The sequence below is a fragment of the Sprattus sprattus genome, assembly GCF_963457725.1.
Source record: "Sprattus sprattus genome assembly, chromosome: 1".
Classification (NCBI taxonomy): Eukaryota; Metazoa; Chordata; class Actinopteri; order Clupeiformes; family Clupeidae; genus Sprattus; species Sprattus sprattus.
This window is the reverse complement of record NC_137920.1, coordinates 46,470,339-46,610,402: the sequence shown is the minus strand read 5'-3', so window position 1 is coordinate 46,610,402 and position 140,064 is coordinate 46,470,339. Positions and strand designations below refer to the sequence as shown.

The window sequence follows — 140,064 nt, the reverse complement described above, 5'->3', positions numbered from 1 at the left end:
CCATTATAGCATTGAAACTTTCAGTAACTATTTTGCTTGGAAAAGGATATAGAGAGGAGTTCTCCAGAGAATCCATGGAAAGCCTAAGTAAAGACCAATACTGTTGTCTGCATGTCATGAGGAAACTAATTGACAGTCCACCTGGCCTTACTGCGTATTGTTCTGTAATATGAAAAGACAATAACATGAAATGATGCCATAACACATAATCACTCCTGGTTCAGATTGTCATGATAAATAAGTGATGAAGCCCTAAAACACCAGTGATGAACCACAAAACACCAGTGATGAACCCCTAAAACACCCGTGATAAACCCCTAAAACACCAGTGATGAACCCCCAAAACAGCAGTAATGAACACCTAAACCAGTGATGAACCCCTTAAACACCAGTGATGAACCCCTAAAACACCAGTGATGAACCCCTAAAACACCTGTGATGAACCCTTAAACCAGTGCTGAACCCCTAAAACACCAGTGATGAAGCCCCTAAACACCAGTGACGATTAGATGGGCCAGAAGACTGTATGAAATGACGAAGCTGTAGATTGATAAAATGAATGAGTGAATGGTAAGAACTCCCTTTAAAATGATTATAGTGCATCAACAATTCTTTTCCAAACTGGTAACATTCAGTATAGCCAAGGACCATTTAATATTGCCAATAGATTGGAGGTTAAATATACTTCAGGAAGAACACTTACTTCAGGTCCATTGCCAGTGCAATCATTTCACAACAAATGTGTAAATAAAACCAATGAAACCCGTCTCAAATGATGAACACGCAGTCACAATATGTATGAACAATTACTCTGAACTTATGTTTGAAGTACTCACACCTGGAGTTCTTGTAATCTATCCTTTTTCTGTGGCAACTAAAACAGTTGCATTAGCTGTGTATAGTGTTTAATATGTGTAGGATTATTCAGGATGAACAATGTCTTTTGCTCAGTAATGTTTGCCATTTTGAAAGCACACTTCGGTGTTTCCTACACCAAAATAGGAGTAGACTTCTGGATTATCAGCACAATTATAAATGTCTGGTACAAACCCCCAACAAATGGACCAGGGCTTTACAAACAGGTGCATAGACAGAGGTCAGTCTATTGGCACTTTATTAGTTACAGTAACACATATGACCTGTGATTGAATTTCTCATTTATACAGAAATTTAACATTATATAATATTAATATACATCTTTAAGTCCAGTGAGATGACCTTTTCCTGAAAATATATACACGCTTGAGGTTTAGTCTTGGTCTTTAGTCTTGACAACAGGGAAGTTTTGAAATAATCCTCTGCTTTTGTCCAAGGATCTTCCATGACATCAAGGAAAAAAAATCATTGACATCCCAAGTTTCATAGAGTGAAGGGTAAACCTGCATTTCGATCCAATGTTTCATAGAGGGAAGGGCAAACCCGCATTAAAAGGTCGCTTTTAAAGCGAAACTCATGGAGGTGCAAATGTGCTTCAATAATAAAAGACAGTTAGAGTAAGAACAAGCTACACCAACTCAACGTCGACTGACCAGCTGACTACACCAACTCAATGTTCCAGTACTGTGTCGACTGACCAGCTGACTACACCAACTCAACGTCCCAGTACTGTGTCGACCGACCAGCTGACAACTGATTGACGATGAAGTGGTCCCTGTCAATGCCATTCCCACCTAGGAGACAACAAAAACATGTTTATTTTCTTGTAAACCGGACAAACCATTTCAAACCATTCCCTTTTAAAACATAGATGATACTGGATAAAAGGTATGAATGACAGCTCTGTAGTCTCACCTCTCACGTCCAGCACCAGGCTGTGGTTGAGATGTGTGGAAATGGTCCCATTTTGGTTGAGGCTCCACCTCTGGTGTGTGCGTCCATGTTGGGGCCACAGGGCCACTCTGGCCCCTACATGAGCCTTTCCACCAATCACAGACATGCAAGCCTTCCCCACCTGAGAGACAAACACACATGACACGTGCACACATCAAAGCTGCTCTGTAATGTGCTGTTCACAAACAGTAGATGTGCAAATAAGCTATTTCAAGCCATGCCTGCATTCATGCTATCCTGTTTCAACATTTCTATCCTGTCTCAAGAATGCACTATAAATAGAAAAGGCTATTTTTAACTCTGTTTTTGAATAATATAACCTCTGTTCTCACACTATCAAAATAGAGGCAAGATCAATTGTAACTTGTCTTAACCAAAAACAATACCCCTCAACTTAATCCTCACATCCCCATGGCTTGAAAGAGATCACAATTCCCTGCTAGGTAAAGTGTTGAACACTGACCCTGCACTTGAGGAGTCCATCAGTAAAAATCCACTGTTGACAGTCCAAAGACCTGGGAGGTTTTAGAGACACCCTGGCTGGAGAGTCCTTGTCCTGCGTGTCTTCTGCAGTCAGCACTAAGCCCAGAACCCGGTTTCTTAACTGAACGTAAGCTTTTGGCTGTGAAGCATACATTAAGGTATCACTGTTACATAAATACATCATTTGGCTTTAATTGAATTTGATAAATATATCAATTGGCTGGCAGTCTCAACAACTTTCACTCCAACTTTTACTGTCTTTCTTGTTGTAATTTCCCTTCTGGTCAAGTAATATTTGTATGTTTTTAAGCATAATGTTTACGATAACTCATAATTTAAGAGCTTCAAGAAAGAACTGACACGCTGGTGGGAGTTGCTTTAAGGGTTATGAGGAAGGCAGGACCTGGTCTTTTACAACCACAAAGTGTTGGTTTATCTGATTCAAGTTTACTAAAAGTATTTTTTTAGCATGAACATTCTATCCGTGTGTCCAGACCTTACCTGTCCAAGAGGTTGAAGAGAGCCGATGGTGTCCCAGCCGCTGTGCTCCGTCCACATGGAGTATTCCCCCGTCTTTAGGAGCATTTGGCGGCCTTTAAAGTTACTATACTCATACGCCACCCATCTATGTCACAGTAAAAGAAACATCTCATTAGTACATAAGACATCCCTCTGCTCCTGTTTTCACATTTCACATAAAGAATTGATATTGATATAAGAACAGGCCTTCTATTGTAGTGGGTATTGGTAAGTAGCATAAAGGACTCACAGTCCACCATTGACCCGGAGAGACTGAGTGAAAAAGCCATTCATGCTATCCATAGTCGTAACTGCCTCTGTCTCCAAGCCTTCAAAGGAGTCCAGGGAGAACAGTCTAATGGATGGATCTGAAAAACACTGACCAGAACATACAGGCACTTTTAGTTACGATTAGTTCCTGCAATCTGTTTCAAAACTAAATCTACAATTTGCAGATTTGTCCAGGTCATACACACATTCAAAGTATGATACATTAGTTGGGGAATAGAGGAAAACAAAGTGCTCAGATGAAAGCTTGAACCACAGAGAGGGATATACCTACATATGGAACTGGCTTGAGGGATTTGATGGCTGATCCCTCACTGCCGCATGAGGTGAGGTTGGGGTAGAGGCCTTCCGACAGCACAAACTGGTTCCCAGAGCAGCCCTCTTCATCGAAAAGCACCCAACTAGACCAAACACAATGACAAGGTGAAGACTCTATTAAGGTTACTCATCACACAGATGTTGCCGAGGTTACGCATCACACAGATGTTGCCAAGGTTACTCATCACACAGATGTTGCCGGAGTAAAAGCCAGTGAATCACCTTCCATGGATCACCCTGAATGACACGGGATGGAGAGCACTGCAGTCGGCTGCTTTCGACTCGTACTCCCCATGGTCACCGCTGAAGTGGGACTCACTGTAGGCCCGAATCTTCAAGGAGGAAGAGGAAGAGCCTGTTATAATTCACTTTACAATCTCACCTTTGGTTTTTGAGAACATTTCATCCATAACGTTACATACCAGGTACTTTGGTTCCCTGCTTCCACCAGACTGCAGAGAGAAACAATGTTTACGGATGGTTGTTCATTGGAATATAAAATGTGATAAAAACAAACAACCACCCAAATCAAACACACAACAATATGCTACAACACAGTTTCACGATCAAGCTGGTTGGTATGGACAGAAGTACAAAAAGGATTTAAATACAGCCAACTCTCACAGCTAACATGAAGGTGTTCAAAGTCCAGGTACAGACACTCACCATACGGACCGGCCTGATTGACATGACTTCACCACTGCAGTGGCCCCAGTCTAGAGGCCCAGAGTACAGGCCCTTCTCCAGGATATACTGGACCCCAGAGAAGAACTTCCCACTGTACGCAACCCATCTAAAACACACAGGACAAAACAGGCAAGTCTCAATACAAACTCACACTGACTCTAGACTTCTAGACTTTAGAAGATGCAAATTAAGCCTTTTCCAGTCCAATCAATGATATATAAGTCACTCTTCCAAACAATCAGCAGCACTAAACCTCAACACAACATTCCTCAACATGCCACACTTACACGCCACTCTTGACACAAATGGAGGCGGGTCCTAGGTCAGGGCCACCTTTCTCCATCTCTGGAACATCTAGGTCAACTATGTCCAAAGGATCAGTCTCAGGACAGTGAGCATTCGTCAACGAGATGGCGGGTTCAATACAATCCTGACAAAAGCAATATATGAGAAAAAAAAAACATTTAATGTGTTTAGATGGTGCTGCATTCAATTAAAAGCATGGATTTTGAAGATAAGGTATTCCTTAAGATGTAAGTATATCCTTTAATTCTGACAGTCTAACAGGGCATTAATACTCAACACTAACATGTATTAAACCATTAAACCTGAATCCTAACACCACTTAAGGTAGGTTCAGCTTCGAGTGATATGCATCATTTAGTGTTACTCAAGTACAGACGGAGAGGGCCACCATGACACTTAGAACGCTGTCTCTGAGTGCACACTGCCATGGGGCTAAGAACACTGTCTCTGAAGGGCCGTTTACATGAAGCCTAGTTTGTCAAACTAATACAGATAGCTAATACAGATAGCCCTATCATTTAGACGAGCACTCTCTATCCGCACACAGTATCCGCAATGATCTGAATCGGGGGTAGAAAGTGAGTAGATTTGAATCGGTACGGGGGCTGCTGTTCGTCTGCACGGATTCACGCAACCTGATGACGTCATTGCCCCAAGTGATCGCTTTGCGATCTCCAACCAATATATATATATCACTTGTTCTCCCTCAACATCTAACTCGTGGTGGGTCTCGAATTAACTCTCCAGCCTACTGATTTTTGTTTAGCCTCCTATCTTGATCTAATTCTTTTTATTCAGACGTTACCTAACTTTCATGACCACAAATATAAATTGGCCAGCGATTTAATTAGCTTTTTTCTTCATATATTAATGTAGAATGGTCGGAGCAAAGCCTCATGGGAAATGGGATGACAGTAGGGGTGTGACGAGATCTCGCGAGATGTAATTTGTCGAGATTGCTCGTCGCTATAAAAATCGGTCTCGCAAGATTTGTTATCCAGCTAGCAGCCAGCCACAGGTTCGGACACATTTCGGACCTCAACTTCCACAGTCAAGCGCCAGCCACAGCAATAACAAGAGACATAGGTGTTTTCATTGCAGCAGATATGAGGCCATTTTCTGTGGTAGAAAATTAAGGATTTCGGCAACTCCCACACACTAGAACCCAAATACACCATCCCATCACGCACGCATTTTACTCGTACAGTGATCCCGAAACTCTATGAAGAGTCAAAGAGCAAGATAGTGCAGATCCTGCAAGAATCATTAAGCATCGCTATAACGACAGACGGTTGGACATCGAGAAGTACTCAAAGCTACATCACAAAGCTACATCACAATTACAGCCCACACAATCAACAATTACTGGAAAATGGAAAATGTTGTACTACAGACTCGCCCACTTTTTGAGTCCCACACGGGGGCAAACATAGCTGAAGTTTTACAGACAGCTGTTACTGACTGGGAACTTAAAAAACCCAACCACGACATCGCTAAATACAATATTGTTACTGACAATGCACGTAATATGGACGTGACCGTGCGTGAGGCAGGATTGAAGCCGCACATAAAGTGTTTTGCACACACTATAAATCTTGCAACCCAAGCTGGTCTTGGTGTTCCCCGCGTCGCTCGTTTGCTTGGGCGAGTGAGACGTGTGGCTGCTTTTTTTCATCGGAGTTCAACAGCTACCGCGGTGTTAATTTCCACATATATAATATATAATTTCATTTATTTTATTTTTAACTTTTATAACATTTTATTTTAGTTTCAATTTGTAGAGGAAGAACTGACATAAGCCTACTTGTCAGTGACATACTTGGTGAGGCTCTGTTTGCACTATTTGCAGTCTGTATTGACAGAGAATAACTTTTTGTCTTGCACATATAGTTTGCACTTGAAAAAAGGAGAAATATATAATTTTATTTCTTTTATTTTAACTTTTATAACATTTTATTTTAGTTTCAATTTGTAGAGGAAGAAGTTCATTAAAAGGAAGAAATTCCTCAAAAGTTAACGCTTACATCATGCATGTTAGGAGTTATAAATCCATGTGCAACTCAGTTAAATAAAAGTCTGTTGTCCATTCATATAATTTGTAATTTAGTTTTCTTAAAAATCTCGTCTCGTCTCGATCTCGTGAACCCAATCTCGTGTCTCATCTCGTCTCGTGAGCTGAGTGTCTCGTCACACCCCTAGATGACAGCCATGTCATGTTGTACTGTTCCAAACTCTTTCTTATCAATAGAAAATATAATTCATTTTCGCATAACCTTTAGTCTGACCACTGATTTTATTAACCACCATAATGTAATGTTGCTAATTGGAGCTTGAATGTCTTGTGTAATGTGTTTAACCACGTTTTTTCAGTTGTATGTAGCAGCGCTAAAGCGCCACCCACAGGCGTGGGGTATGTACTACAGCCCGTTCAACACAATCTGGTGGCTCCGTTTTTACGCAAATCTCTCGGGACCAGGCTCCGTCTTTACGAAATTAAAAGATTCGATTTGTGTGAAAAACTAGTGAATCTAGACAGTGAATGTAGGTTTCATGTAAATGGGGCTTGAGTGCACACTTACATGACATTTAGAACACTGTCTCTGTGCACACTACCACGACACTTAGAACACTGTCTCTGAGTGCACACTACCATGACACTTAGAACACTGTCTCTGAGTGCACACTGCCATGACACTTAGAACACTGTCTCTGAGTGCACACTGCCATGGGGCTTAGAACACTGTCTCTGAGTACACACTGCCATGACACTTAGAACACTGTCTCTGAGTGCACACTGCCATGGGGCTTAGAACACTGTCTCTGAGTGCACACTACCATGACATTTAGAACACTGTCTCTGAGTGCACACTACCACGACACTTAGAACACTGTCTCTGAGTGCACACTACCACAACCCTTAGAACACTGTCTCTGAGTGCACACTACCACGAAACTTAGAACACTGTCTCTGAGTGCACACTACCACGAAACTTAGAACACTGTCTCTGAGTGCACACTACCATGACACTTAGGCCCAATTTAGACACAGGTTTTCGCGATGTCGGCACAGCCGCGTCTAAACAGAAATTTAACTGTCGGTGTGCCGATGTCGGCCGAATTTCAGCCGACAGCCCCGTACCATTCGCCCAAAAGTGCGTGTAAACGCGACCCGACATCTGTTAGGCATATTACAGACAGTGTTGCTAGGCAACATCGCTATCAACAGAGGCAAACTGAGAAACTTCCTGCGGTGTGTGTAAATGCGCCCCGACATCTACGTGCAGATGTCGCGCAGATGTCGCCGACATCGCGAAAACCTGTGTGTAAATTGGGCCTTAGAACACTGTCTCTGAGTGCACACTGCCATGGGGCATGTCTGTGGCCATTATGACTCGTCTCAGTCAGGAGGAATGGCAAGGTACAGGAGGTGTGGTCTAGACTGTGGCGGTTTGAGTGGTGGCAGTAGCCTGATCAACCAATAAACAAATTAGCCTTAAACTAGGTTGCAACGCTATGCAAAAACTGACATACTTTCTGGTAAGCAAATTCCATATTCTGAAAATACATGTAAAAATACACATAAATAGTATAGTCTATTTCTTTGGAATTTTTAATGTGTATGCGTTTGATACTCTGATACTGGAGGTGCTTACAAGTCAAGACAGTGGGACTAAATCCATTTATTTATTTTTATGGGAGGAGTGTGTGTGTGTGTGTGTGTGTGTATGTGTGTGCATGTGTTTATGAGTGTGAACTCACTGCCAGTAGAAAGCGGAAGGAGAGGAAAGCATGGTCTTGACAGTCAAGCTCTTGACAGTCACTGTATTCACCCTCCTCCAGCAAACACTGCTGGCCTCGGTAGTGTTCTCTGGTGTACCCCACCCATCTGTCAAACAGCACAGGACAAAAGGAGATCTAACACTCAAAACTTGACTCATTTATGAAACCAACACAGTACAATCACCACTTGATCAAGATCAGAGGAATTCATATCTGCAACCTTTTATAGCTTTCTTCTATTTAAAAAGCACAGGCATGCAGGCACAAACCCAAACACACACACACCTTCTACTTGACTCATTTGGCAGACTCATTATTGGGCAGGCAGAAACACAGTGGCTTATTTTTAGTTTTTGAAGTATTTACCAGCTTCCAGAAGTCAAGTAAAGTGATTTTTGCACCACACCCAAGGAGATATGTGGCAAGGTGAACCGAGGCAAACAAAAGCCCAGGGACTACTATCTCCTTCTGTTAGCAACAGATTGAGTGCAAGCCACAGCATGTTGACTGAGGGATCATTGGTGGCGGCACGTGGGTGGCTGCATGACTTACATTCCGCTGAGGACTCGCAGTGAGGAGACCGTGTGCAGCCCCTCCACTCTGGGCACGTGGGCCCCCAGCTCCCTGCTCTGGCCTTGGAAGTGGGGGAGCTCATACAGCACCATCTGCAGGATTAATGAATCAAGTGTCATTTAACACGACCTGCACATCACCAACCACTCCAGCATACTCAGCAGAGGGAGGCTTCCTCATTGTTCAATACTGACAGCCACCTCTCACCTTGGGATCCAGCAGTCTTGTGACTTTAGGCCCTCCCTGTCAAAGAACCAGTGATGAAAAATGAGAGAAGAAATGGCTTAGCTCTGTATCACTTTATCGAAGTCCTCAACAAATAAATGTCAGTGTGTTTTAAGTGGCTATAAGCACAAGTATACACAGCAAGTTGAATATTTACCCTCATCAGTGGACGCAGTGATCTCACATGCGTGACAAGTGACCCGGGTCCTTGTGTTGTTTTCCCTCCCGTTTCCAAAACAGCAGAATGACCACTGAACCCATTCAGCTCGTATGCTAGCCAGCTTCAGTTTGCAGCAAAACAAACAACAATATACACAAAATGATTATATCAATTTGAAGATTTCAGAGGAAACACAGACACATATAAAGTCACGTTTATCAGAAAACACATGTAGATGTTACCATCATGGATTTGGGTCAGAAATAGTCAGAAATAAATTGTCTCTCTCTTCTTTTTCTTCAAGAATTCAAACATAATAAGACCATTCTTACCATCCAGACTTGACAGCAAGATTAGATAACTGGACAGCCTCCAAAGTCCCGATCTGGGAATGAAGGACAACTGGGGATTCACCCTCTCCATGACAGTGGATTTCAGGAATACCGTCATCCTACAAAGCACAACGAAATTCCATAAACATGCTGGAAACACTCAGAAAAAACAAGCCTACAGAAATGATAGCAGATCAACCTTGAGAGAGCACATATAAAAAAGGGAATAGCTGAAGAAGTCAACTTTTAGGAGGACCCAAAGGAAGACATGCAGCGAAGAGGAATGATTAAATATTGGCACTGATATGGACAAGAGGAAAAGACCTTAACGACTCTTCGAATGGATCCAATGGAGACTTGGCCTGTAGAATCAGTGCTGTGTTCCTTCAGCTCCCCCTCACCGCAGGTCAGTACCTTCTCCCCTTCCTCCAGGACCACACAGGACCCTCTGAACCCTGGCTCCACATACAGCAGCCAGCTGCGGCACACACACACAGTTTGAGCTTGCCCTTCCATGTTCATTTCCATACAAACATAGAGAGCATTACTGTCTTCAGAAGTATCTGGACAACACAAACTGAAGCCATGGAGACACAGCTCCACCCACAACTTAACCTAACTCTTCCTCACAACAGGATACACATATACATATGAACACATTCTGTATACACATACATACATATCACACACACACACACACACATGAAATAGGGTTGTGTTCTGACAAATTAAAACAGTAGTTTCTGTTCTATACAATAACCTGCTACTAAAAACACAGACAGTGACAGCTTCACCAAGTTCTAGATGTATCATTAATTATTAGAACACAAACTAAATAAAAACAGAAAAATAACAAATGAAAATGTGGACGCTGGAGCATCCAGGACAAGTCAACATTGAATCTGCACTTTCAAACATCGTTGGTAGTGTGTCTGTGTCCAGTTGGCCATGAACCCAGAGTCATAAGTTTGTCTCCAGGTTAATCATTGTCTTGCTCCATTCAAACTCTATCGACACTGAAAATGACAATCGGAATTCTCTGTAAGGTTTACAGACCTATTTCAATGATTGCTTTTTTCCATCATTCAAAGCCACTATTGTGGCAGACATGGAAAAACAATCCTGACAGAACCTCAATGGGGTGAAAGGGGGTCAGATTGAGTGTTGCACAACACATGAAAATGGTACTAAGGCCATATAGGAGACCAAAATAACCTTACCACCTTTTAAAGTCATATCTGTGTGTGGGGGGATAGAAAGCAACTACTGCTGACTAAAGAAATGACTACATCAGCACAGTGGCAATGTAACTGGTCCGCTCCAAGACATGAGAGAGCTCCCATTCCCAGCTCCGCTCGCTGTTCCTACTGTTGTGCCTCCTGGTATGTAAGACTCATGTAAATAATGCAGCGAAGGCAACGACCCTAGGGGACGTGCCTCTCAATACAAATGGAAGGTGGGCATCTATTAAAAATGAAACCTTGCGTAAGCTTTCGACTACACACCAAGCTAAGCGTGGCAGCCCTTACAAACAGAATGACGATTATGATTCACTATCAATAAATGATCATCCAGCCATTCCGTGCTCGCTGGGTTGTTATCTACCACTATCCCTAAAGCTGTGCATACCTCTCAAAGAGAGAACTGGTTTTACAAGCCTCACATCTAGTAGAGCATGGGAGGATTCATGGCTCCACCATACCATACAGCTCTTCACACAAGCTATCAACCTAGAGCAATATGTCAAGAGTGCAGTGAGATGATTCAAAACAGGCAGAACTGCATCATTGATGGTTTCAGTACTAAGAGAATGTGGTGTGGAACTATCTATCTCTTTAAAAGTCAAGCATCTCATCTTTTAAAAATTAAACTTTGAAAAAAAAAAAAAAAAAAGAGTGGGTGTGGAAAAAAATAAGAGGGTAAATGAACACCTTGAAATATCAACAATTTGCACAAAATATGTTGGGCTATAAAACTTCATATTGTGATGATTGACAGGTGAGATTTCGTACCATCCTGTCAGCACTCGTATAGAGACTCCGGTCTTGAAGGTCCTTCCTTCTGTGTCCACCACATCGCCACAGATTGTCCGCTTCTCTCCAGAGAATGTCACACCATCATAGATATGCATCTGAGTGAAAAGCAATATGGGCAATAGTTTAATATAATAGTTTTGATGATAGCAATAATGGTCACTTTCAGTATTGACCATCCGTTGTCAGTTTATTGTTACTCTGGAGGCTAGAAACACGCAGACGTGTGTGTGCCTGGTTGCAGAATATCCCCCTCCAGAATACGAGCACCTTTCCAACTGTGTGGTGTCACAGAGATGGGTGATGAGTGATCAGGTGGTGAACTTCATAACACACACCAAGGCGTAACCAAGACCAGAAAATGTATGTTTAAATCACTTCCTCATTCTTTGTAAAGACGTGCCGAGGAACGACACTATCAGCCTTGTAACAGCATTGTTACAATGTTCCGCTTCAGTCAAAAAATCAGAGCCTTTATAACTAATGTCCTACACTGTAATACAGGTAACACCGGTTTCTCAAACCAGTTTAACCATTATTTGACCAAAGACTATGATGTTATGCTGTAAGATTACAGTCTTTAAATGTATATAAATACAGTGTTCAATACACAAAATACTAATAATCATGACATTTAGATTTGCTCTAGTTGTATGTACGGTATGTTCAAATATTTTGTGAATTTCACATATTTTGAATAAATCCAAATGGTCAAAATCAACTGTTTACAAAAAGCATTATTAACATTTATGCCAGGCCAGTCAATTCTGACCAGCCCTACAACAAGTGTTACCATGTTGCACAACATGAGGGTTAAACTGTGTCAGACAGAGTTCCATTTCATTTCATGTCCATTTGGACAGAAAACTAAAGAACCCCTCAGTATGATTAAGATGTGATTCCAAGATGAAATTTTATTTTCCAAAAGTCAAATATATTGTTGGTTTCTACCCCGTACCATTTTGAAGCAACAGACTATGCATGGACCAAACAAATTTGGCCAATGCTCAACAATTCATTAGTCATTAATAAAAGATTTATCAAAATGCAATATTTGAGTCGACATGGGATGTATGGGGAAAGACCCCATACCTAAATATATTTCAGACATTAACGTTCCTTGTTTTTCAAAGGAATGTCACGTAGCATGTCATGGCATAGCGGTAAAACTAATGGCGAGTCTGTGCTGCCAGTGTTAAAAGAAGGGAGGGATTGTTAACTCTCACACCAGCAACTGAACTGCCCTGACCCTCATTATGGGAAAAGCTCTCTTCTTTAATTAATAGGGGTCTTTGCTCTGACACAATTGTAAATACTGCTTTTTGTAAACAGTTGATTTTGATTATATGTAATGGGATTTTCTTTTTGAATGATATACAGTGTAATTATCCACAAAGAAATTCGGCTCTGTAATCTATATCCCTCATCTTTTGCTACTTTCCTTTACACTATGCTACACTATGCAACTATACTGCACTATTCTACTATAAATGTGAGAACATGCTTTAGAAAGATCAGCCTTCAAATGCAAGTAAAAACTGTTCTGGAACAGTATTAATCTAAGATACATTCATGATGCGCTGCAGAGAGTTATCAATAAAGATGGTTGCCATTTCACTGTGTTAAAGCTTCACTGAGAATCTACAAGAAATATTAGAATGGTACACCATTGTTTGCTCCTCTGTATTGAAGCCCATCAAGTGGTGTAAGATCTGTCATAAGACGCACACATCAAACATGACTCTCTTACCACAGAGGGTCTTGGGATGATCCTTCTAGGGCTTAGCTGTTCCCTCTATAATGACAGAAACAACACCACCAATAACAACCCTTTCCACTTATCATTCACCTTATTTTCTACTTCATGAGTGTTAAATGTTAACTGTCCTTACCTTGACCAATGCTTTAGACTGGTTTTCAACACTAATATTCTCATCTTGAGGCAACGGTGTTGGGTTAGACTTCAGACAATCATAATATGGGCTGCTAGCACTCCTTCTAGGTTTGGACAGGATAGTCACCCCATCACTCTCTTCAAGTGATTCATGAGATACTCCACTGACTGTTTGCTCTATGCAGCCGAGTATCTCAGCCCTGTCCTTCAAGGTGTTAAGGGGCAGTGTGGGGTCCTGATCAATAAAATGGTCCTTTAAGGTGTAAGGGGACAGTGTGGGGTCCTCATCAATGAAATGGTCCTTTAAGGTGTAAGAGGGCAGTATGGGGTCCTGATAAATGAAATGGTCCTCCTCATCTATGTCCTCTTTGTCGGAAAGGCTGCCCCAGCGTGGACATGGGAAAGCGTCCATGGAGTCAGTGCATGTCTCAGGGTCACTGTCAGTGAAGGCACTCGACTGGAGCCGCTCACTGACTGACTGCAGGAGGGACAGGATGGAGCAGGTCTGCTGCTCCGCACTCTTCAGCTCCTCCTCTGTGGCGGGTGGCACCTGGAGGCTCTCCTCCTCCTCAAAGATGGGGGAGAGGGAGAAAGGATAGGTCTTTCCTCTCCGCGCTGTGGGTCTCTCCATGGGTCCGGTGTCATTCACAAATATTGCATCCATTTCCTCCTCCTGGTCACTGATGATAGGAACGCCTGAGTTAAGGAGAGGTTGAGGTGTCGAGACCAACAGACTGATTGAGCTGGCTGACTGATCAAGATCCACATTTTTGCCCTCAGAATGTGCTATGAATGTTCTTAAACTCTCTTTAACATCTAAAACCGTGGCTTCAACACACGTTTCAGAAATTTGCGACTGGTCTTCAGAAATGATGCACCAATGTGCCTTTACTGAACTCCACTCTGGCTTCGATTCACTTGCGCTAAAACAAGTGGGCTCTGTCAGTGCCTTGCCTTTAAAACTATGGCTTTCGAATGACTGCTGTGCAACTTGCAAGGGCTTTGGTCTCACAACTTCCTGACTCTGAAGCTTTTCAGGCTTACATGCTAAACTAAAAGATTCAGAATCTGTGTTTGCGTCTTCTGTGCTCACAATGACTTTAAAGTCTACAAGTTTATTGTTTTCATCATGATTGGATCCACTCTGAATAGTGCAATGTGAAACTGGTGGAATTTCGACTGATTGCTTTGAATGTTGAGAGAGCTTTGGTCTGACTTCTTTATTACCATCTTCCACTTCAGGTTCACCTCCAAGGCGTGAGTAAGAACAGAGGCCGTCTTCCTCAAGAGTCACAGTTACTAAGCGTTTCAGCTTGGGTTCAAATGCTACACAACCTTCAGAGTCTCCATCTTCCACTTCAAACAGTCTGTTTCTTATTACCTTACCACTTTCATTGTCTGTGTTTTCAGATTGAGTACCTCCCGTTACCCTTTCTTTGTATGAATCTGTCCTTTCAGGCATCGCCAAAGAAGGAGATTCAACCTGCTGACCGCTGGTTGAAAGAGCCAAAGGGCTTCCTTCAAAGCTTTGAGCAGGACTACACCGGATATCTGTGTCTGAGCCTGCAATGGACTCATAGCCTGATGAGAAGGTGGACCTGCTCCCTTCCCCCTGGGCTCTACTGGAGATGACTTGGTCATCCACATGTGTGGGCACAACATGTTTATCCTCTAGTTCTTGCGTAGCATCTTTAAATTCATAGTCTTCTTTCTGGTATCCATGTCCTGTTCCTGCATATATAAAGGGTTCACACTCAACATCAGCCTCATGAGGAACGTGATTGTCTTGTTCAGATGTCTCTATTTTCTGCAGTGCAGTCAGAGCATTCTTCAGTATGATATCGACCATGGCTTTTGATTCACGCCGCAAACTTTCCTCGTCCAGAGGCAGGGGCAGCACCACCGCACCTTCACCTCCAGATGTGTCCTGACTACAGACACCCTGACCAACAGGCAGATCAGAGAACTCTACCTCCAGGCTTGTATTTGTGTCCAACAAACAGTTATTCTCCTCACAGTTCGTAACACCAGGCACTGGCACACAAGGAGAGGCCTCTTGGCAACCTTGATGCCGAAAAGGAGCATCCACAGCCATGTGTGTGCAGGCAGCATATTGGGCAACGGCTAACTGGACATCAGCAGCCTGTGAAGATGGCTGTAGGTGATCCTCCTGTGGAGGCAAACACTCAGACTGCTCTGAGCGCACACCTGTGAGCTCCACAGCTGATTGGCTGCCTCGCTGTGGGAGTTGGTCAGAGGGTGAAGCAGGGTGAGGGCTTCCTACACCCTCACTGGAGACACTTGCCCTACTGACATGGCTCTCATCGCCCTCAGAGATGGGAGAGTAGATCTGCAAGGGTTGTCTCCTCCGCATCTTTCTGACCTCCTTCTGGCCTCTGTAGGTCGTGTGTGTGATGACTGCTGGACCCTCGAATGCCTGCTGCTGGCCCTTGTCAGGGTTTTCTCTCAACATCAGATGGTCTAGAGCTTGTTCCCATGCCGTCCCGTGATCTTCATCCACAGATGGTCTGTGTGAAAGAGAGAAAAGAGGAGCACGCTTAGACAAGAAAATGCACAAGCACACTCAGTGATGCTTTTAAGAGACCATGTACATGATGTGTAATAACAGCCACTCAAACAGCACTGAACATCAAATATTAATTTACATCTGTGAGTGGATCTGCCAAAAGCCACCAAGCAACTGAATACATTGCCTATCTAAGAACCTTTTGACTATCCCTGTTCCAAGGTCTAAATGAAAAAGAATAAGAGAATAAATGAATTAGGGATGCAAATGATTAATCGACTTTAGATTAATTGTCGATTAATGGCCGGTTCACACTACACGATTGTTGAACATTCCCTCACGATTTACCATGTCACACTATGCGATTACCGAGCCACGACTTCGGGCTTCGTGTTCGTCGGAAGACTGGCCACACTGCAAGATCATGAATCTTTGTATCTTATTGCCTAGGTAACAGCTAGCTACTTTTGATAGGCTACGTAAACTTTTGAGGTAGGCTATCAAACGTAAATTTCCGGGTAAGACTGGAAATAGACTACTTTAAAACCAACATTTTGTAACCTACATTTACAATAATAATAGTTTATCAGGCTGGACATTCGTTATACAGGCCAGAGTGAGGTTTATGCTAGGTTTACGCTATGTCAACAATGGATACGTCCTTGCGATTCCCCCAAAAATTCTGACATGCCAGACTTTTCGTCGTGGGGTTTTCGAACGTCGCAGACGAAACGATCGCAGGTCGCAAGCATGTCACACTACAAGACCTCACCTCGTCGCAGACTTTTCAAAATCGGGCCCGATCCTGCAAATTCGTCGGCGACGAAGAAATCGGGGCAAAATCGGGCTGTAATCGTGTAGTGTGAACCGGCCATAAGAGGTTGCTCGATCAAAATGTATTAATCACGATTAATCGCTAGAGGGCGCTAGCGCGAGAGACCGGTTGAAAACAAATGTTCTCTGTGTAATGCGGTATTGAAATACAATAGTTCCACTAGCTCACTCAGTTACCATTTGAACACCGTGCATGCTTCTGTCCTGCATGGCACCACCAGTTCACCTGGTCAACCTAAAAATCACAGCTACACTGTATTATACCTTCTCTCGCTTACTGCCGCGAGTTATGGCTTATATTCTTAAAACTCAGGTTAGCTAATAGCTCGTTAGCGGGCTAGCTCACTGAGACTTCATAGAGTTAGCTACCTAGCTCGTTAGCTGGCTAGCTCACCTTGCTATGAATGTGAATATCTCTGTCTACTCCCGCGCTAACGTGTGCCCGCGAGTTTGGCTCATGAGAGTAAGTAAGTAAGTAAGAGTTGAGTTGGCTATTTAGCTTGATAGCGGACTAGCTCACTCAGGCTTAATGATTAGATACCTAGCTCGTTAGCGGGCTAGCTTACCTTTGCCTGATGGCTTGTCATTAAGAATGTAAAGTTACTCTATCCCTCACTACCGTGAGCACGAGTTAAACTTCAGAGAGTTGTGTTGGCTATTTAGCTTGTAATAGCCTAGATGCAGTTTCTTCATAATCTATAGGCTCAATAATATTCTGTTTGGCTCTATTTAATTTCTTCTATTCTTTTTTGTTTTATGTCTGTTTCAAATGCAAGAACTGAGCCAGTCCATAATTTATTTATTTTTTTTTAAATTAATGAATGGATTTTGTTATACCATAAAAAAAACTTTTCTGCTTTCTTTTCCTAATGCATAATTACTTGAGGAATGTATAATAGAATATAATAGAATTATCATAATGTAATGTAATATAATAATAATAGGGCCTATTTTTAAAGGCCCTATTGAAGCACTGAAACTCAGGTGAAAAACGCCGCTTATCAATTAATCGAAAGTCGATCGATAAGATTATCAACTAATGATTAATGAATTAATCGATAATTTGCATCCCTAAAATGAATGTATTACAAATAAATGTAATAACTAGAGCTGTGAAAAATATGATTATGATTCATTTACAGGATTAATGCGTTATTATTTTAACGCATGTGCCGAATGAGCTTCCAATAAACCCACAATTTGACCGTTCGCGAAACTCCTCCCTAGAACGGCCCTCGTCCAATCCTACCTTAGCAACCTCTACTACTGTAAGAGAAGAGGGTCCGTCAGACAACCTTGAGGTCTGATGAGCATGGTGAAACGGTGTTCATACAGGACTTGTAGATCTGACACAAGGTACCCTGAGATTTTAGAGCGACACATCGCTTTTTTTCGCATTTCTAAAGCCCAAAACAAAGGAGGAAAGGAGCCGGCTGTGGATTTAACAGTGTGGGAGACCCCGCTCCCAACTCAATGTATCAAAGATCAACAAACACACATGTCTGCTCCAAAGTAAATGAAGCTTCTTGAGCTTGCCAGGTAGCGAACTATGCTATGCTAGCTAACTATCTAGTTGAGTTGAGAGAACACCCCCAAACAGTTATGGTTCATGTCAACTAGTATTATAACGACTACAAGTACATAACTAGTCTCTCCAACAAATGTGTTAATGTTAAAATGTTAATGTTACTGTCAAAATGTTAATGGTACAGTATGTAAGGTTGCACACTTAGCTAGCGATAGCAAACGGCATCAAATTGCAAGGAGTTTAATATACTGTATCAATCTTGAACAAAACGTCCCAAAAGGCCATTATGAACTTTTTTTATTTTAATCTTTGTAGCATTTTGTGAACGGGCAATCTGCTCCTGGGTATCCCAAGGTACAGTATGTGTGGTGTAGTAAAGCTTCAGAATAACGACAAGCAGGATGATATTAACACTCTTTACTGAGAACTGTAAGCAGCATGAAAGTACGTGGCTAGTAGCATTGAGGTTCACTCTTCTTCTGCTCTTTGTACGTAAATTAGCTAGGATTGATTGCGGAACACAAAAGTATGCATAAGGCACAACCTGAGAGCGATAACCGGTGATTTGATACAAAGCATTACATAAGGATTATCATTTTAGATGTATTAATGTCCAATATGGAATAGCAAAGATTATTGCTTTGTAGCATTTGCAGCACCATTATTTTAGTTTTTTATGAATAAAAAAAGAAAACATTTTCAATGTATATATCCGTCTTTTGTCTTACATCTTTCTCTCACAAAAATATACTGAGAAAAATACGTGATTAATCATGATTAATCCACAGAAACCTGTGATTAGTTTGATTAAAAATGTTAATCGTTTCACAGCCCTAGTATTAACGTAAATTAGTAACATTACTTAACAAAGCTGACCAATGTTAAGACAGAAAAAACGACACTGTAAGACACGAAAGGTTATACACTCTACACTAATAATACATTCACTGTTTTACAACAATGTGATGACATGTCGGTTTCCAATTACAATGGTTTTAACGACCATGTTTAACTTTCTATGCAATGGCAATGGTCATGTAGATGACATGTCAATACCCATTGGATATTAGAGGGCTGGCTGAGATCTGTTCATATAGAGAGCACAGTTGGGGCCTAGGGTTGGGCGATGTCTCCTTATTTGACAGAAGACGATGTTTACATTGAAACATCGTGATGGACGATGATATCGTCTCGTCGGGGGGGGGGTGTCTATTCTATTTTGTAGCCATTGCGCTGAAGTTAATGCTTTCGCCAAAGTTGAACGTCATATTTCTGTTGACAATGAGCAAGTTTCCCGACGCAGGAGCAGGCTTAGTTATACATAGATACATATAATAGTGGACATTACACTAGGCAACATGGATCTCATTCATAGCTCATCCAGTCGAAATCTTAACAGGATTGAACCATCTTTATTACAGCGTATCAACATAAGAACAGAACATAGCTAAATCTCCGCTTAGCATGCTAATTACTACTGATAGCACTCGCAGGTAGCCCAAAATTTGGTATTTAATTTAATACACAATCTATCACATTAACAACTTCATGTAAACCCTTACTTTCATTAGGTATGCACATAATGCCTCACATACAGGTCGAACAAGAAGCATTGGAAATGTATAAGGCACAGTACGGTCAACTACTTGGCGACAAACTGAACTGTCACTATCCTAAGCGAGCTGCAGCCGGTACGCAGACGACGTTGCTAGGCAACATCACTATCAACAGAAAGTTTTCATACAGTTAACGTGCGGAAAGGCATTTTACGGCTGTTTTTTTTTTTATGCGGAAAACTATTGGCCCTAAATAAGCCAATATTGGCATATTGTAGCAGTAGTAGTGGCATCACGATGGTTACCATCCATCGTGATGGTGGGTCAAAAATCGGCACAACCCTATTGGGGCCCTCAAAGGAAGATATTCAAATGACATCAAATGTCACCTTAAAGGTGCATTAAGGATTAATAGCTATTCGCTAAAGGTATGCTAGCAGCTAAAACTAACGAAATCTCTTGAAATGTGCTGACTTTGACATTATGACAAACTAATTACTCAACGACTGTCCTTACACAGTCAAACATCAATCATGTGCAACACAAGACTAAGCAAGACGGCAAATAAGCTACTTACTAGATCGGCAGAAGGTAATCAAAGTCAGGTCGGCGGGCATCGGCAGGCAAAACTACAGAAGGCAGTTATTTGCCTATCGACCCTGCTATGCCATTGGCACGGACGCAATTCTCCATATTAAAAGTCATTGTAGCGTCCCAATTTTTTTTAAGCTGTTATTTTAAGGTTAAACTGCTTATCCTAACCCTAATCCTGAAGCATAATTGTTGCATATTGTGCCTTTAAGTCCCGTGGTGATTTATCAGGCTGAAGTAAACAAGCCATATTGTCTTCACACACTGGGAAATAAACAGATTTTTCCATGCAAATGTGAAAGATCTTCATACGGGACATGAAGAAATAAATAGTTTATTCTTAACTGTTCTGCTGCTAATGCACGTCATCATGACTTGGTTGTCCCTTCATTTCATATTTGTTTACTCTCTCCTTTAAGTGGCATTTGTCATTTCAGTTCAACCAATCAGTCTTTATTTTGTAGCACAATCATGGATAGTGTAGTCTTCTCACGTGCTGATTCATAGGTGCAGGTGTTCAGGCTTTTCCTGGTCCTTGCTGTGGTGGACTGCTGACAATAAAAGTCTGTAAACAGTACCTGATTGTAATGGTTTGAGAGGAACAAGAGACTATTTATGAAAAACCACATGTCTCTTTTGCAGTTTAATATCCTGCACAAAACTCACTATGGCTGGCCTCAGTGCACTATACAGTCTAAGGAGCATCACTGAGAGCAAATTATAGATCTAATGCACACTTCATCGTTGCTTTCCCTTACCAGCTTTCCACTCAGTGCGTGACACCGATCCAAATGTGGATGCTTCCCCTGCTGGGTTCTAAATCCCCCCCCCCCCCAAGAAAATAAATAAATAAAAATAACCACAGCAAACATCTGACTGTGAAAGGAGTTTAAGAGAGAGACCAAACGTAAGAGAGAGAGAGAGAGAGAGAGAGAGAAGCCTCTATGAGTTCATCTCCCAAGCCTCTATTACACAACGGCCAGGATGGCTTCCTCACAACCAAACAGAGCCACTCCCTATGATGTACAATTAGCCTCTGGCACACGCTTCCTACAGAGATACACAATAAATTCACTACGGAAGAGGGGGGAACAATTGACTGTCCAAACAATATTGTAGTCAGAGTGTGAGGCTTTGAGTAGTATTTCAAGGCACTGGAGGATTATTCATTAATTGGAGTATAAGACAATCATTTTATATCAAATAAATTCAGTATGTTAGACATACCTTTCACAAAGTTAACTGTTGAGACTATTGTTTCATGACTGGAGCCTTCCTGTAGCCCTCAGTGACACAGCACAGAGCACTGTTTGCATATGAAGGTGAAAACAGAAAGGGGTGTGTCTGTGCTCAAACATGAGCTGTCCATAGTGTGACTGGCTATAGTAGACCTGTCTATTGTTCTGAAGGGGAAGGACTCACGACAGACATAGTGTGGGCACACTCAAGATATTCAATTTATTTCTGTCAAAGCAGAAACCTGCATCTTCAAAAAACATTTATCAATAAAACATTCACAATGCCAGCATCTGATTGTGGGCCTTAATACAGTCAATACAGATGCATTTTGTGGTACAAATAAGCTTTTTCCTGGCCATTTGTAGCAAAAATTATAATTCCTCAAAACGATTTCAGCACAATACTGCTTTTCTCTGCTTCCCACACTTGGTCTTACATGAGGTCATCATGTCTCTCTCAAAATGTCAGGGTTTCCTTTCCCCCACACCACAATAATAGAGGGAAGTGCCTGTTCACAATGTGTGTAGCAGTCTCCTATTATGGGCTTCTGCTGATAATATGAGATTCAAAACCAGAAGGAAGGCACAGGAGTGAGTGAAGCAGGACCACACGCTCCATGCTCAGACTTCAGAGACAAGGCCATTGACCGACAAGGCCATTGACCAACAAGGTCACATGCTCTCCAGAACAGAAGAACCGCAGGTTCAGCCTTCAGGGAATAAGACCTTCTCATAGATGAGCAAGGAAGACACAAGCTGATGACCATTACCCCCTAAAGGTTCAGGCTTCAGGGAATAAGACCTTCCCATAGATAAGCGAGGGAGACACAAGCTGAGGATCATCACCCCCCCTAAAGCAGCAGGCTGCTGTGACATGCATATTTGGAGATATTCATCTGTCCAGTGGACATGGACACAGATGAGAGCAAACCCACAGTCTGGACAAGCAGGCCTAATAGACAAAGAAGACAACAAGAGAGTAAGACAAAGAGACAGAGAGAATCTAAGTGAAAGACATTACCACCACTATAACCACTATAACCATTTAAAACAGTGGTTCTTAACCTTTTTGGAGGTACTGAACCCTGCAAGCTTCATCAGTGCATTCGCTGAACCCTTCGTAATTTGAAAAATAAAATATGATTTCTTCAAAACGACATTGCTAGTGTGAACCGGACTATACTGTGTGCCTCTTGACCCCTGCCGAACCCCTGAGAGTGTCTCAACGAACCCCTGGTGTTCGATCGAACCCAGGTTAAGAACCACTGATTTAAAAGAATAGGATTATCATTTCATTTGTGACACAGAGACTAAGACCACTGCATCTTGGAATCAGTTCACTTTCATATCAAGTCATATCACAACCAGTGGCAACTTACCACTCCTTACTGTCCATAAAACCTAGTGATTAGTGATAACAGCAGTGGCCCACTTCTATCGTGTATGAGGAATGAACACAGAGGAGAAAAGGGGGCAATATTACCTTAGTGTTAAGGCTGGCCATGGGTGTGCCTGTCTGGATGTTAAAACTACTGTAGGCCTAATACAATCTGCATTATCCAACATTATCCAAGCTACTTAGTCTATATGCCTCCACTTATCCCCCAGGGGAAAGGCAGGAACCAGGAAGTGCCCTAGTTTTATGATTTAGCAGCACAGCACAGCTAGCTCCATGGCAATATGAGAGAGATCGGCATGAACCCTTAAGACACCAGAAGACTGATCTGCTCATAACAATGTTGTGTATGCCAAGGCTCTTTCAGTCTTGAGGTCACATGTTACTGAATTTCATGCCAGGACACAGCCACCCTGAAGCATCTGTGCAATGTCAGCCAATAGAAACTCCCACATGTAAAAGCAGGGAGAACTCCTGAAAACTGGAATGCATTCATGACACCCAGTAGCCTTTAAGCAGGCCTGCCTCACTTAAACTAGTTCAACTGACAGCCTTTAAGCATGCCTGCCTCACTTACACTAGTTCAGCTAACAGCCTTAAAGCATGCCTGCCTCACTTACACTCGCTCCATACACGCTCAGTTGAGCTTCCGAAAAGCTCTAAATAGTCACATTTCCGGGGAACTCATTTTTCGAGGTAGTTACATAACCTGAATACATCTTTTGGAAACCAGTCCCTGGTATTTAAATATGTCCACCAGGAACACTTTTAAAGTGACACAGCAGTCTTGGACTAAACAATGTTTGAGAGCGTGATGTTAAAGTGATCAATTCTATTTTCCAGTTTCCATGATGATAACAACCTGTTTGAGAACAGCAAAAGGGAGTGGGGAACTTACAAACTGTCTGGTGTGTGTCCCGCTGGTTCAGATGGGTCTACTATGGATGTCTCCTCTGCCATGTCAGCAGTGTCTTCGGTGGCTGGTTGTTCCATCTCCTGAAGCTTGGGACCCACGTCGCCCCCCCTGGGCTGCCCGATGGTAGTCTCACTGGGCTGCCCGATGGTAGTCTCACTGGGCTGCTCAATGGTAGTCTCACTGGGCTGCCCAATGGTAGTCTCACTGGGCTGCCCGATGGTAGTCTCACTGGGCTGCTCGATGGTAGTCTCACTGGGCTGCCCGATGGTAGTCTGACTGGGCTGCCCGATGGTAGTCTCACTGGGTGGCCTGATGGTAGTCGGACTGGCCTGCTGGCTTCTGTCTGCTTGGCATATTATTCCTCCAGGCTCTGACGGCACGGCAGAATTTAGCTCGAGCTGAGGTACTCTTGTTTCTGCTTTGGAGAAGAAGTGGAACAGACTCCCAAGTCTTTTGAGAAATGAATCTGCGGGGGACGCAGGTGAGCTGGGCCCCTGGGATTCGGCCAGGCCAAGAGGAGGCTGCCTGTCAGGGAGTTCCCACAAAGAGCCTGCCTCATTGTCCAGCACACTCGCCTGCGTGTCCCGATTAGTACAAATTGCTCCTTCTTCCCCTTCACAGCCCTGGAATGCCTACATTAGAAAAAAGAGTGGGACAGAGTTAGGAGGCAGCGAGACAGAGGAATAGAGGGCACCTGGGTAAGTTTCTGTCGGCCACACAAGCAAAGGCACCACCAGAGAAAAGTGAGCCGTGAGAAGCAGCTCCACTCGATCGTTCTCACTGGCTTGCCTTTTACAGCAGCAGCGGCAGGCTCGCTCTAATCCTTATGTGCCTGTGAAGCAGACGGCTCCCCCTCCCCCTTCTTTCCCCTCCCCCCAAACCCGCCCACAATGATGTTAACTCTTTCATGACTACAACAGAGAGCCAATAATCTGAGGGAATTGCACAGAATAAACTGAATACATTCTTGCACTTGCTTTTGAATTTGACATTCTACATCCTTGAAAACACGGAGATGGCCTGTAGAATGACCTTTCAACTCAGACACATTATGTTCTGTGTGTTTCAACGTGCTGTGATCATAAACTGCCAAAGCTAAATGTAAACTACTGATGCCCCTAAAACCGCCATGATACACAAGGTGCTTATTTCTATTTCATATTTTCAGATATTGTCTTACTCTACCTGAGCACTGATTTAATTCATCAGTGAGTACATTTAATAATTTTGACATCAGATAAGAGGAATGCCATGTAATGCAATGACACAGCTCTTTTTCTCAAACCAAACAGAAAGACTCAGTGGTGTCTCATATGCTCTTTTAGGGATTCCAAATGACTCCAACACTATGTATATGAGTCAGATGGGGAAACGTTTTCAGACGTCTCCACTGAAACAGATAGGCCTCAGAACAGAGTCAGGCACACGGGTGCACTGCTCCTCCATGATCCAATGACTAGAGAGGCTGCACAACACAATGGCACCGTGCGATATCTCCTCTCTCCCTTACTTCAACAGGATGTTGAGAGGGAGAAGGAAGCTTACAATGTGTCGTGATGAGTTCTGATGATTGCATTCGCTGCCTTCTTGGCTCTGTGACAAACAAAACAAATTATAACGAAAACAAGTGTTGGTTTGGCGTTGGTGATGACCTACTTTACTTTCCAAGACTAGTATTTGCAGGGAGCAACACTGATCCAATGCCTCTACAAATCCCACTATGTGGTATTCCTTCTCGATTAAATTAAATGCAATTGACAGCACATGGCCAGTACATATTTAGACCAAAACTGAACAATGATATGTTTATTAGACAATAACAATGCAGATAAGACCCTTTTTTTTCTGTCATACTGGAAAACGGTAAAAGAGTTTGACTGTTGTTCTGAGAGAAGTGCTCTGAGCCCCTCAACCCTATCAGTCTGCACACAAACATGAATGTAAAACCACCACGCTGGCTTGCTGCTACATACTACCACACATCTCAGAAGGGGGCAGAGATCGATCACTATGCACCTATGACTTTAACTGAATATTCTGTGCTGTACAAACTAGTTCCAATTAAGACAGAAAGTTACAACCCAAACTGGAGACCATACTCTGACAAAGACATCTTATTAAAGACACAGGAGTAGCAGAAGTCAGCTGATGTGTAAAATACACTCCCCAAAGCTTTAAGAGACTATCAACAGACACTAGCACCCATGGGCTTTAGCCTCCTTGTTAGCACACCGCCTCCCATGTGCAAGAGCCACACTCTCCAATGTAGGACGGTACTTCACGCGCAGGTTACACAACAACATACAAGTATACAATGCCACATTCTTTGTTCTCACATGTGTACTTTCACCAGATGGGATACCTGTTGGAAAGATCTTCCTTTGCAGACTCAAATACTTGTGTGCATATAAATCCATTTACCCCTTTTATAATAATTTCTAATATTCCTTATTTCTAATCTTATCATTATTTCTAATCCCCAGGTTTTCTGTGTAAGAACAGACCGATACCATCCAAACTGAACAACCTCTGTCTAAGTTTCATTCAGTCATAAACACAGCTCTGTCAGTGATTGAGTGGATTTGTCCTGTGAGGTTCATGCATAATGTAAACTTTCAGGGATGAGCATAACATAACCTTAACTGGCATAGGATAGGGTGGAATTCATACCTTTGACACGTCCAGGTCATTTTCATATGGATCATCATCTCTCCTCTCAAATTTAGTCTCATTGTCCAGGCCACTGTGAGGATGGCAAGCAAAACTGCATTACATCAAAACCCACCAGTGTCATTCTTTAGAGTCAGTGTCATTTTCAACTGCTTAAGTCAATTCTGTACGTACTGGAGAAAGGATGAGGGAAACCATTAAAGTCACAATAGTAGAACAGGGACCCACCCTTTCCATGTAACTGATAGCCCATGCTTAGGCTCAAATGGCAGAACTAGTTTTGTCTTTAAAGTATATCCAAGAATAGCTAACAGAAATATGACTAACACAAAATGGTTGAAATTATGCTCCCTGCTTCCGTGAGGCATTTTTCTGAATCACAGCCAAGTCTAAGGAATCGTTAGTTATGAGGGTGGGCCATTCCAAAATTAACTTTCCCGCAGTTCGGCAAGCTCCACCTCTGAACATTTGACAATTGTTAACATCTGAGACAACGCTTCGAACACAGAATCGATGCATGCTATGCTTATGACAGGTCAAAACAGTTGATTCACATTTCACCAAGATAACTGCCATCAGATCATTCTAAATCTGGGAATGGCACCAACCTACGTCAACACATGCTATACAAAACTTTATCGAACATGCGCATCTTTACAAATAAACAGTTGTGAGGATGTGAGGATCCTATGAAGAGCATCTAAGATAAATTATATGCATCAGATTGCCAATAACTTACGTGGTACCAGTCTCTTTTGCCGTTTTGTCAGAATCATCTGATTTAAAAAGTCTTGCGATGCCGTCTTGCCATGAATTTTGCCTTTTCATTCTCGACGGTGGAAAAAGGAGTCAAAAAATGGATTTCGACAGAAGATCGTATTTTAGAACAATATGTAGCTTCTAATTAGTTTGGTTTCAGCTTGGAAACTATGCATGCTTCGTCTAGAGTGGGATTCTCAGAGCCCTAGGCAGTGAAAACTCTCCTACAGTCCGATAGAACGCAATGAAGTAGACTAAACGGAAGTAGGCTATGGTGGAAGTCAGTGTGGACAGACTGCCCTCTCTGAAAGATTTGGGAACTGTTACAGACATGTCTATGCTGTTACAGTCAGCATCATTGGATCCTCAGCGAGACCCGTGCATCCAAGAACACACAGTTGTGTTGCCTGGGTTTGAGGACTTTATCTATTCAAAACCGGAATAGGAAAATTATGCAGCTTGTGTGCATTAAGCCTAAACTAAAATGTGAAAGACAACTTTTATTTGCATAAAGAAACGCTAAAAGGTTTAGTAGGCACCGAACATCTCAGTGGAGAAGTAAACATACTTAAACTGAATGACTAATAACTCGATGACTAACGAATTAAGCCACACGAACAGGCTTTTTAAACGCACCTCCCCTGAGTTAACTTCTTCCTTATCTTATACAACATTGGTCTTTGTAGTTGTTTTATTTTAATATAGTTTTAATAGTATTGTAAATTATTATTCTGTCTATAACTTTCGTGAATGTCCAAAATGATGTTGCCTCCTGTAGTGTTGGTGTGCAACGTTTTGTGCTTCTTTAGAAATGCCATATGAATAGAAGTCTATTATTAATCATTATTATTATGGAATAATTAGACTTTTCTAAAGTACTTGAATGTTAATGAGCCCACTATCATATTTAAGAGTTAACATTACTGTAAAAAGGACTGAAACCTGTCTGTCATAATGTCAAAGCAATACATTTGTACTAGGTCACATTGAGGTTAGCGTTGCAACTGTTTTCTATTTCGTACACAGCTCCCCCTGCTGTTTATCATGTTCACATCATGCTGATGAGGAAAAACAATGACTTCATATGGAGCTATGGAGGCCGATGAGCAAAACGTGTAGAGATTAGAAGTCCAGTGGTTAAAACTCTCGCCCCAGGTAATGGTAGAGAACAAAAAAACACCACTACTATATAGGCCTCCTCAAGTGATTTTATTCATTGACTTTTCCTTGGGTTTTAACACCACGCAAGAATGCACACTCACACACACACACACACACACACGCACGCACGCACACACACACACACACACACACACACACACACACACACACACACACACACACACACACACCACCCACCCACACACACACACACAAACACACAAACACACACACACACACACACACACACACACACACACACACACACACAAACACACATACACACCCATACACACACACACACACACCCATACACACACCCATGCACACACACACACACACACACACACACACACACACACACCACACACACACACACACACACACATAAAAACACCCAACCAACACACACACATACACACACACACACACACACACACACACACACACACACACATAAACACACCCACGCAACACACACACATACACACACACACACACACACACACACACACAAACACACACACACACACACACATACACACACACACACATACACACCCATACACACACACACACACACACCCATACACACACCCATGCACACACACACACACACACACACACACACACACACACACACACACACACACACACACACACACACACACATAAAAACACCCAAACCAACACACACACATACACACACACACACACACACACACACACACACACACACATAAACACACCCACGCAACACACACACATACACACACACACACACACACACACACACATAAACACACCCACGCAACACACACACATACACACACACACACACACACACACACACACACACACACAAACACACACACACACACACACACACATACACACACACACACATACACACACACACACACACACACACCCATACACACACCCATGCACACACACACACACACACACACACACACACACACACACACACACACACACACATAAACACACACACGCAACACATACACATACACACACACACACACACACACACAAACACACACACGCAAACACACAAGTACACACACACACACACACACGTACACACACACACACACACACACACACACACACACACACACATACACACCCATACACACACACACACACACCCATACACACACCCATGCACACACACACACACACACACACATAAACACACACACGCAACACATACACATACACACACACACACACACACACACACACACACAAACACACACACGCAAACACACACGTACACACACACGTACACACACACACACACATGCACACACACACACACACACACACACACACACACACACACACACACACACACACACACAAACACACACACACACACACATGCACACACACACACACACACACACACACACACACACACACACACACACACACACACACACACACACACAAACACACACACACACACACACACACATACTTTAGGGGTACCAGATTTTAATTGATTTGTAGGGCCTGTATATAAACAGTATGTATGCATGGGGTGGCAGTATCCTTCAGTACAGTATATGATACCCATACTTTTTCACATTTCAAAACGGCCTGCCATGGATCGCCCGATGCACTCTCTAATATACAATCACAGAACTCCGGAAATTAAAAAAAAAAAAATGGGAAGGTTATGAAATTAGTGAACTGCAGGTTGAGTACAGTACCTCTAAGGGCCTTCAGCTTTTCTCCATCTGTGACAACTGAAAGATAGTCCAGAGATGTGGAGCATTGAGCACAGAGACTGGCTCATACATCCCCCTCTTTATTCACACACTTACCACTGAGTTATAGAAGCTATGGTCATTTGAACAGCTCTTTTCTCTGATCTCATTTGACATTGACATTGACATGACATTGCTTCCTATCTGTTAACATTATACATTTACCATCAGGGATTACCAGTTGTCATCAGGTAAGAAGGACTAACTACGTAGGAAACGTCAAATAGAATGATACAAACTATGCATTTATTCCATTTATGCATTATTTAATTCATGCCTAGCTACAGGGTTAAACCGCAGACAATCATTCTATGTTGTCTCATTTTTAACATAAGCAATGGATTGTTATTTCAGTCTCCGTTGTTCTTTGCTTTTACAGTCATTGTGTAAAATTGGCCCACACTATGCTACAATCCACTTCCTCAGACTGTGTGTGTGTGTGTGTGTGTGTGTGTGTGTGTGTGTGTGTGTGTGTGAGTGTGTGTGTGTGTGTGTGTGTGTGTGTGTGTGTGTGTGTGTGTGTGTGTGTGTGTGTGTGTGTGTGTGTGTGTGTGTGTGTGTGTGTGTGTGTGTGTGTGTGTGTGTGTGTGTGTGTGTGTGTGTGTGTGTGTGTGTGTGTGTGTGTGTGGCATAAACCTGCCAGCTGGTTGTTCATTCCAGGAGTTGTGTAAGAACTGGCTCACTAGTTCTAGCTAACACTACCTAGCTAATAACCATTTTAAAATGCCTTAAGAATTCCCCAACTAGTGATGCTTAGGTATAATTGATTGACAGTTTTAAGTAGTCCAGGCCAAAGCAGAAGTCTGGAATATCTGACTAGTGACTTCATGTTTTGATCAATGGTCTACAGTATTCACAGGTACATGAGGATGTGAAAGAATTAACCATACACACAGAAACGTATGATATGTCATCTTTTGATGGGCATGATAATAAAATACTTTTTTGCGTATGTTTCCTACGAAAGAAAAAGACTGTTAGACAGACACCAGTGGAGGAGGCATGCAGCCAGTGTATTAAAATGTCTGAAATTATGGTACAAAAAAACATTCATACGTAAAGAGAAATCATTCAAGAGCTACACTTCACCTTTGTACAGATGGATTGTATCCAGTTGGTCCAATTTGTCTCTGATCAGCAAAGCATCTGTTGCTGTAGTCTCCCCTGTTGGAATGAAGATTTATTTAAGTTAAAATAAACATCATTAAATTATAAGTGACCTGTTTCCTATGGCCATACGTGAAGGGATGTAGCTGTCAGGCCTGTTTTCTGGTTCACATTAATAAATGTGGATTCAATTAAATCATTGCTCATTCAAAGTCCAAATACCTTTTTTTTCATCCCACACCCATGTTTTATTTCAGAAAATGTCTGCTGGAAATTAGTGCTATTAAGCACTCCAGGTCTGTGTAATGTCCAAACACATTTTTGCCCAACGTACCTCCCTGCTCACCATGGGGCGGAGGGCCATTTTCTCCACGCAGTGCACACAAATTACCTTTCGACCAGAGCAATTTCATATGTTTTGTCACACATACATGCAAGAAATTCTATTTGAATGAATGGTATTCACATTCACATTTAAATGAATGGTATTCACAAAACAGTACTTTTCTAAATTCATTTGAATGGCAAAGTGAAATACATTTAAAATATTAAACAATATAGTGTTCTACATCTTTAGCCCACAATAAAGAAAGAGAGAAACATTGTGTAGTGCATGGTTGCGTTTATGCCCACATATCTTTAATACTAGCATGCATTGTCAGTGTGAGGCTCAAATGATGACATTCTTTAATAAATAAATGATTAGCCTTTACAATAAAAGAGAGTACAAGTATAAATGTACTTATCGGGTCATTGCGTATATTGCAATCATATTTATATGAAATGTTTTCTCTGCTCTTGTCCATCTCTCTCTACTTGGCTTAACCATATTGTGATCTGTTGTACAGCACAGATGAAAGTGAAGCCATATGTGTGCCATCAGTGACGGAGTCCATCTAGAGCTACCTAACTGACTAAGAACTATAAGTCCTCCGGGGGTTCCGGCCTCAGGATAAAAGGGAGCCTGCCTCATTATAGATGTAGAGTGAAATTGTCCAGAAGAAATCTTCTGTTTCTTGGAGTATTCATTCTCCTGCCTGGGTTTCATCAGAAAGAATATAGCAACACCAAGCAGGGGATGGAACACAGAACATATGTGACAATGAGTTATTACACTTTATATAAATGTGATGTATTATTATTATTATTATTATTATTATTATTACTTTTGTGCTGTACTAAGTCACTCTGTGTGTGGCACTGCTAATCAAAACATTCAACAATTCCACAAAGAAAATGGATTTTCTATGCGCATGTGTTTGACCACAATTAAATAAGTTCAATGTATTCAACCTGTCCTGCAGCCTTACTGCCTTCAATCCTGTGTGATTTTGAAAACTATCCAGGGGAAGCTTTTGGGCCCTGATGACATGCGTTCTTGAGTGTCTGTTCCTCACTGAAAACAACTTTTGGGCCCTGATGACATGAGTTCTTTAGTGTCTGGTCCTCACTGAGAACAGCAGGGTTAAGTAAGGCTAATTGCAAGGAGCTTAATATAAGGTGTGGGTCAAAGGCAGAGAGAGTTGTGGTATATTTGTGCAGGATTTCCATAGGCATGAGTTCTAAATGCCTTCCACATGTGGGAGAGATTTCACTGCTTTTGTGGGAAAAGCTCATTCAGTAACAATGAACAACGAACAGCACCTTGGGAGGTGAGATATAACCCAGCAGTTTGTAGCTTGTGCCAGTGACTGAGCACTCCTTAACACTACCTGCACTGACAACATCCTGTATTGGCAACCTGAACATCTGTAAACAACAGATGATCAAATTGGGTTCGTAGTGTTCACGTTAAAGACCTATTTTATACGACAAGTGTGAAGTCTGACTAATTAAGCATTCAGTCACTAAGTTCTATTTCCCTCCACGTGGAGATTTCATACCCAACCAGAGATGCAATAGTTGCAGCTATTTGGAAAATGAAGTCATTATGGGTCTTCCATGCACAGTTGCAGAAATTGACAAACCACTTAAGGTTAATCTAATCGCCAAAATTGATGGCATTAAACATTCCAAATACTTGTGTGTTTGGATAAACAGCCAGAGGTGTTTTAAAGTCCTGTGCCAGTGGAATTAATGTTTGGCTAGGACCTATAATGAACCACTTTACTGAGGGTATGTTGTGTAGGCGCATCTGGTGTGCAATAGAAACCTGGTAACATGCAGAATGACAAAATCTTTAAGGTCACAAAATCCTTCAAGACTTAAACAGCCTCCAAATGTATTGCATATGTGAAACTTCACAGAACTTATGCCCTCAGAAAATAGGAATGAGACCCACTTGACCATGAATATAAGAAACACTAAGAAACAGGTCAAAGGCAGGTAGCTGGTGCCAGGGTGTCAATGCGGAAAAAGGGAAATGTTCTTCTGAAAGCATGGCCTAGACATTTCCAGTTACAAAGACTGCAAAGTAATCATTACAAAACATTTCATCTTTGGTTACTAGCCACATGATGAGTTTTGCATTTATTTTTCCTTACAATTGTAGATATTTATAAAGCTGTCTGAATGACATCTAGCCTTCGCTGGCACCTGCTGACAACAGCATCACACAAGAGAAGTGCTTGATATCCCATGGAGCAGAACATGTTTCATCCACTAGGGGACACTCTTGTGTAAGAAAATAAAAATCACTACATTGGGACGGGGGGAAACAGACCTTTCAGCCTTATTTATTCAAAAAAGTGTTTATTATTCACATTGATTAGCAGACCATGAATATTTAGTTACTCTAATAGCTGATGTAAATATAATATTTAATTTTTACAAGTCATCATATTTTATTTTAAGAATAGTTTATAATCTGTTCTTACTCTCTAATGAAACCTCCTCTTGACCAGTGTATTTTGCTATACATACAACATATGAGTAAAGTTTATATCACTTTGTAATGCTTGCCATTTCTCTTTGATCTTTATCAATGTTTAATTTACATACATGGATGCATGTTTTTAATTCCTATATAATATGTGTTCATCTGTTGCCCTGTCCTTCTCACCTATACTACAGTTCTCCTCAGGTTCTTGTGTTATGGTGCTTTGTGATTTTGAAACACTTGTTTGTGCTAGGCTACATTCAAATAAGTTACATAAAATGGCCACAAGAGATAAAATTCAGGGAAAGCAAAATCTCTTCTTTGTGTCTGAAATTTTTCAGGTTTGATGAAAGATGAGTTAAAGTTGAAAGAAGAAGACATTAAACATTTAGCCCCTTGTATAGTATCCTCCATGGATGTATCTTTTTAGGGGGTATTATAGATTATGGTAAACAAAAGTTACCCAAAGGAAAGATGGTGATATATGTCAAATATATCCTTTTGATGAATGTCACCAACTGTTTCTATTAAGTAGATTCTCATGTGCTTGCTTACTGTCCTATCTATAATATTAACCATTAATTCATAACATACAACCTAAAAAAACAAACAGTTACATTTTAGACTTGGGAAAATAACTAAAATTGCAAAAGCAAAATTGAACCGCCCGGTATAAATAACAAAACTGAAGTATGTAATTTTCTAATTTTCAACATGTGAAAGTGAAATACAAGGAATGAATCCTTGGAAACTGTCAAGAGCATATAAGATATGGCATGCAAAGGTCGCACAGCATTTAGGAAAACTCCACACATTTTCAATGGAGCATTCATTCCACCTAGCATGCAACCACAAGTGGACAGTGAATCCAGTCTGTTATTAACCATCTGATGCAAATGAAAATGCCGCAAGATTAGAATTGCGCAGTTGCAGAAGTCACTGCTCACACTTACACCCATGCTTCAATAAAAAGACTGATGAAGGATCAAATGTTAGAATAGGATAGCGCAATGCTCTTACATGCATTGCTGCGGTCCTCTAGTTATTAGTGGCCTACTGATAGCCTGACACTGTGCATTGAGCGGCATGCACTTAACACTCAAAGCACAGGCAAAACAGCACAAAGACATATTATGGATTTCTTACCTGTCAGAATTTTTTCCATTAAAGAGAGCACCCTTGGTCTTGTCATACATGATCACATTTATGTATGCCGGGATGCAATGTAGAATTTAATGCTTCTTAAGTCAAGCCTCAAAGCACTAACACTGCCTTCTTTTCAACACTTTGGTCATCTGATTGAAGTCTGTTACAAGCTGGTGGGACACTAAATGAAGGATACTATATGCATATATGATTGTTGTGTATATAATATTTCTACTGCTTTTACTTAAAAAAAAATTATAATGACCACCCTTAGAGGGAATAGATTTGCCAAGCCGAGACCAATTACAGTATACATTTATTCAGATGTGAGTTGGTTGTACACAAAATATTTATTAAAGGATGTCATTGAAAGGACACGCTCAGCATACTGGTCTTTTTAGTTCCTGTGGAGAGGCAGGGTGCAAAGGACATTCAGTGCAGCTGTTTTTAGAATCAGACATGTGCTCAGGCACATAGGTTGTGTCTCATTCTTTTTCTTTTACTTGTTGCCATTTAGTTTAGTATGCCATTCTTGCCGCTCAGGTCATCAACAGTAATAATGAACTTACTAGCCAAACAACCAAACAAACCAGCTCTGTTTGCCTAAAAATGTTCTATCCACCGACAATTCACAGTATTTGACAGGAGATTGAATCAGATCACATCTGAATAATGTTTAAAAGTTCAAACTTTAAAATATTCTGCCTTCCTGGTGGTCAAATAAAATGTGCTGCTTGCTAAAAACCACCAACCTAGCAAAGTAAACATTCATGTGTCAGTATTTCTGAGTGCTCAGGACTGGGGCCGACCTGTACTCTAATTCATGAATAGCTGTGTAAGCATAATTGTTTGATTTGCTTTCATATTTCTTGCTTTATTATTTAATTTAACCCCTAAACAGGATTGATTTGAATAAGTGCTTTCCAAAAGCTTTACATTCTATCATTTTGTATGGCCCCATCCTCTGAAAGGCGTTATTCTCCCCCACCACAGAATAGCATGTAATTATTATAATTTAGTCCTATGGATTGGATGCATGTGTGCCTTTATTGCAAGATAAGCATAACAGGAAATAAAGTGTTGATGGGAGGAGACTGATCACCAGATGTTAATTTGGGCATTAAACCCAGTCATGTATCATTAATCATCTGTTCACTGACACCCTGTATATTTTCCTTTTTCACAAAAATTCTACAGAGTCGTTGGAGAAGTTTGGATTTAACCAGTCATGGAGATGTGTATTCTATTTAAAATGGTTGCTTGTAGATATGGCTCATCTACATTTCAGGATATTTTGTCGGAGAAAACTTGACAGGTATTCAAGTATCTTATGAAATATTTCCTTTTTGTTTCAGCTCTGAATTATTTTCTTAATTTTGCTGTTTGACTCCTCTATTAAAATGTGTGTACGAGGGTTCTTTCTAGTCAGTCATGATAATCTATGTGAGCATGAATGCAATGCTACATATACTATATGTTGTCAATGCTACACATATATGCTGTCAATGCTACACATAGATGTTGTCAATGCTACACATATACTGTATGCTATGCTGTCAATGCTGAGAGCAAAGGGCAGTAGTATGGGAAGATGGAAACACTTCAGCCAGTGAGCTCAGAACTAAAACATATCTCAACAAATGTCTCTATATTAAGCAATATTAACCATATATTGGGTCTTAATTCATCAAGTCTCTATATTAAGCGTTAGCTACCATATATTGGGTCTTAATTCATCAAGTCTCTATATTAAGCATTAGGGATTGGGTCTTAATTCATCAATTATCTATATTAAGCATTAGGAACCATATATTGGGTCTTAATTAATCAATTCTCTATATTAAGCATTCATCATGTCTGTATTCCCATAGGGCATTTTTGGTTAGCATTCTCATATAGATCACAGCTCAAATGAACGGATACATTTACTAATGCAATGTTTAGGCTCCAGACATATGGTCTGTGTATGTTACTCATGGCAGAACAGAACATATGCAGTCCTACAACATGTGCAAAGATCTCCCGGCACTAATATTAGCCGTCAGTTTTAACAGCTGGGCAGTTATTCAGTTTTTGAAAATAGGTAGAGAAAGGAGGAACACTCTATCAACATGAGTGACAGCTATGTTTGTTTTTGAACACTTTTTTCAGAAAATGATTTGTAAGAATTAACAATGATTTATAAAAATATTCTAAAAGTTATCCAGTGCAAAGAAACGTAGTCAACATTTGCCAGTAGTTGTCATAAACTGTACTGTTTAAGCTGAACTCCAGTTTTTATAATAAGTAGAGCTGAACACCAGTTTTCATAATAAGTAGAGCTGAACAGTATTCATTGAGCTGAGCCCTCAATTCACATGGAAGTGATGGGAATGAGTTTAGTGTCCATAGTGTCCCCATAATTTGTCCAGAAACTAGACATAGTCATAGACATAGTCTAGATGTTTCATTGTGAGCGCTATATATCAACATTCAAAATCATAAGACTGTAGACATAAGGTGTTTCCATGGAAGTACCCACCAGTGCAGTGGGGTCCTAGTTAAATGGAGATCAGAGGCAGTAGCATTATCTTAATCCAGATGAAAATGTGGATTAGGTCAGTGACTTCTTCATGTGAAAGGCATATCTGTATTGCTCTCTGCCTCCCTCTGACACTGAGGCTCAGGCTCAATGGTATGAGTATGAGTGTGTGAGCTTCAGAGGCTAAGAGGCTGCTCATTGCCTTTCTTCCCAGTCTGAGGCTCTCTCCCTGGGCCTGTCGTGTGGCCTGCTCGGGCCCGGGAACAAGATGATCTCCAAGTCCCCCCTCCCAATGGCGATACACACACCATTCGCACACGGCAAGACAGCTCTCCTTCTTAACACACTATTTAATCAGAGACCGAGACATCTCTCCTTCCTAACACACTATTGAATCATAGACCTGTGCATGGGCCCCCTGGCCTTTGGTACGGCCTCATCTGTCCCCTTTGACCCCCTTGACAGCGGGCCTATCTCTCACAAACACACACTTACACTGACAGGGGCATGCACACTCACACATCTATAGATTCATTATTTGATCTTTCTTCAGTCTGCCATCATGAACATGAACATTTGAGCTCAAAATCTGATGTTTTTACTGTCACTGTTGTACAGATTTGATTGCTTACCTGTGGGTGGCTCACAAAAAGAAAGGGGAACGAATAGCAGAAATCCTAGATACAGGTTTATAGTTACATGATTCTAGATACAGTATAGTTACATGATTGTACAGAAACAGGTTTATATCGTACAGTATAGATACATGATTGTACAGAAACAGGTTCATAACGTACAGTATAGATACATGATTGTACAGAAACAGGTTCATAACGTACAGTATAGATACATGATTGTACAGAAACAGGTTCATAACGTACAGTATAGATACATGATTGTACAGAAACAGGTTCATAACGTACAGTATAGATACATGATTGTACAGAAACAGGTTTATATCGTACAGTATAGATACATGATTGTACAGAAACAGGTTTATATCGTACAGTATAGATACATGATTGTACTGATACAGGTTTATAACGTACAGTATAGATACATGATTGTACAGAAACAGGTTTATATCGTACAGTATAGATACATGATTGTACAGAAACAGGTTTATAACGTACAGTATAGATACATGATTGTACAGAAACAGGTTTACATCACACAGTAAAGATACATGATTGTACAGAAACAGGTTTATAACGTACAGTATAGATACATGATTGTACTGATACAGGTTTATAACGTACAGTATAGATACATGATTGTACTGATACAGGTTTATAACGTACAGTACAGATACATGATTGTACAGATGGATGAAATGACTAGTCGGCTTGAAAAACCACATAGACTGGCCAGCATGGAAAGACTCAGACAGCCGTACTTTCCGCCTTGGGCTTGCATTAAACCATCAGTGTCAGTGACAGCATGGAAGAATGAATGTTACAGCCAACTTCAGCTATTCAGTAAAATTTGGAGGATCAATTATTCATCTTTGGCTGTTTATGTCTAAAAATGTCATGTATCTGTATGTAATGCCAAATGATCCATTTAAGGTTGAGGAAAATGTGTAAAAACAGTGTGCAGTTTACACGTACAATGCTGGAAATTCTGAAATCCTACAATAAACGATGTGTACAATAGATTATCACTCACAAACATGCTCAGTCATACACTCAACACACGTTGCTGTCTATGAAAATACATACATTTTGCAGAAGTTCAATCTGTAAAATATTTGTTTTGCCATTATTAAAAATGTTTGTACTCAGTGTAAATGCAGACACAGAGTGAGGCCAATAGGCCCTATTAACAGCATGATCACAGCATCTGTACATTTGATAGGATGAGTTAAGTGCTTTGTACTCAGTTATAACATCCAGTGCTTGTTTGTATTGTCAAGATAGCCTTTAAATTCATCAGCCAGCATAATTTAGGAAAAGAACTGCAGAACATTGAAAAAATATTGTAGTTATTCTCTACCAGGTCCAGTACATTAGCAAGGCAAAATTGTATCGAAATCACCAACAGAAGCGAAGAGAGGTAAATGGTGGTAATGCTATAACCTGCCGGAGTCTTAGTAAAGAGTTTCCTATGATGTTTCAGTCGCTTTACCTCGCCCTTAGTACAGCAACCATGTGACGTAGAGATCGACCTCCAACTGATGCACCGCCTCTTCTTTTGCCCTCAGTTCTGCGTAAAATATGGTTAGGCTACTTGCGGCTGCTGAGCTACCTTGTCATATTCTGGGATTATCGACCCTTAACCATGTTTTTTTTCTGGAGGATCTACCACGACATGGATTGAATGCAAGCAGAACACGTGTGCCTTCGCGATTTTTCACACTTTCTCTGTTGGAATATAGCTTTTTCTTAAACTGAAATGAAGAAGTGGGAAACAGAAATACACAATTCTACGTGAAGTAAGGTTGACGAATGTTTTTTCCTCTAGCCTACATTAAGACGCGTAGCCTATATGTCTTGATTGGCGATATCTCCAATAGCCCGCATCTTCCAGGATTTGTGGGCAATAATATAAAATAGCCAGGAATGATTCCTCAAAACCGGGTAACTTATTATTAGCGTATTAGCTGTCGAAGACACATCACGACTTATATATTAGTTTCGCCGATGTCCAGTAGTGTATTTTCTAAAGAGTAAAAACTATTTATGTTTAGGGTAGTCTACGAACCGACCTAATGTTTGTTTTTTCGATAACATTTTTGTAGCTTTCTGTAAGTGCATATTTGATCATCATAGCGCTTATGCCGTATCGAGTCCGAGAAAGTGTGTTGTCCAACACAACTTTTGATAGTATTCAGAAAGGTTTAAATTGAGATCACAAACATTACATCGTTTATGTTATTGTTAACACGGACACTGGCTTTTTTATTTACCGCTGGAACATGAGAAGCATAGGCCTAAATCTTATATTTCAAACATTAAGTCACTGAAGATAGGGTAGAACATAGAAGCCTAGCCTACTATTAAAATAACACAGTTTAAGTTTTTTTTTTTTTAAATTAATAAATAGCTTCTATATGCATCCACTACATGCAGTAGAAGAAGAATAGAAGCGTACCTAACTCAAGGCATGCAAATGTACTAGACATAATAGTTATTGTCTTAAACTGGATATAGGCCTATTCATTCAAATTCAAGCCCACATTGGACATTTAAAGTTACTGGAGAAAGCCATTTGTTATGCAAGTAGTATACTCTTGGATCAATCAGAGATGAAGGAAAAGTCTAAGAATGCAGCGAAGACCAGACGGGAGAAAGAAAATGGAGAATTTTATGAACTGGCAAAGTTATTGCCGCTGCCCTCTGCTATCACATCGCAACTGGATAAAGCCTCAATCATTCGACTGACGACAAGTTACCTCAAAATGAGATCCGTGTTCCCAGATGGTGAGTGTATATATCTTACTGCAATACTTGAGCAAATTATAACCTATCAAACTGAAATCTTCAGTCTAGTCATACCTTATATCTGGGAGGTATTTGGTAGGCTATGAGGATACATTACTTGTAGGCATGTAGCCTATATGTGCATGCATTAACGTTTCTCATTGTTTCAGAGTTACACCAATGTTTCGCCATATTAAAATGATCAAACGTTTTAAGCTGATATTATTTGTGCATGTCAAATTCTTCTATTAAACCATGAAGCGGATTTGCCAGTTTAGAATCAATCTGTCTTGTCCTTAAACATGACATCGCAAACAGATAAAGTGAGAAACTAACATAGAATCCACACAAGGGAAATTGTTTAAAAAGGGTGACTATCTGACAAGCTCAGACAGAATTCATTGTTTGTCAAGTAGGCTATGTAGTTAAATGTAACTGATTTAACCCATATCGTAGGCTATAGCCTATGGTTCTGGAAAAGCTCATATTTACAATTAAATATTTTACTTAGACCATCATGTTGCACTGAAAGAAAATGATGTTAGCCTACACCTTACTTATACTGCCATTCTATGCGCTCTGTCCCATGAAGTGTCTGCGTACGGTTTCTGATGAGAAAACAGAGGGATCGTGGGAACGAGAAATTGCATTTTGGATTATTCTCTCTGAGAATTTATGTTACATTTGATTCCGTTTTTTTCATTGGTCGTTTAAATTGCCCCTTTTGGATAAAGCCTTCACAGAAAACGAATCCCTCTCGATTGGTTAAATATCTTAAAAGAAATGATGTAGCCTATGCGGTGCATTCATATTAATTAATTTGTTCATATTATTTTACGATGAAAAAATACTTTGAAATTGTATTCAAAGTGTTTAAATTGTAAGTTTGAATTGAATAAATGATTACCTCCGGTCCATGTGTAGTTCACGTCTATGAAAACTTATTTTGTGAAAGTGAAAACTCAGTGCTTTGGAAAATTCCTTCGAACCAGTGACATATTGTGGGGAAAATCGTGTTTTGATTGTTGTGTGTAATATGTATTTTCTTTACCCAAGAAATATGGTATAGCCTATATAGAGTCAAGAGTTTAGAATACACCGAAAGGCTAACGCCAAACACACGCAAATAAACGTTGCTGAAAATCCGTGACAGTATGAATGTAATTCAAAATATCCGAGTATCCATACGCTTTGAAAGCGTGGTACAAATTCGCTGAGACAGTTTCCCACTATGGTACAAGACATTTTTTTAATATGCGTTTTTTTATCAGTATATGCTCTAAATAGCCTACATCGCCAGCAAACTATAAAACAATGTAGGTTATTCATCTTTAACATATGGCCAAAACCTCTAAGATGATTTACTCTCAGAACAAGCGCACCAAGTCACGGGATGGGTAGCCTACCTACATGGTGCCATCCCCGAAACACTACTGTTAGTATCATGTGGAAGGTATAGGCTACAGGTCATTTTCATTATTTTCTGGATCGTTCATTCAGAGTAGGCCTACTTCATACCCTGGAAAAAAGCACGCAGCTTTAAAAGAATAATTTTCCTTCTCCTAATAATCAGTGCATATGACAGTTTTGTCGTTGAATTCTTTGACTTTTCTTATTGCCATAATGTGAAAAAGATAATTGCCAATAATATGAATTAAGGTTGAAATTCATTTTACACACTGACAAAAGACATTGTCTGCATCACAGCCCTTTTCATAAATTACTATGATTTAGAACCTTGGAGATTATTTCCGTATTTTTTCTCTGTCAGTTCTTCACAGTATAATGAAATTGAGGGAGTGCATTTTAGGAAAGTGAAGGACATTATGAAGCTTCACCATTTTACATTTCGTAGAAATATGAACACCATATAGTGTGTTTACATTGTGTATCTCCTATCAAGATCTGGAACTGGCTGTTAAGTGTCTGCCAAAGAAGTCCCAGGGCAGTCGATAGAATAAAGATTTTCACAATAGTCTATCTGAAGAATGGTTTATCTGAGATAGAACCACAATAGTCTCTGTGAAGAATAGTGTCTGAGATAGAACCCAAAGACATAAGGGCAAACTATACTGTATTTCAGATACTAGATGGAGTTAATGAATGGATAAGAAAATGTTTGCTAACTACACTAGAATATCAAATTAAATGTATTTCTGAACATAAGAAGTACATTATATAGTTTCACAAACGTGTTCAATGATTTTGTCCTTGTCTTTGGTATGGTCTGATGATAAAGATTTATTGGAGATACAAAACAATTGGATGAATAAACAATAATGATAGTATTTTAGCCTAAAGGAAAAAAATGTGATACACAAGGTCCATGTCAGAGTGAAAGTGGGACAAGCTTTCTTCCTTCTCTCAGAGGTACAGAGGTGTAGTGAGACAAGTGTCTATCATTGGTGTTAACCTTTGACAATAGTAAGCAGACATGTTACTAATTTGGTAAATGTGGTGACGCTGTGTTAGGAATATACAACTATTCACTTAACTACTCCTTCTTTTGGCTCAGCGTGTATTTGTTTCGTTCTTAAGTACTACACATCCGGTGTCTTTTCCATTCTTCCTGGTCACAATGAGTGGCCCAATCACTTACTTGAGTCATTCAAGAACGAATAATAAAAAAAAGAATTGATAGCTGATTACACTGCAACAGACACAATGTATTTGTCAGTCTATCGAGCTCTGGATCTAATTTGCTTATTTTCTGATGCTACTTATTTAGTACCATGTGCATCACCTAGAAATAATGAAATTCAGATCTGCCCAGAAAGAAGATATGTGTGGATATTTCCAAGGGTGACTTTACTGTGTCCTTCTTTCTGATGTTCAGGGCTAGGAGATGCCTGGGGACAGCCCTCTCGAGTGAGTCCACTGGACAACATGGCCAAGGAGTTAGGCTCTCACCTACTCCAGGTCCGTATACCAGCAGCTCACCACATGGATATAGAATGTTTTGTAAAGAAATTCAAAAATAAAAGCATGTTGTGATAAAATGTATCTGTTTATTTGATATCTTCATATGAAGATATGTAATATATATTTTATATTATTGTTTTAAAAAAACCTATTTTTTTAACGTTTGATCATATTTGGAACTCTACTTATTTATTACATTTTTACATTTTCAGACACTTGATGGCTTTGTGTTTGTTGTGGCGTCTGATGGTAAAATAATGTACATCTCTGAGACGGCCTCGGTTCATCTAGGACTGTCACAGGTGAGTGTGCTGTCACTGTTCCATCTGACCTGCTGTACAGGACCATAGCAGGCCCAGCCATGTTAAACCAGCAGCTTAGGAAGGCGCCTTCCTCTCCATTTTAATGTGATTCTTTAAATATTACTAACATATAGTCTGGTTCACAGAGAAAAATCAAGGTCAGTCGTGGGGCACTGTGATAGGACCTTTCAAACATTTATTTGGAGATGCAGGCCTACAAAGGCTTGAGATATAGCCAACATAGATAAGTGACTATTATCTGCCAGTCAGTTCTCAGGAGGTCTTTCAGAAGTTGGATGCTTTGTGCTGGGGCTGGTCATGGCACAGTTTGGAGCAAAGGAGTCCAACCACAGTAAGACTAAGCTGTTGCCTCAAACACTGAAATAAAGGGGTGTTCAGATGTTCAGATGCTAGCTCAAATTAGCCATTTCTTGTGATTTGTGTGGATGTCTGCCATGTTTTGTGATCTGTGGACCGCGGAGACACGCTCTGCCATAAATGCTCTTTAGCTATTATTTGAAGAAATCCTTCTAAATCAACGTGACCAGTCTGTTTAGGAAAACAACCTGAATTTATGTGAACTGCCGGAAGTGAGTCACAGACAGGGGCAGCCTGTGGAGCAACGCTGTGAAAAGCTTCTCTCACTGATTTGTGGGTGGACTTCTAAAGTGCTGAAGCTTGTACGTATTTCTGAATGAAAAGAGTATGTTTGATGGTAATGGGGCACTCGGGTATCTCTGTTTCTCTCAGCAGTAAAATAACAGGGCCTAGATTAAAGGATGCGTTTTCTTCTACTACCTTATGACTGGACTCGTGATGAACCTTGATTGACTGATTGACTTACACAGTATCAAGCTGAGATAGACCACATCGAGAGTTAGAGTGGGAAAGCCCCATGCCCTGATGCTCTACCCTAAGTCAAAAACGTGTGGGTTTGTCTTTGAACAATTGAATTCCTCCACTAACTTGACCATCAAAACTCCAAAATCGTCTTCCTTTAAAACGCTCATGATTTTATTTTTGGGGTCTGCTTGAATAGATTTACATGCTTAAATTTTCCAAAAACCTCTCAATTAACCTCAATTTCTCTTAAATGCTCTGTTAGAGCTCCTGTGTCTTTAGCCCCCCCCCATCCTGATGTACCTAGCGTGCTCTGATTGGTCAGCTAGACGGCCAATAAGGATTGTGATTTCATAATCTTGTGACAAAGGTAAAGAGCTGGAAATCCAATGAGACGTTTCAGGGGGCCGAGAAAAGTGGTTTCTGTGGAAGAGAGTGACTTCCTATGGCGTGTACTTTGGGTTGTGTAACTTTCCAGACTGTTTACATACACAAAAAGCTATATAACACGCTAAAGGAAAGGGGAAAGCTATATAAAACAATAAAGGAAAAACAGAAAAGCATGATATGTCCTCTTTAAACAACGTGACACCCCCAACCACTTCCTCATTGCCTCATTAATAGTCAAAGGCCACCTTATATGTGGCAATAGCCCAAGCTGCAAGCACTACATCTACAATGTACATGGCAATGGCAATGTAAGTGTTGTCGTGTCATTTATATAAACTCTGATGAGAGGTTGCTGGGTACCGTCCTGCAATATCCACCAACAACCCACTTAACAACAACCCACCAAACATTTATAAACACGTCTTCGGCCGTGGTGAACGCTGATGCTGAAATAGTGTACAGATGATGGTGTAGTACGGAATAGAATATTGAAATAGTACATCCAACCATGATGTCAATCTCCAAATGGTGCCAGGGTGTACCACCAACAAGATCCATGAATACTATTCAGAGATCTCTGTCAACCTTCTGTGTCTGAACGTAATGTTAACTCACACTCAGTGCGTTCACATGATGGCAGTACTCCGATTTCGGCCAAACCCCGACTTCTCTCTCCATGGGGTCTCCATGGGGGGTTAACTGCGTTATCTCACGGCACATGGCAGTGACAAATCCAGATCTTGGCCGCGTCAGTTCAAATCAAATGTGGAATGTTTACAAGCGGGCATCTGCTACCGTTGATTATACAGTAAATAAGTTGTGAAATGAAACAAAAACACACCACAGTTAAAGTTGTATTAATATTGATTGATTCACATCGATATGAATGGATTACATGACTAACAAGTGGTGGAAAAGTTATATGAAAATATTTGTGCACTGAACTAGCGCGTTCTGTCCAAAACAGTTGCGTTTCAATTTCAAAGTTTCAGTTTCGGTTTCAGTATTTCAACGTGAATGAGAGGGAGCATAAGAACTGAGCGTCTAGCAGCGATTATCATATCATAGACATTTATGATGCATGTATATGTCTATGGGCAGGATCTCAAGCACGTGCAAAAGTAGTTGTTGTCCAGTTGATATCTAGATTCGAGAGTCACGTGCGCGTGTAGTCCGACTTCAAGCGTAATCCGATCACTTATCCGGGGATGTACATCGGAGTCCAGTTGGACTCCAGTCGGACACAGGAAATCTAGATTTGGGGAGTCACATGAATCGGATCTTCGATTTAAATCGGACTACGCTCGGAAACTGGACACATGTGTCCGCACTGACTGCATTCCAAGATCCAAGAATACTATTCAGAGATCTCTGTCATCCTTCTGTGTCTGAACATGATGTTAAATCACACTGTGTTTCCTGAAAAGACTGGGACCCCTGTTTTCTGCACAGAAATACCAAATGAAAGATAGAGGTTGAGCCTTTTGTCAGAAAATGAGGACAGAAGGGCAGAAAGGAGGATGCACCACACTTGACTACCATGACCAGTGATGTGCCGTGAGGTTTGTAGCTGGTGAGGCACAGAAACCGGAAGTGATTACGTCATTCCGATCTCTAGTTAAAAAAATTGAAATGTATACATCATACATGTATATATATGCCTATGGTTTTAAATTGTCATCATTAAATTGTCATCTGACCAGAACTGAAAAAACTTTATGTTTTATTGTCTAATACTATTACTTTTAAACAATAGGGTTTTTTTTATTATAAGAAGTGATGCGGCTCAATACTCAACTGACTTGTTAACCTAACTTTTGCCAGGCTATACGCCTACAGCTAAACATACAACCGGTGTGGTAATTGAACTTTTACACGTGTCGAATAAGATATTAATAGTTACAAGCTAGCGCATGTAGCCCTCCCACCAATGATACGGCTCATTTCATTTTGTCTAGGGAAAATATTACTACGGTGGTGTATTTATTTACACAACATATTAACAAGCAAACAGTTGAACACCGCAGACATAGCACACAATACCAAAATGTTCTACTGGCCAGTATAATTTAAAGTTGGTGCACTTTCGTTGGAGCTCGTAACGGTCAATTTGAGGTGAAACAAAAGTAATCCACTCACGACTACCCGTATATAGTTCTGTGGAAATCTGTTGTCTTCTACCGCGATCACCCTCCTCTTCTTGAGCGAATGCAGTCAGTGGCTAATTTAGCTCAGGATTAGCACCTAGTCTGCTCACAACTTCAAGGCAACTTCCCTGCACCAGCAGCCTTTAGCGAGGTTCGTGTTGCGCATGAATATGAAGTCCCGTTGGGAAACCTGAAAAACTCCAATGCAAATGTCAATACCTTCTGTCCCGTCGTTTGAAGCAAACCTTTTAGCTCCGGCATTGGTCTCCCATTATTAATCATTTCACGTTTGGACTGAAAGTCCAGTTTTGAGAACTTCTTCAGTTTAGCAATGCAATCTTCCAATCTTCCGTCAAGTAGAAGTGTAGAAGAGGACCAACGTTATAAACCAGCAAGTGCGCTCTCCCGCGCCCCCTCCATTGAGGGCCTCACCTACAGGATTTTTCAATGCGTTTTGAGCTCAACTCAAAGGTTCTACCCATGCAGAAATTACACCCATACCACAGATTAGTAGAGAAATATGAATATTTATTTTATATACATTTTTTTTTTTTTATCTTTTCAAAATGACAAGTGAGGCTCTGCCTCTCCTGCCTCCTCTGACCCCACGTGCCTGACCATGACCCATATACTAGAGTGGTACTGCCATGGTAAAAAGTGACCGGGGTGAAAAAGAGCCCGGGTGATGTAATTTTGGCTTTCGAACGACTCTTGAGTGACAGTTGCCAATATTACATCACTCGGGCTCTTTTTCGCCCCCAGTCACTTTTTACCATGACAGTACCATGACCCATATACTATACTAGAGTGGTACCATGACCAATATACTAGAGTAGTACCATGACCCAGTGGTGGGTCTGATCACTGTTTGTGTGTGTGTGTCTGCGATCACACATCATGAGAGTATTTGTGTGTATATATTGTGTGGATATATTGTGAGAAATAGTTTGGCAATACAATGCTCAAAGTTCATTTGAATTAAATTGAATTGAGTTAAATCGTAAGACAAAGAGAGAGAACGAGAGCTTGTGTGTGTGTTTGTGTGTGTGTGTGTGTATGTGTGTTGATGTGTGTGGTGAAAAAAACACATCCATGTTGATGCGACAGCTTGAATGCATGGTATTGATCATTACTGCTTCTACAGACAAAATTGGGTTCTAAAGTATAAAACAAAGCTTTTTTGAAGCCATTTCACGCCATTAGCTGAACGTTACACAGGCCTTTAACGACACTGGAAGACAGCGTGGACAACTCCATTGTAGCCTATTAAAGGAAGTGAGGGAACTTAAGTGGTACAGGTCACTGTGAACATAAGGGAGTACAGGTCACTGTGAGTGTGAACCAGTGGCGGCTGGTGGTTTTTAAAGTGAGGGAGGAAGGACTGCGCGCTTGGTTGCCATTGGCCCGTTTGTACTGTTGGTGGCATAAGTATGTGAGACTCAAGTTGTTTCAGGGTGTTTTGGTGAACTACAGCACAAAATAGCCAGGAGGGATAATTATGTGAATAAAATTGATAAATTCACCAGTGGCAGCATTGTACTTTGAAAGCTGGTGGGCAGCATGTCTTTGATGGACTAGTCCAGGCCAGAAGGAAAGGATGCAAAGCCAATTAGTCAAATCAGGCTGTAAAACTAAATAAGATTCTGGGCCAATCATTGGGCCTATTTTTTCCGCTCAATGACTGAAGCTATTGCTTGTAATTTGTCTGATTATTTTCAGCTACAATTGTTTTAAAAAGAATGAAGACACAAGACCATAATTGATGCCATTTCAAATGCATCATGCTCTGAATCATTCACTTACACCCTTTTGCGCAAGTATTATTGGCCATAAAAACGGCACACGCCGTCGAGTGTCACGAGAACGTTGATTACATAGGCGACTGTTGAAGTTTAAACGCAGCAGCCTTGTCGGCGGTTTCAAAAGTGTCGGCGAAGTAAGTTTAAAATAACCTTTATAGTAACAAAGGCAACAAGTAAAAGAACAACATGAACATTAGAGAGTTGACATTCATTAGTAAACAGGGCCAGCAATATAACCGATTGTTGGTAATGCTACCAGTCAGCCACGAGTACCTAGCAAACCATGTAGCACTCACGACACTGACTGCCGTTGCTTTTGGTGATTTCAATCTTTGGAATTGGTCTACCTGTTGCTTTAATGGCCAACTTGTCATTGTAACTCACCCCATGGAATGGTTTCTGTAATAAAACATGAACAATGTCCTCGGTTTCCATAGTTTGCTTTATTTGCTAATTTGCTAATGTGTTCTCATTGTTAAAATGATCAGATCTTCTTGCTAAACTGTGTCTCTTAGACTGAGCAGATTATCTTTCGTAGCCTAGATTTGAGGGGATAACCCCACCCACCATATCCAGGGCTTCTGCTTATTAGTTCATAGCGCAGACGTGACTCCAGCCTATTCGTTAATAGATTTTGGCGCTATCCAGACCCCTAAACTAGTCACACCCTCTCAGAGGAGGATCGTCCTCCTCTCTGCCATTGAAGTGAACGCATTCCACCAGCCGCCCACGCAGGCAGATAAATTAATGGGAGTCAATGGAGGGTAGAGGGAGGAAGGTCCTCCAGCAGTAATTTTCGATAGCGATAGGGGGTGCTAATGTCATCTTTACCCAGGGAAACTAACATTACATATACAAAGGTATTAAAGTAGTCATATTTAAGGGTTTTAATTAATCACAGTAGTCTGGGCAAAGTACACTTTTTATTCTCAAAATGTTAAGGAGGATCTTCCTCCCTCTCCTCAATGGAGAAGCCTCCACTGGTGTGAACTCAAGTGGGTACAGGTCACTGTGAGTGTGAACTAAAGTGAGTACAGGTCACTGTGAACTTAAGTGAGTACAGGTCACTATGAACTTAAGTGAGTACAGGTCACTGTGAGTGTGAACTAAAGTGAGTACAGGTCACTGTGAACTTAACTGAGTACAGGTCACTGAGCAGGTAAGTCCAAAGACGTAATCAGGCACATTGCGAGTGGGCGAAAGTCGCCACTTTGTGAATGAAGCGCGCTTCACTTAGGACGCGATCTGGCAATCCGCGCCGCATTGCATAGAGACGGGCGCATATGAGACATATACGTTATTGAGACTCTTATTAAAGATCTTAGCCTACTACTGTATATACTTTGTTGAGACTCTTATTAAAGATCTTACTCATTCTCACAAAGACAAAACAAATAGCTACACGTAGCCAGTGTTGTGCATGAACGCGTTCAAAAGAACGCGTTCATTGAACACGTTCATTTTTACGAGAACGATGAACTGAACGCAACCTAATTAGAAATAATGAATTTGAACGGTGAACACGTTCATATTATCTGGGTCGTGTTCACTGTTCAAATTCATCATTTCTAATTAGGTTGCGGAATGTTTTCCTTCTACTGAGGAGAGGCGATGTTTAAATCGAATGCTTGCAACCTGTCATTGCTCAGTACCTGTTAAAAAGGCCATAGTAATTATTTGTTAAGTTGCCAAGACAGAGCATGTTTAGGTAAATTACCATATTTGGTAATTGCGTTGGTCATGTGATAGTGTTTTGATTTCTCTTCACGGCTTATTTAAATGGAGTGGCAGTTAACATTGTGAATATTTTCACATAATTGAACGTTGCACTTTGTTGAAGTTGTGTGCGTCCATGTAGCCTATACGTAAGTTTGACTTTGTAGCCTACCTTGTTATTACGTGTTATAGTTTAGCTGTTACGTAATTACGTAAACATAATTGTTACGACCACTGTCACTTAATTAATCTAGCAGGATGGTACCGTTCGTGAAGTCGCTTAGCATAAACTGCTAATGTACAAATACGAGTGTTAGAGGGTTTACCTTTGCTAACTTTTGAGCGGTCATTCATTTAGAGTACATGCTCTTGTCTATCTTAGATTAAGCCAGTTGCATATCATTGCTTAAGAGGTTTGCATTCTTACCGTTAGTTCCCTGTATAATTCATTATTTAAATGGTAGCCTACAACAGGGCTGTGTATCTGATAAAGTTTCCGACAGTAAAAATCGCACCTTTCTGTGCAAACTATGTCCTCCTGCAAATGAGCAATTATTTAAAAAAATGAACTGAACTATGAACGAGTTCAGAATTGAAATGGTGAACTATGAACGTGAACGATTCATATTTACTTGTATGAACTGAACTTTGAACGAGTTCATGTGAGGTGTGAACGTGCACAACACTGCACGTAGCCTATAAACGTTGTTGAGACTCTTATTAAAGATCTTACTCATTCTCGTGGTTGAAAGTCGACAAAGAGAGACAAATAGCTACACGGTCAAGCAATGTCATTTATTTCTTTAAAATATAAATTACACAGAAATAATAAAATACACACTCACAAAATATAAATTACACATCTTACTAATTAAAAACCACCACGAAGAACACTCGTTGAAAGAAATAGAAATAGAAAATAGAAATACAAAAAAACAAAAATAATAAAATACACACTCACAAAATTACACATCTTACTAATAAAAACCATCACGAAGAACACTCGTTGAAAGAAATATAAACTCACAAATACACACTCACAAAATATAAATTAAGAAGGCGTGTAAACAACCCTTGCCCTCTTAACCCTGGGCTTCCTTGTTGATACCCTAGAGACAACGTAATCTAACCAGAAGAACCATAGCCGAAGAGTGCAGAGTATTCTGCATATGTATAGTGGTAATATAAAATAAATAGATGGGATATATGGGCCATTCTACCGAATTCGTGTAATATGCAGTCCCTCAACAATAAAATCTATTTACAAAACAATTAGGTATTTAGGCATAGATATTAAATTAGTAAATGTGATGTTTCGGTAGTGACAATTTTTGGAAGAGGAAAAACATTCCAACACATTCTGAAAACACAATATAAAACTTGACGGTTCTTTTACTAGATATGTGTACTTTAGATATGGTACAATATACATACGGACAAAGTTTTGGGAAAAAACCATACAAAAATTCTAAATATATCCGACATGACTTTGCATCAATTCGGTAGAATGGCCCATATACAGTATGATATGACAGTACAAGATATATGGGGGATGAGCAGTAGTACCATTGGCAGCAATAGTTGGTCATTAGTGCAGATATGATACAGGTACAGGTGAAGGTAGCAATAGAAGTTATGAATGAGGTAAGAGACATGATAAGATATAAGTACAATGAATATGAGGTAAGAGTCATGATATGATTTAAGCAGTGACGTGCGGTGAGGTTCGCAGCTGGTGAGGCACAGAAACCGGAAGTGATTGCGTCATTCCGATCTCTAGTTGTTTAAAAAAAATAGAAATGTATACATCATACATGCTTATGGTTTAAAAATTGTCGTCTCACCACAACTGAAAATACGTTATGTTTTATTGTCTAATACTATTACTTTTAAACGATTATTATTATAAGAAGTTATGCGGCTCAATAGTCAACTGACTTTTACAATCGGTGTGGTAATTGAACTTTTACACCGTGTCAAATAAGATATTAATAGTTACAAGGTAGCATATGTAGCCCTCCCACCAATGATATGGCTCATTTCAATTTGTCTAGGGAAAAATATAACCTTTTACACAACTCGGCAGTGATGGGCAGTAGCGTCACTACTTGTATCGACGCTACTAGCAAACTACATTTGTCAGTAGCTTGGCAGTAACGTCGCTATTTACAAAACCAAGTAACTTTTCAGTAGCTAAGCTCCTTTATTGATCAAGTACCGCAGTAGCGTCCTCAAAAGCTAGTTTATCCTGGACCTTTCTGATGTTCATTCATAACAGGCTTCCCTGCAGCCATCAAACACAAAAATTAAGCAGTACGTCACTTTAGGCGAGACGAGTGAAAATAGATAGATAGATATCGTCATTTCAAGTACACCAGACGCTGCTCATACATTTAAAACCGGATAACTAGAATGCTGTTGATATTTAGATACAGCTGAAGATGATGAAAGTTAAAAAGTGAAAAGTCCGTGCTGTCTGCTCAGGGAGTCGAATTGCGAAAATGCACGAAATAGACGAAAGATGAAGGTATGCAAGGTCTTCTGCACTCATTTGTTTTCATCTGCGTTTGAATACCTGACTCAACATCCATACCTTCAAAAGTACGTCACTTTATAAGAGACGAGTGAAACTTAATATGTTTTCATTGTAATCCAAAGAAAAAGTTCCGGCAACGTCAATGACATCCAACACAAACATACGAACACATGAATTTCATCCATTCAACCGTTTTTATCTGACTGACAGTTGTGTTGATCACTAAAATTGCATTTACTTGGCATGCAGTTTGTTTAACTGAAAGTAGCTTCTAATGTATCAAACTTATTTTGACAGGTTTATGTAACTTAGCTTGCTACTTTTTTTTTTGAGTGGTAGCTTCTGTGTAGTGAAGCTGAATTTACTGTAGAGTAGCTGATAGCTTAGCTCACTACACATATCAAGTAGCTTGCCCAACACTGCAACTCGGACACTTGAATTCGAAGTTGAGAAAAAAACACTTACATATTTATTTACACAACGTATTAACAAGCAAACAGTTAAACACCACAGACATAGCACACAATACCAAAATGTTCTACTGACCGGTATAATTTAAAGTTGGTGCATTTCGTTGGAGCTCTTAACCGTCCATTTGAGGTGAAACCAAAGTAATCCACTCACGGCTCCCCTTACAGTTCAGTAGAAATCCGTTTTCCTTTTCATGAATATGTCCCGTTGGGAAACTTTAAACACTCCACTGCAAATGTCAATACCTTCTGTCCTGTCGTTTAAAGCAAACATTTTAGCTCCGCCATTGGTCTCCCATTATTAATCATTTCACGTTTGGACTGCAAGTCCAGTTTTGAGGACTGCTTCAGCTTAGCAATACACCATTTTCGCCGTCAAGCAAGTGAAGAAGAAGTCCTACTTTTAGAACCAAAATATACTCGACAATTGCCCTCTCGCTCGCCTACCTTCTTGAAGCAGTGGTAGTGCGTGCCTCCCTTGCAATATTTTTCAATGCGTTTTCAGCTCAACTCAAAAGGTTCTACGCTTGCGCACGCATGCGTAAAACCCAGTTTGGAGTGATTGCGCAATCCTAGGGGAGGCACTGCCTACCCTGCTCATAGACTCCAATGCATCTGCCTCCCTTGACGGCACGTCCGCTGTTCATTGGCTGATCACTGTCACTGGGAACCGGAAATGCTCAAATTCAGCGATTTTGATAATAAAAATGCTTGAAATGATCGGAATCATGCAGAAATGACACTCGTAACACAGATAACTAGAGAAATATGAATATTTATTTTATAATACATAAATATATTAGCCTGACGATGTCATACTCATAATTCTAGTCAGAATATGAGTCTGAGACCGAACCATTGGGCTGTGATTATGGGGCGTGTTTCAACAAACCAGGAAAGAAAATTCCTCTTTGCTGAATTGGATACCTAGAACCAATCAGAGCAACGTAGTATTATTACCATCTGATAGATTAAACTTTTACCTGATCCCGTAGGAAGGACGGCAAAAACATCGTTTCAATAGACAAATGCCTTGATCGCGTTTCTCTGTTCCTCTTTCAAAATGAATGCGCTGTCAATATCTGTTGAGATATGCCTGCTCACGTTACTTAATTAGCACTCAAGGCTAGAAGCTACCATTTGTTTCAATGTTTTTTTTGTCTATGCGTTAGCATAACCGATCAATAATGGTCTAGAGTGCTTCAGTTAAGACCTACAATCTTTGACAACACTCGTTTTGCGTATACACAACTAACCGATCAATGTAGACATAAAAAAAGTCGTGTAGATAGCTTAAATCATATAAAATATGTCCCACTAAGCTTCCGAGACGGCGCCATCTTAGTCCGATGTATAGGCTATTCTATCTATATCTGTCCATCAACGTATAAAGCCCGCCCTTACAATTGTATTGGTCAGATCACTTTTCGGTGGGCTTGAATCCCTCCCAACTAGCTCGACTCCAGACTGAATCTCCCAGACCAAACATTTTGTGGGCGGAGTTCAGGCTGGTATCCAGGCTATAAATATATATGATTATTATAAAAAAAATGTAACATTTTTTTTTTTTTTACTTTTCAAAAAGCTCTGCCTCCCCTGCCTCCTATGACTGCACGTCCCTGGATATAAGTACAATGCAACGGAATCTAACCAGAAGAACCATAGCCAAAGAGTGCAGAGTATTCTGCATATGAATAGTGGTAATATAAAAATAAATAGATGGGATATATACAATATGATATGACAATACAAGATATATGGGGTATGAGCAGTAGTAACATTGGCAGCCATAGTTGGTCATTAGTGCAGATATGATACAGGTACAGGTGAAGGTAGCGTTATGAATGAGGTAAGATACATGAAAAGATATATAAGTACAATGAATATGAGGTAAGAGTCATGATATGATATAAGTACAATGAATATGAGGTAAGAGGCATGATGTATATGGGCCATTCTACCGAATTCGTGTAATATGCAGTCCCTCAACAATAAAAACTATTTACAAAACAATTAGGTATTTAGGCATAGATATTTAATTAGAAAATGTTATGGTCTATATAAACCCAATGCATTACATGAGATAGTGATAAGCTAAATATATACAAAATCATCATTTATAGGGTACTTTCTATTGGGAAGTAGCTGTCCCCAACCCTGACATCTAAATTTCAATGCCTTTAAATAGCACTTTTCAATTTTTTTAGATTTTTTTCAATGATTTCATTTCAAAGATCTTTATGATTGGGTTGAAACAGAACTTGGAATATTTAGATTTATTGTGGGTTTAATTTTTAAATCAATTTTCTATACTCAAAAAATCATGTCCCTAGTTTTCATGTCACTACCGAAACACAAGAGTTTTAGTCCATTGGCTGAGCCTGTGTTTTAGCCACGACTCTGCATTTTTGACCATGCAGTGACACTGCATCTCTGACCCTCATGGTTGAATGGTAAGTAGCTAAATCCCATAGTTTTTGTATAAATGTGTTCCAAAGTCTGAAAATCGACGTGTAACCTTAAGAATTGTCACTACCGAAACGCATGTTTTCTTCAATTAAGTAAACCTTTTGGGGTTTCATGGAAAATCTTATGTTTGTATGTGTGTTCACCTCTTCAAAGATGTATTTGCATGCCGTGTGCTTGTTAGAATTCTTTATTTATGCTTAAAGTTAGCTAGAATTGTCACTACCGAAACAGTCACTACCGAAACATATGGTAGTGACCTGATGATTTCAGTAGTGACAAAATGAAATGGTAAGCAGTTCAATCCCATAATTTTTAAATAAATGTGTTGTGTGGACTAAAGGGCGGCCCAGAGCACCTTTTGGAAGATTTTGGGAGAGAAATGAACATCCATCCAACAGTGCAGTCACTACCGAAACACTGGATGTCACTACCGAAACAGTGCAGCACTACCGAAACACAGGATGTTTTGTAAAAAATTAAGTATATCGAGTAATCAACTAAATTGTTATGATACTGATTGGATTAATGTATGTTCAATTTCATCAATGAACAACTCTGGAATCAATATGATCAGTATTTTGCATTGTACAAAGAAATATTGCACTTAGATTTTGATGAATTGTATAAATTGAACTTGAAAGTTTGGTAAAAAATTCATTTTTATGGATTTCATTGTAAAAACCTTCAAGAAATATTTGTAAAAATACTCTTCAGAGAAGGGAAGGAAACACAATCTGAACAGGTCAATAATAATACTTTTTTACTATAGTAAATGTGATGTTTCGGTAGTGACAATTTTTGGAAGAGGAAAAACATTCCAACACATTCTGAAAATACAATATAAAAATTGACTGTTCTTTTACTAGATAAGTGTACTTTAGATATGGTACAATATACATACGGACAAAGTTTTGGGAATAAAACATAAAAAAAATCAAAATATTTCCGACCTGACTTTGCACCAATTCGGTAGAATGGCCCATATACAATGAATATGAGGTAGGAGGCATGATATGATATAAATACAATGAATAGGGACAACAATTTTAAATAAGTAGATATAGATATGAATACACTATAAAATGTTAAGTGGCTGAACAAAAAACAATAACAAAATACCAATTCAACCCCCACAAGGTAGTTTACACAGCACCAGGTTAGAACCATCAAGGCGGCTCCTGGCCTTTTGTCTAGGTTGACGGGCCATCAGACCTGGTTCCTGGCTTATTTGTGTCTTGGAACCAGAGCTATTAGACTCTGATTGTTGGTTTTTGAAATACATGACATTAAATGACAATGCTTGACCGTGTAGCTATTTGTCTCTGTTTTGTTACCGACTTTCAACCACGAGAATGAGTAAGATCTTTAATAAGAGTCAAATGACATTGATACCGTGTAGCTTTGTCTCTGTTTTGTTACCGACTTTCAACCACGAGAATGAGTAAGATCTTTAATAAGAGTCTCAACAACGTTTATAGGCTACGTGTAGCTATTTGTTTTGTCTTTGTGAGAATGAGTAAGATCTTTAATAAGAGTTTCAACAAGGTATATAGTAGGCTAAGATCTTTAATAAGAGTCTCAACGTATATGTCTCATGTGCGCCCGTTTCTATGCAATGCGGCGCTGAGTGCCATATCGCGTCCTAAGTGAAGCGCACTTCATTCACAAAGTGGCGAGTCTCGCCCACTCGCGGAATGCCAGATCGCGTGAAGCGCAAGTGGCGACTCTCGCCCACTCGCAATGTCCCTGATTACGTCCCGGACCTTAGCTCCACTGTGAACTTAACACTCCAAGGTCCAAGGCCTTTTAGACTTTTCTAAATTGTCTGACATGCCTTGATGTTTTTGTACATTTTGCTTAACTAAAAACATTGATGCACAAATGGAATATATGATTCTATTCTAGAAGACCTCAGCAATAATATCATGTAAGTAAAAGGAATGTAGTAAAAAAAAGTTTAATTTCAATCAAACGTAAACATACCCTTGGAAAAACCCTGTTTCAGAGGTGCTCAGACTTTGTACAAAAACACATTGTAAAGATTTATTCACAAGACTTTTTATTTCTAAGCCTTGTAAACATAGGTGTTGGCTAAACACATGTTAGTTTAGCATTCAGAAAGTATGTCTTGTTTCACTACCACATATTTATAATTTCAGAGTGTCCTGTGCCATTCCTAAATCTGTGCCCCTACATATGCATATTGATGAGTTGGTGTGAACAAACCTGTGACACCTCTCGCAAAGACAAAGGCCATATCCTAATTGCCCTAGAATGTCTTTGTGGCCCAAAACCCCCGCAGTGAATCTTGCCACACCATGACCCAATGGAGATCACTGAATCACCATACCCTTATCATATGAATAGCTGTCATTTGCTAATGGGTGGGTCCTTAGCAGCAGAAACCCCACTCAGATACCAAAAAGTGCAACACATCAGTTCTATTCCCCTGACAAAGTGCTTATTTATTTAAACATTTTGAACTGTATATATTATAAAAGAAAAGGGTTCAATGTTTCCGTGGTTGTTCTTTTTATGTCTCTAAGACGAAAACTCGCGGAGCTTAACATTTTTTTTGACAAAAAAATAAAAATATCCCGGACGAGGGATATAGACCTTTTAGTGTTAAGTGACTACAAGTCACTATGAACTTAAGTGAGTACAGGTCACTGTGACTGAACTAAAGTGAGTACAGGTCACTGTGAACTTAACTGAGTACAGGTCACTGTGAACTTAACTGAGTACAGGTCACTGTGAACTTAAGTGAGTACAGGTCACTGTGAGCTCAAGTGAGTACTGGTCACTGTGACTGTGAACTAAAGTGAGTACAGGTCACTGTGAATTTAACTAAGGCTATATGCACACGGAGCCTAGTTTCACTGAATCTGGTTCATTTTTCACACCTATCGAATCTTTTAATTTCGTAAAGACAGAGCCTGGTAACGAGAGATTTGCGTAAAAACGGAGCCACCAGATTGTGTTGAACGGGCTGTAGTACATACCTCACGCCTGTGGGTGGCGCTTTAGTGCTTTATTTACACAACTGAAAAAACGTGAAAAACCTAGAAGAAGAGACTAAAAATCACGAGGATAAACACATTACACAAGACATTCAAGCTCCAATTAACAACATTACATTATGATGGTTAATAAAATCAGTGGTTAGACTAAAGGATATGCGAAAATTAATTCTTTTTTCTATTAATAATAAAGAGTTTGGAACAGTACAATATGACATGTCTGTTATCCCATTTCCCATGATGCTTTGCTCTGTCCATTTTACATACGTTTATGAATAAAAAAGCAAATTAAATCGCTGGCCAATTTATATTTGTGGTCATGAAAGTTATGTTACGTCTGAATAAGAAGAATTAGATCAAGATAGGAGGCTAATAAAAAATCAGAAGGCTGGGTTAATGTAAGTGAATTCGAGGCCCACCTCCAGTGAGATTTTGAGGGAGAACAAGTTATATAGTGGTTGGAGATCGCGAATCGATCACGTGGGGCAATGACGTCATCAGGTTGCGTGAAACCGTGCAGACGAACACCAGCCCCCGTACCGATTCAAATCTACTCACTTTCTACCCCAGACTTCGATCGTTGCGGATACCGTGTGCGGATAGAGAGTGTTCGTCTTTATGATAGGGCTATCTGTATTATGAACAGATCGGACGCAAACAAACTAGACTTCGTATAAACAGCACTTAAGTACAGGTCACTGTGAACTTAAGTGAGTACAGGTCACTGTGAGCTCAAGTGAGTACAGGTCACTCTTGCTTGCAGTAGCCTACAAATATGGCTAAGATGTCAAAAAGCTTTGGACAGAGAAGAGGGCTGGAAAACCGGACTTCCAGTCGGATGTATGGACACCCTAGTCTCTCCTTGTCGGGATGCACCTCTTGAAGATATTCAAAATCCTTTTTTCAACTCTCAAACTGAGGGGATCTGCCCACCGTAGCTAGACCAGTTGGCTTATCTCTGCCTGCAGCACAGTAATATCTTCTCTTTGTTCTTGCTCTTTCTTTCTACTGCTTCTTAAAGCAACAGAAAGAGGTTTTCATCTAAAACTAGCAGCTAACAACCTAAAATCGGAACCTATATCCAAAGTGCTGAACCACCAGAAGAAATATATAGTTGTATCTATAATGTCTTATTTTGGTAACCAGAAACAACACACAGACACATCCTGACGTCAATGAAAAAGATGCAACATTGCTTATTTGCATTTTGGCAAATCCAATTGTTGGTGTAACTGTGGATGAACACCTGGTGTATGTGGCTCTAGCGCTGAGAAGAAGTGTGTGTGTGGATGAACACCTGGTGTGAGTGGCCCTAGCGCTGAGAAGAAGTGTGTGTGTGGATGGCGAGCAAAAGGCAGGTTTTACTTTACTTGTAATGACGAAGATATCGATGATGGACAGATAACGTTATCACAGGGAATTTACACATTTACGCACCAAACCACATAAAACACAGACAGAGTTAGAACAGTTCCACACGCTTATACCAGACACAAAAGTGAGACATAAACCCCATTATTCTGGAACAGAACACCACAGACTTGCTTGCACGGCATGCTGGGAGCCCTAAGAGTCCCAGCTCCTGCTTGATGGAAGTGTTCACTATGCCAACATGTCACAATATATCAGCTCAAAAGAGTCTGCCAGAAGTGAAGTGCCTGATGAGGCCTCCTGCACAGACAATTTTGCATTCCTCACGAGCAGGATCACTTCTTGCAGTCACTATTCTTTCCCATGACAAAGATCAGATTAAGCCTTGGGAGTGGAGCTGTGAAGATGTGAGTGTGTAATCTGACCCACAGATTGAGGTAGTAAAATAGATCAAAGATTTGCATGGAATGTGTTTATGTTTTCATATGCAAATGCTTGTGTAAATGAATGTATATCTGCAGCTCCCACTGCATCAGTGGATGGGAAACAGATATAACTCTCCTAGATGCTCTAGGTATTCCCTAGATTGATATCTTTGCATTGATACACAACATATTGAATGTCATTGAATGTCATTAATCCTTCCTGTTAACTAAAGATATGTATACATTTTATCCACATACAAATTAGGCCATGTTGGAGAAATGTTCTAGAATCAAACAAAAAAGCTGAGAATGGAAGTGTTTGTGCCCACAGGTGGAGCTTACAGGAAACAGCATCTTTGAGTACATCCATCCCTCAGATCATGACGAAATGACAGCAGTACTGAGTGCACACCCGCCTCTCACGCCTCACTTCCTGCAAGGTACACCACACACACACACACACACACACACACACACTCACACTCACACTCACACACACACACACACACACACACACACACACACACACACACACACACACACACACACTCCCACACACACACACACACACACACACACACACACACACTCACACTCACACTCACACACACACACACAGACACACACACACACACACACACACACACACACATACACACACGGCCAACAAGGAAATGCTTTAGATTAAACACTTCCCTAACTGCTGTCGCTGACAGCATTAACTAAATCTAATATGACTTAATGTTTGATCATTCTGGTGTTTAAAATGTATCTATGATAACTAATGCACTGAATAGTATAGACATCCTATACATAAAATGTGATGCAGTATTTACAGTTTTTTCCAATCGTTTTAGTCAATTTACCTAAACCATGTTCACATTCCCAAAACACTTAACACATTGAGCATACCAGTAGACCATGTGAACCAAACTGTGGTTACTTGCCCCTATGCTTAGATACAAATGCTGGCAATGACGCCTTCTTCCAAAATTCATGGATACCTGCCCCAGTCAATGTTAACTACCGGCAAAACGCTGTGCAACTACAGCATATTTTACCAATGTTTAGATACTCTGTTCAAAACAGTTAACTTTCAGTTCAAATCCTAACTTATCAGTAATTTAGATCACTGTAGATGGAAAGATGCTGCATTTGGACAGACAAATGATGTTGTATGTTTGAATAAGAAAAATTATTCTTATTTTAGCAGATAGTTTATTTATTTTATTTTAATTATTATTATTTTTGTTTTCCTGTGCACCATAGTTCTTGATGAATTGGCATGGAATTCCTTTTTTTGAAATGCAGCTAGACAGGCCGAATTTAGCAACTTTAGTGATTGTATGGGATATTGTGGCCTTTCACAACTCCCGCCAAGTCACAGGGTGGTTTGCAGCGCATCCTACAGTAGGATGGTGTCCCTATTCCTGTCGCCGTACTCTCCTTTCCTCAACCCCATTGAGATTTTTTCTCCGCATGGAGATGGAAGGTCTATGACCAACGCCCACAGAACCAGATGTCACTTTTAGAGGCAATGGCTGCTGGGTGTATGTACATAGCCCCCGAAGACATCCAGGCCTGGATAAGGCATGCACAAAGATTTTATCCACGATGAATGGCAAGAGAAACCATATGTTACGATGTTGACGAAAATCTGTTGTGTTTGTGATTTGTTTCTTGATCAAATATTACGTAATTTCCCCCAAAAATGTGTTATTCTAGGTTTCTGATAAAACACTAATTTACTGTATTTGCAATACAGTAAAGTAAATTTACAACACTTGTCAATTGTGACATCTATTGTGAGAGGGAAACCGACTTATGAACACTGTCAGCAGATTCTTGGCTTGGATTGACATATTTCAGCATTTTAGAATGATTTGTTTACTGTCATATTACAAACTTTATTACTGTCCAAAGAAGTGTTTGTCTGTGTTTTTTCTCTTTTTTTCAATGCAACACTACAGGAAATCTATGCCAAACTGGAGGACACAGCAACATTTTATATATGCAATTGGCAATGCTTCAAGTTGTTAGTGTTTTTTAGGTAATTGTACTCTGAGAGGAACATGTGTTAAAGTAACGGCAGAATTGGTTGTGGTGTGATTGTTCTAGTGCATTTTGCACCAAAGGTTAACAGATATGCAGAGGTGTGTTTCTCTAAAGCCCACTGTGTTAAGTGTTAGGGAAAAGCGACCATGTTATGGGTACAAGACCTAAAACGATAGGAAAAAACTGTATCTTTAACTAAATAATAAAGTTGAGCCCATTTTACTACTGCAGGGGTTTGGGGTTTATTCATGTTAAATAATGCTTTATCTAACGAGAACAATGAAATCTTTACCCCTTACTCCCTTCAACTCACAGCAGGAAAAGGCATATATTAATATTCCACTGTTCCAATTGTGATCTTGCCCTGCAAATACATAATTCAAAACAAATGCACTTGTCCATATTGCAGAGTATGAGATGGAGCGCTCCTTTTTCCTGAGAATGAAGTGTGTTCTGGCCAAGCGTAACGCTGGACTTACATGCGGAGGTTACAAGGTAGGCAGAAACACCCTGCCATTGCAATTCACTGCATCTAGAGTTGCATATGTGTATTTCAGAATTAGTCACATTTAAGTAATGCTGTTTTTATGATAAGATAATGTTTCTAACATTTAACATTTCTAAACATCTATCATTTCTTTAAAATTTCTAATGGGATATTGCAGATTCAGGGTATGGCACATGTAGCCTACCATGTTTTTGTATGTCTAGAGTCAGAACTTTGCATTGCAAATGACGTGATGAAAAGTAGGTGCAAGCAAAGACTTACTGTAAATACCACATGGCCTAGAATCATTTGAATCAGAATCCTACACTATTGTGCTTCTCGTGTATTTTGAGCCCCACACTGACAAAGAACTCAAACCAGTGACCACTGTCAACGTGTGGACCCCACATGGTAGGCTACATGTGACAACAGTGTCACCATCACACGAGAGACGCTATGATTGGACATTTTAAACTAGGCTATAAAGTGGAAGAAAACCTTGAGAAGTATTCAGAGCATTAGTCATTTTTACAAGTAGCAAATGATTGATAGATGTGTTCTCCCTTCAGGCCTCCAACATTTCCCCTACATGCAACAGCTTTGCTTCACAGTACTCAATAAAACCTTTCCTTCAGCCATCACACATAAATCATTCTACCGATTGCTTTGGAGATTTGTTTGAAATTTACACGGGCAATAAACAAGCCGTTTATGTTAAGTAGAGAATAAATCATCCCCCTGCACAGGGGCACCATCGCGTGGCCGGGGGCACTGCATAAGTAAACAGGAAGTGAGAAAGATAAATAGTGCAGAGTAGGTCCCCATTAGCACGTCAGCATGTGTCTGTGTCCATGGGGTGAGAGCAGCCCTTAACCTAGCACAGAGCCTCCACTCACGGTCTCCCACCAGTGGAGTCCAGAACACTCCCCAGCCTTTAGATCATAGGAAGAGAGTGCAGAACGCTCCCCAGTCTTTAGATCATAGGAAGATAGTCCAGAACCCTCCCCAGTCCCCAGTCCTTAGATCACAGGAAGAGAGTCCAGAACACTCCCCAGTCCCTAGATCTAAGGAAGAGAGTCCAGAACACTCCCCAGTCCCTAGATCACAGGAAGAGAGTCCAGAACACTCCCCAGTCACTAGATCACAGGAAGAGAGTCCAGAACACTCCCCAGTCACTAGATCACAGGAAGAGTGTCCAGAACAGTCCCTACTCCCCAGATCACAGGAGGAGAGTCTAGAACGCTCCCCAGTCTTCAGATCGCAGGAAGAGAGCACTGCACTTATTCCAGATAAAGGTTAAAACATCTGTTTACAAATGTCTTGCGTACAATTCCAGCATTTGTATTTAGTGTTGGGTTGTCCTTGTCTGGGAATTCCCTGCCCCTTCACTGCATTCCATTTGTTCAGTTGGTCTGGCCAACTCTCAACGGCGCTCCACTTCAGCCACCTGATTGGACAGTCCTTTAACCAATCAGACCAACGATACTATACAACGATACAACGATCGGTTATAAAGCAAACACATATTTTTTCTGTATGAATTGTTCCAGGGCAAGTTTCTGTTCTGTTTTCAAAGAAAACTTGCCTTATCGAAGTTTTGCGGTGCTTCGGCGGCCACCATGTCCAATGTTTAAAAACTCTCCGTGCAGTAGATTTTGTAACGTAGCCGTGGTAAGTTTAAATCCGCCAATGGCGCGCCAGGTAGCCAAAAGCCAGTTTGTGATTGGCTCCAAGGATTCTGGAAATCTTGAAATGAACGGCTATCCGAAGTTGACCAGACCCACTGCAGAGGCAAAATCAATTTGGCCGGAAGAAGTGGGGCGGGACTTCCCAGACTAGGGTTGTCCTGCATCTATTGAGGGAATTAACACATAAGATGTAATAGTTTCATGATGCAGAATCAACTGATGATGGGTGTGGCAATGGCGGGTGATAATGGATAGTATTCATACTTTACTGCTTGTTCTATTGACCAGGTGATCCATTGTAGCGGTTATCTGAAGATCCGGCAGTATGTGATGGACATGACCATATATGACTCCTGTTACCAGATCATAGGTCTGGTGGCAGTCGGTCACTCACTGCCTCCAAGTGGCATCACTGAGATAAAGCTGCACAGCAACATGTTCATGTTCCGAGCTAGCCTAGATCTCAAGCTCATCTTTCTTGATAGCAGGTAAGTCCGTCAATCCACACATCCACACACTGTGCTATATAGAAACTTAAAAAACATAGAGCCTTCTGCAAATACTCCATTCATCTAGTTATGCATTGCAGGGTTGCTGAACTAACAGGTTATGAGCCTCAGGATCTGATTGAGAAGACCTTATATCACCACGTCCACGGGTGTGACGTGTTCCATCTTCGCTTCGCGCACCACATCTGTGAGTGCACCCAGTATGGAAATGTTCTTATTTATGGTTGTTTAAAAGTTTTAGAAGCATATTTATGGTTGTTTTAGAAATGCATTTATGGTTGTTTTAATGTTTTAGAAACATACTGTATTTATGATTGTTTTAATGTTTTAAAAATGTATTTATGGTTGTTTTAATGTTTTAGAAACATATTTATGGTTGTTTTAGAAACATATTTATGGTTGGTTTTACTTTGAGCTGTTCATTGCCCATGATCTTCTAATGTAGTTATATATTTAGGCTCAGCAAAGGTAGACTATTTTTACCTGACACATCAGTTAACTACTGTTAGTCAGTTTTTAATTGTGTGCAATAATTTGCATATATAAATAAAGGCAACACAATACATCAACTGGACACTGGATTCTTAAATCCACTGTACACAAAAGGGTTTCAACATGAGGTTTCCTCTAAATTTCAGTTTCTTCCGACTGTATTCAATATCAGTGGACACTATTCTCACACTATTCTCGCTTTTGAGAATTATTAGGATGCCTGTTCTCAAAGTAAGCATGTATCATTTTTTGATCAAGCCGACACATGAAATCACACTGGATATTTATGAATCTCTTTGACAGTGCTGGTGAAAGGACAAGTCACCACCAAGTACTACCGGATGCTTTCCAAACATGGAGGATGGGTGTGGGTGCAGAGCTATGCCACTATTGTACACAACAGCCGCTCGTCACGGCCCCACTGCATCGTCAGTGTCAACTACGTGTTAACGTGAGTGTTGGTATTAACACAGGTGCATAGTCATCTTTCATCTTTATGTGTTAACGTGAGTGTTGGTATTTACACAGGTGCATAGTCATCTTTCATCTTTATGTGTTAACGTGAGTGTTGGTATTAACACAGGTGCATAGTCATCTTTCATCTTTATGTGTTAACGTGAGTGTTGGTATTAACACAGGTGCATAGTCATCTTTCATCTTTATGTGTTAACGTGAGTGTTGGTATTAACACAGGTGCATAGTCCTCTTTTCATCTTTATGTGTTAACGTGAGTTTTGGTATTAACACAGGTGCATAGTCATCTTTAATCTTTATGTGTTAACGTGAGTGTCGGTATTATCACAGGTGCATAGTCATCTTTCATCTTCTTCATCTCACTAGCTTCTTGGTTGGTTTCTCTTGAAGCTAGTATACACATCAGTAGGCAGGGTGTTCACCAGGGATGTATGCCATGCTTTCCCATACTGTTGTCATGATTAGGATGTTCTGTATGTGGGCTTTCACAGAGAGATTGAATATAAAGACCTCCAGCTCTCCCAGGACCAGACCAGGGCCATCAAACCAGCAGTCACCTACAAGAGCACGCTCACATCCTCACAGGACTCCCGGAAACAGCTCAAAACCAAAGCAGTCAAGATCAAAGCCAAGCTGAAGATGTCTCCTTACCCTCAGGTTAGATTCCCTCTCCTCAGATGTCTGATGTCATGTTCATTTTGTACCAAGAGTAAGCATGTCAGCAAACATTTTTTTGATGGACAAGCGCTAATTAATGAGTACTGAATGGACTTGTATTGTTCTATTATGCTGTTCACTGAAGCACAGTTGCCACATACATACGTACATTACAGTATTATTTTCTCCAGAAGGCAACTTTATTTGTACTTTGTACTCAGATAAGAGAAGCCATCAGTGATTGTTGTTTTCTTCTCCTTTCTTCTCTTCTCTTAGCCAAATCAATCTTTCCATTCTGACTCCAAACTGGAGTGCTCCTCTCAGGCTGGCAGCTGGAAGGAGAGTCCCCCATACAGCCTCGTCTCCTGCCAGGAGCAGAGCTCCGTGTCCGAGGCTGCGGAGGTGCTGTGTGCTCCCACCTATGGCCTTCCGCTCCCTTACCCCTATGGGCACTTTCCCTCGGACAGCCCCGCATTTGCGGTCAGGAAGCTGCGTCCAGCCCAGAGCTCGGCAGGCCAGACCACGCGCCAGTTATTGAGTTCCCTGCAGACCCGCGCTGATGGCCACTGGAGCTGCACCAACCCTTGTTCATCCCACTCCATGAAGAGCCACCACAACCACACCTTGAGTCCCTCCCCGGGGCCCTGCAACAGCACATATGCAGGTACGTCCAAAATGGGTCCTCGTCTGTCCAGAGATTTGACACATGCTTGCTGTAACGATCACGGCTCAATGAACGAAACATAAAGGGGAGGCCACGCAGAATTTATAATAATCATATAATATAAGTTATTTATTAAAGGTTACAGTTATAGTCAGTTAGTCAGTTAAATTAAGTCAGTTAAATGATAATACAAAACAAACAACGACGATAATACAAAACCAACGATCCCAAATCCAATCACTATCCAAATCCAACGATAACCAACATCAAACGACCCATTCACAGCTCACGACCAATCCAACGCTCTCTCGACTGCAGACTCATCAGGGCTTTTTGTAGCCCATCCAATCATGGGGTCCACCTGTTTCCAATCACCTGTTGTAATGACAGAGACAGAACAGGCATGCCAATATCATGGTGCGGGGCCTAGACCCGCCAGGGTCGTAACATTGCTTACCTGTTGAAGTAAGGAGGTAGGTCATGGTATGTCATCCTGTGAAGCTAACAGAAGTTCTCTGAAGTTCTCTTGTGTGACAGTATTTGTGATATGTGATTGTGTTGTTATTTTCTTCATTTTCTTGGCATAATGATGAGTAGTCTTATATTAACAATTGATATGGACATTTTCAAGAATTTGCTAAAAGAATGATTTTCCTTACATGGTGATTTGGGTATGTTTTATGGAAGATCTGTTTGACTCAATGGCCGATTATAAGAGGTACCTTTAAGCCTAAGATGTTTATTGTGTGTTGGTGAGGAAGAGGAGGAGGAGGAAACTCAACACACATGGGGAACTAAAACTCAACACTGCTCTCCATCTACTGATTTATACTCACACTCAAAGCCCTGTAGGCACTGTGCATTTATTAAGTCTATTAGACATTCCTTTCTTCAGAATGTCCAGCCTCAAAAATAACTGTTGTACGAAGCCCAATCTAAATCGATAGCCCCAAACAGAAAATAAGCTGTTGTATGAAGCAATAATCTAAATTGAGAGCCCCAAATATGGTGGTAGCTGTTGTATGAAGCCCAATCTAAAACGAGAGCCCCAAACAGAAAATAAGCTTTTGGATGAAGCCCAATCTAAATGGAGAGCCCCAAACATGGTGGTAGCTGTTGTATGAAGCCCAATGTAAATCGAGAGCCCCAATCATGAAGGTAGTTTGAGCTTCTGTGATGAGTGAAGAACGGTCCCAGAGCCTGTGCAAGTGATTTAACTGCCAATGTGTTTGTGCCAAGTAGAACATGAAAGCCAATTCACACATATACAGTATACACATTAAAAAGATGGCAAACACTTCATACACAAGTCAGTGTGAGGTATAAAAGCTTTTGTAAACGATTATGTGGATAATGTCTCATTAGCTCGCTTCTGTTTAGGGTTTGCAAGTTTTACTAGAAAATGAACAGAGTTCTGTGCTGAGGGAGCTGTAACTCTGTGTCTGCTGCATCACTCAGCACATACTTTCCCTGATGTCACCAGTTACAATTCAGTTGCTTTAATGTCCCATATCATTTTCAACTGCAGGGCCAACAGCGAGCAGAAGATACATCAGTGAACCAATTCATGAGGGCTTTTCCAGCTGCTCCACGTCCAGACCTAACAGTGGGTTCAAGGAGGAGCCGTATGAAAAAAACCCTCAGCACGTGACGAAAGAAGACAGCAAGATGTCCTTTAGTCGAGACCCCAAGGATTCTCTGGGCGTTGCAGAGAGGGTTAATCCGTGCGCCATGTTCAGCGGCGCCATGCTTGCCAAGGCCAGCTGTGAACAGGCTCGCCCCCTCCACGGCCTGGGCCAGCACCTCCCCATGCAGGTGATGCTGGAGCAGAGGAGGAGGCTGTGCATGATGGAATCCTCCTACCCGCACCACTCAGACCACCCCGGCCTGGAGCATGTGGACAGCAGCGGGGGGGACCGGGAGACCCCTAAGCTGGTGGAACAGTGTGGAGCAGAGAAGGGGATGCTAATGGGGATGGGCCTGGGTGGCCAGACCCCCTATGTGTCTCTGAACCTCCACCATGTTCTAGCCAAACACAGCTCCTTCCAAGGACCAGCGTACACACTGGGCCATTTAACGGACAATTACAACTACAGAGGGGAAGAGATCAACCCTTACCTCTACAGAAGCCAAAGCCCAGCCTCAAGCTCTTCACCGGAGAGCCACAGGGAGATCCCTCATTACATCGGCACATCTGTCATCATCACCAACGAGAGGTAACAGGCCCAGGGGTCAAAGGGCACACCGCAGGACACTGAGAGAGAGCGAGAGAGAGAGAGCGAGAGAGACCCTCATTGCTTTCAGCATCTGACTGACACCTTAAACCCACATACACACAGATGAGACTCTTGCAAGGGGCAGCATGCAATTTCAGGTTTATTGAATATATATTTTTTCATACTTTCGAGCTGGCATATGAAATGTGTCAGCAAATTGTAGTCAAAATCTGCTTTTGTACAGAATTGCAAATTTGGTCAAATTTCTAATCACAAATTGAGTCCATACTCCATGATGGGCTGTATCTTATCTTAAAACATTTATATTGCTTTAGGTTTTTTTTTTTTTTTTTACCATAATTTTGCATGATTTAAATACATTTCTAAATTCAGTTCACACTGCAAGCTTAAAATGTATTTGTCTGGTTCTTTAAAACCTCCCAACACAGTGGAAATAAATCTTCAAAAGGGTCTGACGCGGTTGCCTGGAGAAATGAGTGAATAAAAGGCCAGTAAAATAATGGTCAGTTATACCACGGGGTGAAATGTACAAACAAGGACACCGAACAACACTACAATTCCCTGCCATGATGATGATACAGGGTGTCAACAGGGGGCTGGATAAGGATCTCTTGTTGCCTAACAACCAGCTCTCTTAATGCTTCAAATTAACAAGACTTAAGTTGGTCATTCAAGTTTAAGTCTTTCTCAATGCAGTAAAGGTAACGTGTGTATTTATTCTTGTTAAACACATAGCAATTTTCTTATTTATAATGCAAAACAATTGTCTCGTGTCTAAATAAAGCATTCATTTTCTCTGAGAACTTGAAATTTAAAGGAGTACTTTGCTTTAAACTGGAATAAATATGTGAAATGGCTATCAAGTCTGTACAATTTTTCACATTTTCACTCCATGTGTACAGTTCTGGCTTTTTTCATTTATCTGGTAATTTTGTCTCCATCCTAGACACGATGATCCGAGGCTTCATCTAGAGCATGTTAGGCCTATGACCTCGTGAGCCATGAAAGGCAGCATTAGTGTGAGGGAGCACACCTACTACTTACTACTCTTTCTTCTTCTTAGTATCCGAAAAAAACTTAAATCCTGTAGGTCCCACGTTATACTAGTGCCGAACACTATGAGGAGAAAGTAGTGCTTCATGTTTGCTTACGAAAACAATAAGGCCTCCATTTTCTAGAGAAAACTAATTATTCTGAAGGTGAGCCAAAGGGCTCCTTGGTGCAGTCCTGCCAGTCTCTGGGGAGGCCAGATTGAGATGTGGTATTATGCAGCCAATATTAAAAAGGATAGATTCCTTTGACCCGCGAGACCTTCCACAGAAATTGTTTAATAGGATACTGAGAGGGCACCGTTTATGGATCCAAGGTAAGCTATTTGCTTAATGATCTTTCCCACTGCTTCAGTGTTCAAAAAGAGTGGCTAAGAGGCATCACTCCAATCCCTTGCATGCACAGATATCTGTTCCCAAGCACACAGTCCACACAGCAAAGTGTCTATCCATTCCTTTCCTGCTAGTTAAACATGGGGAGGATGGGAGGAAGTGTTCAGAGCGCTCAAACCCATGCCTGATATCTAGGCACATAGACTACTATTCCCTAAGCCAAAACTGTGTCTGCTATTCAAATATGAGCTGTTCTAAACAGTCAAATCTGGTGCTGGGTATGAAAACTAAGAGCCCATACTGCAGTTACAACTCCTGAGGATGAGGGAATAACTCATAATGAGGTGAAGGCTTCATCCAGCTTGCAACGTCTATAGGCATATTTTCACCTCATCTGGCAGAGATGAGCCGAGAGCCTAAGGTGCTGAAGACAAATGAGGTGTCCTCTCACAGGCACGGATGAGCCCCAGGCAGCGCAGGAAATGGCCTCTCCGCCTCCCCGCCCCAGCCCTCACGCCGCACCCGGCCCCCGTCCCCCTGCACCGCAGCCCTCTCCCACACCTCATCACCCCCACAGGGCCATGGAGCCCAGGGGAAGGGAAGAAAGGGGTCGGATCACCTGCTCCCTAACGCATGCTGCGTAATGCTGGACCTAGGAAACAACATGTTTTTAACCTGCAAAGCCATACTCAATACAACATGCACAACTACTGAAAGCAATACACAATATAACATGTACAACTACTGAAAGCCATACTCAATACAACATGCACAACTACTGAAAGCAAGACACAATATAACATGTACAACTACTGAAAGCCATACTCAATATAACATGCACAACTACTGAAAGCCATACACCATATAACATGCACAACTACTGAAAGCCACACACAATATAACATGTACAACTACTGAAAGCCATACTCAATATAACATGTACAATTACTGAAAGCCATACTCAATATAACATGCACAACTACTGAAAGCCATACACAATATAACATGTACAACTACTGAAAGCCATACTCAATATAACATGTACAACTACGGAAAGCCATACTCAATATAACATGTACAACTACGGAAAGCCACTCAATATAACATGTACAACTACTGAAAGCCATACTCAATATAACATGTACAACTACTGAAAGCCATACTCAATATAACATGTACATCTACTGAAAGCCATACTCAATATAACATGTACAACTACTGAAAGCCATACTCAATATAACATGTACAACTACTGAAAGCCATACTCAATATAACATGTACATCTACTGAAAGCCATACTCAATATAACATGTACAACTACTGAAAGCCATACTCAATATAACATGTACATCTACTGAAAGCCATACTCAATATAACATGTACAACTACTGAAAGCCATCCTCTATATAACATGTACAACTACTGAAAGCCATACTCAATATAACATGTACAACTAGAAAATGGATTTCCTGAAGGAAATACCAGTGCATGAAATGCAAAAGTTAAGAAAGGAAGAAGAAAAGAAAGAAGAGTGAAAGAAGGAGCGAAACAAGGAAATAAGATAAAAAGAAGGAAAGAAGAAAAGAAAGAAGAGTGAAAAAAGGAAAGAAGAGTGGACGAAGGAAAGAAGAGTGAAAGAAGGAAAGGAGAAAAGAAAGAATAGTGAAAAAAAGGAAAGAAGAGTGGAAGAAGGAAAGAAGAAAAGAAAGAAGAGTGAAAGAAGGATAGAAAAAAGAAAAGAAGAGTTGAAGAAGGAAAGAAGAGTGAAAGAAGGAAAGAAGAGTGGAAGAAGGAAAGAAGAAAGGAATGAAGAGTGATAGAAGGAAAGAAGAGTGGAAGAAGGAAAGAAGAAAAGAATGAAGAGTGAAAGAAGGAAAGAAGAGAAGACAAAAGAGTGAAAGAAGGAAAGAAGAGTGAAAGAAGGAAAGAAAAAGGTGAACAAGAGTGCTCTGTATAAAGAGATAAAGAGAGTGAAAATATTGAAAAAAGGAGATAAAATAAAGTGAAGAAGAGAGATGGAGTGTGAGAGAAGGTAGAGTGAGAGGGATGGAGAGAAAAATGGAGAAAAAAAAGAAGAGAATGGAAGGGATCTTAATGTTCCTAGTTACAGTTAAATTGAGAGGGACAGAGAGAAGAGGTTCCTTGAATTTGACGCAGGTGTCAGTGAAGCACAGGTGCAAGCCAGCTTAAAGAACCTATTATGATGTCATAATGGCCCAATGTATGTCAATGGGAAAATGTTCTTTAATATCTTAAAAAGTATAAAGTTTAGAAAAGTGAAAAATACATAGCATAAGTGTCCTTCACAAGACCTACGCGACAAAGTTTGAACGAAGTTTGTAAGTTAAGCGGTTCGAGCTGAATTAATCGCAGAAAAAGGTAAGAAGAAGAAGAAGAAGAAGAAAATGCCTAGGAATAACAATACAGGGCATCTCATGCACTGTAATAAGATGAAGAAGCCTAGGAATAACAATACAGGGCATTTCATGCACTGTAATTACTGAAAGCCATACTCAATATAACATGTACAATTACTGAAAGCCATACTCAATATAACATGTACAACTAGAAAATGCATTTCCTGAAGGAAATACCAGTGCATGAAATGCAAAAGTTAGGAAAGGAAGAAGAAAAGAAAGAATAGTGAAAGAAGGAAATAAGAAAGGAAAGAAGAGTGGAAGAAGGAAAGAAGAAAGGAAAGAAGAGTGAAGAAAGGAGAGAAGAGAGGATGAAGGAAAAAAGAGTGAAAGAAGGAAAGAAGAAAAGAAAGAAGAGTGAAGAAAGGAAAGAAGAGTGGAAGAAGAAAAGAAAGAAGAGTGAAGAAAGGAAAGAAGAGTGAAAGAAGGAAAGAAGAAAGGAAAGAAGAGTGGAAGAAGGAAAGAAGAAAGGAAAGAAGAGTGAAGAAAGGAGAGAAGAGAGGATGAAGGAAAGAAGAGTGAAAAAAGGAAAGAAGAAAAGAAAGAAGAGTGAAGAAAGGAAAGAAGAGTGGAAGAAGAAAAGAAAGAAGAGTGAAGAAAGGAAAGAAGAGTGAAAGAAGGAAATAGTAGTTGAAGAAGGAAAGAAGAAAGGAAAGAAGAGTGAAAGAAGGAAAGAAGAAAGGAGAGTGAAGAAAGGAAAGAAAAGTGAAAGAAGGAAAGAAGAGTGGAAGAAGGAAATAAGAAAGGAAAGAAGAGTGGAAGAAGAAAAGAAAGAAGAGTGAAGAAAGGAAAGAAGAGTGAAAGAAGGAAATAATAGTTGAAGAAGGAAAGAAGAAAAGGAAAGAAGAGTGAAAGAAGGAAAGAAGAAAGGAGTGAAGAAAGGAAAGAAAAGTGAAAGAAGGAAAGAAGAGTGGAAGAAGGAAAGATGAGTGGAAGAAGGAAAGAAGAGTGAAAGAGAAAAAGAGTGAAAATATTGAAAAAAGGAGATAAAAATGGAGTGAAGAAGAGAGATTGAGTGTGAGAGAAAGTAGACTGAGAGGGATAGAGAGAAAGATGGAGAGATGGAGAGAAAAAAAGTAGAGAATGGAAGGTGTCTTAATGTTCCTAGTTACAGTTAAATTGAGAGGGACAGAGAAGAGGTTCCTTTGATTTGGCGCAGCTGTCAGTGAAGCACAGGTGCAAGCCAGTTTAAAGACCCTATTATGATGTCATAATGGCCCAATGTAAGTCAATGGGAAAATTTAGATTCGTTTTTCTTTAATAACTTAAAAAGTATAAAGTTTAGAAAAGTGAAAAATACATAGCATAAGTGTCCTTTACAAGACCTACGCGACAAAGTTTGAATGAAGTTTCTACGTTAAGCGGTTCGGGCTGAATTAATCGCAGAAAAAGGTAACAAGAATAAGAAGAAGAAGCCTAGGAATAACAATACAGGGCATTTCATGCACTGTAATTACTGAAAGCCATACTCAATATAACATGTACAACTAGAAAATGCATTTCCTGAAGGAAATACCAGTGCATGAAATGCAAAAGTTAGGAAAGGAAGAAGAAAAGAAAGAAGAGTGAAATAAGGAAAGAAGAAAGGAAAGAAGAGTGGAAGAAGGAAAGAAGAAAGGAAAGAAGAGTGAAGAAAGGAGAGATGAGAGGATGAAGGAAAGAAGAGTGAAAGAAGGAAAGAAGAGTGAAGAAAGGAAAGAAGAGTGGAAGAAGAAAAGAAAGAAGAGTGAAGAAAGGAAAGAAGAGTGAAAGAAGGAAATAATAGTTGAAGAAGGAAAGAAGAAAGGAAAGAAGAGTGAAAGAAGGAAAGAAGAAAGGAGAGTGAAGAAAGGAAAGAAAAGTGAAAGAAGGAAAGAAGAGTGGAAGAAGGAAAGAAGAAAGGAAAGAAGAGTGGAAGAAGGAAAGAAGAGTGAACAAGAGTGAAAGAGAAAAAGAGAGTGAAAATATTGAAAAAAGGAGATAAAAATGGAGTGAAGAAGAGAGATTGAGTGTGAGAGAAAGTAGACTGAGAGGGATAGAGAGAAAGATGGAGAGATGGAGAGAAAAGAAAGTAGAGAATGGAAGGTGTCTTAATGTTAGCCTGGTGACACCAGCCTACGTATTTCCGCCTGAATTGATTTCAAGCTCATACTCAGTCTGGCCCAGCCCCATTGACAATCGTTTCCAGAACTCAAAATTTTGCCGGACCAATCAGCGAACAGTTCAGAGCTGTGACGCAAAACTCGCCTTGCCGAGTTGCATGTAGTCCAGCCGAGTTTGTAGTTTAACAGTATAGCAAAAATGGCTACGGAGGAAGAGACACGAAAAGCTATCGGAGAAGTTGTCTCAACTCTCGAGAACATCAGACAATTAAAAGGAGAACAAGAGGATTGTCTTGTAAGTTTTATGATGAGAAAGGACGTCGTAGCTCTTCTCCCAACTGGCTTTGGGAAGAGTTTAATCTACCAGATGGTCCCCCTAGTAATGGAGAGACTGGGAAGACCGAATGCTGTTACTGTGGTTGTGTCCCCCCTCGTTGCACTTATGGAAGACCAGGTTAGAGAGGCCGGTAAACTTGGAATACGTGCCGGTCAACTCGGTGTTGACGACGAGCGAAAGATCCGCGACGGTCATTTCTCGCTTGTTTTTGGAAGTCCCGAAGCTTGGCTCCTAAATTCGAAGTGGCGAAGGATGCTGAACACGACCATTTACCAACAAAACCTTGTTGGTGTTGTCGTGGATGAGGCTCATGTCACGTACAAATGGTGAGTCTGCATAGTGTTGTATTTAACTGCTATTATTACGTAGATCTTATTTGTCAAAGTTACATTTGTTCCTCGAAGTTCAAGAACTACGTCGCACAGCAAACGTCATTACCAAACGTTGCTGATTGGTTAAGGGAACTCCAATGATTTTAAACCTCAAGATAAGCACCCGCCCATCTCGGAAACCAAAATGCATTGGGTTGGCCCAGACTGACTGACGGAATGAAATGGAGTCACAGTCTGGTAACGGCCAGGCTATCTTAATGTTCCAAGTTACAGTTAAATTGAGAGGGACAGAGAAGAGGTTCCTTTGATTTGGCACAGGTGTCAGTGAAGCACAGGTGCAAGCCAGTTTAAAGACCCTATTATGATGTCATAATGGCCCAATGTAAGTCAATGGGAAAATTTAGATTCGTTTTTATTTATTATCTTAAAAAGTATAGAGTTTAGAAAAGTGAAAAATACATAGCATAAGTGTCCTTTACAAGACCTACGCGACAAAGTTTGAATGAAGTTTCTACGTTAAGCGGTTCGGGCTGAATTAATCGCAGAAAAAGGTGAGAAGAATAACTAGAAAATGCATTTCCTGAAGGAAATACCAGTGCATGAAATGCAAAGGTTAAGAAAGGAAGAAGAAAAGAAAGAAGAGTGAAAGAAGGAAAGAAGAAAGGAAAGAAGAGTGGAAGAAGGAAAGACAAAAGGAAAGAAGAGTGAAGAAAGGAGAGAAGAGTGGAAGAAGGAAAGAAGAAAGGAAAGAAGAGTGAAAGAAGGAAAGAAGAAAAGAAAGAAGAGTGAAGAAAGGAAAGAAGAGTGGAAGAAGGAAAGAAGAAAAGAAAGAAGAGTGGAAGAAGGAAATAAGAAAAGAAAGAAGAGTGAAAGAAGGAAAGAATAAAGGAAAGAAGAGTGTAAGAAGGAAAGAAGAGTGAAGAAAGGAAAGAAAAGTGGAAGAAGGAAAGAAGAGTGGATGAAGGAAAAAAGAAAGGCAAGAAGAGTGGAAGAAGGAAAGAAAAATGGAAGAAGAAAATAAGAAAGGAAAGAAGAGTGAAAGAAGGAAAGAAGAAAAGAAAGAAGAGTGAAGAAAGGAAAGAAGAGTGTAAGAAGGAAAGAAGAAAAGAAAGAAGAGTGAAATAATGAAAGAAGAAAGGAAAGAAGAGTGAAGGAAGGAAAGAAGAGTGTAAGAAGGAAATAAGAAAAGAAAGAAGAGTGAAAGAAGGAAAGAATAAAGGAAAGAAGAGTGTAAGAAGGAAAGAAGAGTGAAGAAAGGAAAGAAAAGTGGAAGAAGGAAAGAAGAGTGGATGAAGGAAAAAAGAAAGGCAAGAAGAGTGGAAGAAGGAAAGAAAAATGGAAGAAGAAAATAAGAAAGGAAAGAAGAGTGGAAGAAGGAAAGAAGAGTGAACAAGAGTGGCTCTGGATGAAGAGATAAAGAGAGAGTGAAAATATTGAAAAAAGGAGATAAAAATGGAGTGAAGAAGAGAGATTGAGTGTGAGAGAAAGTTGACTGAGAGAGAAAGATGGAGAGATGGAGAGAAAAAAAAAATAGAGAATGGATGGTGTCTTAATGTTCCTAGTTACAGTTAAATTGAGTGGGACAGAGAGACAAGAGGTTCCTTTGATTTGGCACAGGTGTCAGTAAAGCACAGGTGCAAGCCAGTTTAAAGACCCTATTATGATGTCATAATGGCCCAATGTAAGTCAATGGGAGAAATTTATATTCGTTTTTCTTTAATATCTTAAAAAGTATAAAGTTTAGAAAAGTGAAAAATACATAGCATAAGTGTCGTTTACAAGACCTACGCGACAAAGTTTGAATGAAGTTTCTACGTTAAGCGGTTCGGGCTGAATTAATCGCAGAAAAAGGTAACAAGAATAAGAAGAAGAAGAAGAAGAAGAAGCCTAGGAATAACAATACAGGGCATTTCATGCACTGTAATAAGAAGAAGAAGCCTAGGAATAACAGGGCATTTCATGCACTGTAATTACTGAAAGCCATACTCAATATAACATGTACAACTACTGAAAGCCATACTCAATATAACATGTCCAACTACTGAAAGCCATACTCAATATAACATGTACAACTAGAAAATGCCTTTCCTGAAGGAAATACCAGTGCATGAAATGCAAAAGTTAGGAAAGGAAGAAGAAAAGAAAGAAGAGTGAAAGAAGGAAATAAGAAAGGAAAGAAGAGTGGAAGATGGAAAGAAGAAAGGAAAGAAGAGTGAAGAAAGGAGAGAAGAGAGGATGAAGGAAAGAAGAGTGAAATAATGAAAGAAGAAAAGAAAGAAGAGTGAAGAAAGGAAAGAAGAGTGGAAGAAGAAAAGAAAGAAGAGTGAAGAAAGGAAAGAAGAGTGAAAGAAGGAAATAATAGTTGAAGAAGGAAAGAAGAAAGGAAAGAAGAGTGAAAGAAGGAAATAAGAAAGGAGAGTGAAGAAAGGAAAGAAAAGTGAAAGAAGAGTGGAAGAAGGAAAGAAGAAAGGAAAGAAGAGTGGAAGAAGGAAAGAAGAGTGGAAGAGAAAAAGAGAGTGAAAATATTGAAAAAAGGAGATAAAAATGGAGTGAAGAAGAGAGATTGAGTGTGAGAGAAAGTAGACTGAGAGGGATAGAGAGAAAGATGGAGAGATGGAGAGAAAAAAAAGTAGAGAATGGAAGGTGTCTTAATGTTCCTAGTTACAGTTAAATTGAGAGGGACAGAGAAGAGGTTCCTTTGATTTGGTGCAGCTGTCAGTGAAGCACAGGTGCAAGCCAGTTTAAAGACCCTATTATGATGTCATAATGGCCCAATGTAAGTCAATGGGAAAATTTAGATTCGTTTTTATTTAACCCTCTAGATCCCATAGCGGCCGTGGACGGCCTTCTTGTAGAATCCCATAGCGGCCGTCGACGGCCGTAACTTTTAAAGACACGGTGTTAATACTACAACATTAATATATGAAAAAATACACCGCTAATGGATAGATTAACTTCTTACTTTTATTTTGAAACCGGAAACGGGATATGCTGTCGTTGGCTTTTTTTAAGTATTTGCTAATTTAACCTGGCTACTGACAGATCGCCTGAAGATTACAGTGTCTGTTGGAGTAAAGGCTAGAAATCAGAGACGTCTACATCTGTTCTCACTGCAGTGTTTCCCACACATTGACGAGACTATGGCGCACCGCCATAGTCTAATTTCGTCCGCCATAGTCTCATGCGTGCACATGAAGTTTTTTTTTTTTTTTTTTTTGCTCAGACGAAGTTCGTGTCGCTCTCATTGGGATTGCATGAAAGCACGAAGTTCGGCTGTCTGCCTGCGACTGTGCCGAAAACAAAACACTGTTGAGATATGTTAGTGTTTCCCCTACCATTGTATAAGGGGGGCGCCCCGCCCCCCAACGGCACCCCCCCTGAAAGGTCAAGTTAACTTTGCTCAATTTAATTTTCTATAAAGCGCCAGATCACAACGGAAGTCAGTTAAGGATACCTTTCCTATAGAACAGGTCTATACTCTATAGCTTGTTATTTTATTAAACACAATAAATAGCTTTGTGTTATTTATCTTATTTGCACAACGGCATGTCATTTTTGTCACTAGATGATCGCGCGTTTACAATTGTCCTCTGCTCTCTGTATGCGCAAGGCGGACTTCTGCCCCGATGCGCACAAGTTACTTTCTGTTTGAAGATAAGATAGCAGTTAGTAGTTGCCGGCCAATATATTTGGAAATACAGACAAAAAGCTGTCCGATTTGAATGGGGGTATTTATTAATGTATATTTTGTCATCACTCGATCTTGAGAGATGTCTTCAAGTAACGTTAATGTTCCAAAGTGAAACATTCTAATGTGTGCACGCAGTCTCAGAGAGTTACTAGCCAGACTAGCTGTAGCTACTGAAAGAATGCCATGGATCCAGCAAAGCGTAGAGCTAAACGAATGTATGAATATGAACACCGGGCGTTCTTGCCTGAATGGGAGGATTATTTGCGGAGCGAAATGGAAAACCCCTTTGCTTAATATGCAGACGTGACGGTCGCATTTTAAAGCCTTGAACTTGGATGCTAACATAGCCCAGGAGTTCCTAAAAGCAGAGCTGGGCAAGCACAAGGTACATTCGTTGATACATCAGTCAGAGAAACAGACTCGGCTAAGTACTCTGAAACGGTCACGTTGGCATCGTATCAGGTGTCATGGAATATTGCTCGATCAAAAAAGTAATATAGTGAGGGAGAGTTTGAAAATTGAACAGAGGATATCTGACATTAACTATAATGAGCACCTTTAGACCATTATAGTCTTCAATATGTTTATTTTTGTGCCATATTTTAAATCTACATTTGTTAATTTCTCTTCCTAAAACAAAGGGAGGCAACTGCTGATACCAAGCTCTTCTCCAGGCACAGTCTGTTTCGCTGCTTTGTTTTGATCAGTCATTGCAGAGAAGGAGGCCTCACATTAATATGTGGAGGCAAAGTGTAGTAGCTGTTCCTAAGCTTTCTCTCCCGGGTCAGGGTGCTCTTGCTTCACACAAATCCCAAACAAAATCTCAGCAGATGTCTTCAATATGTTTATATTTGTGCCATATTTTAAATCTCAATTTGTTAATTTATCTCCTAAAACCCACTAGAGGACACTATTTAAAAGGTTATTTAAAAAATCTTATGATTTAGACCCCCCTAGTTTTGCTGGGTCACAGGAAAAATAATAGGTTTTATGTAGGGGCTTATCCCCCCGAAAAAGTTGTCGGCGCATGTCCCCCCCCCCCCCGAGGACATGCGCCCGCCGCGCCCCCCCCCCCCCCCCCCCCATAGTCTCCAAAATTTCTGTGGGAAACACTGCACTGGATGATACCGTATTTTTGTACACCAATGACGACGACTAATCACGTTTGTATGACAGTAACGATCTTGTTTGAGAAGTCAGAAATAAAAAACCGTATTCAAATAGAAATATAAGTATCCTCCTGTTTATTTCTGACTAGCTAACTCGCCAGTAACGTCTTCGTATGGCAGTAACTGAGAAGTGTTGGTTTACAAATAGCACCAGCCTCATCGTACATAGACAAAAGTCATAGCTAGATCAGTGATGTTTGAATAGATTGTAAAGCCATGACACTTTTATTAGCAGAGATATGTAACATTTAATAATTGGTCTTTGAGGGACGTTCAGTAAAGCTAATTTTCACGTTACCTCACTTGTGGAAATGGCGGTCAATTCGTGACTTTAGTGTAGCAACCTACGAAGGAAGCACCCGCGTCTGTGGGTGAGAGCTATTATTTGCACAAATAAACGACGTGGGTAGTCGGCTGTGTTTTCTGGTTTTCAGAAGAAATGTCTTACAATTTGTATCGTCATCTCAATTTCCATGACCAGTTTGCCAGCTTACTTGCTAGCTATCTACATTGACTGAGGTAACGTTAGTCTGAGGAGTTCGTCTGGAGTTGGTTGATAGCCAGCTATTGACTCAGCCTCATCACTTACTAAACTGATCAGTTTAAGATAAATAACATGTATAGTAAAAAAAACTTCATCTCTACTAGTATTTCAAATCCCTCATTTGTTTTGAGCTGTAAGCTTATGGTAACAACAGTAGCTACAATCAATAGCAAGGTCATCATTGAATATTGAAAACCTCATATTGAAATGGTATTCAGCAGATTATTCGACAGCCAACTAGTAATATGTTATGATGTTACATTTTAAGCTTGTACAGCTTTTATGCTGTGGAAAAGCTAATCACAATGAAATCAGGACCAAGGTATAGGACATCACTACTACAAAAATCTATAGTAGATGTGATATAGCTTGTCTGTATGTAGTACACACTGGGATATTGAGCTGATGTTGTGGCATAAAACAATTGACATAAAAATGGATGAAACAATAATGACTTCCACTGTGATGGCTTACAATAATAGGATAGTTTTTTCTTTTTCTTTTATGTGTCAGGATGTCAGTTGTTCCACCTCATCTGAGGGTAGAGAAGTGAGTGAGGGTGCTGTGGCAGCAAAGAGAAGTGAGGACATGGGGGGAGAGGAACAGCGAGAGGCCTGATGAGCATAAGGAAGCTTCAGTAGGACATAGTAGGTTTCTCACTGACGGTATTGAAGATGGAAAGTTGTCAGCTTACAAGTGGTGGTGTTTGTATAGGTAGTCTGACATTACAGTCTGTAGTCTATAGTAGTCTGACATTAGATCTATTACTACCCTCACATAGTGTACTGGTATGCTCGATGGGTTAAGTGTTCTGGGAATGTGTACATGGTATTTGAGACGAGTGAAAATAATTGGAAAAAACTGTAAAAACAAACTTTTCCGTTGGTTTGTACATACAAGTTTTGTGTGGCAAGAATGCCAGGTGTGATAAGTGGTACAGTGGTTAGTGTTGTTGGCTAACAAGTAGGCTATCTGACCTGGGTTAAATTCCTGGCCAATGAAAGATGATAGTGTAAATCACTTTGGATAGACATGTTTGTTTTAGTTCCCTTTTTGGGTCACTTTGTCTCATTGATGGCCCATGACTTTCATAAGCAGCAGTAATAGTGGGAAAATGTCTTCATTGACACCTACAGTACATCTATATTTTACATGTACATTTCAACGCAAATGCTGTACAGCGGTAGTTGGTAGCAAGGCTGCAAAACAAACAAAACAAAGATGTAAACTAAATTCCAATCAAGATGTAAATTATATACATTTATGTAGGCTAAAAACTAAATCTGTCTTATGTCAAGTGTATAATTTAATTTGTCTGAAAATACAGCATCTTTCCATCTACAGTGATCTAAATTGTGTCTGGTTAAAAAACTAAAGTTAACTGTTTTGAACAGAGTATCTAAATATCTTGAAAAAAAAAATGCTGTAGTTGCACAGCATTTTGCTGGTGGTGAACATTGACTGCATTTTGGATCTAAGCAATGGAAAAGTATCCCATTTAGTTGGTCTACAGCTGGATGTGTTAAGTGTTTTGAGAAAGAGTACATGGTATTGAACCAAGTGTGAAAATGATTGGAAAAAACTGTAATGGTCTCACTTTGGGAAGCTTGTTACCAGAGTCTGCTATCCCTGGGTTTGAACAGGGTAGGTATCTGAATAACTCCTCATACTTATTTCATGGCATTGGTGTCTGCCACATAGGACACTTGTAAGGCTGGATCAGATGAACAGTAGTCAAGAAAAGAGGGTATATGATGGATACCCAGGTGGATGTTTATCCTCACAAACACCTTTACCTCCTCCACAAATGTATTGCACCAGGATGCTTTTGAAGAGGCATAGAGTTAGGTGTTTTCCACCAAATTAGCAAAAATGTTGGTAATCTGTATGGTTAAGTAGTGTTAATATTTCAATATTTATTCATTTATTTACAAAATATATAACAAATACTAATAAAAAACATTAAGAATATATTAAATATAATAACTACATCTGCTGTACGTTTCAAAACTTATGAATTTGAACTTTAGGGTGTGTGTAATGATTTGTATTTTAATATTTGTAGAAGTCACTAATACATATTTGATATCATATTAACAAAGAATTTATGCCCTTTCAAACAAAACAAACTTGTAATTGTAATTTTTCTTTTGTTTTCTAACTGTAACTGTTTGTTTACAGAATAACAAAAAATGAAGGAATTCTCTGTTTTTCGTGGGATTTTGCTGCAGTGTTCTAGAATTCCGTTGGGGTATAGAGGGTTAATATCTTAAAAAGTATTAAGTTTAGAAAAGTGAAAAATACATAGCATAAGTGTCCTTTACAAGGCCTACGCGACAAAGTTTGAATAAGTTTCTACGTTAAGCGGTTCGGGCTGAATTAATCGCAGAAAAAGGTAAGAAGAAGAAGAAGAAGAAGAAAATGCCTAGGAATAACAATACAGGGCATTTCATGCACTGTAATTACTGAAAGCCATACTCAATATAACATGTACAACTAGAAAATGCATTTCCTGAAGGAAATACCAGTGCATGAAATGCAAAGGTTAAGAAAGGAAGAAGAAAAGAAAGAAGAGTGAAAGAAGGAAAGAAGAGTGGAAGAAGGAAAGACAAAAGGAAAGAAGAGTGAAGAAAGGAGAGAAGAGTGGAAAAAGGAAAGAAGAAAGGAAAGAAGAGTGAAAGAAGGAAAGAAGAAAAGAAAGAAGAGTGAAGAAAGGAAATAAGAGTGGAAGAAGGAAAGAAGAAAAGAAAGAAGAGTGAAATAATGAAAGAAGAAAGGAAAGAAGAGTGAAGGAAGGAAAGAAGAGTGGAAGAAGGAAATAAGAAAAGAAAGAAGAGTGAAAGAAGGAAAGAATAAAGGAAAGAAGAGTGTAAGAAGGAAAGAAGAGTGAAGAAAGGAAAGAAAAGTGGAAGAAGGAAAGAAGAGTGGATGAAGGAAAAAAGAAAGGCAAGAAGAGTGGAAGAAGGAAAGAAAAATGGAAGAAGAAAATAAGAAAGGAAAGAAGAGTGGAAGAAGGAAAGAAGAGTGAACAAGAGTGGCTCTGGATGAAGAGATAAAGAGAGAGTGAAAATATTGAAAAAAGGAGATAAAAATGGAGTGAAGAAGAGAGATTGAGTGTGAGAGAAAGTTGACTGAGAGAGAAAGATGGAGAGATGGAGAAAAAAAAATAGAGAATGGATGGTGTCTTAATGTTCCTAGTTACAGTTAAATTGAGAGGGACAGAGAGAGAAGAGGGTCCTTTGATTTGGCACAGGTGTCAGTAAAGCACAGGTGCAAGCCAGTTTAAAGACCCTATTATGATGTCATAATGGCCCAATGTAAGTCAATGGGAGAAATTTATATTCGTTTTTCTTTAATATCTTAAAAAGTATAAAGTTTAGAAAAGTGAAAAATACATAGCATAAGTGTCGTTTACAAGACCTACGCGACAAAGTTTGAATGAAGTTTCTACGTTAAGCGGTTCGGGCTGAATTAATCGCAGAAAAAGGTAACAAGAATAAGAAGAAGAAGAAGAAGAAGAAGCCTAGGAATAACAATACAGGGCATTTCATGCACTGTAATTACTCAAAGCCATACACAATATAACATCCACATCCATTAGGCTCCCACCCTATCATCATTCAAACAAGCCCTGAAAACTTACCTCTTCACCTGCTAACCCCTTCTCCCTTTCCCACCCTTTCATGACTAATTCCGCACAGCTTCTCCAGCTTTTTTTTTTTTTTTTACTTTACTATGTTCTGTTTGTTTTGTTTGCTCCTCTGTTTTCTTTTTTGTCGTTTTGTCGGTCTTCGCCCTATGTAAAGCGTCTTTGAGTTCCTAGAAAAGCACTATATAAAATAAAGTATTATTATTATTACTTCCATGTACAACTGCTGAAAGCTGAAAACTACTCGATATAACATGTACAACTACTGAAAGGGGAAAATGTGGATCATTCCATTCTGGATAATAGCACGATTCTAATTTGTTTTGTCAACACGCCACAAAACAGTTTGTTGACATATAGAAAAGAAAAGACTATTACTGATTTATTCAAGGATATTCTAAAACCCAGTAACCTAATCACACTAAATAACTAATAATAATTAACATCCCCTTCAGTTTGAAACAAGCAATGCAAAACTATTAAGCACATACACATATCAATACAGCATTCAGAGTCATTTACAAGTTCTTAACACCAAGGTTTTTTTTTTTCACTTTTCCACTTAAGCACTGAAGAGAAATTGTAATCCTTAGCACATACCAAACAGACATAAGTACCAGAACAGTACAAATATGCACTAAGTACAGTCGGAATATCATATGAACGGGTAATTCTTAATTTTGTGGAATTAAATGCTAGATGTGCAATCTAAAATTCTTCTGAAATTTAAATGGAAAATACTGAACCGGTTTACCTTTTTACTGTCACAAAGTGTATGCATTTGTCTGTGCCAAAATGAAAATGAAAGCAACAGAAGTCAAAATCTGGAGAAACAGTGGGAGAGGGAGACTCGGTCATCTCAGGCCCCGAACATGAAGTGTTTGTAAGCCTGCCCTTCAGGTGGAGAGGGAGCCTCCATCTCGGTCCCTGGACATGAAGTGTGTGTAAGCCTGCTTGTCAGGTGGAGAGGGAGCCTCCATCTCCGTCCCCGAGCATGTAGTGTGTGTAAGCCTGCTCGTTAGGTGGAGAGGGAGCCTCCATCTCAGTCCCCGGACATGAAGTGTGTGTAAGCCTGCTCGTCAGGTGGAGAGGGAGCCTCCATCTCGGTCCCCGGACATGAAGTGTGTGTAAGCCTGCTCGTCAGGTGGAGAGGGGGACAGGTTTCCTCTCTTCACAAATGTTCATGAAATCAGCACTTCTATACATTTCAACCATGCAACTCATGTAATGTAATTCAAGAACGTTGTCAGTCTTTAAAATGATGGGCCCATGTTGGGTGTTTTTTATTTCCTCTATCTGTGTCAAGCATTAGGACTAAGATAAGTAACACCTCATACCTAGCTGAATATTTCAGTTACCAGTTTCAGTCTCAAACAGTTTCAGTTTCCAGTTTCAGTTTCTCCAGGGCAGTGGCACAACATTAAAGTAGAGCGTGAGCGAGTGGCATCACTTAGAGAGATGTGGGACGAGACGGAGATGAGGGGTAGAATATCAACATCTCTCAATTCTAATATCTAAGCCATATGTCAGTTCAAGTGGTGAGAAAGAGTAGGGGCCATTCACATTTTTGAGGGAAGCCAACGGAGTAAGCTATGATAAATACTGCTGCTGTGTCCTGACTCCAATCCAAGTGAAGAAAGGGAATATCTCCCCGCACTAGAAACCACTTCAGTGACCTGTGTCCCATCCAGGTGAAGAAAGGGAATACCTCCCCACACTAGAAACCACTTCAGAGACCTGTGGACACAGGTGAAGAAAGGGAATATCTCCCCACACTAGAACCACTTCAGTGTTCTGTGTCCCATCCAGGTGAAGAAAGGGAATATCTCCCCACACTAGAACCGCTTCAGTGTTCTGTGTCCCATCCAAGTGAAGAAAGGGAATATGTCCCCACACTAGAACCACTTCAGTGTTCTTTGTCCCATCCAAGTGAAGAAAGGGAATATCTCTCCACACTAGAACCACCTCGATGTCAAACCCCAGGGACAGTATCTCTGATCCGTCATTTATAGCACAGATAATGTGATAATGTGAAAATAAAAAAGGCACAACGTATTTCTTTCTTTCACTTTAATAGCGTTGAAAACATGATTCCTATTCCCACCTGCATGGCATAAATTCAACCAATACAAAATGTATGGACCAGACCTTAAAGGTCCTTAAAGTACTAACCAGATCTGTGATTATAGCTGCCATGTTGGTAGGTCATAATAGCACATCATATATATATATATGATATTGCATTGTAAATGAATATGACATGGCATAATGCTTATACTCTTATCCTAATTTATGTTTGGTATTACTTTTTCAATCAATAATTCAACAAAAAAGTAAGATAGATATTGTGTTCAGTACTTGTGCAGATAAACAGAGAATGCTGCAGTGCTATGCAGGGAGCCTAGGTGTGCTTGGTCATAATCAGGTTCCTCAACATGTCGAAGGAGTTCCCGTCAGGCTGAACAGACACCACCTCCTTCTCAGACTTCACCTGGAGGAAGCCGTGGTCATCCAGCCCTACGACCTCCGCCTCTGGGCCGTCCTCGCTCCACAACTTCACCCGAGTCCCACTGAGAAGACAAGACAAGCCACATGTTGCTTACACACAGCTGCCTGCACACAACACCACAGCAGGCCATCTAACACACAGGTGCTGCTCTGGAGAGTGAAACAACTTTCTAAACCCAACCCAATTCCTTTAGCTTAAATATAACTGACTAAGGACTGAATAAATAGCTAACTGACTTTACAAAGTTGAACAATCCTTTGGAAATGGAAATGATTCATAATAAAAACTAAACGGTAATAAAAAAGCAGGGTTGCCTCATCACACATCAGTTTGAGTAACAAACAGAGAAAGAGAGAGAGAGAGAGAGAGAGAGAGAGAGAGAGAGAGAGAGAGATTTATATAAATCATAAAGCACTGCTTGCAAACTCAACAGAACCAGACAAAGATAACCTCTTAAATTTGATTATTAACAACAATGACATTAGTGACACGAAACCAATACGACTAAAAGAAATCCACAACAAAAACAAAAATGCCTACACTTCCCAATGGCTACAAGATGCCCAACAAAATAAGAAAATGAATTGTTACCTTAGATTAAATCGAAAACATGAATTAACAAATTACTGACTAAATTAAAACAAGCACAAAGTCGTTACCCTAACAAAATACAGATTGGGCGACCATAAACTGCAAATTGAAACTGGACGGCATAGAAGACCCTGGCAAGAGAGACACCAAAGAATTTGCTCCCACTGTGAACTCATGGAGGTCGAGGATGAAAAACATTTCCTTCTGAGGGGCACCAAATTCACTCCACTGAGAATTTTTTTTTATCCTAAATTAGACGAAAATTCAAAAATGAGAACCCTACTAGGTGAGGAAGAACAAACAATACAGATCGCAGCACAGTTTGTGTATAAGTGCCACAAGCTGAGAGAAAACACATAGGTGACAAAGATCAGACATCCAATCCTATATATATATATGCTTTATATATATATATATATATATATATATTCTAATTGTTTTTCTTTATCATTATTATTATTATTATTATTATCTTAATTATCTTCTGACTTTTATTATTATTATCATAACACTGTCTTGTCTATCTTATATATGAATTGAATTTGTATGCTTTGACAACACAAGCACTCTTGTCATGTCAATGAAGCTTATTTGAATTTGAGAGAGAGGGAGGGAGAGAGAGAGAGAGAGAGAGAGAGGGAGAGAGAGAGAGAGAGAGGGAGAGAGAGAGCATCTTGGCGGTAGTGAACCTGCAGACCCATCTACAGAGAGAGAGAGAGAGAGAGAGAGAGAGAGAGAGAGAGCATCATGGCGGTAGTGTACCTGTGGACCCATCTTCTGTAGTAGAGGGGCAACACGGCTGACGGGCCCTTCTCCTGAAAGTCAGCGATGAGCTTCTCTAGATGGGTGACTGTTCGGGCGATGAGGTGTGTGGGGCTCAGAGGCTCCAGGTTTGAGCCATGCTCTCGGTTATGCTGCACCACCAGGTCATTGATACAGATGGTTGGGTTGCTGTTACTGACATTGAAGCCACAGCCTGTGAAGAGATGACAGTGAATGACAGTGAGGTTTGATTATCCAGTGAATGTGAGGTTTGATTATCCAGTGAATGTGAGGTTTGATTATCTGGTGAATGTGAGGTTTGATTACCCAGTCAATGAGAGGTTTAATTATCCAATGAATGTGAGGTTTGATTATCCGGTGAATGTGAGGTTTGATTATCCAGTGAATGTGAGGTTTGATTATCCAGTCAATGTGAGGTTTGATTATCCAGTGAATGTGAGGTTTGATTATCCAGTGAATGTGAGGTTTGATTATCCAGTGAATTGGAGGTTTAATTATCCAGTGAATGTGAGTTTTAATTATCCAGTGGATGTGAGGTTTGATTATCCAGTGAATGTGAGGTTTGATTATCCAGTCAATGTGAGGTTTGATTATCCGGTGAATGTGATGTTTAATTATCCAATGAATGTGAGGTTAAATTATCCAGTGAATGTGAGGCTAAATCATGCAGTGTAATGCTAAATCATGCAGTGCAATGCAAGCTTACATTACCTATGAGAAGATGGAAGGTTGGTCCCATAACTGTTGAATTCACCAGAACGCCACCAAGTTTCATGAGGTTACTGTAATAAATATCATTAGGCCACTTCAGCCGTAAATCGAGTTTCTGTCAAGAAAGTGAACAGACAGAAACATTATAAGAACGCATCACATTCCTCATCATCCCAGCATTGGCTCAGTGAATGAACCCCTTCTACAAACATGGTTAAACATGACACACACTGCTGATCGTTCAACATGACTAAACTCTGCATCCTCAATGCACAGGCACACAGCTGTTCCCTCATTTATCTGGGATTCCTGTAACATTGTTGTGACAGTTTGATTTCTGCAATCACTCTATAAGTGATTAATGCTATACTCCGGTTTTAAACTTCAGCACAAATGTGTTGAATGTTGAATGCTAATTGATTCAACGCACACTTCACAAGCACACTCACACACTTACAAGCACACTCACAAGTACTGTGAAATACTAGAGTGCAAGTGGCGGAGATGGAGGGGGATGGATACCTCATATCCTGGCAGAGTGCACACAGCCTCCACCACGGCCAGCGCTGCCAGGTGCTGCAAGAAGGGGATCCTCTGGCCCAGAGAGGAGCTGATGGGGACCTGCACATGCAGGGAGAACATGGCACATCCCAGCGGGCTCAGCCAGGCATTTCCTCCGCGACCTGAAACACAGCGGACACTTCAACACACACTGTGCATCCCCAAAGTGTATGATGGACATCCGTCTCGCCATGGACTCACTGTCTTGTGCACAGTGTTTTCAGTAGGCTGACACTGATTTGAATACTACTCTTTGGAATACCAAATGGCAAGACAACTGATGATTTGCTTGGTTGAGGAGCCTTCCTGTCGGTGCTGCTGGAACTGAAGGAGTGAAAGTTAATCTAATGGCAAGGGTGTTGCAATGGAAACCTACTGACCTCTGCCCTTTGTCTGGCGAAGAGCTACGGCGATTAACCCCATTTCCTCTGGTAGCTGAAGCATCAACCTGTGGAGTGGAAGGACAGGCAATAAACGGGCTTTTAAACAGCATGACAATTACATTTACGGAGGTCAGAGCATTACCCAAAGGATGACTTTACCATTTGAAGGTTCATATTTCAGTGCCCAAGTCAACATACCCCCTCGAAACACTATGAACCCATGAGCGGATCCTGATGTGTCAATCCACCCCCTTCCCCCTAAAAGGACCTAGAACAGTTTATAAAGAGATCATACATCAGACAAAGAAATAGTTCATTTGTTTGATTGTCGTCATTCAGGGTGTGGTCATTTAAAAAACTAAAAATCTGAAGAAATAAGTGTGGATGAATGATTTAATGTAATGACTGCTTGAGTAGCAACACCTCTGGGTTAATGTTTGAATAACGGCTGTGGTTGTTTGTTTCAGTCCAGGTGGACTTGCAGCAGTAATCACATAGCAGGTTAAATTTAAACTACTGCTAAGAGAAATGTTTCCTACAGATATCCTTCAACACTTCCAAAGTACATTAATAGCACTTATTCTTCAATTACTGTTTCATATGCTCCAATGATCTGAGTAGGCATATATAAGCACAAATAAACATATGTATATATATATATATATATTTGGCAAATGATTGGCAAATATAAACTAGCTCTGTTTACACACACATGTTGACACTAATTCAAACTGTTTCTTTGACAGCTACTGAACATGTTGCCATTATTCTTTACTTCATAAAACATCCATCAAGTCATTTTTATAGTGTTGTAAAAGGCAAACGGTTTCCATCTCACTAGGATGGAAGCACAAAGTCATTCAGAATTTCTTGCTTTTCTACAGGGTAAGTAGGCAAGAATGAAAAGTGAGGTAGCTAGTTAGCCAGCTAGCCAACTGTTATGTTAAAGAGTTTATACAACATCTTAGTCCAATTGGGTATCAATATAAACAGATACATCAGTTCTAAGTATTAATATGACAAACCATGTTTGTAATATTGCTCTCTAGTGGACAAGGCTACAGGAGCCTTTAACTAAGTGGGATATTTGCGGAAAACCTATTGCCTGATTTTGTGCCACCTGTAAATATAGAGTGTAGATGGAGGGCCAGTTAGGGGTAAGGGCCACTGTGTATGAAGATGGAGGGCCAGTTAAGGGTAAGGGCCACTGTGGATGAAGATGAAGGGCCAGTTAGGGGTAAGGGCCACTGTGTATGAAGATGGAGGGCCAGTTAGGGGTAAGGGCCACTGTGGATGGACCTGAAGCAGGTTTATTTTGTCTAAAAACAGAATGTTCATTATCCACATTCGGCCTCTGGCGATTTTGTACAGAATGTGTCACATCATCAGGAAAAGGAATCAATATTATTTTCAGGCAAAATACATTAATCCAATAGCGGGCCCATTACTGTTTTAACCCTGGCTTAGAAGAGGAACTCTTTGCTTTTATGATGCAAAATGACTGTTACTGAACCACATCACTATTAATCCACCAGATTCACCGGTACACAATCTTTCTGAGATTTAGTTAGGAGTTTCTATTATTAAAGCACTGGTTATTTTCCTCACGGTACCAGAACCACCACCATGGTGACATCAGCGTGCATCTTTGAGAGAGCCAACAATTAATGTAATCTAAAAGAACATAAGGTTACAACATGGAGTTTTCAATACAGAACAATAATTTACTGTCATTCGCAAGCAACAGTAGCAAGACATCAAATTTTCTGCAAGTCATTTTAAGACTTATTTTACCTTTAAGAGTAAAAAAAATGCAATGAAATGTCTGGACAAAGAAACTCAATACAGAAAATTTAAATGAATATGTATATAAGTATGTATGTTATTTTATTATTATTTTATTTATTTATTATAAAAAATATACATAACCTGTGTATATCCTGAAACCATTTTTATCTTTGAAAACCCAAACCTTACACCATTCATTTCATAGTTTAATTTCCATTTTAAAATGTGAACATTTAAATCTCGTTTGAAGTGGAATCACATTTATGTACATTAATGAAATAAATCTCAGGACTTGGCTAAATATTGGATATAGGCCTTGGGTCTTGGGTGAACTTGGGTCTATATTCAGATTCAAGTGTATGAAAGCACTTTAAAACCAAGAAGAAACCGGGATTTATGTTGTGAACGTAATTCTAAGTAGTCTGGGCAGGCCGAAATAACCAAACTGCCAAAAAAAATAAATAAATAAATAAATCCACCACAGAAGGAGGAAGGAAAAAAGAAGAGCACGAGTTGTTTATGTCCATTCCTGGCAAAGCAATTAATTACATGTTAAAAAACATAAGGAATTACGTGGACAATATTAACGACAAGCAAAGACAAAGAAAGGACTAATACGGCACAAATACATGTTCACACTCATTAACATACACTCTAGCACAGACACTCATAGACTTCACAGGCTGCACACACACCTCTCTGCCTCTCCATCCCCAACACACACACACACACACACACACACACACACACACACACACACACACACACACACACACACACACACACACACACACATCCATTGCAGATACACACACACACACGCACACACACACACACACGCACAGTGTGGTGTGAGCGTAAGGCTGCTGGATGGTTCCTGTCCCTGTCTGCAGGCGGTGGGGTGCAGCTCACAGGAACATGACCTCCCCGCAGCTGAGGCAGGTTAAGCAGCCTGACTGAGCGCAGCGCCTAATTGAGAGCTTTTACTGTTTGGCAGGACCACCGGAGAACCCTGTGCACTTGTTCGTGACAACGGCTGCTCCTTTGCAAATCAAGGCTTGACGAGAGCAGACAGGGGGCCCAGCTGGCCCTCTGGAGTCCTTCAGCCAAATAAATGAACTTTTAATAGGCACATCAACACCTAACAAGGCAAGGAAGGCCAGTCTGGTTAGGTGGTACTAGTGTTTTTTTCTGCCTTTAAGTAACATGATAAATAAATTGGCAACTACAGCAAGGGCTGTGTAAGAACCCTAAAAAAAAAAAGAAGAAATCGGCAAATCTCAGAAAACCTAAAAAACGTCTAGCCTCTCTTCAACAGATATCAAGATGAAAGTATAGATATCCACAGATCAGATTTGACCCTGATATTTAAATAGGCTAGTTCCTAAATGAACTCGGGACAAGCTTAAACCCAGGCCAGTGCCAACCCAGGATAAAAACATGCATTGTCCAAGAGCTGGGAACTAAAGTGAGCCGTTTGGGGTACATGGGCTGTCATTCCACACACGAAATGTCTCCCTTTCAAAGCTTTGTCCTAACTGACATCAATCCTGAGAAGATTAGCATGCAAAGCAGTATCAAATTAATTTCTGCAACGCAAATATGAGATCAGCCTTGGATCACACCAAACAACTCATTTCTAAACATGGTAATGCTCTTATACGCTCAATGGGAGGCTGTCAATAAAAGCAAGGGTGGGGGGATGAGGAAGGGTGGGGGGTGGGGGGCCGATCTGTGGGGCTCAAGTGAAGAGCAATCTATAATAAGGCCAGCTCAGGCAGTGTGGAGCTGCAAAGCTGAGGCTAATGCATTCCTCTAGAAGTTAATCTCATTTTGAAAGCACATCCACTGAGCGGGCCCAGAGGTCGTCGGTGGCTGAGAAACCAAAAATGCATTAAAAAATTCCCAATAAAATTCACAAAAGAGAAAAAGGACAAGTGGGAAAGGGGCCTACAATTAGCAATTAGACACCAACAATGGCACTTTCACTGCTAATGCTACACATCAAACAGCGCCTTTCTAGTCGGTCTCAGCTGTGGCCAAAAAGTACGGAGGTAATCCTCACAGTTTCAGCCTGCTTCTCTGACACGGCGCGCTGGACATGATCTTATATCCAAGCAAGCTGAAAGAAAACAGCCAGGAGGGGGAGAAAGCCAGAGCCATGTGAATGGATATTCAGAAGCCTGTTCATTTAGCTAGAACCCTCTATGGAGCCCCTCTATCTCAACACACTGAGATTTGTGCCTCTAGCTTTATTCAATTAATACTGAGGTCCAAAATACCTTAGAGGACTTCAGGAAAAGGAGGTCAGGAAAAGTCACAACCAAAGTAATGCGATTTTTTACTTTTACTTTTTAATAATATCTTTTTGAAAGCTTATGTGCATAAATATAACATACAGAACTGCAAATTAACTAATGATTGATACATCTCAATAAATCAATAAATTAATAACAGGGATTTGCATCTTTTGTGGAAAGAATGACAAAGAATAAAAATTCTTTAAAACCCATTTAGCTAATTTTAACACACAAAAAAAAGGCATGCGATTGAAAAACTGTCCTAATTTCTACATAAAGATTGCTTGGCTGCACATATTTTGGCCGCATGAAAAGACCCAGAGCTGTTAAGTTTAGCACCCACATACAAGCTATTCTGCCATTATGATGCACATAATGACACGAGCATCCACACACACGCACACACACACGCACGCACACGCACACGCACACGCACACGCACACGCACACGCACACGCACACGCACACACACACACACACACACACACACACACACACACACACACACACACACACACACACACACACACAGAGCGCTACGATTCAGCAGTTCCCAGATCATACATTTCTTTTACAAAAGCACAGGCCAGGAACATTGTCTCGCTGGTAATTACAACAAGTGCCAGACAAAGACATACAAAGTAGCACATCTGTGGATGAAAGAACAGAGCACATCTCCCAGTAGAAGAGCAGATCTTTTAAGTCAAGACAGCCCTTTTGTTTCCATTGGGAGTGATACCCCTCAGCCGCACCTCAAAGGCCTTTGTCAGGGCAGCTCAGCCCAAAGGGTCACTAACCCAGAGGTGGGGGGGTCAGAGGACAAATGGCCACCACCAGAGTCATCTGTATGACAAGTGGACAGGAGTGATCCGCCACACCCAGGCGGACTAGTTTCTCAATCATGGATTAGCAGAGCAGTCACCTTGTTTGGGGGAGTCCCAACACACACTGACAAAAGAGGATTTCCAACCAAAGGTTACCCCTAACTACCAGGATTCAAAGATATCCTCTTTTGTTTCATATCAAACACCACAGATGAAGACATTTTAACGTAAGTGTGCATCTTGTCAGACGTTGAACAGTCATGGTGTACTGACGTGGGGCTTTGCTCAAGTAACTAAAAAAATTGAACCGTGCCAAAAATTCAAAGCCTCTCCATTTTACAATATCATATTAACACATTTAAGCCCTGAAATTATGGGTGGTTTTTTTTTTTTACTAAAAACAGCTTCCAAAATCCACATTGACATAAAAAGAAAAAAGAAATCCACCCATCACGAAAACTGAGCTTGAAACAAACAATACAAAATATCCTAAAGAGCCATCACAGCTGATTCCACACATCAATTTCAAAACTGGATTTAGTGCAATTAACATAAGCATGTTTGTATTGATCACCTGGGGGAATGAATGTGATCAATAAAGGACAAACTAATCTGTAAATGTGATTAATTGAGCTAATCCTGTTTCCTGAAGAGCACTGCAAATTATCATTTTCAAATAGCTCCCTCGGAGGTGATCAATGACAGTTGTTCTCCATTACCCTGAGCGAGGGGCAAGGTTGGAATTCCCACTTTCCCTGACTTGGCTGGACCCACCCAAGCTCCTCTACGGGTTGCTCCCCTCTCCTCTCAGTCATCTGACAGGCTACGGCCCCCGATAGCAGACGCCACAGCACTGCGCATTTCTGCTTCTAGATCACGGCTCTGTGAGGACCATTCATTTCATGTTATTCGTCCAATCCAACAAACAACAGTGAATTCCATCAAATGTGCACAAAAATAACGCTTTAAGTTTGGGTTTGTATGCGCTTTGCGAATCTGAAACCACAAAGTTTGTGTGTATGTGTGCGCAAACATTTTAACACTTAAACGCATTAAATATAATACATTTTTCTACCAGCCTAACCCCAGCCTCAACTAGTTAGTATGCAGGTCGTCCGAGATGTAAACTTCTTGCGCATGCAATGCCAGATGTTTCACAGAATATGAAATGAGGACTTTAGGCATCTGCTTACAATTTGAGATAATTGGAGGTAGAGCATGCAAGGTCAATTGGACCAATTTCATTTTATGTACAAACCTGCTGCTGAAGTTATTGGTGTCTTTTTACCTTCCAGTCCACCCCACGCTGCCAAGGTTCGTATTTTACACAGGAAACAGGGCCTAATTCCATACAGTGTCAGTTTGGATTTGGGATTCGCTGTCAAAACAAACACTGATTGCCGGTTCTTTGGTCCAACAACTGGCACATTTTCACCAGAGGAGGCCCTTGTTCTGAGTGTTTGTCTTAATCCCACTGCCAGAGGAGGAAGTCTCCACACATGAACCCTGGGTCCCAACTCTGTTTAACCAAGATGAATGTCTTGCTTTTCATAGTGTGAGCTGCTAGTCGATGTCATAACGGAACATATGGAGTGAATAATGTATACACTATTCATTAATAAATTAATATAAATTAAAACTGTCATATCACAAATACTTGCACATTGCTCCAAAGGTTTGTATGAAATAATGTACTTTTATATAAGGACAAATATCTGAGATATTGCTTAGAAATAAAATAAATCCCAAATAAATCAAATACAAAAAGGCATTTCTCTGAAAGTGAGCAGCCAGCATGTCTCAGAAGCAGACTCAGTTGGTCTTGACATCTAGGAACAGAGAGACAAAGTGCTGCAGGCACAGGTATCAGATTTAGCAGAACAGGAAAAGCATCATTAAAGCTCGCTGGTGAGGTATCACACACACAACACCATGGGTCTGATCCCGTCTGCTCCTCTGAGCTTCACAAATAAACACTTCCTCACAGTTCACTACCACCTACCACCCTGGCACTCAGCTGGCCGGGCTAAAACATCCTGACTGTCTGCACAGCTCTTTCCTACAAGCATAAAGCAAGCATCCATATCTGCCGAGAGCTTTTAATGATTAGTATGAACACCACAATTGAATGGGTCACACCAGGGGACACCAGTAATTGTTTGTGCCATGAAAATGATTTGACATTTTTGTCAAATTAAATTATAGAGTTCTAGTGTCAATAGTATGCTGAAAATAATGCAACATAATTAAAGGGCACCAACATGAATCATCTGCTCCTGGCTTAGGAACCTGCAGCCAGATGAGTGCTGTGGTACCATTAGGCTCAGGGACCACGGGAGCACAGGGATCCCAGCCTGGTTGTGACCTTGTGAGAACACTATCCTATGTCTCAGGATGCCTATATTAGTTGGCCCTGGCCAAACAAAGCGCTAATACTCTGGACAAACAGACTGCTTGCCCGGCCAGCCCACAGAGACATCAATACAAGCCGTCTTCATCACCAGAATGCCTACCAAAGCACTTTACTCCCCGGTCCTGCACTACTTTTATTAAATAGGACTCTAAAGCCCACTTGGATCCCCAATAAGGAGGAGTTCCAACATTGTGCACAATCTGAAAATTCTAATTGTTATGGTTACCATCACTGCCAGATGGAGAAAACAAACTAAATGACCCATGTTAATCGATGCTTTGGCAATTAAAATATTGTTAGGTCACCACAAAAGCAATAATTGTAATGAATAACCTCTGAGTTAAAAAAAATAATTGATTTATCCCAATTAATGTCGGCGTAAATAATTATGAAATATGACTGTTTTTAAAACAAAGCTACAACCTTACAAATGTCACACGCTTTAATGTGCTTTAGTGTGATTGAAGGGTGCCAATTGAAGCATTGTTTTTTTTGTGGTTGCACAAGCAAATTTCGTTGTGTATCTAATGCACAATGGCAAATAAAGTCTATTCTATTCTATTCCATTACTGGTTTGTTATTTTATATTGGTCATGAAGCATTTATTTCCAATTTGAAAGCCTGCAATACATTTTGGATTGGGAGATGGCAAAATAATTTTACACATTTTTATACTTATTTTCTATATGTAGTCTATATTTCTTCCTGCCTTCCTGTATAAGAAAATCCTCTGTTTTTAATGAATGTAGGAAATGGTAATTCAGTCAGGTCAATACCTTGCGAATCATCTGGCTACGTATTACAGAATTTAAATAAACATGTCCTATTGTGTCTTTTTGAGCAAGAAACACTTTCCTAACATTGAAATGTATAATACATAACAAAAATCTAAATGACAATCCTCTCAACATTTCTCTCAAAATATTGACATAAGAAATACACCAGTTTCCTGCTTACTTGGCTAAAATAAACATATTCATGCATGCTACTTAATTCAAAAATAATACTATTTAATCAGACTGTAACATGGTACATCTGGAAATTAAACTTATGATCAAGAGACGGGAAATCACACTGTAGACATTTTTTTCTTGCACCAGACTTTCCCCCTTTTTCGTTACCTTACAACCTTAATGACAACACTGTCATTTTCAATCACTTCAGCACAGGTCCAGAATCCATTTTTCAAACTTTATGACAGGTCTAATAGCTTCCACCTGTTTCTAGGATCCCGCCTGTTGACTGGCAAGTTCCCAGTAAAATGTGGAGATGGAGACAAAGACCTCTATTAGGTGCAGCCTGCCTCTACTGCTGTGAGGTCATTCAGGCATTAAATTAGATCCAGCTCAGACGCCCACCACCCCCCCCCCCCCATCCTCCCCCCCACCCCCCTACACAAACACACACACACACACACACACACACACACACACACACACACACACACACACACACACACACACACACACCGCCCCCCCCCCCCCCCCCCCCCACACACACACACACACACAGCAGAGTGAACCACTCTTACTTCTGTGTCGCCATGTAAGTGGCTGCACTCACCCAGGGGCTGACTCTCCTCACATACACTCACTCTTTGACTGAGAACCCACAGCGTGGTGCAACCATACTTCCACACGAAAGGTACAGAGGCTGCGTGCAAACGCTGGATTGGAGGCAATTCACTCCTTAATCTATCTGGCAACATAATGCCACCAGCTCTACCGCTGGCCCAGACACCGGGAGAAAAAAAGAAGCTCCATTACCCTTCCAACAGGTCCATGGTGGTGGGGGTGACTTCGGCGAAGAGCAGGGTCCGACCCAGGGTGTGGGTGTGCAGGTGGTGGCTGTAGGCCTGCAGGTTGAACTGCTCTGGGGAGAGCTCTGGGGGGTCAGGGAGCAGGGCGAGCACCCCCTCAGGCAGGTCCGTCTGGAGTTCTGCACTTGACAAGAGCTTCAGACAGGTCTTTGGGGACCCTAGCAAGCCCTCCTTGTCCATCTGGCTCTCTAGCCACTTTAAGAAGCGGCCTTTCAACTCCTGAGGAAGAGGGGGGAAAAAACGGTCATCAACAACAATAAATCATTTCAAATGAGTAAATAAAACATTAGGATTTAATATATACAAACTTCCCAAAACAAATGCATTAGGGACTATAAGTCTATCACTGAAGTTATATTCAATGGCTGCATCAAAACTATTTTTAAGAGCTGATCTAAAAACTGTTTTCCAACTTAAGCCAGGCAAAAACAAACTAAAAAAACACACACTTAAATTTAATTAACAGGCATGTATAATCAATTACTGTACAAGTTGGCTTCATTACAGCGTTTCCCCCTGGGCAGTGGGGTTACTGGTCTTTTTCTGTCAAAGTTTATTTATCAACAGGGTCATATGCTTCTCAACAAGTACTCATTTTTTAGTTCTCAGGAAAAACGTAACAAATGTTTGACAAATGCAATAGAAAGAATTAGCTCATCCTGTCAGAACAGCCCCTTAATCAAGAGTAAGGTTTAATTTGATACTTGATGTCATGCTATTGATAGAGGTCATTGTTCCCAGTGTCTGAGGAGATGTCTGTTAGATTATGCTGGACATATGCTCGAGTCAATCAAATCAAAGCAAAGCCAAAGATTGTTTTAAAAAAACTACACTTCGTTTTTTGTTGATATTACTTTTTGCAAAAAATGCAAAAAAGTAGATGTACAATGTATACAGTTTTTTTAAACTGAAGCTCTTAAACTCATTGAACTGTTAAATACATAACACAGATATTTATACAACAGCGGCACGGCCCCTTAACCAGAGCGTTTCCTCTAAATGTGTAATGGATAGATTCAAATAAACGGATTTAAATAAAGTAGTGATTCAAGGCTATTCTGTTGAACCCAGGCATTTATCATAATGCCACAGCTCGTCAGTGGACATGTCTGTCTTCACTGCTATTTTTGTGTCGTACAACGTCATTTCCACACCATTATAACTCCTGAAACAGATTCAAATAAAAAGGTTGTTGGTCAGATTAGGCCCCTAACATGAGTGATATATGTTTGTTTAGTAAAGCATCTAACTGTATTTCAGGCACTCACGGGGAAGGACTTTGCCTTAACACTTAAAGAAAGGTAGAGTAATGGCGTGGCTCTTTTAGAATAAATAACATAGTTACAGTCCATCTAGAAGAAGAAAACCTGGCTGGCACCAGTCCATGGTCAGAGCAGTGTCTCTCTGCTAAACTAAATGAAGCACTCACACCAAAGCGCCGCACACCAAACTAAAGAACACAAAGTTAATTAGCTATTTCAAGCAAGGTTGTGGAAGTGACTTGTGAGCAGACATTCAGAACGATATTCAGAACGATAATTTATAGTTGGAAGTGTCTTTGACGTTGCAGATAATCATTTCAAAAGTCTGGTAGACATTTAATCACACACTAAAAGGAGCACAAAAAAATGTCCTTGTATTTCAAAAATCCTTGATATGCGGCACAGTTTGTCTTCATCAACCTAATAAGGCCCAGATAATCAGATGTTTTTACTAAATAAATTATTAGAAAGCAATCTGACCCAGTTGCTCTAAAAAAAAAAACGCTTTAAAAATACGACTTAATGAGTATAATGACGTGATTAGCTCAAATCTATGCACAGCGCGCGCGGACTAGTTAATCACTTAGAAGCTCTTGTGAGCATGCCCATCATTCTGTGCTTTGTGTCATGCTCAATAGGGATGGTAATGACCGAGGTGTCCCCTGAGGCCCACTCAACTGTCTTTAACAAGCGGGATGAGCCTGGGCTTCCCTCAAGAAAGAGGCACCACGCCGAGTGAGTGGAGCTCCCATTTTAAAGCAGTAGACCGGGGCACAAGGACTGGGTTAACACAAGCCCAAGAGGTACCGCTAGCACACAAGAATAAAGGCAGAGTTCTGTTATTCTGGTAAAAGGTTGTTGATATTTGAGCACAACAGCCAATCAAATTTAACGCTTCCCTTCCGTGCTCCTGAAACAGCGTGTTGATTGGCTGTAATTGTTTGTGGTTCGGTTCAAGCCATTATGTTCATTTCTCATCTACAGAGCCATGACTGTGTACGAACAACAGAGTTTTTTTGAGTGGACACACACAAAATGGACAGCCAGAGAACCTGAATTTGCCAAAAATTGTATTAAAAGTGCATTTAAAGAAGGCAATCCAAGTTAGCTTTTTAATGTTTGAAAATACCGTGTCTGGCAATATGTCACGTATGACACTAAATTCAAAAAAGTAATCAACGTTGTGTCACTGTGTTTCTGGCCCAGGATGTTTTGTGTCATCACTGTAAGATGGTGGACAGGCTGGAGGACTAACAGAGGTGATGAATGAGTCTTGTGAACAGTGGGAAAGCTCGTGGCAAGATAAACAGGGTCTTGACAAATTTGTAGGGGTAGCAGAGTTTCCCTGAGTGAGCCAATCTGATGGGCTCAACAGCCCTCCACACAGGCCCTCCTCTCTTCCTCAACGGGCAAGGTGCACAGAGCAGGCTCTATTTGCCCCGTCCTGCCCCTGCCATTCCCAAACCAATCTGGAAGCAATCCCACAGGCAGTCTGCTTTCATCATTTGGGTGTTTGTTGTAACAAAGTGGATGGGGCAAGGGTCAAATGTCACCCTCAAGTCCAAACAAACCTCTCGGCCATAATACTACAGTTTTTGACTTTCAGTAACACAATTGTTTGTGTCAAGCAAGGGAGGCCAACCAGGGCCAAGTGGGTGTACAAATGAGTAACTTAACTTGTCAAAGTCATTCAAGCGCCACATCGTTAATGATCTCCTGGTCGTAGAGCACAGAGAATCCAATGGAAAAATGCTTTTAGCTCTTCTTTAAGTTATTTTCTCTTCTTTTAACATTCTGTGACATCTACAGGAAATGCTTTAAAATCATTTTATATCTGTACGCTAAAGCCAAAAGCTAAAGCATGTTGCGAAGCAACAGAAGCAAATAGATTAGCTGTCTACAAATTAACAAGGGACATGTTAAAAATCACTGTCACTTTCTCTACAGCACTTCAAGATAAGTAAAGTAGGAAGCATGTGGACTGCCTGCCATCTAGTGGGTGATGGAAAACATTACAAGCATCAAGAAACACGGGTGCCCAGCAGTCCTCAAAATAATAGTAATGCCCAAATACGAAGGAGAGAGAGTATGATTTGAGTATTGCACTGTAGCACGTCAATATTTTCACTTTCACAAAAGCTGACGTAGCTCAAAGTAGCTACGTAATCTCAAGGCAAACAGCATAAACAAGGTCAGCTTGTACACTGAGGTTCTGTAACAGTGTGTGGTCTTAGCATAACACAGTGCCTGGAATCTGCCACTTTCTTTTCGTCTTTTCCCCATAATCCACATCACATACTGATGAACTCAGAGTGCACATTCCCAGCATACCGCAGGGCCATTAGAATATCAATGGGAGATCCAGAGCTTCAGTCAAATAGTGGAATTAAACACTGACTTCTTAGACTAATCAACTGTTCCCTGCTGACTAGTTTTGGCTGCATTCAGTCAGCACAATGCTATTCTTTAGCCTTAGTGTTTGAGAATTCCACCTATATTTATCTATGCAAATGCTTATTATGCCGTCCCGTAAACCAAACAATCCCAAACAAGCCGAAGACTTTCAAAACTTTAGGAGCCAAAGAACAAGGATCTTGACCAAGAAATATTCAAAAGGCTTAAATGACATCGGCAGATTCATTAAAGTTAGTACTTTAAATGAAGTCTTTGATCAGGCTGAACAATTCTGAAACATCAGCAATTCAATTCATTCAGCAACTTCAAAGGAGACGGTCAACATGAGCTCAAGAACAGTGTGACTTTTTCTCACACACTCTGAGTCCCTCCCGTTAAAGCTCCTTCAGTATCCAAGGTGTACAAGAGAAGACCAACATAAACGTGAGTGTATGAACAAAATTGAAGCTCACCAACTGTCTAAAGAGAAATTCATGTAAGAAATTATATGACTATGAATACTCAGTATCAGTACACACATTTTCTGCAGTGTGTGATTTGAATCTGGACACATTTTGGCTTAGATTTCATAGGCTATATCTGCATATGAATGGACTCTTTGTAATACAGCCATAATAGTATAATTATACAGCATAACACAAGAGGAGATTCAGGATATCATTAGAAAAACGCACATGTTAAGCTGTTCTATTTTCCCTGAGTAGCATGAGTATTATCCACAGAGCGTTGATATATTGTCTCTTCTAGGAATATCTGCAATTTTTCCCCTCATACGAATGCACAGTGATTTCAACAACGGCTGTTTTTCCAGAACTGTCAGGCACTGAATGATCTAGCTGGACATGCTTTTTCCTACTGCCTAACTGCTGTCTTTAGAAAAACACAGCAATTTCTATGTTTAAGCAGCGTATTAAGGGTGTTTCGCATATTAAGTCTATTCATATATGCACAAAACTGAAACGTGTGTACATCAATTTAGAGGTTTCTACAGCAACCAGGCCTCATGGTCTGAGACACAGAATTATACTTTCTTTCTATATTGTCTTTCTATATTATATAAGAGCATAGAGTTTGACGAGGAGTGATTAAAGGAGTTGAATGTACCGGGCAGGTGGAGAGGACATGCACAGGGCTGGGGGGGGGCATCTGGCTCAGCTCACAGCTCAGACCGAGTGATGTGAGGATCTCTGTGAGCACCTCGTAGCGAAGGGCATTACTCATCTTCAGCACGTCAAAGCCATCTGAGCTCTTCTCATGCTCTGAATGCTGTGGTGCAGTCTCCAAACGCACCTGTCAATTCAAAGGACATTGAATGAGCCACATTAAAAAAGGTACAACCAGTCTGATGTAGCAGTACCAACAATATATAGTGTACGTCAGTGTGTAGTGTAGTCATATATAGAATAAGGTGTAATACATTTCGACAAAAATAAAATGCTTACTCTTTGCGCCATTTTCATGAATTATACAGTGCCACTTGAAAGTATGTGAACCCCTTGAGCACTTAAGAGTTTTCTGTTGTTTTACCATGATTTTTCATTTTTTTCATCACCAATTTTCCATAGATGTACATGGGTCTACAATCAGACGAAAATTGCTGGTTTTGATCGTGACCAAATAATTCTATCTCAGACTCATCTGTCCAAAGAAGGGACTTCCAGAAGGCCTTTGGTTTATCTAAGTGCTCTTTGGCAAAGTTGAAACAGGCAGTTTTGTTCTTCCTTGAGAGCAGAGGCCTCCTTCTAGCAACCCGATCATGAATGTCGTGTCTATTCAATTTTCGTCTGATTGAAGACGCATGTACATTTACCCCAGATGCTGCCAGAGAGGTCTGCAACTCTTTAGAGGTAATGTGTGGGTTGGCTTTTACCTGATTAATTCTTCTTCTGGTGCTTCTTGGTGATGGTCTTGATGGGCGTCCACTTTTGGCAGAGTCGAGGTCATGTTAAATGCCCTCCATTTGTTAATTATTTCTCTTACAGTGAATGGATGGAGCTAGAATCTTTTGGAGAGGGTCTTATAGCTTCCCCCAGACTGAGGGGGTGTCAGTACCTTCTTCCTGATGCCCTCGGATATCTTGTTTCCACTCAGCATTGTTGATCTGTGTGGGTACACCTTGGCACTACAGTAGTTTGGTTGGTTTCCTCTCTATTTTAATCTGTGTTGCCCAAACCTTTTCCTAAGGATGTCTCAGTTGATTGGTTTGCTTAATTGACTAATTAAGCACCCAAATATGTTTCACTGAATCTGTTACCTGCTTGACTTTACCAATGCAGCTGGGGGTTCACTTACTTTTGAAAATACACTAAATCCATGTTTCATGTAGTTTTTTAGCTACTCAAACAATTCCCTCTAAACAAGTACACGCAAATGATAAACATCAACCTGACATTTCATCTATGGAAAATTGGTGATGAAAAAATGAAAAATCATGGTAAAACAACAGAAAACTCTTAAGTGCCCAAGGGGTTCACATACTTTCAAGTGGCACTGTACATATGGGGCTCACTTACTAACCTGGGGCCGTATTCACAAAGAATCTTAGGGCTAAAAGTAGCTCATAAGTGGCGAATTTAGGAGAAACTCCTAAAAATAATGGGCGTGCAGTCTTAAATGTAGGACTCCTAATTTTTTTTACTAAGAGCAATTCACAAAATATTTTATCCCTAAAAGTAGCACCTAAGTCTAGGACAGCTTAAAACTCCTCATGAGGACTCCTAAGTCACTAAGACCTATTCACAAAAAATCGTAAGATGGCTGCAGCCGACTTGGAATTGATAAAAGACATTGCTTAAACCGTGAAGGTATTAATATTGTCGTAGAATTAGCGCGGGATGCAATGACGCCTTTAAACAACGATGTGTCCCGAAGTGAAATGTTTGGAAACATAAAGATAGCCTATTTGGCTTCGCGGAAAACATCATTCAGCCGTTTAATTCATCAAACTATCAACGCACTGTAGACCCCACATCATCCAACAGTTGGATGTACCGATGACTTGTGCATTTCAACGGAGAGCGGTCTGCAGACAGCTGGATGCCGCTGGGGTGACGTTCACGTTTCACGTTCGTTTCGCTTTGATCAATTAAGATTGGAGGGCTTAAAGGGCCGCATGTGCTGATATTTGAAGTGGTCAAGGGCTGGAAATATAATAGCCTTACAGTTTGCTGGGTGCTTTAATTATTACTGCCTTGATTACATGCAATTGCCATATTTTATATTGATCGCTTTATATTTCTCTTAACGTGCAAAGCCTCATTCCCGTTGGATGCACAAACTTGTCATCATGCGTGTGCATTCTGCTAACTGCAATGTCCATAACTATTTAATATGACTTAATTTGAAGCCTAGGTTATTCTCTTATTTTCAGTCGATATAGTGGGATTGTTAGAGAGACGTCACGAATTAGTTTTTAATGAGAGAGCCTGTCAACAACCAATCACCGTCCTCACCCCTTCTAAACTCGTGCATGAGAAGCGACGTCATCCATAGCAACGGAGTTTTTATCTTAAGCTTAGGAGTTGGTATCATCCTTAGTATGAGTAGGTCTCAGAGCCGTTGTGAATCACTTTTAAGAAATTACTCCTACGTAAAAGGTTTTAGCGCGAGTTAGGAGCACTCCTAGTGGTAAGATAAAAGACTTTGTGAATATGGCCCCTGGTGAACAATATTTAATACGCCTCTCCCACCTATTTATGAACAAGTGGGAATTTGTTTTGGCCACAATTATAAAAGGGATTTGGATTATATTTCGCACATTTTCAGTTTGCCTTAATCTGACAGCACACTTTATCAGTAGTCAAAGTCAAAGATATTATGAAAAATTATATATTTGGGGCCGTATTCACAAAGAATCTTAGGGCTAAAAGTAGCTCATAAGTGGCGAATTTAGGAGAAACTCCTAAAAATAATGGGCGTGTCAGTCTTAAATGTAGGACTCCTATTTTTTTTTACTAAGAGCAATTCACAAAATATTTTATCCCTAAAAGTAGCACCTAAGTCTAGGACAGCTTAAAACTCCTCATGAGGACTCCTAAGTCACTAAGACCTATTCACAAAAAATCGTAAGATGGCTGCAGCCGACTTGGAATTGATAAAAGACATTGCGTAAACCGTGAAGGTATTAATATTGTCGTAGAATTAGCGCGGGATGCAATGACGCCTTTAAACAACGATGTGTCCCGAAGTGAAATGTTATGAAACATAAAGATAGCCTATTTGGCTTCGGGGAAAACGCAAATGACGACACTGGGATATCATCAGTCAGCCGTTTAATTCATCAAACTATCAACGCACTGTAGACCCCACATCATCCAACAGTTTATCCAGTTGCCTTTGGACAATCTATTACACAAGATCAAAGTAAATTCCATGGCGATCGCAGGAATGTCCAGTGACGGGACACACATTACAATAATTGCCCCATCAAGATGAGGACGTTGTACCGATGACTCGTGCATTTCAAGCGGTCTGCAACAGGTTTTTGAGAACTTACCAGCTGGATGCCGCTGGGGTGACAGTGGCTATGGTCCTGGGACCAGTAGGCTTTCGCTTAGGCTACGTTTCACGTTCGTTTCGCTTTGATCAATTAAGATTGGAGGGCTTAAAGGGCCGCATGTGCTGATATTTGAAGTGGTCAAGGGCTGGAAATATAATAGCCTTACAGTTTGCTGGGTGCTTTAATTATTACTGCCTTGATTACATGCAATTGCCATATTTTATATTGATCGCTTTATATTTCTCTTAACGTGCAAAGTGTCATTCCCGTTGGATGCACAAACTTGTCATCATGCGTGTGCATTCTGCTAACTGCACTGTCCATAACTATTTAATATGACTTAATTTGAAGCCTAGGTTATTCTCTTATTTTCAGTCGATATAGTGGGATTGTTAGAGAGACGTCACGAATGAGTTTTTAATGAGAGAGCCTGTCAACAACCAATCACCGTCCTCACCCCTTCTAAACTCGTGCATGAGAAGCGACGTCATCCATAGCAACGGAGTTTTTATCTTAAGCTTAGGAGTTGGTATTATCCTTAGTATGTATGAGTAGGTCTCAGAGCCGTTGTGAATCACTTTTAAGAAATTACTCCTACGTAAAAGGTTTTAGCGCGAGTTAGGAGCACTCCTAGTGGTAAGATAAAAGGCTTTGTGAATACGGCCCTTGGCTTAGAAATGTGTAAGGAACGTGTGTTTTTCAAAGTATTGAAGATATTTTAAATGTGTCATGTTTGATTGTACTCTTGTCAATATCCAGATGACCAAAAGAAAAAGAAAAAGGACAATGCTACTTTTGTTGGCCTATTAATACTTGCTTACAAAATCCTTTGAGGATAGGCTAGTACCTGACACAACACAGCTTCCCCACCACATGCTCCATGCGTCACTCTGACGATCACCATGTCCTTGGCATCTCCGTGCAGCTCTCCCCAGAGCTCTACCTCACCTGTCACGCAGTCTGCTGGCTCCCGCACATACACACTCCCACTGGCCAATGCACTCAGCTCCAGCTCCGTGCTGTCGGCCTTGGTGAAACTCAGCCTGCAGATCTGATTTCTCTGGGCTTCCTTCACCACCAGATTGAGGCCTGCTGGGGAAAAGGTGGAGGAGAGACCCAACACCTTCCCTCCCTTGTCCAGGTATGCCAGGAAGCGCTCTTGTAGTTGTGGGGTGAGGGCCTCATCTGCTGCTAACACCAATAGCAGTGTGCTCTCCAGCCAAGGCTCACTGAGGGCCTGCTGGGGCCGCAGCGGGTACAGGGCGTAGCTGTCAGTGTCTATGCAATCAGCAAGAAGGCAGCGGATCGTTTCAAATCTCTCCATGCAGCTCCCTGTGTACACAAGAACATTGGGGGGCTTCCCACTGAGGTTGACCCTCTTGCTCTGACCGGCAAAGCACTCCACTTCATCTGTGCCTTCATCACTGTCATCCACACCATCAAAGTCATGGGGCAGGTCTGGAATGTTCTCTATTGAGGCATACTTCACAGACAGGATGGTGCTGTGCTCCAGCTCCAGACACTCGTGGCAGCTGGACAGGTGGAGGTGGTGGCCTTCCATGTGACGGTGTTGTCCTGCTGCCTTCTGCTCCTTATCATGCGAATCCCTGCACTCTCCTTCACTGGTCCTCTGAGCAGTTGACTCCGAAGCGACAGAGAGAATCAGGCTCCCCTTTCTGTGTGTCAGCTCTGAGCCCTGTGGGACGCCTTCCACGTCCTGCTCTCTTGGTGAAGGTTCTGAGAGGACGATCGCAGTGGTAGTATTTAGAGGGAGAGGCTGGACTCGCTGTTCAGTCTGTTTGCTGCTCACTGATTGTCTCTTCTCAATAAGTTCCCTGAGGGCAGATTCTTGAAGTAGAACAGCTAGGAAATAGAAGAAAAACAGATGTTATCTGTGGGTACATGCCTTAGGAAAAACAAAAAGTAATTGGATGATTAACGTAGAACCTACAGACTATTTTTTCTGGAACAAGACCATTTTCCATCCGAAGCCGATCTTCCATGAACGCCACCCCGAGGCGGCTAAAGTTCTCCACACTCGTCTCAGCCACAGCCCTGAAGGGGAGCCCAGGGCTGCGGGCCAACGGGTGACAGTAATCAGACCACTGCAGCACCTTAAACAGAGACAACGAAAAGCAACGCAAAGCATCTGAAGGGTCAGTCAAGCTCCTTGGATTGGAATTTATAAAGAGACAATGTGAACATTCATCAAGGATTTATTTATATAACTGTGAATATGTTGGCAGAGGTACAGTGGTTTTTATTTGCATATTCTACAATGTGCATTGTGAGATGAGTATATGTTTTCTTCTTAATGCACACATTCTAATATTCACATTTACATGTACATCTTATCAATAAAACACATTGCTGCTTTAATTTGAAGGTCATAGTGTAGTCTGGCATAGAAGGTTTTTCAAAATATTCCACTGTACTCTACATATTTGCTCTTTTGACACTTGTACCGAATCATTAATATTCTGGACTATGGTAAACAAAGAGATCAAATGATGAGGATAATGATGGAAAAGATTTGCAACCCCAGTCAGTCACAACACAGTACAATAACATAGGCAATGCCAAAAGAGTCCATTTGTTTATTTGAAAGGGCAAAATGTTTGCAATGTGCACATCCTTCTGTCAAGAGTGGATCAAGGCACTGGTCTACACACACAGAAGTGCAAAACCCAACGTTCAGCACACAAACACAATAAAATAACTTTCACTTTTAATAACTATCAATTGACAATATAAAAGATGTAGGGTTTATGTAGCCCACACCCCTTCTGAAATGCTTTTTTTGGTAGCTTATATATAGACCTATGCCTGGAAACTAGTACAAAGAAATGTCACAACGTACAAAGTACAACAAGATACTTCCGAAATGTCAGGGATGAGAGGAAAGGTGGATGTTTTCACTGAGCTCATCCTAATATTTAAAGCAAAAGGCAAAGGGGTTACTAAGGTCGACTTACAAACTAGGAGTTTGTGCAGCATAAGTAAAATAGATAAATACTTTTTTATTTGAGTTAAGAGACTGGCCCCCAGCAGGTCCTGATGCAGCCTCTATGATGAAAGCAATGTTCTCTATCCTTGGACGACAGAACAGGGAAGATCCTATTAAGAGCGTCCACTTGCTGAGGTCATCACAAGCCTACAAATAACACCAATAACATACAAAGATATAAGGAACCCAATAATTTGTAAAGACAACGCTAAAAATGCTCTCATTCAAAGACCGCATACGTTAAAACAAACTATCTAGGTCAACCAAAACTAAAGGTGTTACTTCTTCAATTCAACACCAAATGACATGTCTGTAATAATTCCTTGTCACTAAAATAGTTAACTTACTCTGCTATACTGAAAAGAATACTGGCACGAGTTCTTTCACATTCTGCAAGCGATTGCTAGTTCTACCTAACGTGATGACCATGGACTTGGATTTGATTGGCTAAAGCAATTGATAGCCTTGATGATAACGTTGAGCTAGCTAGCTAGTCTCAGGGTTAACATTTTTAATTGCAACGAAATGTCACCTGTGGTTCGGTGATATATATAGCCTTGTTTCCCAGCTTAAGGAAAACCTGGGTGTCTTCTGGTAAGGTTGACTTGTGTTGCTTAGAAGGTTGCTCCCCCGTCTGACACTGGTCTGGCTTTACATCACAAAAAGTGAAACTGCTAAGGTTGGTGCTCCCGCACAATCTATGTACAGTCCTGCGAATGACCGGCGTGTAAAACTTCTGAAAACGCACCCAGAGGTAGACATAACACAGCGTTATAAGCATGTTTAGTTACATTTGCATATGTAAATGGAAACCCATTTGGCCGATGGCCTGTTTACCGACCACCAGGTTGTGTCATATGGCTCCAGTTGAGCACTGAATTCCACTTCCTTGTTATTAAAAAACATCGCGTTCTACGTGATGACGTCACTTCTTTGGATTTTTGCGCGTTGAATTCATTACTGCCACCGTCAGCGCAGGCGTACAGTTACTTGACCACCAAGTTCTATGGCCTAAGAAAAAGTCATACACCTGAGACCTAGGCCGACTGGAGAGAAATCAATAGATTTAAATGTAAACACCACAGATATTTATGTTGTTGCAAGGCTATTACTGCTGATATTAATTAATAGAGTTCTAGAATGCTGACGTCAGATGGCAGCAGTTAAAATGAGCTCCTAAAATAAACCTCAATTTTTGCTAGAAAATGGTTGTTTTAAATACACAAAATATAGCAAACTAATTGGAAAGTCCAAGGAGACCACCTGTACAAGAAAACTTGGGAGGTAGGAACCCTAGGAGCCCTAAGAAAACATCTAAACCTATAGAAGGAAAGACTGAGAAGATTAATAACTAGCAGTATTAGCTTAACTGTCAATAAATGACATCATAATGGATACTGCAGTGGAGACAAGAGCAGGAGCATCTTCCAAAAATTAAGATGCTAATAACCTATCCAGCTAACATGAAATCAGCTAAAGAAAAGACAAATATGAAAGAAGACATTGTGACCGCCGGATGCAAGATGGCTGCCGGATGCAAGATTCCTGCCGAAGTAACACGGCATGGTGCAGGAGAGTTTTGTCACAAGTTTTCTCGGAGATTTACCATACCAAAGAAGGTAAAGTCATAGTTGAGGATGAACTTTTGAATTTTATGGTGGTTAAACTACGAACTTTGAGCCACAATGACATTGTTTCGCTTGCTACAAGCAGCTTCAGTTCTGAAAGGATTGAAGCTTCTAAGACTGTGTTGTCAGAACTCTTCCCAAACAGCATACGCTGGGTAGCGCATAGAGGACAAAAGAAGGACATTAACAATGCAAAAATGTGCCTGCAAGTGCTCAATGAATGTGGTGAAGACCAAGATTTGTGTCACATTTCCTGGATGAACTTCCTGCTGTTTCATATAACAACATGGACGTGTCAGCGCTTCTCGGCAAAATGCAGCAAATAAACGCTGATATTGACTTCCTAAAAAGAACAGTTAACTCTCAGGTAGCAGCCAGTGAAACATTGCGGGTGGTTTCTGCAACCCTTGACCAACGTCTGACTGCTGTGGAGAAGCCACCAGGCCTGGGCGCTTTGGCCTCAACTCCAGTCTCTGCTGCAGCGAACTCACTGGATCCATTGGTGGGCCCTTCAACTGTGGCGGGGAAGCCCCTAGGCCCTGAAACAACCTCCTCCAGGGCTAATGACGGACCATTACCAACGATCAGTGAGACCGATAGCAGTCAACCAGCCCAAACCGTGGATATAGCCCAGAGAAAGACACAGTCCCCTGCATGGAGCAAGGTGGTGAGGGATGGACGTAGACCGAAGCAGCTACCTGAGACCTCTGCCCATCTACGCCCTACACCTCGCACTGTGAAAACTCCAGCAAGGTATGACAGAAAGAAGACCGGCATAATTGGGACTGGTGTGGTCAGCAACATAGTGGCTGTCAAAACAAAGATAGTGAGTGTATTTGCAACTAAGGTTGATCCCAATCTGGCTGCCAGCACTCTCTGTGACTATTTAAAAGAAAAACTGAAACGAGAGGTGAAGTGTCGAAAAATTGAGGCGACACAGAGCAGATTTAGCTCCTTTTGTGTCACCGTCGAATGCAATGATGTGGCGGAGATGTATGACCCACTGCTCTGGCCCTCAGGGGCCTTTGTTCGACGCTACTATGAGCCTCGTCGCTTTAAAGGAGAAGTCGGAGGCCCGTCCAGACCAGAGCAACCCCCCCGCTCTCAGGATACTGAGCTTCAGCTTAGTCTTGATGCTGGGGTGAATGTTGGAGGCCTATCTGCAGAGACCAGGAAGACACCAGCCAGCTGCCCTGATGGGACCGTGGAAGATCATTAATGAGGGTCGTATCCTACAACGCTCGTGGCCTCCGAGTAGGACATACTGCTGCTGATCGATCAAGACGTTTGGTGGTGGACACATTGTTGGACGAGAGTGACATTGTCTGCCTCCAAGAAACCTGGATGGCCAAGCAAGATCTAGACAAATTGAACACCCTACACAAGAACTTTCATGGTGCTGGAGAGTCCACTACCGATCTCAGCATGAGAATGGTTTGTGGGAGGGTAGCTGGTGGCGTAGCTATACTTTGGAACAAAAAATATGACCCAATGGTGAAGGTGGTGCGTCTTAATGTTGACTGGGCTATTGGGTTGGAGTTTAATCATAATGAAAAGAAATGTACTATTTTAAATGTGTACACACCATATGAATCCTATGACCATGAGGATGAATTTCTGAACAGGTTGGCCTTTATTCAGTCCTTCATAGAGGACAACAGCTCATCTTGTGTCTATGTCATGGGTGATTTTAATGCTGACATGTCAGATAAATCTTTATTCGCAAAACATCTGCAGCAGTTCTGTACTGAAACTAACTTAATTATATCAAGTAAAGTTTTTTTGCCTGATACAAGTTTTACCTATGTAAGTGAAGCTTGGCACACAACTTCCTGGCTAGACCATATTGTGACAACAGCCGATGCTCATGACTCACTGAAAAGTATAGAGATATGTTATGGACTGGCCACCACTGATCACATACCAGTTGCTATGCTGCTAAATGTTGAGAGTGTACCCCTGCTGGCCAACAATGGTAATGCTGCTCCCTCAAAAAAACTGGACTGGTCAAAATTGACCAAAGAGGATATGCACAGATATTCTTTATTAACCGATAGCTTACTCAGTGATTTTGAATTGCCTAGGGATGCCCTTATGTGCACGGATATGAGCTGCAAGGATAAACATCATACTGAAAAGCTCTGTGCCATGTATGATGATATTGTCAAATGTCTTTATACTTCCAGTGAACCTTTTATTAATTACAAGAGGAAGGTCCCTAACATACGGCCTGGCTGGAATGAGTTTGTGTCTGAGCAACATGCTGCTGCTAGAGAGGCCTTTAGACTCTGGTCAGAGGCAGGCAGACCCAGACAGGGAGTGTTGCTTGAAAACAAAAAACTCACAAATGCTAGTTTTAAATATGCACTTCGTTTTGTTAAGAAAAATTAAAACACAATGAGAGCAGACTCGCTGGCCAGAAAGATGCAGAATAACAATCTTACTGACTTCTGGAAGGAGATCAAGATCATAAATAATAACAGAACTCCCCTCCCTTCTGATATCGAGGGGATTAGTTGTCCAGAGAAGATTGCTGATCTATGGCGAGAGCATTACAGTAAACTATTTAATTGTGTTAAAAGTAACACCGTTAGAATTGATAATGAATGTAAAGGTCTCTCAGCAGACATGATAGTTAGATCAGTAGATATCTATGATTCCATCCACATGCTTGACAACAACAAAGCTTGTGGTATGGATTGCATTTCTGCAGAGCATCTAAAAAATGCCAGTTATAGACTCAGTCCATTACTAGCCATGTGTCTTACTGGAATTATGGTTCATGGTGTTCTACCGAACTCTATTATGTCAGTGCTGTTAGTGCCTGTTCTTAAGGATAAGTCTGGTAAACTGAACAGCAAAGACAACTATCGACCCATTGCATTAGCCAGTATCTTGTCTAAAGTGTTTGAGAGAATTCTATTAATGAAATTGGAAATGTATGTTCTGACTGCTGACAATCAGTTTGGTTTTAAAAGAAAACATGGTACTGATCTCTGTATCTATGCTCTGAAGGAGATTGTCTCTAGGTACAAAAGTCTAAATTCATCTGTATTTTTATGCTTTATTGATGCTTCCAAAGCTTTCGATAGAATTTGTAATGAAAAACTGTTTATGAAGCTGCTAGCGAGAGGTGTCCCTAAACCTCTTGTGAGGATTTTGGTGTTCTGGTATGCCAATCAAACTTTTCATGTTAAATGGGACAATGTTGTATCAGCTCCTTTCTATGTTGGCAACGGAGTTCGACAAGGAGGAATTTTATCTCCCTTTTTGTTTAATGTTTATATGGACGATTTATCAAGCCAGCTGAATAAGACAAATACAGGCTGTCTTGTAGGGGAATCTATTGTCAATCACCTGATGTACGCAGATGATTTGGTCTTACTCAGCCCGTGCTGGGCTGCAACAGATGCTGAGGGTGTGCTCTCAGTATGGCATAGACCATGATATTAAATATAATGCAAAGAAAAGCCACATAATGATAGTCAGAAGTAATCAGGATAGGAAATTAACCTTCCCTACCTTTTATCTATCTAGCAGTCCCCTTGGTGCCCGTGAGGAAATAAGATATCTGGGCCATGTCATTTCTGATGATTGGACTGATGACAACGATATATATCGACAGCGCTGCAAAATATATTCTCAGGCCAATATGTTATTAAGAAAGTTTTCTATGTGCTCAGATTTGGTTAAATGTTCCCTGTTTAGAACCTACATAACACCAATGTACACTGCTCATTTGTGGTCTAATTACAGGAAAAGGAGTATACAGAGACTGAAAGTAGCTTACAATGATGCTTTTAGATTGCTGCTTCATGTGCCTAGGTGGCATAGTGCTAGTCAGTTGTTTGTTTCTAAGCACGTACCAACTTGTGAGGCGCTCTTGAGAAAACTGATGTATGGCTTCATGTGTCGACTGGACAAGTCTGAGAACTGCATAGTAGAGGCTCTGGTCAACCCTCTAAAGAGCTGTTATCGCTTTACCTCAAACTTAAGACGACATTGGCACAAATGTCTTCATACTTTTTAATGCACTGTATTATGTGTGTTGTATCTTTTTGTTTTTCTCTATTTCTATTTTTATTTATTTATTATAATTGTATGTCTGTTACTTTATATGGAACTTGGTGTCTGAAATAAAGAATAATATATATAATAGAGCCAAAAATGGCGAAGTGCGATTTGGGCCATCGTTCATTACTGCCACCGTCAGCGCAGGCGTAGCCTACAGCTACTTGACCACCAAGTTCTATGGCCTAAGAAAAAGTCATACACCTGAGACCTAGGCCGACTGGAGAGAAATCAATAGATTTAAATGTAAACACACCAGATATTTCTGTTGTTGCAAGGCTATTACTGCTGATATTAATTAATACAGCCAAAAATGGCGAAGTGCGATTTGGGCCATCGTTATAGGCCTTGCCTAATAATGTCCTAATGAGACAATGAGAATGAGAACTGTCTTGGCTCATAATTAATCACGTTCAAATGGCAATTGGTTCAAATCCCTTTGCCATCCCTTTGAAGGGTCTTAGAGATGAACAGAAACAGCCTGAACTGCGACCCATGTCTCCCGCTTGTTTATTTTGCATTTGCGCAAGCACAGTCATGCCTGACAAGTGACAAAAGGTGTGTGGTTATTTTTAATATATTGTTTTAACTGCTATCAAGATCCACCAGTTTTTTTTTGTTATTAATGCCAGTTGACAGATTGCTAAATAAAATGTGTTTTCTTGGCCTTAAAGGCACCCAGTGCAACTTTATGTAAACATGCAATGAAAAATAAACATTCAATTTCTAGTCTTTTTTACACGTAGTAAGTTTCAATAACTCCATACCATTACATATCGACATTCAAGGAGCAAAGATGAGACGTCGTTGTGTGGTGAGAACTGATAGAAAATCGTAAACAACAACAATCGCCGGTGGGGAGAAGCCATTTTTCCATTGACTGGAAGCCTGCTTTATTTATTGTAGGTTACAAAAAATAAAGAAAATGGCGGCGATTGTTGTTGTTATCGATTTTCTATCAGTTCTCACCACACAACGACGTCTCATCTTTGCTGCTTGAATGTCGGTATGTAATGGTATGGAGTTATTGAAACTTACTACACGTAAAAAAGACTAAAAATTGAATGTTTATTTTTAAGCCTCGAAAGTTGCACTGGGTGCCTTTAAGAACACTTCCAAAATTCGTTTTAAGTTTAGGCCTATTGTTTGCTTTTGATAGTTTGTCTCGTTCTGAACACATAATATAGGCATATTTATTTGTATTCATTAGCATATTCAAATTAGTGTAATTGAGGGAGGAGATTCTGCGGCTCATGCATCTGGGCTTAATTTCCCCTTGAAGGAGAATCTTCATTAGTGAGTAGGCTACACAGCTTTCCAGCTTCGTATACAAACGCTATGTTTAAGGATGAATTCTATGCAAGGAGTTCTATAAAACTCAGTGTAGATTATATCCCAAAACATTGCATTTGCGCAAACCTTACAATAAAGGAAAATATAAGATATATAAAACCAGACATTGCGCACATGCGGTCTTCGCGTTACTAACCTCCGTTGAATTGTGCGTGCGTGCACGAGCATCATATTCCTCCCATGATTTTCTGCTGCCTCAGCAGAAACACCTTGAACCATACTGAGAATAGGCTATGGGAGCATCTGGACTTCTTAAAAAAAAAATCTTCATATTCATTTTCACTTTCTGTCCACACTACCAAAGGCTTCTTAAACTTTCTTAGGGGTTTTGTAATTGCATTACACATATCACATTACACAAGTGAAATTGAGCTTGTCGTAATCAGAGAGATTTATATAAATATAACGATTAATAGACTGAGGGGAATAAATAGAGAAGGGGCAAGTGGTTTGGGGCAAATGTAGGACGCAGTTTTGATTTAGAATACTCTGTTGTATACGGTTTTTTTATTCTGTTAAGTTACCCACACAGCAGGAGACTCAAACGCGGATCCGCATTCGAATCGCCAAACCCGCGTGACTGTCACATTCGTTTTGATGCCGTAGGACGGATCAGCGCCGCCTCCGGCCGGCGAAGTAAATGCTGCTATCGAACAGGAGCTCCTGAGCGGACCCACATCTGATCCGGGGGCCGGACGCGCCTTTGAGGACCGTTTTGGCTCTGCCAAGAGGATCAGGATCGGATCCACGAACGCGGACGCGCCTTAACGGCTGTAACGGCCGTGGCTACATATCAGAGCCCATATCAGTGGAATTTTTATTTGCCGCCTCTCATTGCTTCCAGATTTTCTTTGAAGTAGCCTATACCATTGAGCTGAGCCCTCTTAAGTAAGTGTATTGATTTATTGATATATTGCGAGATTCACAGTAAACATTTTCCTTTGTGTTTTTTTTTTAATCATCATGTATATTAATGCTGTGTAAATAATATTGTTTGATATTGTATCATACCATTTATGCATCAGACTATTAGCTGATGTGATGATCATGTGAGGCTGAAGCTATTTGATTTAAAATGGGATAGCAATTTCGGCAGAATATGTTATGGTAGAGTGATTAAAAAAAACACATTGTTATTAGGTCTGGTCTGTTTTAATGAGTTACTCATATGTAGCCTATGGTAGCGGCATGTAGCTGCTAGGTGCGATTGCAACATTTTGCAAGTTATTGCTAGTGAATGTGTTAATGTTCACGTTTGCAATGCAAACTATACATCAAGCTGATAATTTCGCTTGTACTGGTTTTTCGGTCAATAAAGTAGGGTGAATATTAGTCAATGAGCTTGTATGCTATGGTAGTAGTAGTTAGGCTACAATTTTAGCGTATTCACTCGAGGGAATTAGCATTATAATCTAGATGCATCTGGCGGCGATTTAATGCGCCCCGCATTGCGTGTCTTTCAAGCGAGATGGACAGCAGATTACTTAGGGGCCGATCCCACAGGAGGGTCCAGGGTCTACACTTATACATTATTATTGTGGTGGTGACTTGTTTAATTCGTTGCATATTATATATTAGTTTTAGTTTACTATTGTCACATGGTATAGGATAAGCCTGTGGCTAGTAACTTGGGGGCTAAGAGGTTGGTAATGACTAGCATTGTAATGTATTGTAATGTATTGATATTTATGTATGCTATTGTTATTTATTGTAGGTTAGGATTCTCAGTGCCTTGTCAACTGCTGTCTTCCAGGTGTGTCATTGTTTCGTTTATATTCCTATTTGTTTGTACACTCATTTTGTTTAGTTAGCTTGTCATGCTAGGTTTCGCTAGCATTTATGGTATGGTTTTGGTGTGGGGCTAGGCTACTCTCCTAGCCTTGTGTAACGGAAGTTCGCGAGTTTTCGTGAAGGACTTTTTGAGGGCAGACTGTTAAGTTTTTATTTGCTGTTCGTGGCTTGTGTGGTTGTATGCCCTGTCTCTTAATTCTAAGGAAGAGGGTAGGATTCTCACTGCCTTGTCAACTGCTGTCTTCCAGAACAATAAATATTCAAAACAGAGTCGTGTGTCCGCATGCCAGCACAACACAACGCAGAGTGAACAAGCCACCGGTTACACTTGGGACAGGACCCGCCTAATGTGTTGTAACCATGTGAGTTATCTAGTGTAGTGTTGATTTGGGAATGTTTTATGTGTAAGTCGTCTTTTTTTGTTTTCATAAACATACAATCTGTCTGTTTGATTACAGGTGCAGTCAGAAAAAACGCTCTGACACGGTCCGCTACGGAGGCTGAGGTCACGCGACACATTATAAGGTGGTTCAATCTGACTGGGGATCGGGCTACGAGAAGACGTGCCGTGCCGTCCGCACTTGAGTCCCCACACACGGAATAGCCTATTAAATCGAATCGCCTGACTAAATCAACTGTTGAATAAACTTTTTTATTGCACTTCTCGTCATTCATCAGTTATTCATTTTATGATAGTTAAGCTGTGCTTATGGACAGATATAATGCAAATTGTAGAAACAGGGCAAAGTAGAATAAGGAGACAACTTAGACTGTTTGTGGCGCAGCATTTCATTGAAGTTGAATAGGCAAGCTATTTGATGTCTGCAACGTCCTAGGCCTATTATTATTATTATTACTATTATTATTATTATTATTATTATTATATAGCACTAAATGTAGGCTATTTCGATGCTGTTTGAAGATGAGGGTATAATATAAACAAATATTCCTACTTTCATTATCTACATTAGGCTACAGGGTTCTCTAGGAATAGGTTTTGACATAATCTCACAATGAATGTAGGCTAGGCTACTAAACTGTTAACAGGTAGGCTTATACCTCCTGCCTACCTGCACAGCGGAATAATAGTTACAACAGAATGTATATTCAGCCTTCAACCTTGTGGCATATTTATTGATGAACTGACACTTGCTGCTCTCCGTGAGAGTTATGGAAGAACAGATAGAACGAAGGGTGCACATCCCCCTTTATAGACAAGTATTGTCACACGTGACTAATGTGGTATGAGGCACAACAGCGCCTCCTCCTGGACAAATACAATCATACATACATTCATACACAACCATTCTCAACACTCCCACTTATGAATGACATGTATACTGTACAACTTTTACATCAAATAAACAAAACAGAACAATAAAAGAAAAACTTGTCATAGTCAAATGTAAACATTTTACACACCAAACATGACTCCTGCAAATTTCATCAGCTTAAATCTGGAGGCGGGCTTTGTCATAACATCCGCAACCATGTCGTCTGTGGGACAGTAAACAAGTGTCATTTTATCTTCCCTTATGGTAGACCTAATGAAGTGATATTTAATGTCCACATGCTTACACCTTTGTCTACACACGGGGTTTTTAACCAGCGCTATTGTCCCCTGGTTATCCTCATAAACAACAGTTTTCTGATACACATAGGTATCTAAACCTCCCAGTAGTTGCTCCAAATAAATACACTCCTGTATTGTAAGAGCTAGAGCCATGTACTCGGCTTCGCATGTGGATAATGCTACTGTGGGTTGCTTCTTGGCTTTCCAAGAGACTAGGGAGCTGTCTTTACCCATACTCACACAATAGCCGGTGATACTGCGTCTGTCAGTAGCGTCCGCAGCCCAGTCTGCGTCACTATATGCCTGTAGGCCTAGACTCTCTGAACTCTTTCTGAAACAGAGCTGTTTGTCTGCAGTACCCCTGAGATAACGCAAAACATGTTTCACGGTAACCCAATGTTCATCTGAAGGGTCAGCAAAGTGCTGTGACAACTTGCTCACCACGAAACATAGGTCAGGACGTGTACAGGTTGTCAAGTAAATGAGACTGCCTACAGCTTCCCTGTACTTCCTCACATCCAACATTTTAGGGGCATCTTCAGAGTAGTCTAACTTTGGGTCACATGGTGTCTCCCTAATTCTACACTCCTGCATGTCGAATCGTTCCAGTATCTTTTCAACATACCTCCTTTGTGACACTTTCACACAGCCATCGGACTGGCTGAAGTCTATGCCCAGAAAATATTTCAACTTACCTAGGTCCTTCATTTTAAATCTGGTAGAAAACATGTTTTTCGCTTTCTCTAGACTCCCTGTGTTGCTGGCTGCAATGATAAGATCATCCACCCAGATAACTACTATTACCTTTCCTGCCTCTTTAGACTCTTTTGTGTAGACGCAGTGGTCTGTCGGGTTCTGAGTGAAGTTGTCATCTACAAGGCATGTGTGGAGCATCTCATTCCAATTTCGCCCCGACTGCTTCAAGCCGTAAATGGACTTCTCTAGTTTACACACTAACTTCTCCCCCTCTTTTTCGTAACCTTCAGGTTGTTCCATATAGATATCTCGATCAATGGGGGCGTGCAGATAGGCTGTTTTCACATCCATTTGATGCAAGATCAAATCATCTTGGGCTGCCTTCTGCATCACTACACGTATACTTGTAAGATTGGCTGTTGGTGAGAATGTCTCGCCATAATCTATGCCCGCTCTCTGGCTGTATCCTTTTGCTACGAACCTAGCCTTGTACTGGTCGTGTCCGTCAATGTCACCCTTTATCGAGTATACCCATCTTCCTCCCACTGTCTTCCTGCCCTCTGGTAACCTAGTCAGTGTAAAGGTCTGGTTGTCCTCTAGGGATCTCATCTCCTCGTCCATCGCTTTCTTCCACCTTCCTGAGTCAGTTGATGTCGTGGCCTCTTGAAAGGTCAGAGGTACACCACAAACTACACGGAAGCAGTAATCTACACTCATGAGCGTACTGTCATCATCGGTATCTTCTACAGTATAATCTCTCAGGTACACTGGGGGTTTACGCTCTCTGGCGGGATATCTCCCACTGTCTGAGGCATGTGACGTCACCCTAGGGTGCTTCTCGTCATCATCCTCTGGTGCTGACTGTGGACCGTCAGCCTGTTCATCTGTGCTCAGCACACTAGGCTGTGGATTCTCTATGATCTTGTCATAAACTACTCTGGGGTCCAGCTCTACTCCCTGTGTCTGGGTCTCATTTTCACAGGTTGTCTTGGTGACAAACTTTACCAGTCTGTGTTTCTGCACTTTTTCTTTACTGGGGTAGTAAACTAGGAGCGCGGGACTGCTCTTGTCATGTCCTACAAAAAGTCCTCTCTCACACCTAGATTCTAGCTTTCCCCTGTCTTGCTGGTAGGCGTAACACACTGACCCGAATTTATGCATGCTGGCGAGATTGCACCTTTTACCCGTCATTGCTGTATATGGGGTAGTGCCTGTGTTTTTGTTAAAGCACCGGTTCCTAGTATAGGCTGCTTCCTGGATGGCATAGTGCCAAAGATTCTTAGGTAGGCCGCTGTCAATAAGCTTGCATCTGGCCATCTCAAAAAGAGTGCGCCCTTCTCTTTCAGCTATCCCGTTCTGGTGTGGGGAGTAAGGACAGGAAGTCTCGTGTCTAATTTTGTTCTTTCTTAGTAGTGTCTGAAACTCTCTGTTAATGAACTCGGTCCCGTTGTCTGATCTAATGCATTTCACAGTGCCATAAGGAGCTACATCTGCCAGGTACTTCTCAGTGGCCTGAACTGCATCACTTTTCGCTTTCAGGAAGTAAACCAACACTGCCCCCGTATACACATCGGTGAAGGACTGCATGTACCTGAAACCCTCTATGGACTCATTGTTTACTGGACCAGCAAGGTCTGTGTTCACTAGCTCAAGTGGTGTCTTAACCTTATCAGCAGGATCTCTGTTTCTCGTTTGAGTGAACTTTCCCTCTATGCACACTGTACATTCTTTATCAGGCCTACGCTTTGCACCTTTAATGTGCATGCCTTCTGTCACACTCTGCAGCTTTAAGATATCCTCGTAATTGCAGTGACCCATTACCTCATGCCATGTCTGGATATCATAGCTAACGTTACATACATCATCTGCATCACACTCAGTTTGTAAGTAGTACATTCTCTTATACACATTAATATTGTACCTTGTGCCATCCGGCGACACCATGACGTTTCTACCCTCTTCAAAGAACAACTTGGCACCGTGAGCGGTAGCAGACTTAACCGAGAAGAGTTCTTGGGGGTAAGAGGGGATGTAAAGAGCGTTCTTTAGAGTCACTGTACACTGGCGCCCCTCGCTGTTTATGAGGTATACCTGTGCGTCACCCCTGCCTTCCGCAATCCCGACAGTGCGCTTTCCGTCTGCCAGCTCCATGCTGTGTCTCTCCGGCTTGAAGGTGCTGTCAAAGTCCTTAAACTTGCCCCTGTCGTTGATGATGTGGGACGACGCGCCCGTGTCCACGATCAGTCCCTTTCTCTGGATCGGCAGCCGTTGCAGTGAGAGGCTGGCATCTTCTGTGTGTGCCCTGAAGGTGTGGTCTTCTCCTCTCGCGGCTCCCCTGGCGCCATCTTGTTCACGACCTGCTCTACCGCCACCGCCGCCATCTTGGGCACATGCACACCGGGCGCTCCTTTCACGCTCCTTCTTTGAGCACGCCTTGTCTGTGTGCCCCCTGCTTTTGCAAAAACTACACCAAACTTTCTCTGTGCAGTCATCCCTTCTGTGGCCCCTTTCTCCGCACCGCCAACACACCATCTCCGTTGGTCCGGTCTTTTTCCTTGGCGCTGCTTGGGCCCTCAGCACTCTTTCTCCCGCCTCTTCTGCGGCTGGGTCTGAGTCTTCTGAAGCCTCGAAGTTTCTCAGCTTTGTCTTGAACTCCCCCAGCGTCATGTCTGCTGAACCATGCGTCACCATCAATGTGAACGGTTTGTACTTCTCCGGTAACCCCCTCATCACCATCGCCATCATCAGTCCCTCACTCGGTGCTTCACCTGCACCTCTGAGTGCCGTAATGATCTGCTCGGCTCGGATAACGTACTTCGTCACAGTCTCGTTGTCAGCTTTCTTCAGCGCAGTCATAGTAATGTACAGGGAGACAATACGGGGTCTACCTTTTCCGATGTAGTGTTCTCTTAACACTTTGAGGCTCTCTCTGCCCTTGTCCTTCGTGTCTCTGAATATAAGTCCCAAGCTCGTATTGTCAAGTAGGGGCGCCAATGCACAATAGGAGTCAGCATTCAGCTTGTCATCGTTAGCCTTTTCTTCAACCGTCAGTGGTCCACTGGGCTCTGTAAGGATCGTCTGCTTCAGCCCCACTCCGTGCATGCAGCACAGCATCCTTTCTTCCCAGAGCTCATACTCCTCTGCTCTCCCGTCAAACGTGGGCCACTTGCTTCTGTTCGTCATGGCTTTTTCTGTTTGTCGCTCCTTTTCAGCCTAGCTTTAGCTTCCCGGTACTCCCGATGCTAAACTAGCTCTTTTGGTTTATCCAACTTCTGTATGCTAGCGCAGTCTTGCTAGCTCTCTACGCACATGTCCGTCAAACTTTATAACTATTCTCCGTTAGCTGGGCCCATAACCTGTTAACAGGTAGGCTTATACCTCCTGCCTACCTGCACAGCGGAATAATAGTTACAACAGAATGTATATTCAGCCTTCAACCTTGTGGCATATTTATTGATGAACTGACACTTGCTGCTCTCCGTGAGAGTTATGGAAGAACAGATAGAACGAAGGGTGCACATCCCCCTTTATAGACAAGTATTGTCACACGTGACTAATGTGGTATGAGGCACAACAGCGCCTCCTCCTGGACAAATACAATCATACATACATTCATACACAACCATTCTCAACATAAACAAAAGAATATGTACAATATACCTCCACCTCCGCGGAGGTAATAAGGTGTTAAGCGCGGATGCGGATCGGATTCAGTGCAGTGCCACGACTGGTCCGCGAGGTATGCACGGATGCGGACCGGATACAGTGCGGAGCCACGGCGGGTCCGCGAGGTATGCACGGATGCGGACCGAATTCAGTGCGGAGCCACGGCGGGTCCTCGAGGTAAGCACGGATGCGGACCGGATACAGTGCGGAGCCAATGCGGGCTCCACTACCGCCTCCGTACCGGACTGTGCAAGTGGACCCCGATACGGGTCTGTTTCGCGGGTCCGTTGCGGAACCCGCGACACCTCCGCGGCGGATCCGCTGCGGTGTCATTTTGCTGTGTGGGTATGCTCATTATACTGACTTGTTAACCGAACTTTTACAGCTAAATACATAGCTGACTCGTTAATCTAACATTTACACTGTCAAATAAGATGTAAATAGTTACAAGCTAGCGTAATAAACTGAGTGATAGGATAGGTCTGTAGTCAAACCATTGCCAACTTGGCTTGGCTGTTTATTTCACATGGTGTTTAATTTTGCATTGCCCCCAACACACTTCGTATGCATCATGTAACATGTTATTGAAATGACTTCCCGAAACTCATACAAAAAGACGTTTTTATTCAACAAAAAGCAGACAAGTGCATCTCATGTTCAAGTCCTTTATTAGAGAAATAGAAACCCCTGGGGAAATTATTACCAAAAGTTTACAAGTTAATGTCTTTCAAACTAATCGATTTATTATGACCGCCGGTCATATAGGTGTAGTCGGAGGTTTTTTTTTTTTTTTTTTTTCTGTTTGCCGATTTTCTGTCAGCGATTCCCGGGACACTGAAACACCGAGGTGCACGAATTTTGGTGGGCATGTAGCCCCACTAGATGTGGGTGGAACCATAGATATCTATAATAAAGGCTAGATATCCTGCCTGCGTTTCTGGCCGACGGAGCCGAATGTCCGCACATTTCGGCCATTTTGAGGACAGTATAGCTCACTCCCCCTTAACATTGTGTTGGAAGTGGTACTTTTTAAGTAACCAGAACTTCCTTAATTTTCAACCGATTTTCAAACGGGTTGGTTTGTTATAAACGTAAGATATTTCTTATGGCACTACATACTTATGAAGAATTATAAACATGGGTTTTCATATGAAAATAACATTGACAGGTCTCTGACAGGTCTCGTTTCAAGGGAGTGTTCAATAGAGCAGGTTGCACAAAATTCTGGCATCTTCATTGGCAATAAAGTCCGCAATTTCCTGTCGAAATCATAATGTAAGATGTTTAACAAACCAACCCGATTGGAAATCATGTGCAACTTCAGTTTTATTATGTGCAACTTAAGTTATATTGAAAAGAAAGAACAATTATGCCTCGCCAATTGATGTAAAATGACTGATACACAATAGCCGTGATACACAATTAAGCTGCACATTTCAACATGTTCAAGCATCCAGAATTATTACCAAGGTAATGACGATTGTAAATCAAGTCATTTGTAAATCCGTCAAAAATGTCCGCGAGATAAGAGTGTAAACGATTGTGAAGATCACTGACGTTACCTAACGTACCACTGATCCCTACCGGAAGTATACTGTCCTCAAAATGGCCTCCTGTGCGGACGTTCAAGAGACTGCCGTTGCACCCCCTTGGGTGGAACCGTTGAGTTTCGTTTTGATCCGTTGCACCCCCGTCGGACTGGACCCGTTTTAGAGAGGGTGGGGTGATTCAGTTTTCTGTGAATATCTCGAAAACCGAAGGGCTTAGGAGGACCACATTTTTTTTGTATGTTGGTCTTAAGAGACAACGTCAACCATTCCACTACCACTTATTTCATGTATAGCGCCACTTAGTTACAAATGAAAAATCAAAAATGGAGTGTTGTAAAAACTTTTAATTGTAAGTTGACAAGGTCAGAACTGCACGAAATCGGAGGTGGGGGTTCATTATGACACCTTCTGACTGCACGTTAAGTTTCGTGGAATTCCGTTCACGGGGGGGCATGCAATAAATTGATTTATATGATTATACACCAACTGGCCTGTAGGTGGCGGAACACAGTTTTCTTCGAATATCCCGAGAACCGTAGTGCCTTGGAGGGCCAAATTGTTCTTGTATGTTTGTGTCAAGGGGCCATGTCAACCCATACCATAACCAGTCATTACATGTATAGCGCCACCTAGTAAAAAATTAAAAAGCAAAAATGAGGTGTTCTAATCGAATATATGTCAAAGTGCTCTAAAAATTACCAAATTTGCCAGGGACATCAAGCCTGTAACTGTCCATCTTCGGTAGAGTTTTTGTCCATGGATGGAGCAAAATGGCTCTGTAGCGCAGGCTTTTAGCTAGGATTTTTTGAGTGGGGGTCCATTTTGTAATTGAACCTAACGCGGCGAAGCCCCGGTGACCCAGCAAAACTAGGGGGGTCTGGGGGCATGCTCCCCCATAAGATTTTTTTTGAAAATAACCTTTTAAATAGTGTCCTCTAGTGGGTTTAAGGAAGACAAATTAACTAATTTAGATTTATTATATGGCATAAACATATTGAAGACATCCGCTGAGATTTTGTTTTGGATATGTGTGAAGCAGGAGCACCCTGACCTGGGAGAGAAAGCTTAGGAGCAGCTATACCCTTTGCCTCCACATATTTATGTGAGGACTCCTTCTCTGCAATGACTGTGATCAAAACAAAGCAGAGAAACAGACTGTGCCTGGAGAAGAGCCTAATCACAGCAGTTGCCTCCCTTTTTTTGAAAATAACCTTTTAAATAGTGTCCTCTAGTGGGTTTTAGGAAGAGAAATTAACACATGTAGATTTAAAATATGGCACAAAAATAAACATATTGAAGACATCTGCTGAGATAGGTGCTAATTATAGTTAATGTCAGCTATCCTCTGTTCAATTTTCAAACTCCCTCACTATATGACTTTTTTTGCTCGAGCAATATTCCATGACAAATGATACGATGCCAACGTGACCGTTTCAGAGTACTTCGTACATTAGAGTCTGTTTCTCTGACTGACGTTTCAATTCAAAGTATGTACCTTGTGCTTGCACAGCTCTGTGCCTTTAGGAACTCCTGGGCTATGTTAGCATTGTGTGTGGAGAGAAGGCGCTGTCAGGCGCACCAAGTTTGAGGTTTTAAAATGCGACGGTGACGTCTGGCATATTAAGCAGAGGGGTTATCCATTTCGCTCCGCAAATAATTCCTTCCATTCAGGCAAGAACGTGCGGTGTTTATCTTCATATTTTCGTTTAGCTTTACGCTTTGCTGGATCCATGGCATTATTTTAGTAGCTACTGCTATTCTGGCTAGTAACTTTCTGCGACTGGGTGCACACATTAGAATGTTTCATGTTTGGAACATTAACGTTACTTGAAGACATCTCTCAAGATCGCGTGATCACACAATATACATGAATAAATTCCCCATTCAAATCGGACAGCTTTTTGTCTGTATTTCGTGCAAAATATGCATTTTAGATGTTTATTTTACAATATGAAAATTCTGTACACCAAGAGGAAAGTCAGTGAGCAGCACTCGCGCTGGAGCCGAGCCACACGTCAGCCGGCAAAGAGCTGCATGCGGCTCGCCACCCCTAATAGCGGTAAACTGTTGTTTTACGTGTTGCAACGTGATTAGGCTCATTAACGTTTGAACAATGTTGAGAGTTATTGTGAACACGTTTAAAAAAAGTTTGACTTAGTGAAAAAAGGGACGAAAAACTTAAGGCGTCTGTAGGGCGTCTGCCTAAAAGTAGTGCGTCCAATTTCTTATTATTTTAGAACAGTGCGTCCAAAAGACGCACGGACGCATGCCTAGCTAAAAGCCTGCTGTAGCGCCCCCTAGAACATTGCAAAAAACCCTGCGCATTGGGGTTATTTTGGCGTAGCTTGACGGAATTCGGTACACGTCTTCATCATGCTTGGACGCACCAAAAAGTCTCTAGGCGCCATGGTGGCAAGTCCACAGGAAGTTGGCCATTTTGAGTTGAAGATGCATTTTGACGGCGTTTGCACACCTCGCATCTGATCGAACTCCTCCAACAGCTTTAATGGTAACGCCTTGAAATGTGGTCCGGCTACTCTTCAGCCATGTGCGACTAAAAGTTATATGGGATTTTCTCATTAGTCGAAAGGTGTGGGCGTGGCAGACCCTCAAACTTTGCCAACTTGTTAGTGCTTGCCACAAAACACAAAGTCTCTTATAACTCAATCGCATGTATGTCAAAGTGCTCTTAAAATTACCAAATTTGCCAGGAACATCAAGCCTGTAACCGTCCATCTTCGGTAGAGTTTTTGTCCATGGATGGAGCAAAATGGCTCTGTAGCGCCCCCTAGAACATTGCAAAAAAACCTGTACATTGGGGTTATTTTGGCGTAGCTTGACGGAATTCGGTACACGTCTTCATCATGCTTGGAAGCACCAAAGAGTCTCTTGACGCCATGGTGGCAGGTCCACAGGAAGTCAGCCATTTTGAGTGGAAGATGAGTTTTGACAAAGTTTGCACACCTCGCATCTGATCGAACTCCTCCGACAGCTTTAATGGTAACGCCTTGAAATGTGGTCCGGCTACTCTTCAGCCATGGGCGACTAAAAGTTATATTGGATTTTCTCATTAGTCGGAAGGTGTGGGCGTGGCAGACCCTCAAACTTTGCCAACTTGTTAGTTCTTGCCACAAAACACAAAGTCTCTTATAACTGTTGAGTACATTGTTTGATCCAGAGACAATGTCTTAGGGTGGACGCTGGTCCGGCCCGAACGCATACATATGCCTGACTGATATCACCTATAGCGCCACATGTTGGTGGTTGGAAACTTTACTTTATTTCCACACCTCGCATGTGATTGAACTCCTCCTACAGATTTAATGGACAGAGGAGGCTCTTCCATTGAGGAAACGGAGGAAGAACCTCCTCAAACTTTTTGAGAATGTATTTTTGAACTGACTAAACTCCTTTAAAAATGCAGTTTAATATCAGTTTTTAATACTATGAATATTATAATTTGTTTCCCTGAGTTAAAATAACATTAGCACCCCCTATCGTAACAAGAAATTACTGCACGGAGGACGTCCTCCCCTTGGCTCCCATTGAGATCAATGGGATCTGTCTCTGATACTGGCGGCTCGTGTGGCTCATTCACTTACATTTCCCAGGGGAGGAAAGACCTCCCTCGAGTCTGAGTCTGCGCCAATATCGCTTAACCAATAAACAACGGATTTGGCGTTGAAGGGAGGGGATTAGACATTAATACCGAACGAAGTTTCCCTCTTCAACCATTCTGCAGAAGGATATCGATAACACGTCACCCTTAAAGATTGTTGTAGAAAGATTGCAAATAAAGAGGATGTGCAATGGAGAACGAAGATATTGTTCATGTTTTATTGAACAAACCGTTTCATTCATTGAGCTACAGAGAGAAGGTTAGTATCAAAACAACAGGGAAACCTGTTCCAAAAATCCAAGTCACTAAACCCAATGGTAAATCCGCTTTCGTTAATACTAAATGGTATGCGAAATACTTATAGCTCACTGGTACCATACAAAAACAATCGGCTGTACTGTTTTGTTTAAATCGTTCATACGCCTATTGTTAGTCTGACTGTTCACGTTCAGCTGACATTCTGAATGGAAATTGTTAATGAATGTTTCAGAACGCGATGTGTTTCGTATCTATTCTAATTAGCCTACTTGTCACTTGGGCATTGGCCTCATACTTGGCTACTTTGAGTGAGAGCTGTAATAATCTGACATAATATGAGCAGCAATTATAGGAAGTTTTTGTTTTTGCAATTTTAGAGAACAAAGGTAATTTACTCAGGGTTTGTTCTTTTTCCATAGGTCTATTTGTTTAATATAAGCTTAAAGCATCTGCTAAAACAGACACATAGCCAAACATAAAAATATATTTCTGTTTAATACAAAATTTAGTCAAAGTCAGTCCACCCCTAAGTGATCAATGAACATTGACCAACATTCTGAAACATCCACATTTGCCACAAACAATGTTAGGCTAACAGCCCATGTTATAGTTAGTGAAAAATAATGTTCTCTTACTTGTTGCCTTTTTAACTTGTTGTTTAATATTTTGGAAAGGATGTTAGTGAATGATTCAGAGCATGATGCATCACTTTTGTAGCCTGGTGACACCAGCCTACGTATTTCCGCCTGAATTGATTTCAAGCTCATACTCAGTCTGGCCCAACCCCATTGACAATCGTCTCCAGAACTCAAAATTTTGCAGGACCAATCAGCGAACAGTTCAGAGCTGTGACGCAAAACTCGCCTTGGAGGAAAAGACACGAAAAGCTATCGGAAAAGTTGTCTCAACTCTCGAGAACATCAGAAAATTAAAAGGAGAACAAGAGTATTTTCTTGTAAGTTTTATGATTGGAAAGGACGTCGTAGCTCTTCTCCCAACTGGCTTTGGGAAGAGTTTACTCTACCGAATGCTTACTAAACGTTGCTGATTGGTTAAGGGAACTCCAATGATTTTAAACCTCAAGATAAGCACCCGCCGATCTCGGAAACCAAAATGCATTGGGTTGGCCCAGACTGAAAGACGGAATGAAATGGAGTCACAGGCTGGTAATGGCCAGGCTATCACTTTTGGTCTTGTGTCTTAATTTTTCGTAAAAACAATTGCAGCTGAAAATAAGTCAAATAGTAACCTAGTCAAATTGTAAAATAGCTTTAGTAATTGAGGGGGGAAAAAAGGCCAAATGGTAGGCCCATCATTTAGAATGTAGTTTTTCAAATCAAGAGTAGGCCTGATTTGTCTAATTGGCTTTGCATCCTTTCCTTCTGGCCTTGTCTAGTCCAAAGACATGCTGTCCACCAGCTTTTTAAGTACAATGGTGCCACACTGGTGGCTTTGTATCAATTGTATCCCTGCCTGCTATTTTGTAGTACTGTAGTCCACAAAAACGCCCTGAAACAACTTGTATCTCACATACTGAAGTCCCCACCTGCTTCAAGCCGGCCACCATCATCCCCATACCAAAGAAAACATCAGTAACCTGCTTGAATGACTACCGCCCTGTAGCACTGACCTCCACAATTATGAAGTGCTTTGAGCGGCTGGTCAGAACCCACATCTGCTCTACCCTTCCCAACACCCTGGACCCCTTTCAGTTTGCATACCGTCCAAACCGATCAACAGACGATGCCATTGCCCTAGCTACACACACCACCCTCTCCCACCTGGAAAAGAGCAACACATATGTGAGGATGCTGTTTGTGGACTACAGCTCAGCATTCAACACTATTGTGCCTGCCAAACTCGTCCAGAAGCTCAGGGGCCTGGGTCTTAAAACACCCCTGTGCAACTGGATCCTGGACTTCCTGACGAGCAGACCCCAGGTGGTGAGAATGGGCAACCACACCTCCTCCTCACTGACCCTGAGTACCGGGGCCCCCCAGGGCTGCGTACTCAGTCCCCTCCTGTACTCCCTGTACACGCATGACTGTGTGGCAACACACAGTTCCAACATCATCCTGAAGTTTGCAGACGACACTACCATCCTGGGTCTCATCTCTAACAACGATGAGACCGCCTATAGAGATGAGGTCAGAGGCGGATCTTCCATTAGGCAAACCTAGGCAAGTGCCTAGGGCCCCAACCAAACCCCCCAAGCCATTACTTATGTAAAGTTAAAAAAAAAACACACATTTCTAGTAGAAAAAAATTACAAAAATATCAACATAACGCCGGCCGAACTAATGCCTAAATAATAATTTTCCAGCACACATGCTCCCCTCCATTGTGCATTGGACTAGTCCAGAATATGATCACGTAGTAACGCACACAAATAACGTTACTTCAAACCAAAGCAGAGGGATCCCTAGAAAGGTTGTCCCTGTTGCAAAGCAATAAACCTCCAGAACAATAGTTTGCTTGGCAGATAGAAAACAGTTTCCCTAACAGAAAGTCTGAAGCTTGAAGTTATTTTCAAACCTTTACTTGGGTAGCACTGTAAAACTGAGCAGACATGCAGAATACATTTTAGTAATCTCATCTCGTAACATTCGTTTCACATAGCATTGCGTGTTTAAACTGTGATAGAAAATACGTTAGCTTAATACTAACGTAGGGGAAATTACAGAGACTGCGCGAGGTATTAGCATCAATTCATTCACGTTAATGTTTTTGTATATGAGCCTGACATTTGCTCGGTAGATAGATAACAGGTTCTGTAACAGATACACTGCCGAAATTAACGGCACGAACGACTGGAAAAATGTATCAGCCTTCCTAAAAGAACACGAGAAGTCTGCTGATCACCTCGCAAACATGGCTGTTTGGCGAACGCTTCAGCAACGGCTCCAAACAGGTAAAGCCATAGATCATGTAAATCAAGAGCTGTTTGTGAACGAAGTAAACAAATGGAGAGAGATCTTGAAACGTCTGATCGCCATTATTATACACTTGGCCGAGCGCAACTTAGCTTGTCACTCACTCACTCACTCACACTGAACCACTGCTTTGCCTGTCTCTCACTCACACACACAGCCACTGTTATTCCTGTCCACACACAAAATCTTTTCATTGGTCCTGTTTAAATGTAAATGGTGGTTTTCATAGACTCATATCCATTTTGTATTTCAGTTCTATTAAGTGCAAGATCATTTTGTATCTCTGGCAGAGAATGGAAATTCTAATCTCTCTCTCTGTCTCTCTCTCTCTCTCTCTCGTTTGATCTGAGTAATAAACATGTAATTTTGGCAAAGGCTGGATAAATCTGAAACTGATTTTACTGTGGAGAGTTGAGGGGCAGTGCACTATGGGTTTATTGCGATTCTAAGAGTATTGGGATGGTTATTTGTTTTGTGTACGTGTTTCAAAAATGAGGGCCCCATGTCTATATTTTGCCTAGGGCCCCAAAATGGCTAGATCCGCCCCTGGATGAGGTAAGGGTCTTGGCAGAATGGTGCCAAGACAACAACCTGTCTCTCAACGTCTGCAAAACCAAGGAGATGATCGTGGATTTCAGGAAGCTGCAGAGGGCCCAGATAGCAAATCATTTTGGCTTTGTTTTGGTATACATATGGCCTCTTTGGGCTTCTTTTGGCACATGAAAAGCTCCCTCTAAGTCTTTTGGGCGATCTGTGGCTTGATTATGATCTGCCATAATAAATAAAGGGCGCCATGTTATTCTGGCTTAGTTATGGCTTATGTCTGGTTAACCAGACGAAATTGTGATGAGCGGGACCGCATCTCATGACTTACGGGCGCGCTTTGGCATCTATCTGGCTTGCCAAAAGGCTGCGCAAACGCCGGGAATTTTGAACATTCGATGCACAGAGAAGAGCCCCAGCTACACATTACACCAGCTACACTAAGGTAAGTCGCATTTTTTTCTCTTTTAAAAAGTTATTAGACATTATTATTGCTCACATCAAGATACTCATATTCGTGTATCTGTTTTAAATACCCGTCATGCCCTCCGCAACGTTAAATAGCCTAATGTTGGATTTGCTATAATTCAGTGAGCCGGTCATTATTTTCCATCTAGCTATTTCTAGTGGAAAAAACGCCTAGCTAGCATTTAACGTGCATAAAGGCATTTTAGATGTTAAAGGTGCTCTAAGTCTTCTTGCGCGGTTTCTAAGGTAAAACATTTTTCGTCACCTATAGTAAACATCTCATCACAGTCCTCTAGCTGCCTGTCCTCTGAATATATATATATATATATATATATATATTTAATTTAATTTTTAAAATTATTTTTAAACGGTGTCCGTTGTCAGCCCTGGCTTAGTTATGGCTTATGTCTGGTTAACCAGACAAAATTGTGATGAGCGGGACCGCATCTCATGACTTACGGGCGCGCTTTGGCATCTCTCTGGCTTGCCAAAAGGCTGCGCAAACGCCGGGAATTTTGAACATTGACTAATTCATGATTGGCTGTCACGCACTGTCCCATGCTTAGGCCACTTAGCGCCTCCATGCACGCGATTGACGCAGCAAAAATGAAGGAGAGTGACACATGCACGCGTATCCCCCCCCCCCCCCCCCCCCCCCAATCACTGTGTGATGTCTGTCTGCTGAAACATGTGTCCTTCTTTTGAGGATTTAAAACTGCTTTTTAATACTACATGTTTTGTTTTTGTTTTTCAGCTCTTCTGCGTGAGGTGTTGGTCAACCAACAAATTGTTATGGACCAGCAGAAGACCATGCTCCACATGCTCCAGGACCTCCACAAACACACCTTCGTCCGGAATTGGTGAGCTGCTTTGATTTCTCTAAGAATGGTACGCTGAGTGATTTATCAAACAATGGTACTTTTATTTTTGATACCTAATGCCACTGGTTCTTTTATAGGTCATCACTCTTGGATTGGCGGGGGGGAGCCGATGTAAAAGACCCAGTGTGGCGAATATTGAAACAAGCTATTAAAAATGACCTTGCCAAAAAGATTTCCTGACGAGGGTTAAATGGCAAAATAGCATTTGAGAAATTGCAGCTAAAGGCAGTAGTGATGGGTAAGCATTTAAACTGTTAATCACTGTTCACACAAGCATCCTGTTCTAGGCTCTGATCATTTTTTTCAAAGGCTCCATAGGGATATCAGGCTGAAACAAACATTCAACTGTCAGACAATTATTTTCTTAGTAGAAATTAACAGAACTGAACTCAAAGTATGTTTGCAATGTTTCTGTGGAAAACACAAAACCCACAGAACCCTCACACCTATCTTCCACATGATGAGTTTGTTTGGCAACGCTTACAGTTGGAACTTTGCATAGTGAAGAAGATTGTAGCATGCATTATTTCTGTTTAAATCCAGTTACATCTGTTAAAATCACTGACACTGAAAACCTTTTTTGTGTATGTCCTCAATTTCAGACGCAGTGAGGCGCAACCCCACCTGCTCGACCGCTACTGATTTAGAGATTGTGGAGGCTGTGAAACGATGGTTTTACTGGGCTGGGGATAGGGAGGGCGGGAGGAAAAAACGCCAGCCGGCTCCCAACCAGGAGCAGCGAGAGTGAATTGTAATAAAAAAAATATCAATTTAAAATATATTGTTTCATTTTTTTGTGCATAACACACACAGAACACAGTTTAACCATGTAACTTCATATATGAGCCTAGAATACTAGGACATTAAAGGTTTTTCCATAAAACCACATAAATAAATAAATAAATAAATAAATAAATAGGAACACTTTGGGTCAGTTATGGCATCACTCTGGGTCATGTATGGGGTCACTTTGGGTCAGTTATGGCATCACTTTGGGTCATTTATGGGGTCACTTTGGGTCAGTTATGGCATCACTTTGGGTAATTTATGGCTTCTTTTTGGTAAGGTTTGGGGGGTTTTGGCATCTATTTGGGATACTTCTGGCTAAGGTTTGGTATTCCAAAATTGGTTTTGGCTGGGTTTTGGCCTCCTTTTGTTTTTCTTTAGGCACGCCTAATTTGGCCCAAATTTGGGCCGTACATCATTCCAAAGCTTTGCCAAAATGGCATGCCAGTTTTGGCCCAAATTTGGGCCATAATGAGGGGGGGTCAGGACCCCATACACATCGAGGGAGCTGAAGTGGAGAGAGTCTCCAACTTCAAATTCCTCTGTGTGTACATCAAGGATGACCTAACCTGGTCCATGCAGGCAGGCTCAGCAGGCTATACTTCTTAACACGTTTGACAGACCTCTGGCGTCAGAGCGCTCCTGTAACAATATGGCGGCGACGCGTTTCGCCGAGGCAACGGGCTGAAGCAGTGGAGGCGGCGTCTACCTATACATGTCTATGCTCATACCTGTAATGATAAGTGAAATACTACTCCAAACCGCTAGATGGCAGCAACAGTAACTGTTGTTAGTAAATAGAGCATCTATTATGTGGAGACAGACGATGCAAAGACATGTATGTGTAATGTGCTAACCGAGTTCAGTTTCTGCCTAAGGAATTACATAACATGGTACCAGGAGTGGTCCAACCGAAATCATGGACAGCTTGAAGCCGCCTGAACCTCTGAATTGGAGCGCAAATGTGGGCTGCGAGTGGAGAACGTTTAAGCAACGATTCAAGCTGTACCTGCAAGCCATCGGATGGGATACCAAGCCAGATGCGGATAAGGTTTCACTGCTTCTTGCCGTCGCCGGACCTCAAGCTGTCGAGGTATTCAACGCGTTTGTGTTCGCTAGCAAGGATGACGATGAAAAGTTCGAAAAAGTCGTGAAAAAGTTTGATGAACACTGTTCACCAAAGAAGAACGAGACGTTAGAACGGTATGTGTTTCGCTCGCGCACACAAGTGCAAGAAGAGAGCTTTGTTGCCTTTGTAACAGACTTGAAGCTGAAAGCTACAACGTGTAACTTTGGACAACTTAAAGATTCGATGATACGTGATCAAATTGTATTTGGAATTAATGACCAAAGACTGAGAGAGAGGTTGCTACGAGAAACGGATCTTACTTTAGCTGGAGCTATAAAAATCATTAAAAAAAGGAGGAAGAAGCATAGAACACATAAATATAAGCAACAGACAGACACAGAGTGCAAACGTTGTGGCTCCCAGCATGGACCTACACAATGCCCAGCATTTGGAAAAGTCTGTAACAAATGTCAAGGAATGAATCACTATACAAAGCAATGCTTTACCAAGGGGAAACAGAGCGGAGGTGAACGTGTGCATGCAATGGAAGAAACAGCTCTTGAGAATTAGTTCTTTGATGGCATGGTAATGCTAACACAAAGAGACTGAACAAATGCCAAATG

General features: G+C 41.0%; 3 protein-coding genes across 4 annotated transcripts; 1 reads left to right on the top strand and 2 right to left on the bottom strand.

Annotated features, from left to right (window-relative positions):
- Positions 1 to 1,145: 1,145 nt before the first annotated feature.
- LOC308374434 (beta/gamma crystallin domain-containing protein 3) lies at positions 1,146 to 24,717 on the bottom strand. Its single transcript, XM_080850210.1, has 20 exons — positions 23,997 to 24,717; positions 13,427 to 15,956; positions 13,285 to 13,329; positions 11,514 to 11,632; positions 9,826 to 9,979; positions 9,502 to 9,620; positions 9,167 to 9,290; positions 8,992 to 9,027; positions 8,764 to 8,876; positions 8,191 to 8,317; positions 4,413 to 4,555; positions 4,105 to 4,231; positions 3,861 to 3,890; positions 3,661 to 3,770; positions 3,395 to 3,521; positions 3,083 to 3,210; positions 2,815 to 2,938; positions 2,294 to 2,452; positions 1,792 to 1,951; positions 1,146 to 1,670 (listed from the first exon to the last, which is right to left on the bottom strand). Exons 1-20 carry the CDS (start codon positions 24,089 to 24,091, stop codon positions 1,582 to 1,584), a joined length of 4,659 nt encoding a protein of 1,552 aa, XP_080706336.1. The 5' UTR covers positions 24,092 to 24,717; the 3' UTR covers positions 1,146 to 1,581.
- Positions 24,718 to 41,239: 16,522 nt separating this feature from the next.
- Positions 41,240 to 71,073, top strand: sim2 (SIM bHLH transcription factor 2; the record flags this gene model as incomplete). The annotated part of the gene is made up of 11 exons (XM_080836009.1): positions 41,240 to 41,417; positions 44,254 to 44,336; positions 44,552 to 44,641; positions 62,159 to 62,267; positions 64,292 to 64,377; positions 66,346 to 66,545; positions 66,647 to 66,753; positions 67,362 to 67,509; positions 68,024 to 68,189; positions 68,466 to 68,853; positions 70,382 to 71,073. Exons 1-11 carry the CDS (start codon positions 41,243 to 41,245, stop codon positions 71,071 to 71,073), a joined length of 2,244 nt encoding a protein of 747 aa, XP_080692135.1. The 5' UTR covers positions 41,240 to 41,242.
- Positions 71,074 to 88,777: 17,704 nt separating this feature from the next.
- On the bottom strand, positions 88,778 to 113,422 carry hlcs (holocarboxylase synthetase (biotin-(proprionyl-CoA-carboxylase (ATP-hydrolysing)) ligase)). Of its 2 annotated transcripts, XM_080851971.1 has the most exons (11): positions 113,089 to 113,422; positions 112,566 to 112,703; positions 111,501 to 111,663; positions 110,397 to 111,412; positions 106,156 to 106,341; positions 101,322 to 101,593; positions 92,228 to 92,295; positions 91,809 to 91,969; positions 91,287 to 91,401; positions 90,555 to 90,768; positions 88,778 to 89,262 (listed from the first exon to the last, which is right to left on the bottom strand). In XM_080851971.1, exons 1-11 carry the CDS (start codon positions 113,335 to 113,337, stop codon positions 89,094 to 89,096), a joined length of 2,751 nt encoding a protein of 916 aa, XP_080708097.1. In that variant the 5' UTR covers positions 113,338 to 113,422; the 3' UTR covers positions 88,778 to 89,093. The 2 variants fall into 2 exon arrangements, with proteins under 2 accessions (XP_080708097.1, XP_080708098.1); XM_080851972.1 differs by lacking the exon at positions 112,566 to 112,703.
- Between the last annotated feature and the right edge of the window lie 26,642 nt (positions 113,423 to 140,064).

Excerpts from the sequence above, each read along its gene's own strand:
- LOC308374434 (XM_080850210.1), bottom strand. The coding sequence starts at position 24,091 with ATGGAACAACCAGCCACCGAAGACACTGCTGACATGGCAGAGGAGACA. Across the intron at positions 9,028-9,166 it reads CACTGCGTCCACTGATGAGG|GGAGGGCCTAAAGTCACAAG; the intron begins GTAAATATTCAA and ends GTTCTTTGACAG. Across the intron at positions 1,671-1,791 it reads CCTGGTGCTGGACGTGAGAG|GTGGGAATGGCATTGACAGG; the intron begins GTGAGACTACAG and ends GTTGTCTCCTAG.
- hlcs (XM_080851971.1), bottom strand. The coding sequence starts at position 113,337 with ATGCTTATAACGCTGTGTTATGTCTACCTCTGGGTGCGTTTTCAGAAG. Across the intron at positions 92,296-101,321 it reads ACCATGGACCTGTTGGAAGG|GTTGATGCTTCAGCTACCAG; the intron begins GTAATGGAGCTT and ends TCCACTCCACAG. Across the intron at positions 91,970-92,227 it reads TCGCCAGACAAAGGGCAGAG|GTCGCGGAGGAAATGCCTGG; the intron begins GTCAGTAGGTTT and ends GCTGTGTTTCAG.